The sequence below is a fragment of the Schistocerca americana genome, chromosome X (assembly GCF_021461395.2).
Source record: "Schistocerca americana isolate TAMUIC-IGC-003095 chromosome X, iqSchAmer2.1, whole genome shotgun sequence".
Taxonomy (NCBI): domain Eukaryota; kingdom Metazoa; phylum Arthropoda; class Insecta; order Orthoptera; family Acrididae; genus Schistocerca; species Schistocerca americana.
Window position 1 is genome coordinate 644549193 of NC_060130.1, and position 144179 is coordinate 644693371.

Below are 144179 nucleotides of genomic sequence, written 5' to 3' on the forward strand. Positions count from 1 at the left end.
CTGAAGCGGCTAGAACCGCTCGGTCACACCGGCCGGCCACTTCATTTTATGGTTCGTTATTAGCTTAGCACTCAGTGGTACATATGTGGTACAAGAACGTTTCTTCCTTTTCAGTTACTTTTTGTTTTGTAGGGTTCCGAGCCAAATGTAAATCAAAATATAAATTTACCATGTAGGTAATGAAAAAACGCGCGACGTGGAAAAGTTTTTGTAAAAAATACAGGATTCACCGATAAACCCTTGGAACGTTCAGGGATATTTTATGACGATTTTGGTAGAAGGGATCCGTGGCAGGTTCCAGAGTAACAAAATCAATGTGATTTGCTCAGTTTGTTACCTCACTTACCTGTGTTTCTGTGAAAATACCTACACAATAGCGAAAAAGTCTCTCATATGAACACACCAAGACCTACAGCGCGAAACACAAAGTAATGCAGTAATCCTCAGACGATACAAAAATACGAGAGGCGTTGAATAAGTAATGCAACACATTTCCTTTTCTCGGCCAGTTTCGGTTGAAAAATGTGGAAATCATTGTGACACTTCGTGGAATATTCCCGCTCCATCCCCTAAGGTTTCGTGACGGTCCGGTAGGTGGCTGTGCTACACGTAGCCTTAAAAATGGCATCTGTAACGGAAGTGCGTTCCAAGTAGAGAGCTGTCATTGAGTTCCTTTTGGTGGAAAACCAGGCTTCGCAGTTTTTCATAGGCACTTGTAGAATGTCTACGGAGACCTGGCAGTGAACTAAAGCACGATGAGTCGTTGGGAGAGGCGTCTGTCATCGTCGCACAAACGTCCCGCAAACTTGTCCATCTCCCACGTATCGGCCGGCCACGGACAACTCTGATTCCTGCAATGCTGGAACGTGCGGGCACTCTCATTCGAGGTGATCGGCGGACCACAGTCAAACACCTCGCTGCTCAACTGGTCGTCTCTGCTGGTAGTGTTGACACACTCGTTCATCGGTTGGTGTACTCTAAAGTATGTGCGTGCTGGTTTCCTCGTCAGCTAACAGACCATAAAGAGCAACCAAGGACCATTTGCGCGGTATTTCTTGCGCCTTACGAGGCTGATCGTGACAATTGTTTGTTGAACGTCGTCACAAGTGATTAAAAATGGGTTCATCGCCTTGAAATGGAAACAAAACGGCAATCCATGGAGTGGCGCCAGACCACCCCTCCTCTGAAGATGCGGCTGGTCCCGGCGGAGGTTCGATTCCTCTCTCGGGTCTGGTTCTGTGTGTTTGTCCTTAGGATAATTTAGGTTAAGTAGTTTGTAAGCTTAGGGACCGATGACTTCAGCAGTTACGTCCCATAAGATTTCACACACATTTGAACATTTCCTCTGAAGAAAAATTTCAAAGCCGGTAAAGTTAAGGCGACGGTCTTCTGGGTCTCTGAATGGGTTAATCTGTTTGATGTCCTCGCTCAAAGTGCAACGATCAACTCTATAGTGTATTGTGTAGTGTAACACTCGTTCGACCTATACTTGAGTATTGCTCATCAGTGTGGAATCCGTACCAGATCGGGTTGACGGAGGAGATAGAGAAGATCCAAAGAAGAGCGGCGCGTTTCGTCACAGGGTTATTTGGTAACCCTGATAGCGTTACGGAGATGTTTAGCAAACTCAAGTGGCAGACTCTGCAAGAGAGGCGCTCTTCATCGCGGTGTAGCTTGCTCGCCAGGTTTCGAGAGGGTGCGTTTCTGGATGAGGTATCGAATGTATTGCTTCCCCCTACTTATACCTCCCGAGGAGATCACAAATGTAAAATTCGAGAGATTCGAGCGCGTACGGAGGCTTTCAGACAGTCGTTCTTCCCGTGAACCATACGCGACTGGAACAGAAAAGGAAGGTAATGACAGTGGCACGTAAAGTGCCCTCCGCCACACACCGTTGGGTGGTTTGCGGAGTATAAATGTAGATGTAGATGTAGATGTAGGATATTAAAGAAACGACTTCAGCGTATTCGTCGCCACGAAAATGCATACGAACTGCTCCTTCTCCATGGCAACGCAAGGCCCCACACAAGTCTGCACACCCGAGAGGAGCTCACAAAACTTCACTGGACTGTTCTTCCTCATTCATCCTACAGCCCGGATCTCGCACCTTCCGACTTCCATCTGGTTGACCCAATGAAGGATGCACTCTGCGGGAAGCAGTACGTGGATGATGAGTAGGATATTGTTGAAGCAAGACGTTGGCTGCGACGGCGACCAGTAGACTAATACTATGCGGGCACATAGGCCCTCCCGGTAAGGTGGCGTAAGGCAGCCACATTGAACGGAGATTATGTTGAAAAATAGGGTTTTGTAACCAAAAGAGTTGGGAATAATATGGAGTATTGAAAACCTGAATACAACCAATCATCCTTCAGAAAAAATATAGTTTGTATTACTCATTGAAAGCCCTTCGTATTGCGTTGTCGTGCCGTCGCTGCTGGTACAACTGAACATAGCGGCGTTGTGCTGCTCTTCCATTGCATTCGCTAAATCCATACACCATGTGCGTATCCGGTAACTCTTGACCAGTAAACCTATACATACCGCTGCCTATCGCTGTTAAAGTTCATCCAGCACTGCCGGAAAAACAAATCTAAGAGAGAACCGAGCAATACTGAATGGAAGCTGGAGGGCGAAGAATACAGTGAGCATCACTATTATCAGCAACAAGCACCACGAGTCAAAGGAAATAGTTTGTTTGCAGACAAGATACATTTGCACTGCTGGGCAAGTATTATTAGTGCAAAACAAATCCAAAGATGAATGGAGGGTAAGCCGGCCGCGGTGGCTGTGCGGTTCTGGCGCTGCAGTCCGGAACCGCGGGACTGCTACGGTCGCAGGTTCGAATCCTGCCTCGGGCATGAGTGTGTGTGATGTCCATAGGTTAGTTAAGTTTAAGTAGTTCTAAGTTCTAGGGGACTTATGACCTAAGATGTTGAGTCCCATAGTGCTCAGAGCCATTTGAACCATTTTGAATGGAGAGTAAGGAATCAAACGAAAGGAAATTACCATGTAATGATCCACCGGAGACCACAATTCCCTTACACCAAAATACTCGGAAAATATTACTGAGCAACATGCGAAATTTTGTCGGGTTCACTCGGTAATGAGACAGATCCTTGCTCTTTCAGGCATCGACGCTACTCTTTTGTCGACGCTTTACGTGCAGTTCCACTACTGAGCGCTTAACCTATAAAATGCCACTGCTCCATACCGTGGTAATCGCTGTAGGAACACATCATTGGAAAATCCTAATTCGTACCATTTCACTCAACTTCCATGGTTAGTAATTAAATATGGGCATCAGCCTCACTGTTTCCCGAGGTAGAACATTAATAATTTCCCATCACCTTGACAACGCTCTAATTGTCTATGAAAACTGAAGATTTCGAAACTGGGTCCGATTTTACTTAGGTCATGTGTACTCTTTCCACTACCGGTACGTGGAAACAGCCCAACGTTGTTTAAGATTTACTGTCTAGAATAAAGGCAACCAAAATCGCTGACTAATTATTGTTGGCACTCGGTGGTGATAAGAACGTTTTGTGCGTACAAGACATTCATTACCCGCGTTCCGAACGCAAGACAGCTCCTACTTCGCCTCTTTTTCCTCTTAAGGCGTGCATTGAAACTGCTTTCTCACCGTTGGCTTTTAGCGTGCACTCAGCCGCCACCCTTCTCCCCACTGCGCCCAGCTCTCTAAGGGCTTTTTTAACATCAGACTCCTCCAAGACCTTCATTTGGATCCTCTGCACCCTACGATTCGTCACTAACACACAAGGCTCTGTGAATCTCAGTAGAACCCTCTTCTCTACCCACGCTCCTTTGATCTCACCTTCAGACTCCTTTTCAATAGTAAGATTAGAGCTCTCCAAGCTTGCGCATTGATGGAATCTATTGCTGAGTCCTACTCATAAGAAAACTAAATTGTTTAACGAACAGTAACATTGAAAACCGTGGCACTGCACTGGAACTGTCCTTTCGTCAACGGACAACGCTAGTTACGGTCTGTAAGATGCAATCCGAGGAGTACTGAAAAATTTATCTGTCATACAGTAAAGTTCTAATACAGAAAGTTTCAGAGAAGCAACATAACCGATTTCAAAGGGAAAAGGGGCCCGTGTAAGTCTGGAGAAAAATGTTGATTTTATACACTTTTTCCTCGGACAGCAACATAGATAGTTAATGAGAGGAAAGACATACTGGGACCCACATTTTTCTGTGAAGGGAATGGAGAAATCATTAGCAAAAGAATCCATATACATTCTTCAATAACAACCTGCCTTGAATGAAGTGACTATGTGTCCATAGTGTTGACATTTGTTACAGGGCACTAGATCTGGGATCTTAAGGTCGACAAAATTGGCCATTACGTGTTGGAGCAAAGTGATTATTTTCTGTGGCTATTGAAACTCATCAATGTCTTCTTCACATTAGTGACGATGTGTCATTTCCGTTAGTCTTTTAAACAGTTAGTACCGATTACAGTAGAAGTGTAGACCTCAGCTCAAAACAAAAGTCTTACTCAAATTTAGGGTTGATTTGAGTACTTTGAACGTTGGTGATTTCTTTCAGAACATTTTATTCTAGGGATTTCAATAGTGTCTGAGGTTTCTGGCCTGATATGATTTTAAAAAATCCTCCAAAGACCTAAATTAGTATAGCCGGACAGAGAATGTAGAGAGAATAAAGAGTACAGACTGGTAATGGCAAGGAAAGAATTTCTGAACAACAGAAATTTGATATCATCGCATATAAATTTAATTCTTAGTGAATCCTTTCTGTAGGTATTTATCTAGAATGTAGCCGTGTACGGAAGTGAAACGTGTATCATAAATATTTTTGATAAGAAGGCAATGAAAGCTTTTGAAATATGGTGCTACAGAAAAGTGGGGAAGATTAGGTGGGTAAATAAGACTGCTAATGCGGAGGTGCTCTACCAAATAATGGAGAAAAGAAATGTATAGCGTAACCTTTCTAGCAGAAGGGATCATTTGATAGAACACGGGATGAGGCTTCAGGTAATTGCCAGTTTTGTAATGGAGGGAAGTGTGCAGGTAAAAATAGTAGAGGAAGGCCAATGGTTGAGTAAAGTAAGCAGATTTAGATGGGTATAAATTGAAGTAATTGCGCAGAGGTGAAGAGGCTTACAGAGACTCACCTAGCGTGGAGAGGTGCAACAAACTATTCTCTGGACTGAAGACCACAACACCAAGTACAACAGTTTATATTACTAGATTTTTGGTTATTCAGATGACTCCTTGACATTAATGCAATTTTCACTTCTGTACTTTTGTATTGTCTCCACTATAATAACACTTGACAGTAGCGAGCCACTTCCACTTACAAAGTAAGTCAGTTAAACTGGCCGATTGTTACATGTTTTCCTTCACGATTCCATGCATTGTATAATAATATTTTATGTGAAACTGAAGCACCTCTCAGTGAATCAAATGTTCGGATAAATACTTGATTGCATTCCTAAAAGTTATTTGAATAATGACATTTAGCTCTGACGGTAAGATGTGACAGCCATGTGGAGAAAAAGCACTTATTGAACAATTTTTGGAGGTAGTAGCGTGTCCACCGCCGAAAATGCAAGTACGTCACACAGATCTTAACATCGCCATAGATGAAGAATGCGGGATGCTAACCCTGATCCGGGAACGGATGACGTGTCCGTAGTTTCAGATTCCTTTCAAATTTATGAGGCCGTGGTAAGTCCGGAATGCGGGTGACTCATTCTCTCTAAGGTCGGTTTAAAAGACATCTGCGATAGGCCATAGTTGGGAGTATGAATCACATACTGAGTGAAACAGTCGAAAGTAAATGACATTGGTAACTGTCTTGAGTTATTGGTCTAGCAGATTGGCTATGGAGGCCACATGTATGAATTTGATAATGACAAATCATCTTGAAATTATAAATTTTATTAACAGTGTTGTTGTCAGCAAACAATTACCACGTTGTTGAATTAATATGTAGAACAGATCGATCTATTACACTTCGTCTGCTAGGGTTTAACGAATCTGAACAGCAGTTTACTATTGAGGAATGCAATGTCTACTATAAGAGTCTACTGATTGGCAAATCATTCAACAGAACTGCACCTTTCACTCAGCGAACACTTCAAGGAAAACGATTTGTACCTGTTTAATACTACTGTAAATATTATACGGAAAGCAATGCAGTATTCTGTAGATTCCATTTTCAGTAACCTGTCAACTGAACTGAGAAATTTGTAATTTTAAATGTAGGTTCAAGAAATTCCTTGTGACACGTATTTCATTTTGTGCATTAGTTCTCCACAGTGGTTTAGAACACTTAGCTGTAATGTTTTATTTCTTATGCATAATGTCATAAATATTGTATTTCTTTGTTGGTAGCCATAGCAGCTATTCTTAGCAAAAAGGAGAAAGTTAAATAAGTCTGATTTGTTGATATTGCAGGGAAAGCTGTTACATAACAACTGAAGCGCTGATGATGAATCTGTGACTTCGAAATATATATTGGCGAAGTAAAAACGCTATTAAAAACGCAGTATATGGATTTTAGTATTAAGTTTTCCAAATAGTGTTTTTTATCACCATTCTGCGAATTAAGTAATGACTTTTTTCCATGACCAAGCAGCTTTGTCTAACACGTTCCCATGAAACACGAGAAAAATCTATAAATAGATTTATTTACATTCAGGGTCAACTGTCAGTCTTTTTACTAAGAGTAGATCGTCTGCTTATCTTCTGCATTATTCTAAAGTCGTCTGTCGTTGCATACAACTGTATACACCAGAATCATTCGCAAAGAGCTCCACGGAGCTCCATACGTATTTCATCAGATACATATATCGTGAGCAATAGCGGTCCTCTAACGTTTTGTTGAGGTAGTCCTGAAATTACTCACTTCTGACGTCTTTTATCCTTTTAACAACTACCTACTAAGTTCTCTTTGTTAGGCAGTCTTGCATCCAACAGCGAAGCTAGTCCGGTGTCCCTTAGGGTCGTATTTTGTTCATTGGACTACATCGAACATATTCCGTAAGTGAAAAAACACATCACCCTGTGCGCCGAAATGTACGCTCTACTGGTTCCCATGGACGAGGAAAGTGAGCCGAGTTCCACAGGAGGTTGATGTCAGTGAAATTGTTCTGTAACCAAGTTTATGTTTCCGACGTCCATGCATAAAAACGAAAATAATCTTCTCCTTCTACCAGTCGGTTGGAAACCTATGTTTGTGCTATCAGTGCGATCCAAGTTCTGTAGGCAACTAGCACAGTCACAGTGCACAGCTGTCTGCATCATATTTAGACGGAGATTCAAAGCCATGCGACATGAAAACACCGGTCAATTCTGAGAGACATCTTCGCAGAAAGATTCTACAGCTTTATGAACGTTAATGGAAGAGTATTGCGGCCAGAGGAGATTACTCTCGATGCCAGCAGAATGCCGGAGACATTCAGGAGTGCTAGTCCTGCAAGGTTCGCAGGAGAGTTTCTGCAAAGTTTGGAAGGTAGGAGCCGAGGTACTGGGGGAAGTAAGGCTGTGAGGACGGGGCGTGAGTCGTGCTTGGGTAGCTCAGTTGGTAGAGCACTTGCCCCCGAAAGGCAAAGGTCCCGAGTTCGAGTCTCGGTCCGGCACAGTTTTAATCTGCCAGGAAGTTTCAAAACACTCTCTTGCTTCGATGGGGTCGAGCTCCGTCTCGCATGAACCACATCTTGTCGAAATCAGGATCACTTTGGATAATGGGAATGAAATCATCTTCCAAAACCTTCACGTACTGTTCGGTAGTCACTGCCCCATCAAAGAATATCACATCGGTTATTCCGTGGCTGGACAGTGCACACCACACAGTCACCTGTTCAGGGCGAAGAGAGTTCTCGATCACGAAATGCGATATCTCAATCCACCAAAGGCGCCAATTTTGCTTATTGAGGAACCCATCCAAATGAAAGTGGGCTTCGTCGCTAAACCACACCATATTAATTGCCATAATGCCCCGCGGCCAACGATGCACTTTGAATATCCTAACGCAGAAGTTATAACGACCTTATTTCGTGTAGTTCAATAATTGTCATCCTGTAATTGTGATGCACAAGGAGCAATAGATAACAGGGATGAACGACGGCTGCGAAGACGTGTACGGGCAAGTAGGCACGAAACTTTTGAGCAGCTGACCGTACAGATGAACCAAGGGGCTACCACTAGTGTCTCGTCAACGACCGTTCACCGAACGTTGCTGCATATGGGCCTCTGCAGCAGGCGCCTGGTTCTTGGGCACATGCTGACTGCTGTAATTTGCACGCCAATAGCGCGAACGGACGTGCGCTGAGTAGGGACAAGTGGTCTTTTCACATTAATCCTGTTTTTTTGCTCCATCGGAAAGGTAGACGCTGGCGTGTACGGCGTGAAACGTCTGAATGCAAGCAAGGAGGGAGCTTTATGGTTTGGGGAATGTTTTCGTGGCATTCCTTGGGTGATTTCATCATTCGTGAAGTACTATGGACCAGCAAAAGTACGCATCTGTCGTTCGGTACCATGTCCTCACCTACATGTAGTTTGTTTTTTCTCAGTGCAGTGGCAGCTACTGATAGGACAATGCAACGTGACACACAGCTCGCAGTGTACGTACGTGGTTCCAAGAAATTTCTTCTCACTGAAGCCTTATATTTTACCATAAATTCCTTTACGGAGTATATGTTTAGGACATTGTATTGGCCGGATGTAGTTCTCAGTGAGTTTACCGTACTCCGCTGGCGACCAAACTCCCCGGATTTAAACTCAATGGAGAACGTGTGGGACCATCTCGATCGGACGTTCGCGCCGTAGATCCTCAACCGAGGAACCTAACGCAGATGGCCTGGCTACAGCACTGAAGTCGGCATTGATCCACATCCCTGTCGGTGCCTTCCAAACCTCACTCACTTCCTTCCTGAATGTCTCGCAACAGACCACGCTGTAAAACGTAGTTAATCAGGCTTTTGACAGGTGGCTACATTAATGTGACTGGAGGGTGTAGACGGAAACTATCTTGTGGAAGTCTGCTTAAAAAGTGTCAACAACCAGCTTAAAATGAGGAATCTTGGAATATATATTACAGCCCCTTAAGTATCTCTCCCGTAGAGATCAGAGGACAAGATTAGTCTATGGCTCTGAGCACTATGGGACTTAACATCTATGGTCATCAGTCCCCTAGAACTTAGAACTACTTAAACCTAACTAACCTAAGGACATCACACACATCCATGCCCGAGGCAGGATTCGAACCTGCGACCGTAGCAGTCGCGCGGCTCCGGACTGAGCGCCTAGAACCGCTAGACCACCGCGGCCGGCCAAGATTAGTCTAAATACAGCTTGCACAAAGGTATTTAAGAAATCTTTCTTCCTGCGTTCCGTACGTGAATTGGACGGGAAGAAGTCCTAATAGTTTTTACGGTGGACAGTACCCGCCACCATGAGCTACACAGTGATTTGCAGAGTATAGATGTAGATGCATTTGCCATAAATGATTGGAAAACTTAAGTTTGCGGTGATTCGAACCACCGTGCAATGCTAGTGCAATGTCCTAACCTTTGCGCCACCTCGTTCGCAAAGTAACAGAAGAAATAATAAGGTGCCGGGATGGGGATGGAGACTGCGACTCTCAGCCGGTGACGGCAAAAGGAGAATCGTAGGAGGCAGTTGCGCGCTGCCGAGCTGTGCCACTTTGTCGTGTAACTGAGCGCTGTGCGAATTTGCACTGGTCTAATAGACTCTCCCCGGCGCTGAGTGGGAAGTCAATATTTGCGCGTGCGCAGTGAGGCGCAGTGCGGCGTGTCCGGAAGGGCTGGCCGCGCTGCTCCCGGCTGCCGGCGCGCCAGCCGCGGTTGCGCAAGCCACGAGCCGCGCCGCGCACGCACTGCATTTCACTTTCGAGCGCCGCCGCCTGCCGCCAGCCGCGCCGCCTGCCTCCGGGCACACCTTGGCCTCCACCCAAACACCGGTTCTCTCCCTCACAGCTAATGGCCAGGTCTGGCTGAGAAACCTCGCCTCTGGCCCGTCCACGTCCCGTGTCTGACCTCCTGCTACCGGGCTCTGTAGCCGGAGCGGTACGATGGTCCCGTAATCTGCAACCTGCTGCTCCTAGAAGATAGTTGTTTGCGAACTGAATATGTAAAACTTTTTTCTGTACGTTGTCCACAGCGTAAATACTGAAATTCCATCTCACTGAAGCCATATGTTTTACCATAAACTCCATTACGTAGTATATGTGTAGGGCACGTTATTGGCCGGATGTAGTTCTCAGTTTCGACACCGAGCAAGGGGCAGTGTTAAAGCACTGGACTCGTATTCTGGAGGACGATGGCTCAGATGCCCATTTGGCTATTTAGACTTAGGTTGTCCGTGAGGAGGGCCGGCCGATGTGGCCGTGCGGTTCTAGGCGCTTCAGTCCGAAACCGCGCTGCTGCTACGGTCGCAGGTTCGAATCCTGCCTCGGGCATGGATGTCTGTGATGTCCTTAGGTTAGTTAGGTTTAAGTAGCTCTAAGTCTAGGGGACTGATGACCTCAGATGTTAAGTCTCATAGTCCTGAGAGCCATTTGAACAATTTTTGATTTTGTCCGTGAGGAGGCAATTGTCGGGTTGGTTCCAAGAAAAATTGCAAGGCAAATTTCACTCCTCATGCTAATCTTCTCAGAGCTCGTGTTTCGTCTTTAATAACCTCGTTACAGACGAGACGTAAAACGCTAATCTTCTTTCCTTTTTGAGGTTCGGCGGCAAATTATTTAAGTAATTTGACACTGTTGCTACTTTTACACTACTGGCCATTAAAATTGCTACACCACGAAGATGACGTGCTACAGACGCGAAATTTAACCGACAGGAAGAAGATGCTGTGATATGCAAATGATTAGCTTTTCAGAGCATTCACACAAGGTTGAGGCCGTGGCGACACCTACAACCTGCTGGCATGAGGAAAGTTTACAACCGATTTCTCATACACAAACAGCAGCTGACCGGCGTTACCTGGTGAAATGTGGTTGTGATGCGTCGTGTAAGGAGGAGAAATGCGTACCATCACGTTTCCGACTTCGATAAAGGTCGGATTGGAGCCTATCGCGATTGCGGTTTATCGTATCGCGACATTGTCGCTCGCGTTGGTCGAGATACAATGACTGTTAGCAGAATATGGAATCGGTGGGTTCTGGAGGGTAATACGGAACGCCGTGCTGGATCCCAAAGGCCTCCTATCAGTAGCAGTCGAGATGGCAGGCATCTTATCCGCATGGCTGTAACGGATCGTGCAGCCACGTCTCGATCCCTGAGTCAACAGATGGGGACGTTTGCAAGACAACAACCATCTGCACGAACGGTTCGACGACGTTTGCAGCAGCATGGACTATCAGCTCGGAGACCATAGCTGCGGTTACCCTTGACGCTGCATCACAGACAGGAGCGCCTGCGATGGTGAACTCAACGACGAACCTGGGTGCACGAATGGCAAAATGTCATTTTTTCGGATGAATCCAATTTCTGTTTACAGCATCATGATGGTCGCATCCGTCTTTGGCGACATCGCGGTGAACGCACATTGGAAGCGTGTAATTGTCATCGCGATACTGTCCTATCACCCGGCGTGATGGTATGGGGTGCCATTGGTTACACGTCTCGGTCACCTGTTGTTCGCATTAACGGCACTTTGTACAGTTGACGTTACATTTCAGATGTGTTACGACCCGTGGCTCTACCCTTCATTCGATCTCTGCGAAACCCTACGTTTCAGCAGGATAATGCACGACCTCATGTTGCATGTCCTGTACGGGCCATTCTGGATACAGAAAAAGTTCAACTGCTGCCCTGGCCAGCACATTCTCCAGATCTCTCACCAACTAAAACGTCTGATAAATGGTGGCCGAGCAACTGGCTTGTCACAATACGCCAGTCTTGATGGACTGTGGTATCGTGTTGAAGCTACATGGGCAGCTGTACCTGTACACGCCATCCAAGCTCTGTTTGACTCAATGCCCAGGCGTATCAAGGCCGTTATTACGGCTAGAGGTGGTTGTTCTGGGTAGTGATTTCTCAGGATCTATGCACCCAAATTGCGTGAAAATGTAATCACATGTCAGTTCTAGTATAATCTATTTATCCAATGAATACCAGTTTATCATCTGCATTTCTTCTTGGTGTAGCAATTTTAATGGCCAGTAGTGTATTTCTCCTTTATAGATTTTGCTTAAGTTGTAAACTGTATTTGTTCAGTTCAGCAGAGTACATGATGAAACTTCGCCCAAATGGGCACTGAGATCCAACAAGTATCGGGGTTAATATGCAGGGTGTACATTAATAAAACCGACAAACTGCAGGGACGGACTCCTCATTGGAAATGGAGGAAAAGAGGTCCTATGAACATGTGTCAGAAAATGCATCGGTGCCACGGTAGAGAATGCTGACGAATGACAGTTGCTCTGACCATGTGCCGTGTGTTCCTTGTGTGTTGTAGGATGCAGGATTGATGCAGCGTACTGTAAGAATCAGAATCGTCCGGCGCATGTCGGGAACAAGCCACGATGGTGTTTGTGTACGGCCAAGCAGATGGAAACGGTCGGCACAGCTATACTAAAATAAGTACCCTCACAGACACCAACTACATCATACAACACTCCTCCGTCCGAACAGGGCTCGGTAGGCCCAACGGTACCGACCGGCCGCCGTGTCATCTTCAGACCACAGACGTCACCAGTTGCCTGATTACTTTAATTTTAGTGTTACTATATAAGCGGCGAACATCAGTGGAGGGCCTGTTCTTATTGTAGAGTTGCAATGGTGTCGACTGCACGATAAGATGGCGGTTTCTCGGCGTCGTCGGGTATGTTGCCAATGTGATAATTACTCACCAATGTTGGGAAAATCATTCGCGCTTTCTCAGAATTTCACTGAACAATACCCGTCACTCGATACCTCCGATTGGATTATAATTATCAACGCTTTTGTCGGTATTCTGCTGCGTTTTCTCTCATAATCTGCTAGCAGGCTTATAGAGATGTTGTCGGAGATTCTGGTCGCTTCGCTTGAGGTAGTGGATGCCGGTTATGTGCTACGTTATAGCCCAAGCCTCTAAAAGCTGTACATGTTCCATTGCAGAAGTGCTTGTTCCTAGATTCCAGTGTTTACATGTGGACAGATTCCTGCCTTTGTCTGAATATTTCGGGGCATGTAGGATAAGGGCATATTCTAGTAAAAACAGTACCCTCCCCGACGGAAGCAAACCTTCCCTGGATATCTGGAATGAAAGAAATGTTCTTCAACCATTATCTGTGGATCCAGTTGACTCTACCAGATATCCAATTTGCAGTCTTCACTAGAATTTGTTAGTGATCTTTGTTGACTCGTTCTACATCATTTCGATAAAAGAATCGTTCAAACGATCTATGGAACATGTAACTAACTAACTAACTGTTTTACTTTTCTTCTGCGTAATTTCAGTTTCTTTTTATGCCAGACCACTGCTGTACATGTTCCAGTGTAGAAGTGCATGTTACTAGATTCCAATGTCTACATGTCGACAGATTCCTGCCTTTGTCCGAATGTTTTGGAGCATCTAGGATAAGGGCATATTCTAGTAAAAACGGCCTTGATAAGACAAATAGAGTGTAGAGTCATCTTTGTGGTTTTCATGACGCTGAGAGACAAAGAGAAGAGAAAGACTAAACAAATGCCACCTCATTGGTATATTGGCTACCCCTCTCACATAGCAAACAGTTTATTTTCTTAGAAACGGGTGTGCTGGCGTTAGCTGCCGCCAGTTCCCCAGTCGATAAAAGAGGTTGGAAGAAGATCGATAATAGACGCTGTAACAATCGCGCCTATCAGGAGAGAGGTCAAAGACAGGCTCGCAGGCAACGCTCCGCCAATACCCTCGCAACCACCAGTATTTACACTACTGGCCATTAAAATTGCTACACCAAGAAGAAATGCAGATGATAAACGAGTATTCATTGGACAAATATATTATACTAGAACTCATATGTGATTACATTTTCAGCAATTTAGGTGCATAAATCCTGAGAAATCAGTACCTAGAACAATCACCTCCGGCCGTAATAACGGCCTTGATTCGCCTGGGCATTGAATCAAACAGAGCTTGGATGGCGTGTACAGGTACAGCTGTCCACGCAGCTTCAACACGATACCACAGTTTATCAAGAGTAGTGACTGGCGTATTGTGACGAGCCAGTTGCTCGGCCACCATTGACCAGACGTTTTCAATTGGTAAGAGATATGGAGAACATGCTGGCCAGGGCAGCAGTCGAACATTTCCTGTATCCAGAAAGGCCTGCACAGGACCTGCAACATGCGGTCGTACATTATCCTGCTGAAATGTAGGTTTTCGCAGGGATCGAATGAAGGGTAGAGCCACGGGTTGTAACACATCTGAAATGTAACGCCCACTGTTCAAAGTGCCGTCAATGCGAACAAGAGGTGACCGAGACGTGTAACCAATGGCACCCCATACCACCACGCTGGGTGATACGCCAGTATGGCGACGACGAATACACGCTTCCAATGTGCGTTCGCCGCGATGTCGCCAAACATGGATGCGACCATCATGATGCTGTAAACAGAACCTGGATTCATCCGAAAAAATGACGTTTTGCCATTCGTGCACCCAGGTTCGTCGTTGAGTACACCATCGCAGGAGCTCCTGTCTGTGATGCAGCGTCAAGGGTAACCGCAGCCACGGTCTCCGAGCTGATAGTCCATACTGCTGAAAACGTCGTCGAACTGTTCGTGCAGATGGTTGTTGTCTTGCAAACGTCCCCATCTGTTGACTCAGGGCCGGCCGCGGTGGTCTCGCGGTTCTAGGCGCGCAGTCCGGAACCGCGCGACTGCTACGGTCGCAGGTTCGAATCCTGCCTCGGGCATGGATGTGTGTGCTGTCCTTAGGTTAGTTAGGTTTAAGTAGTTCTAAGTTCTAGGGGACTGATGACCACAGCTGTTAAGCCCCATAGTGCTCAGAGCCATTTGAACCGTTTTGTTGACTCAGGGATCGAGACGTGGCTGCACGATCCGTTACAGCCATGCGGATAAGATGCCTGTCATCTCGACTGCTAGTGATACGAGGCCTTTGGGATCCAGCACGGTGTTCCGTATTACCTTCCTGAACCCACCGATTCCATATTCTGCTAACAGTCATCGGATCTCGACCAACGCTAGCAGCAATGCCGCGATACGATAATCCGCAATCGCGAGAGGCTACAATCTTACCTTTATCAAAGTCGGAAACGTGATGGTACGCATTTCTCCTCCTTAGACGAGGCATCACAACAACGTTTCGCCAGGCAACGCCGGTCAACTGCTGTTTGTGTATGAGAAATCGGTTGGAAACTTTCCTCATGTCAGCACGTTGTAGGTGTCGCCACCGGCGCCAACCTTGTGTGAATGCTCTGAAAAGCTAATCATTTGCATTTCACAGCATCTTCTTCTTGTCAGTCAAATTTCCCGTCTGTAGCACGTCATCTTCGTGGTGTAGCAATTTTAATGGCCAGTAGTGTAGATCGCCGACGCGGACTGGAGGGGCCAGTCAGTCACAGTCAGTCACCCGGTAATTCGCAGTTGGAGTCTCAGTCGCAGTCAGTCACACCCTCAAGCTCAGGCACAATTCTAGTTGGTGTGTGTCAATTTACATCACCGGCTACGAGAGTGTAGTGCTTATATCGGGATTTTTACTTCACCAGCATTGAGGCGAACGTGGACTATTACGGAAGTGCTTGTACCACAACACATGGACTAGCTTAAAGATAAGAAGCTTTCTGTTCTGATAAATAAAGAACGCTGTTAATACAAAGCAGCTGTGTTGTAGGAAGAGGATACCAGCTTCCAGACAACATTATCACCTTGCTTTCCCTGGTACAAGACTCTACAGTGGCAACGACGACACAAAAATGGAAGCTGAATAAGAGACTTATTTGAACGTTTGGCATTTAACAAAGGTTATTGGAGATAGGGAACTTCACGTGACTATTTTTCTTCTTGGCAAACAGTGTTAGTAAAAATTTTTCTCAGCAACGATTCATGTCAGTGTTTGCGACTACTGAAGGACTTGCAGCCGGAAACCTAGCTTATTTCTATATCCATATAGTGCGTCCATGCAGCTGGAAACCAATCTAAGTATTTCTCACGACCGATTTCTACCTTAGTTACAAATTTCATGTTACTTATATCTGTATCACAAATATGAGAGTAGTGACTCTTCCTAGAACAACGGTTCTTAACCGTTACCGAAAGCACATTTTCTGAGGGTTCGTCTGATCGCAACCGAAAACGTTTTTAACTATTCTTCTCAGTCATAAAGAAGGAGATACAACAAACTGGTATGAACACTAAATTTAATTTCACAAGTAGCCAACATACGCTCAGCATTAATTAGGCAAAATAGACTAGAACTTAAAGAAGACCAATTTGCTTTTAGGTCAAATATAGAGAGAAGTCATCATAGTACTCAAGAGCTTTCTGGAGAGGACATTTGGAAAATAATATACTTGACAGCTTTAGCTTCAAGAAATACCTCATGATCTTGAAAGGAATATATATATATATATATATATATATATATATATATATATATATATATATATATTGGGAAGGTAGGAGAACAGAACAGAAACCAAACCATGATGATGTGGATTAATGGAAAGCAATGGAAAGCAACAATACTGAAATGCCAGGGTTACTCTTTGTCAGTGACAACGTGTAAAAGGTCTAGAACTTTTTTAGGATGAAGTCAGGTACGATGTATCCCTTTTTGAGGAATGTCCCTTTTTTTACTGGAAGTTAGTTCAAGGAATGGGGAATACAGATCGGAGGGCGTGGTAAGCTTATTTTGTTAAAATATTAGGGGAATTAGAGGTAAAATAAAGCAGATGAATTGTTAATAGTTCTTGACATTGACGTTATTTGGATCTTACATCATCACTTGATTACCTTGATCCATGGCTTTCAGGATGTCATGTGAGAAAACTGCGAGTTGTGTTTCACATAATCGAAGTTTTAGGTACCCATGTCGGTTGGTATGGAAGTCTTTATTCTGTCCGAGATAGCTCACGTTTTGTGAGAGAGTCTTCGATAATAGTGTGCTACGGTAGTCGTTGAAGACTTCAAACGTTGCACTTTTGACAGCTAAACAGCCAAACGCGTTTCGTTCAGCATCTCCCTATCTATTGCCTTATGTGCTGCTTTACCCGTATTATGCAGTATTCTCTGGTCCCTCAGAACTTTCTTTATAGTGACTACATACCATGCATTTTGGAACCTTTCCCATCGAGTAAAGATGGCGCTCTATGGTACTATGGGATAATTCCATTATCTCTGCCAATTCCTTTGTCGTTTGACGTGGATCTTCGTGAATAACCTTATTCAGTCACTCCTCATCCAACTGAAGTGGGCGTCCAGTGCGATCTATCTCTCTGAGGTCAATATTGCCGTCTTCGAACCGCTTATAACAATTATCAACCGTGCTGAGAGGCATCGCTTCTTCGCCATACACTTCAAAAATGTCTCAAGCAGCTTCTGTGGCTTTGCCATCTTAGTTAAACTCAAAAAGCAGAAGATTTCGAAAATGCTCTTTTTTGTCGACCTGGCGCAAAATTTTACTGACGTGAAAAGAACAGCACGCATGTCAGCAAAAAAACACTAAACACACCATTTTGTAGGACACATAATTCTCTATCGAATAACATAAAGTACAATGTCAAAATAGTTTATTTTTTTCATGCAAACTTTTCACTAAAAAAAAGAGCTTTTTAACCGACCTTAATAAATATCCCTTATTTTTAAACAGAGGAATGTAGTTTGACAGCCACAAAATTCGAGGGGACGTCTTCACTTGTCTACAACTCGACACGAATCTACAAGCTGACATAACGAGACTTGGCCTCCTGTAGCTGCAGGCCTACAGTCGACTCGAATTCCGATCTTGTGGACTTAACGCCTTCCATCCAGTGGGTCACCTCCAAGTCAGCTTCCACTCGCTGTCAGCCTCATGCCCTGGACGGCTTTTGTTCGAGACTGGGACCCCCAAGCTGCTCACCCACATTCGCCTGTGTGGTCATACAATCGCTGTCTGCCTCTACTTTTAAGAGCAGGCATTACTGCTGAGAGCTGCTATCCTGTAAGGGTCTACAGCGCGATTCTGCTCTTTCCAGCGTGTCCTACCCTGTGCTGTGAAACATGTCCAGTCGGTGCACGCACCACCCAGGCCGCTGAACGTCCCTTGCGTTAGTGCCCTCCCTCCGCAAGTCGATAATGTCATCGTTTATCGGGGTACATGACACTCCAAGCGGACAGAAAGTACAGGCAGCTTTCTAGACTAAGCACCTCCACACTCATTGTGTATCGCATGCACCTGGGGGGACGTTGGCACCGCCAAGCACAGCTAATACTGTTGTAGTTTGGTCACTAACAAACTGAATGTTTAATCGATGAATGGTATGTCGGACTGCAACCAGACAACCACCTGCAACTTCACTATTACCCTGCCCAGTGTGATGAACTACCAGCTTCCTGATACTTAAAACCCAATTCCACGATCCACCATAGTGTCTACCCACAGTGGGCCGTTACACACCCAACATTTGTCATGCTAGAAAAGGAAGACCATACACAGTTTTTGTTGCAGTCAACATTCCTCTCGCCTGTCAAACATCATGTTGTCAGTTACGAATGGATGCCCTGCGTTCCTTTGAGTCACCTTCACCTCCGTCCCTGCACATGATAATGTCTCTTTTCACTCGATCTTGACAATGTTGGTCTGGGTTGGCAATCAGTCCAACACTTCTTTACGCAGAGGACCACTCACAGACGTTAAAAAAGGCAATATCACGCACTATTTCCCTTGGCTAGCACCATATCACTCATTTCACATTGGGATCCCATATCCTGGGGGGCATCCAGTTGTCCCCTCTGCCCCTTCATCTGATAACGTGTCCTTTTTCTCTAGTTTGTCAGTGTGAGTTCCCACCCGTTCGACGCTTTTCAACAGCAGAATACTCGCCGGGCGCCAAGAATTTTTATTCTCCTTACGTACAATATGAACTGCTTGGGTGCCACGGGAAGTCCGTCGCTTGTGGACGCTCGTCGTTCATGGCGGAAGGAAGAGGCCCTTCCTCAGTGTGTGGCCAGGTGCTTGTCCTGCGCCAGGAAAGGGGAAGGGGGGGGGGGGGGCAGGAGGCCAGGGCCAGTTGAGACTAGGCTACTTCCTCAGATCCATTGCATACCGGCGACGTGACATCCAGAGGTGCGAACATTACAAGTCGTAGGGTAAGTTTTGTCTCGTGTGTTCCTAAATTTCCCTGGGACCCAAATTGAACTTCCTCAAGTCGGCTTCCACCAGTTTTTGTATTCTCCAGTAAATAATTCGTGTCAATATTTTGCAACCATGACTTACCAGTCTGATGGTTCGGTAATATTCACACTCGTTAGAATCTAAATTTCTTCGAACTGGAATTATTACATTCTTCTTGAAGTCTGAGAATATCAACATCTACTTTTATACTCCGCAGGCCACCCAACGGTGTGTGGCGGAGGGCACTTTACGTGCCACTGTCATTACCTCCCTTTCCTGTTCCAGTCGCGTATGGTTCGCGGGAAGAACGACTGCCGGAAAGCCTCTGTGCGCGCTCGAATCTCTCTAATTTTACATTCGTGATCTCCTCGGGAGGTATAAGTAGGGGGAAGCAATATATTCGACATCTCATCCAGAAACGCACCCTCTCGAAACCTGGACAGCAATCTACACCGCGATGCAGAGCGCCTCTCTTGCAGAGTTTGCCACTTGAGTTTGCTAAACATCTCCGTAACGCTATCACGCTTACCAAACAACCATGTGACGAAACGCGCCTCTCTTCTTTGAAACTTCTCTATCTCCCCTGTCAACCCGACCTGGTACGGATCCCACACCGATGAGCAATACTCAACTATAGGCCGAACGAGCGTTTTGTAAGCCACCTTCTTTGTTGATGGACTACATTTTCTAAGGACTCTCCCAATGAGTCTCAACCTGGCACCCGCCTTACCAACAATTAATTTTATATGATCATTCCACTTCAAATCTTTCCGTACGCATACTCCCAGATATTTTACAGAAGTAACTGCTACCAGTGTTTGTTCCGCTATCACACAATCATACAATAAAGGATCCTTCTTTCTATGTATTCGCAATACATTACATTTGTCTATGTTAAGGGTCAGTTGCCACTCCCTGCACCAAGTGCCTATCCGCTGCAGATCTTCCTGCACTTCGCTGCAATTTTCTAATGCTGCAGCTTTTCTGTACACTACAGCATCATCCGCGAAAAGCCGCATGGAACTTCCGACACTGTCTACTAGGTCGCCTCATGTATCTAGGTCGCTTCATGTATCTTGCACACCAGATGAACTAATTCTGTCATAGCTTACTCTCCCAAGGATCTCAATAATTCTAAGGGAATGTTGTCTATCCCAGGGGTCATTTTTTTCATAGGTATTTCAGCACTCTGTCAAATTCTTTTGGAAATATCTTACGTCCCATCTCATCTTCACCTACTTCCGCTTGCTTTTCTCGTATAATATTGTCCTCAAGTTTCTTTCCCTTATATAGACCATATACGTTTTCCTTCCATTTATCGTTTTTCCTTTTTTTTATTTAGTACTGGCTTGCCATACGAGTTATTGCTATTCATAAAAATGCTTCTCCTTTCCACAAAGGTTTCTTTCATTTTTCTGTAGCCAGCATTTATCTTTTCCCTAGTTATGTATGTTTCTGCAGCCTTGCTTTTGTACTCTACCAACTGCTGCTTAGAAATTTTGCACTTTCTATCAGTCTCACTTTTTAAACGTCTGTATTCCCGTTCGCCTGCTTCATTTGCTGAATTTTTGATTTTTACTCATTTCTTCAGTTGCTGTTCTTACACCTTTACACATTTATTATAAGCTCACACCCACTGAGTCTTGTTCAGATTATTTCGCATGCAGTTTCAGTCTCCATGGATTTATCGATGAGTTTCTTGTCTACTGCAACAAATACACTCTTCGATTTACCGTGAGCCTATCTTTTCGATATACGCCTAAAGTTTCCCCAAATATCTGACTGCTATCAGTTTCGGTTTTTAACAAGCTTTCTGATATTGTGTTACGTGAACGCCACTGCGTTTTAGGAGCGCTTCCAACTCTGGCTTTTGTTGCGAATGCTTCGCCAATTAATCACTACGATTTTAACACTCTTGCCTGGAGGTGGAACTTCTTTGGATCTTATAATAATACTTCCGTGTCTACCACAGCTATCGTAATCTGCGCTGGGACATTTCGTTGCGAAGGCTTCGACAGTTTACCATTGGGATTTTAATTCTTTCGCCAGTGGAGGGCATTTCTCTGGGTCTTATATTGGTACTTTCGGGTCCCCTATAGCTATCATTACTTAGAATGGATGGAGAGTTGCCTTATCTACTTACGAAGTTGCCTCTGGTGTGAAGTGCGCACATGACCCATTTACTAGGATCCTCCAGCTCACAGCCCTACCGTGTAAGTACAGGAAGTTGCAGCCTAGTTAGTCAGAGAACACTCGAACTCTCTGTTTCTGTACCTGCACTCAACTCAGAACCAGGTGGGATGACCAATTCTGGATACAATGCTGTAAATTGTGAGCTTCGTTGAAACTCCGTGAGCAAGACTGGTCTTCTCAACCTTCTCTGCCAGTCGCTGTAATGATCCAAGTATGACATGGGTCGCGAGACGACAGGCATCATTTGCTCCAAAGTGTGGCACAATCTGCTGTTGATTGCACTCTATTCCCTCAACGGCTTCGGGAATAGCCTCTTCAGTAAGTTGAATGAGGCCCCAAGACACACACATTGAGTGTACTTAGTGTCCCTTCCCAATCCTTGCTGCCGACGATTAATGGACACCTACCCTTCTGCGTTTGCCTTCTATTGACACACCGAGCGACGTGACGCAGTAGTTAGCACAGCGGATTCGTATTTGGGAGGATGACGGTTCAAATCCACGTCCGGCCTTCCAGATTTAGGAATCCCGCAATTTCCCTAATTGCTCCAGATAAATGCCTTCATGGTTCCTTTGAAATGGGCACGGCCGATTTGCTTCCACATCCTTTCGTAATCAGAGCTTGTGCTCTGTCTCTAATGACCGCGCTATCGATGGGACGTGAAATTCTGATCTTCCTTCCTTCCTCTTGACACAGGACACAGCAGGTGACGTGAGTCTAACTGGCTCAATTTCGGTTTCAGTGGAAGACAGCACCTCGAAGGTATTGGTTAGGGGGATGGGTGTATCACGCTGAGTTCTCCCTCGTCCATGTCTCCCCTGTAAAGGACTCCTAGCCCTACCAGTGACACTCCACTCACAGTCAAGTGGCCGAATAATGAGAGATCCCGTACCAACTGTGGAGGAGACAAGACGAAGTGACTATTACGATTTACCATTTTCACATGCATCATAAGAAGCTGAAGAAAAAATGGAGAGACTGACTCTCATATATCGATCTTTTGATGAGCAACTTCTTTTGTACATAAGTAATTGAACGGATTTCTCTTCTACTATTTTTACAGATTGTGTTTCTGCCGAGAATTATGACGTAAAGCTCAGAAACCACAGTCTCAGTCATAAAACGGTTTCAGTGATCATCCTTCCTCCAAAGAAGATAGAAAATTCAGTGTTAATGAAAGGACAGTTCTCTTAAGACTATGCACCACGACAAGGTCGTCAAGTAAAAAAATGTTCAAATGTGTGTGAAATCTTATGGGACTTAACTGGTAAGGTCATCAGCCCCTAAGCTTACACACTACTTAACCTAAATTATCCTCAGGACAAACACACACACCTATGCCCGAGGGAGGACTCGAACCTCCGCCTGGACCAGCCGGTCGTCAGATAAGGAGGGCAAGCTTCTGTTGGAAAAGAATGTGAAAGGATAGTGGTGTGGATTGGCAAGACCGCCAACCCACTATGAGAGGAAGCCGAAAGGCACGCGTTTTAGCTCACGCAGGCTGGCGTGAGGTCTGGAACAGGTCAAGGAAATGAGACTAATGAAAAACGTACGTAGCTGCTGGAATACTTAACTTTAATCCATAATTGGTGAACATCGCTCTTGACGGTACATGTTTTACACCATCAATAGTAACTGGTAATGGCGCCTTGCTAGGTCGTAGCAAATGACGTAGCTGAAGGCTATGCTAACTATCGTCTCGGCAAATGAGAGCGTATTTTGTCAGTGAACTATCGCTAGCAAAATCGGCTGTACAACTGGGGCGAGTGTTAGGAAGTCTCTCTAGACCTGCCGTGTGGCGGCGCTCGGTCTGCAATCACTGATAGTGGCGACACGCGGGTCCGACGTGTACTAACGGACCGCGGCCGATTTAAAGGCTACCACCTAGCAAGTGTGGTGTCTGGCGGTGACACCACAGATAGGGTCCGCACTATTTTCAAAGGAATCATTTCAGTGTTCGCCAGAAGCGATTTAAGGACATTACGGAAAACCTAAATCTGAATTATGAACGAATATTTGAACCCTGTTCCTCGGGAATGCGAGTCTTTTGTGACGATTGTGCAAGCACGGTGGGTGTTAATGTATCATCGATATGACCGTTATGAGCGATGGAGCACCAGCTCCAAAAATTGGAGAAGGTGGTCGTCCGATGGAAAAAAGCTATAGCAGCATTGGCCAGCAATGGTAAGTGAAGAAACATACCAAATCTGAATCTGTACTTGTCGTATTCAGCCGTAGTATCCTATCCAATGCGTACCTACGACGACATCTATACTCCACCATATACATTGCGGAGCGTGGTGCCGATGCTTTCGGCACTACTACTATTTTCTCCATATTCTGGTCCAATCGCCAATGGGAACAACTGCCGGTAGCCTCGGTATGAACTCTAACCTCCTAGCCTGGTATCTGCTTCACTACAACAACTTTTCGTCGCTTTGAGTTGGTTACTCCTACATATTTTATGGTTGTTACTGTTTCCAGTAGTGTATCACTAGTATTGCAACCGAACAATAATGGTCTTTGAACCTACGTTATTTACATAGAGATCCAACTGTCAATCATGCAGCAATTGTCGACCCTCTTCAGATTTTCCTGCATTACGCTACAAATTGATCGCGGTGCAGTTTTCCTATAAAGACAGCGTTGTCTGCGAACAGCCTCACGGAGCTTCAGACGTCATTCAATATAGCTTGAATTAAATAGCTTTGCTATTGACAGATTGCACTGGGGGGTTGGTGGAAGGGGTTGCTCCGTTTCTGGCGTGTAGTCAGTTATTATTGGCAACCCTCTGCGTGCACCCACAAAGCAGGCAACACCGCGAGTATGCGGAGCTCGAGAAAGAACTTCGATTGGCTGACGGTTGGCTTCTCTACCACTAGACTCATCGAAACGTCAATCACTAAGTTATCTGAATCGAACTATAAAAGAATTACTTGCATCGTGGACAGTAGTCACTCTTAAACACTCCTCTGGGATATTCCCGAAGTGACATTTGCTTCTGTTGATTTCGCCCCATAAAGAACAGATCAAGAAAGCAAAAATGGACACAAAACCGCGTAACTTCAACTGGTGTTGAACTGTAACAGTCGAGTGTACTCTCTGCTGAGGTGAGACCAATATTGCTACTCGTATTAAGCTAATTATGGGAAGGTCTGACGATTTATGAGTGTCAGGAGATGAATATTCCCGTTAAAATTTGTGCCTTCAGAGAATCTAATTAAATGTTTCTCTAAATGAAGAACTAACTGAATATCTCATGGTGCAAAGTACCGGAGAATGAAGTAACCAAATTGGTATTTCAGGGACCGCATGACACGGACGTAATACGTTTCCAGTCGACGCCGACTTATGAACTTACTGCCTACACACACGTTACTTCGAAGGGAGTGTTTGCTTTTGGAAATGTGTTGTCACAAGGCACACCTATTCGCCAAACAAGTATTACGTGGAGGCAAGCATGAGCGGTTTCTACGGAAGTGGCGAGAGTTGACACTTCGTTAGGCAAACATCACTAAGAGGCGCAAATATGGTAGCCAAGAGAGTCTTCCTTCCTGTCGAACGACGCAGCACAGTGCATATCATGCTAGGCTACCACTCGATGCGAAGCGAGGGCTAGTTTCATAATCCTGACTGGCACTTCTGTCTTAGATCCTCCGTAACGTTTTTATTTTATTTAGAGATCATACCAGGGCGACTGGGCGACTGGCCAGCAGGGCAATGACCAGTTTTGATCATCATTGTCTACCTAAGTTGGAACTTCGCCTCTACTGACGACGTAGATGATGGAAATTTCTTCTTCCTCTTATTCTTCGAGATGTTAAGTCCCATAGTGCTCAGAGCCATTTGAACCATTTCTTATTCTTCTTACATTAGCCCCCTCACCTGTTGCCCTGCTAATAACAAGTTACCTTAGCCCATTGTCCACTACTTCTTATTCTGTCCACTTTTCCTTTCTTCTCTTCTGAACTCTATTTTCTTCCCATTATTCTTGGATGGCTTTTGGGTTGGAAACCTTCTCTCTTCTTAACGTTGTTTTGCATTTTGTTCGGTACCAGATTTCATACTAATGTTTCTTCCAGGTCTTCACGCACCTTTCTAATCGTGTTGCGATTGCTTTTCAATTTTGCAAAATATAATTTTTCTTTTACGTCTGTTAGGACTAATTTCTTGGAAATAATGGTAGAAAATTTTGCTTATTTTCCGAATTTCATTTGTAATCTCTTACGGAGAGAGGTCACACAGAGGTAAGACACTGGATTCGTGGTCGTGAAAAATTATGGTTCAAACCCTCAGCTGACTCCCTGGATTCAGGTTTTCTGTAAAGTCCCTAAATCGCTTAATGCGAATGTTGGGATTGTTCCTTTGAAACTGCACGGCCGATTTCCTTCCCTATACTTCCACAATCCGAGCTTGTGCACCGTCTCTAAGGACCTCTCAGTTCTAAAATTAGTTTTGATGATGCATATTTGCACTCTTTTTTAAAATGATGCTTTCTTGAACCTCCAGAATTTGATTTGTTTATTATAAATATGTACTTAATAGTTGGATACTAATTACCTCATTCGTATTTATTTATTTTATTTAGCGAAAGGTGTAGTACATCCTACGTATTAATGAAATATACACCGTCGGCCGCGATGACCGAGCGCTTCTAGGCGCTGCAGTCCGGAACCGCGTGACTGATACGGTCGCAGGTTCGAATCCTGCCTCGGGCATGAATGTGTGTGATGTCCTTAGGTTAGTTACATTTACTTAGTTCTAAGTCTAGGGGACTGATGACCTCAGATGTTAAGTCCCACAGTGCTCAGAGCCATTTGAACCATTTGAAATATACACTGAGGTGACAAATGTCGTGGGTTAACAATATGCACATGTACAGATGGCGGTAGTATCGCGTACACAAGATATAAAAGGGTAGTATATTGGCGGAGCTGTCATTCGTACTCAGGTGATTCACGTGGAAAGGTTTCCGACGTAATTATGGGTTCACGACGGGAATTAACAGACTTTGAAAGCGGAACGATAGTTGGAGCTAGACGCATGAGATATCCCACTTCGGAGATCGTTAAAGAATTCAATATTCCAAGATCCACAGTGGGAAGAGTGTGCCGAGAATACCAAATTTCAGGCATTACCCCTCACCACGGACATCGCAGTGGCCGACGGGCTTCAGCTAAAGACCGAGAGCAGTGCCGTTTGCATAGACTTTTCAGTGCTATCAGACAAGCAACACTGCATGAAATAACCGCAGAAAACAATGTGGGCCGTACGACGAGCGTATTCGTTAGGACAGTGCCCCGAAAGTTGGCGTTACCGGGCTATGGCAGCAGAGGATCGACGCGAGTACCTTTACTAACAGCACGACATCGCCTGAAGCGCGTCTCCTGTACTTGTGATCATATTGGTTGGACCCTAGACTACTGGAAAACGCTGCCTCGTCAGATGAGTCCCGACTTCAGTTGGTAAGAGCTGATGATAGGATTCGAGTGTGATGCAGACCACACGAAGCCATGGACCTAAGTCGTCAACAAGGCACTGTGTAAGCTGGTGGTGGCTCCATAATGCTATTGGCTGTGTTTACATGGATTTGACTGGATCCTGGTCCAACTGGACCGATAGTTGACGGGAAATGGTAATGTTCGGCTACTTGGAGACCATTTGCAGCCATTCATGGACGACTTTAGAGGCGGCATGGCTCAATATTTATGAAGGGAACTTCCAGCGTCTTGTTGAGTCCATGTCACAATTTTCCGCACTACACCGGGAAAAAGGAGGTTCTACACGATATTAATAGGTATGCTGTGACTTTTATCACCTCAATGTATATAGTTTAAGATACAAACATTAAGAATGAGTATGAACTTACAGGTCACATAAAAAGAAAAAAGAATAGGTATAAATATGCACAAAATAAATAAAACCACAATACACACAGAAAAACAACTACGTCAAAATGTCATTACTGTATCGCTTTTTGAAAGCATGCAGGAATTGGGAGTGCCGGCCGCAGTGGACGAGTGGTTCTAGGCACTTCATTCCGGAACCACGCGGCTGCTACGGTAGCAGGTTCGAATCCTGCCTCGGGCACGGATGTGTGTGATGTCCTTAGGTTAGTTACGTTTACGTAGTTCTCAGTCTAGGGAACTGATGACCTCAGATGTTAAGTCCCATAGTGCTTAGAGCCATTTGAATTGGAGTGGTCACCAGTGAAGGCTGTAAATGGGCAATCTCCAACTGTATCTTTAACAAAGAACCTAGCAGCTCAACAAGCGCACTTGGTAGAAGCAGTTTTCTCCCATCTAACCAACCATTCATCTCATCTGCGACAGTTTGTTCGAACTCTATTTATGGTAGGCCAGTTTTTGCGAGGCTTGACGAGTTTCGTTGGTATGGTGCAGAGGCAATGTATACTATAAAAAGCAGGGGGCACCTGTTTTGTTCACTCGTCCTCCCAGTGATCAGTTAGGCTGAATCCACTCTCATCCAAAATTATTGTACCCTTTGTGAGTGGATGTCTAGAGCGCAGCCTGGTTCTCTTATTGTTCGTGGATTTATGGGGAGATTTGGGAAGAAGGATGTTCTCGATTTTTTTGAATTCTCTAATGAGTGATTGCTCGTGTCTCAGATTGGGAGGAGCTGTACTGTGTAGCGTGCATAGCCAATAGGTTGGGATCTCCATAAATGTGCCTATTATAAGGCGCATGATTTGATTTAGTTGAACATCGATGCGACTACTGTAAGTACTGTTGAGCGAAACCGGAGCAAAATATTACGCTACCGGATAGACTAGACATAAGGCTAACATCCTTAGCGTGGCGTCTGAGGACCCCCATGAAGTGCCAGCAAGATTATACAAGGCCTTGCGAGCGGTCTAAGGCGCTGTAGTCATGGACTGTGCGGCTGGTCCCAGCGGAGGTTCGAGTCCTCCCTTGGGCATGGGTGTGTGTGTTTGTCCTTAGGATAATTTAGGTTAAGTAGTGTGTAAGCTTAGGGATTGATGATCTTAGCAGTTAAATCCCATAAGATTTCACACACATTTGAACATACAAGGCCTTGTTGCGAGTGCTAAGTCTGGCAGCTGTGTTTGACAGAAAATTCTTGAAGCTAACTGTTCTAAACAGGACTATATCTAGGTATTTTTGGTGTCGGCTGTGGGATAGTGGTCTGTTCTCAAAGTAAATACTGAGCTCTCTGTTGGCTAACTTGTTGCTGAAGTGGAATGTAGAGACTTCTTTCTTTGTGACAGTGGATTGCAATCTCCAATAGCGAAAGTGTTTGCCAATACAAGATGTCCTCAGTCGCCTCTATATCTCTACAACATACAGTCACGGCACAATCGTTGGCATATAAACTTCTGTGAGTTGAATTCGGGCATATCAGCTTGTAATCTCTCCCCTCATCCCTGATTCAGTCTATTGTCCACATTAAGCAAAGTCTTTTATGGAGATTTGAGAGGAGCGAAGATTAGAATAAACTTTCTAGTTTACTTAGCTTGTCATGTTGAGTTGGCCCCAGTTATTCTAGTCTAGGGGTCTGATTCTTGAAGATTTAAATGTCAAATCAGGTCCTCACGGTTGGTTTGAACTAAATAAATATGGAGATTTTTGTTGCAGTATGTTTTTTTACGTAAATATATTTTCTCGCATTTTAGTATATCATTCAGTCTTTTGTTTTTTCACATTAACAAAGCCGAAATTACATTGTTCACACAAAAATACAAAGATACGTCCGATCACATCACAGGCATAGTTACGACTCCTACACTCTGCGGAAATAACAATACTCCAAAGGGTTTACAATTTTTCTTAACAAATGATTACCTACTAGCCTTCGTTACATTGTTAATTTCTATTATTATTTCATGAATGAATCCAGAAGTGAGCATTGTAACAGTACAGGATTGCGTAAATAATAATAGAAATTTTAAGTGTGCAAATATTTCGTAATTTCAAATGTTTCTAAAAAATAATTTTGACTGTACATTCAGAACTCGTACTTATCGATTACAACATCGAAACTAAAATATATTTTTTTAAAGTAATTCCTTTTCATAAATTTTAACGTGAAATATAACATACCGTGTATACAATTATATGAAAGTTTTCAGAAAAGCAACTGAGATAAATTCGAAAAATAATAGTGGTATCGGCAACTAATGTTGAGGAAAAGTGATGCTAGAGGAGGGTGTCCCGTTACAAGCTACGTGATGGCTGAATAACAGAGGAGCCTCAACGGCTTCTTACGGAAGACCAATGTTCAGCTTCATTTGAGTGATCAGTCTGTTACCCATGATTACTTGGAAGCAACTGTTAAATCGCAGGGTACTGAGAAGGTTGATGGTCATTTTGATGGGGATCGCTTTGAAAGTCTACCGTAGTCTTGAAAAATGAAGGTAACGTTCAATTAAAATTTTTAACATGTTTTACCCTGATTTTCAACCATTTTCAGGCATGATTGCCTGATAACGCAATCTGGCATGTATATTGTAATGATAATGGCAGTGCTTTCGCAACGGGAATTTCATTGAAAAGTTTGTGAAAGGAACAGATTAATAAATCTTAAACACGAATACTGCTGTCGTAATGAGTAGATGTGTAATGATGCTTATATTTCAGACGAAACTTCTACAAGACAAAGATATGTGCCATCTGTACGATCTGAAACTGAGCACCCAGTGCAACTTTTTAATCTTGATAAGCAATGACGAAATTTATATAGCTAGACTGGTCTGATGACGTCGCTGCTCTGAACCGCATCACGTCGACTTACCTGATTGCTGTAAATATTAGGAAAGACAGCAGAAGAGTGCGTGGCGAAGTGAGGCAGGTGAGTTTCTTGTTGTAACAAAACCGTTACATGGGACAAGTTCCATGAGGAAATCCTGTACGGGCACAAATAAACAGAGTGATCAGAAACAGTCTGAAAGGCTTGCAAGGGTGTTGCAGGGTAGGTTGTGCTGAGAAATAATTGTTAAAATAAAAATTCTGTACGTTGTGCCGCGTCCGAATTAATTAGTAGTTGAATTAGTCAATCAGAACGTTGCGCGCGCAAGTTAAAGCGACCGTCCAGAGATGATGTCACCAAATGTGTTACGCGGTTGGTTTCCTATAACCGTACACGAGAGTGATACAAAAATTCGACGTGGGATGGCAGTAAGAATCGAACCCGACCCAAAGGCTGAGCAGTTTCGTGCGCCATCGTCTATGCTATAAAAATAACTGATACTTATTGTATCTGGCGGGCCGCTTCAATCTGCTCGTGCAACGGCCTGATTCGCTAACTTCAGTGCCACTTAACTCGGAAACTGAACAATGTATCGAATATTTTTCGTCACAATTGTCTCTCACGACAATTTACCCTGTAACACCCTTACAAGCTTTCCAGACTGTTTCTGAAAACCCCGCATAAAGCCACGTGGTTGTCTGTTCAATGAAAGGAAACCTTTTAATGCAATGAGAGAATGAACGCAGATTATGGTAGAAATGTATTCTAAAGTCCAAAACAATTAATCACCTGACAGACAAACCCATGTGGGCTATTGCAATTCGTCCCACAAAAATTCATCCACATTGTAGTTATTTAACAAAATCAGAAAGAAACACAAAGAAAGCGTACTTTCTCTTACTTGAGAGAGAGGGATAGGGAGTGGGAGAGGAAGAGGAAGAGAGAGAGAGAAAGAAAGAGAGAGAGAGAAAGAAAGAAAGAGAGAGAGAGAGAGAGAGAGAGAGAGAGCGGTTGAATGCCACCGATGGTCGCGGATAATCGTGTTAATCACCACTGGACATCTCCATCTACTTGAGCACATGGTTCCGAATTGTTAACAATGGAATGCTGATATTCGTTAGCATCTTTTTTATCAAAAACACGACGTAATAATTTACTCTATATAAACGTGACTCCAAAGCAATACTATCTGCAAGACGAAAGTGATACACGCGTGAAACGCACATATTAAACCAGTTAAACCAGGAAGTTACAGCGATCTGACCCAGACAGATGAGACAGCATACTGTAATCGCAAATCTATATCCTCGTCCGTACAATACGAAAACTAAGGCCGGAGTGTCTTCCTGCTTCGACTGCATTGCCCGAAACTGAAATTTTCATAAACGTCTTGGAAACCAATGGCCTCACAATACAGATAATAATTGAGTTTTTGATATAACGACTGGGACTGATATCGAATGAACAGTTTGATCAAACACTACCAAACTGATATTTCAGTTTTTCAAAGCCAGTGTTTATTTTAATTTCATCTTTCTGCGAGCCTTATTTTCAGTAGAGAAGAAAGCCATTCCTAGATAAGAAGAACGGTGTGACTACATGACGGCTACTCGTGGTGTCTGACGTTACTGCAACGTTTCAGCGGCAGATCACAACACAGCATGCCCAGCATCCATGCACGTGTAGCCTACCGCCATCTTTCACGTCGTTGCCAGACGAAATGACTTTTGTCTGGCAATAGTTGTGATTTTCTTTGATTGCTGTAGGAAAAGGCTGTAGAACACATGAAATATTAGTTCACTTTATTATATAAATGAATAAAAGATTTACTTAACTTTGCCACACTGGATAATTTACAACTGATGTTGAATATGAAAGAATCACTTGATGCACTAAGTAACAAACTGTTTTCTGGAGGTACAATGTTCAACATTTCCAACAGCACAAGTTCATCTGAAACTTTAACCAGTCGCTGGTGCAACCCTATGATGTTGACTGCTGTAATTGAGGTTTCTAACTGGGCAGAGCTCTTGCCTGCTCGACACTATGTTGACTCCAGTGAGAAGGCACTGCTATTGCTTAGAGGTAGGCGTGGTCTTTTGGAGCACCTCCCATACGTTGTTGTGGATGGCAGCGAGCTCTCACTATTATCGGTGGTTAGGTTAGGTTAGTGTTGTTTAACGTCCCGTCGACAACGAGGTCATTAGAGACGGAGCGCAAGCTCGGGTTAGGGAAGGATGGGGAAGGAAATCAGCCGTGCCCTTTCAAAGGAACCATCCCGGCATTTGCCTGAAACGATTTAGGGAAATCACGGAAAACCTAAATCAGGATGGCTGGAGACGGGATTGAACCGTCGTCCTCCCGAATGCGAGTCCAGTGTGCTAATCACTGCGCCACCTCGCTCGGTATATTATCTGTGGTATCGATTCCAGTTGCTGACTTCGGTGAAGCACCGCGATCTCTGTACGATACCACATTTCAGACTGTGAAAGGTCGAATCATTTAGATAAGAGACATGGTAGAATCATACGGACAGAACACACAGTTGGCTGTACTGAAATGAGTCCAGAACGAGTGCTGACGAGCTAGACTTAGACCAAACAGTCAGTACGACATGAAAAGTAGGCACGGATCCTTCCAGAAGGACTATACCAGGTGAAGATCATAGCCTTATTCTATCAGCACTGATGAATATAGGGTGTTAACAGCTGAAACCCCAGCATATAGTAATTATAATACAGTGGTGGGCAAAACTTAAGAACGAGAGTAACTTTCACATAATGTGTTTTGCCAAATGACATAGCTCGGTGAAACTTGATCGGTACATAGGAACAACTGCTACGGATTATTACAGAAAAAAACTGCGAGAAATACGCAGTGAGACAAACAGAAATGACACTTTTGTTCAAAGACAATAATTACTCTGAACTCACCGCGATTTATGATGGTCCCCTGAATATCAGAAAAACAGTGACATAGTTCTTAATAGGACGTAAGAGCGCTGTGGTCAGCAGCGCATGCTCTGAAGTATGTTTCTGTGATGCCTACTAAATTCGTAAGAGGTCCTGTGATTGAACTTTTCATTCTTTCACCGTTGCGGACTAATAATAATGACAATAATAATAATATAATTATTGAGTCACCTGTGGCTTCTTCGTGAATTATTGTGTACTGTATTAACTAAACGAAACACTTTATGACTTGTTTCACAAATTTTTTTTATTTTTGTACGACCTATGTTTCGGGTTGTAAGCCCATTTTCCAGTACATTCCTCATTCCAAAGATGGCAACCAAGCAAAGATAAACGCATGTCAACTTCTTAATCTATCAATTCTCGACATAAACTACGGAAATTATCTCTGTTGACTATTCTGACACGGTTAAATTTGTATTGTATATCTTTTTGATATTCATTAGGACAGATTTACTTTAACTATTAGTAAGTACCGGAATGTAGCTGCGTGCAGCTTACAAACTTGAAGCATTCCACCACATAATCCGACGCCTTCTTTCTATCCATATCCCAAGAAGATTGAAACCAGAAACTGAATACAGTAAAAACAATAGCTACAAATAATGAATTACAATGCAACTCAAGTGGTACCATTCTCAATAAAAGAAACTGAAGAAGTAAGCAAGATTCGTACTGTACCCATTGGACAATACAGATAGACCAAAAAGGAGATGGCACAGTTTACATTTTATACGTAAAATTTCAAATAGGATAAATAATATTTTAAAGACAAACGTTCTTTTGTATTTTTTTGTATGTCTCACAGGCATTAGGTAGATTATTCTTAAATTCAAAGGCAAAACAAACTTTCATGATGAAAAATAAGTTTATAAAATCATCTGTCAAGAGTGTAGTCCTGCTATATAGAACAGATTGAGAGGTCAATCTGTACTAGGCTGAGAGAACGCAATAGAAGCTGGGGACTAAAGAAGTCAGATTTATCCCTTCCTGAACGTTGCTTAAGCCAGAAGCACAAATATGTAACAGATTTAGATAAGCAAAATCAATTCATTTATTCACCACTTTTAGATAATGTGGCCACTTCGACATAAGAAGAGAACATTGGTGCCTTCATTCATAAGTAAATAGTCACACAATTACCCATTCCTATGCAATTAGCTCTACCTCATTGTAGTTAGTATCAACCAGTGCTAATGAATGTATAAGTTTGTACAGTACTGATTTAAATATGTCAAAACAGTCAGCAAAGATAAATTTTATGATTTAACTCGAAAACATACATTAAGAAGTTGACGTGTGTTTATTCTTGCTTAGTTGCCATCTTTGGAGTCAGTAATGTACCGAAAAATCGGCTTACAACCCGATATCTAGGTCTTACAAAAACAAAAAAATTTCTGTGAAGCAAATCATAACGTGTTTCCTTTAGTTAATATAATTATTATTATTTCGTTTGCCTCTTTAAAATATACGTTATATCATTTGTTATTCGTTAGTACTCTTGTTATTTTTATATTTCCAAAATTTTCATACTCTTACTGCGAGTCTGTCATCGTTCTAGAGTTCACGAGTTTTTAAGTTTGACTGTTTGGACGTGAACTAATGAGCGTCGATCATTTGTCTGTATGATGTTCGTGTAGTTGTTAGTGGCTCAACAGCGACTTGCATGAAATCCTTTTTGGTGTCTGGTTTGGTTTTTCGAGTACCAGTTATAACTGGAAGACATTCTTGAGCGGTAATGAGTCGTCGATTAGAGCTGTTCGTAAGATTTCTGACATATTTATTGTGTAAGGAAGCTAAGTCCTTGGGTCAGATTACACGGTACATCTGAGCTTTTGCGTATCCTATTACCGTTTTGGACCTTTAGTCCGGATATCTTCCCCAATATCTGTCTTTCCGCTTTTTCGATGACATTGAAACTGATGGCTAATGATGATGTCACAAAGTGTAGAGTGCTTTTACCAGGACAAGTGTCCGTTAGTGACGAAGATTGAATTTTATGGAAAATGATTTCTTATTTTAGATATTCGGGGTGATATTGTAGACACTACACATTTTTCTGCGCGGGTATCATTGCCCACATTGCCTTGTCCAGTATTCTTGATATAACCACTTACGTATAAAAAGTGTATGTTCTGTTCAGTATTCCCATATCATATTCTGAGGGGTTCCAGATCTGCGTGCATGGAGTAAAATATGTACTGTGTTTTACGTAAGAAATTTGGAAGCTGGTTTGGGTATCAATCGCATGAAACCTATCTAGGTCGTATTTGGCCTCTCTACTTCGGAGAATTATTCTTTGGATTTCAACAAAGGCAAAGCATTTGATATTGATTTCCTTGGTTGCTTAGGGCTAATATTCAGTCTTCATTTTTGAAGCACAACTTAGGTGGATGGCAAATCTGAAGCCTTTGTTTTATAGTCTTATAGTAGTTCCTGGTATTATTCTTTTGGAAGCGTTCTTCAATTAGTGATAGCTGGTTCCTTTCAAATTTCCTTTTAACGGCCCTTATCGTTTTTTATGTTTACCTTCGTTGTTTGAAGCTAATAAAGTCTGAACTTCTTTTGGAGGAGTATTATTTCTGCCAGGCCTGTTTTCTAAGTAGTAATGCTTTTTCTCACGGTTCATTCGACCATCTGTGTTTTTTGTGTCTTTCAAATGTTCAAATGTGTGTGAATTCCTAGGGGACCAAACTGCTGAGGTCATCGGTCCCTAGACTTACACACTACTTAAACTAACTTATGCTAAGAACAACACACACACCCATGCCCGAGGGAGGACTCGAACCTCCGGCGGGAGGAGCCGCGCAGTCCGTGGCAAGTCGCCTTTCTTTGCGCTCACATTAGTTTCATTCTCTAGAATAGGCTGTTTTCCTGCCCATAGCTCCACTGTTTCCAACCTTTTTGTGTTTTTTCTGTCCGGCTAACTGCATTTTTTTTCATTTACTTCTTGTTGTGTCTCCGGTTTTCTTTCAGAACTTCTTTTATTGCTGTGATCCACCATATTGTCTCATTTTCTAGTTTTACTAGAACTATAGAACTCCACTACTTCAAAAACTTGCCTAGTTAATCTGGTTGGCCGCATCCTTTTAACACACCCACAGAATTTTAGCATGCGATTTTTGTTCGGCTAAGTATTGATGTACTTTTGAGGTTCCTTATTTGTTCTTGGTCTGTATCTCCATTCTTTAATATGTTTTTATCTAAAATCATCCTGATTGTTTTTGATTACATCTTTTGGATTTTTCATTGTTTTTCTGCCTGTTTAAAATTAATGTTCCATCCCATGAAGACATTCTGGTCTGATGACCGTGTGGTGGTTTTTTCTGTTTGTTGTAAAGCTTTAAGTAATTCTGATGGCGGTTGCACTTTCGTGACGGTAAATTTCGTAATCAGTATTTGTTTCAAATAGTGTCGTGAGTGGCCCAGATAAACAAGTATACAATTTAAAAAACATGCTCCAAGATTATAATCAAGTTACATTAGCAAAATAAATCTTGCCCGGAAAAGATTTCATGCTTCTTAAGCTAGGCAACCCTGTTTGCAGATGACGTAAGTTGAGTTGCCTATCTTAAGGGACATGAAATATTTTCCGCGCCATTCTTCCCTTGCCATTCTGTTTTAGTTCTTTGTATCGTTATAGTTTACATGGCATACAAACGGTCGCCATTCTGGGAGGACACAGACTTTTTGAAACCGATTAGTTGTAAGCTTAAAATATTAGCATAAACTAAACCAAAGAACCAAGAAGGTCACAAGCAGAAATTTAAATTACGTTAAACACCCCATTTGCAAAAGCTAATTAATTTATAAATACATTTAAAGACTTGTGTATCCAGAAGACTTAGAAATGATCAGAAACGGGAAGTAATCAGCAATTTTGTAGCGTTTCCGCCCTTGGTTTGTTATAGTTGACACACTCCACAGGACATGCTCAACGTCCTTTTCAACAGTACAATAACTGCGATTCTGAGAGGATATTAAATTTAACAGGTGTTTTATTTTTGTTGACAGTTATGAGATCCGTACTTAAACTATTAATGGAGAAAATGTCATCTCGCTTGATAGCAGTAATGGGTTTTGTTACAAGTTTGGAACGTCTGTTTTATTCGTGATAAGCATGTAGAAGCAGCTGAGAATGAGTAAAACACTAGCTTAGCGCGGAAAAACTGTTACGTTACAGCCGAGGATGCTACTACAGCGGAAGCTGGTCTGCGTCCAATGCCCCCGTAGCGTTGCAACGGAGCAGAAACCTTGGCGTACTGCGGAGCTATTTTGCTCGCATAACTTGGTGCCACTTCCCGTGAAACGCGGAGGATAAGGAAGCAAAGGGGCATGTATTTGCAATTAGGTCCCTTCACGTTTTCACTTTGAAGTTTGTGGAACCAGTTGCTTCCTTATTGGATTTCCGACTCGAGCGGAAAACAATAATTTAACGGGGACCAGCTGTAAGCGCTGCTCCGCTTTCCGTCACATTTCTGCTGACGTACACAGCAGACCACAGACATCGCTACAGGTACACGCACACACACACACACACACACACACACACACACACACACACAGGGACCAAATAGAGTTCCAGCTATTGATCTCAATTCGTCAGGAAGAATTGTCAGCTTCACCGCTGTAAATACGGAACGGGCTGCTGTGGAACCGCTTTCGACTTGCCTTTCTTCCGCTTCCGCCATCGGCAAATGACGTACCCGAGCGTCACGTCTTTCTTTCATTTTGGCACTGAACGAAACGATGAGGCAGTTAAGACACAGGTATCGGATTCACGAAGACTGGGAGCTAACTTCCCGTCCGAACATCTATATTTAGGTTTTCTGTGGTTTCCCCAGTTCTCATTTACATCTCGACAAAATATCAGCCCCATGTAACGACTCGCTGCTTGCTCTTAGTGCATAGAAATGCAATGTTATGCACTTTACGAGACGCAGAAACGTGGTATCCTCCGAGTATAGCAATACTGAGTCAGTTATTGGTGACTGCTGGGGAACTGCAGTTTGTTTACAAAGTATATTTCATGTAATAAAAAAAAAATGGTTCAAATGGCTCTGAGCACTATGGGACTCAACTGCTGCGGTCATTAGTCCCCTAGAACTTAGAACTAGTTAAACCTAACTAACCTAAGGACATCACAAACATCCATGCCCGAGGCAGGATTCGAACCTGCGACCGTAGCGGTTTTGCGGTTCCAGACTGCAGCGCCTTTAACCGCACGGCCACTTCGGCCGGCTTTCATGTAATACACATTTACCATGTACACTATCTGAATGAAAGTATCCGGACATTCAAATGTAATGCGGAATTGACCACCAGGTGTCACGAGAACCGGACACGCCAGTACAGAACAGGAGAGTATTGCGTTCTGTGTTATCAGTAGAGAAGAGAGAAGCAGTAACAGAAGAGTGACTTCGAACGTGGACTAGTCATTAGATGTTACATGAGTAAAAATTCCATCAGCACATTTCTACTCCTGCAGCGGCCCAAGTCGATTGTTGGTGACATGATTGTGAAGTGCAAACGTGAAGGAAGAACAATACCTAAACCAAGAGCAAACGGACTGTATGTACTAGCGAACAGGGACCGTCGAACATTGCGAAAGCATGTTGCAAAAACTCGCATGTTCAGTAGAAAGAATAACTCGTGAGTTCCAAAGTATTACTAACAGTCCAGTTAGCACAATTACTGCGCGTCGCGAGTTGTAAAGATTGGATTACCATGGTCGAGTAGCTCCTCATGAGTCAGATATTTCTGTAGTCAATGCTACTCGATCATTGAGGTGGTGTCCAAAGATCGACGCCACTGGGCGGTTGACGACTTGAAACGTTTGGAGTGATCAATCAGGCCATAACCTGTGGAATCCGATGAAAGGGTTCGGCGTTGACGAATGCCTGCAGAACGTAACCTGCCAACCTGTGTAGCACGAACAGTAAAGTACGGAGGAGGTGGTGATGATGTTACAGTAAGGGGGTGTTTTTTGTAATTAGAAAGTGGTTCCCTTACTGCACTTAAGAAACCGCTAAAAGCGGAGGGATTTGAACATATTTGCAGCACTGTATTCAGAAAAGGAGCAGTTCGGAGACGATGATTTTTGTACCAATATGACAATGTACCCTGTCCAAAAGCAGCATCTATGAGGCAATTGTTTGTGGACAGTAATATTGACGAAATGGAATGGTCTGCCCACAGTCTCGCCCTGAACCCAGTGGAATAGTTTTGGAATGAGTTAGATCATTCTCTTCGCACCAGACCCTAGGGCCTAATACTACCACCTCCGCTGGTTTCGGCTCTTAAGGAAGAAAAAAATGTTCAAATGTGTGTGAAATCTTATAGGACCTAACTGCTAAGGTCATCAGCCCCTAAACTTACACACTACTTAACCTAAATTATCCTAAGGACAAACACACACACCCAGGCCCGAGGGAGGACTCGAACCTCCGCCGGGACCAGCCGCACAGTCCATGACTGCAGCGCATTAAACCGCTCGGCTAATCCCGCGCGGCTCTTACGGAAGAATGGGCTGCAAATCCTCCAAAGAAATTTAGACATCTCGTCGAAATTGTCCCGAGGAGAGTCCAAACGGTCGTAAAGGCGAAGGATGGACACACGTCATATTAACATCCACTAATAGGTTTTCGCATACTTTTGATCAGATAGTATAAGTTCAGACTAACAGTGAACATCGAGCGTATCCAAAGAATGGCGGCGCAAATGCTACCAGGCGTCTTAGACGGACGGGAGAATATAACTAAAGTGATGAAACAACTATCACATACTCACAGAAGGACACCGTCCATAACTGAGATTCTGTTTAGAAAACTTCAAGATTCGTCTTTCAGGAGTGAAACTACGAATATTCTTCTGCCCCTTTGATAACTTTCCGGTACAGCTCGCATAGATAAAATTAGGCACAGAAGCCTGCAAGCAGTCATAGTTCCCACCTTCCATTCGTGTATCGAACGGGAAAAACTTAGTATACTGCACGACACAAAGTATCCTCCACAACACAATTCAAAGCTATTCGCAGCGTATAATTGAAGATGATTGTTTTGAAAAGGGTTCGGACATTTTCTTACCTGTCTTTGTTCTATCCGAGCTTGAGCTCCGTCTCCAATAACCTCATGCGGGTACTTGAGCCCTTATCTTCATCTTAATCTGAAATTCTTCAATTGAATCTTTTAGCTTCTTTTCTTTTTCTGCAAACGAGTTCTCAGTACTAGCTCTATGGGCATAAGAAGAATAAAAAAGAAAAGAAACAGATTGATTTCGGAGCGTTGTACCTTCGACCTTCGCGTATCAATTAAAAGCGACATTGTCACGTTCCTACGGCATTTTCACGTCATGCAGGAGCTGTAAAAACTAGTAGACCGCGCAACGTAAAGCTGCCGCTTTACAGAATGGGACAACGGACCGGTGGTCTCGTGGCAGACACGGACACCCGGTGTCACGAATCGGCTGGTTATCCCCTCAAATTATCAACGCTACGGAGCATTGGGAGACTCTCGCATTACAGATGGCATAAATTTTCTGATTATCGAGGGTTCGTTCCGATCGATGGATTTTGGGCCTGATGTGTAGGCTGAAGATATAACGGACGATCAAAAAGTTGCCGTTTCAGGGCGTTTCTGCAGCGTAAGTGCAACCCGGCACGGCTCCGATGCGAGTATATAAGCATCGATATGTAGGCAAGAAGTTAGTGTGGCCTTCGAGCGGAATCTTTTTTATCACCCTTTATACTGCTATCAGAAGGGCTTTTCTTCCTAATGCCTCGCTATTTCTTCCGTCGTCAGTTGTTTTGCTGACCGAATAGCGAAACGCATTCGCTACTTTCAGCGTGTGATTTCCTGACGTTATTCTGAGAACTCCATCTAATTTAGTTTGATAACACTTTATTGCCCTTATGCACAGAATAGCAATATGTCACTCACTAACTACTATAGCCATGGATGACGTGCAGAAAGAATGACAGACAGTATGTGTTTACTACAGCCCATGTTTCATTCTATCATCCTGACTATTACGTGAAATGTGTTGGATTAAAACGGTACACGTAGGCTATTCAGAAAGTAAGGAACGATCGATCGCGAAATGGAAACAACAGTGAAAATGAAAACTTTTTCGTTTGCAACAGTTAGCTGCACCTTCCAGCTACTTTTCTACGTAGCTGCTGCTCCGACTTAGACATCTGTCGTAGCGCTGTGCCAACATTCCAATGCCCTCGTCGCAAATGGCAGCCTCCCGTGCTTTCTGACAGTTTTCAACGCCGAACTGCAGCTCGTTGTCTGCGCCAAAATGTTGTCTCCATAGCCAGCGGTTCATCTGAGCAGAGATGAAAATCAGAGGGAGACAAGTCATGGCTGTATGACGCGTGATGAAACACTTCCCATCGAAAACGCTGCAGGAGCGTCCTTATTGCCCCTGCAATGTGCGGAGAGGACTGTCATGAATAAGGAATGCATGACAATTGCGTTATATGAGGGCGCATAAAATCAGGTGAACTCTCTCGGCAGGCACCCATACTTGGCGGGAGACACTATTTTGAGGGCATCTTTAAGCACTCACTGTGCGAACATCTGTACAAAAATTTATCGAATTTTCATTGTGGTTTCCATTTCGCAATCGATCGTTCGTTACTATATGAATAGCCCTCGTATATCTTTTAAATCATCTAGCGGATTTTTGACATTAATGCACAACTTTTATTATAGCACCTCCCACTGGAGTTTGTGTAGCATTTTCTTGAAGTTCTAGCGCTAATTCAACAAACATGTTGTGTCGCCACTTTCTTGTTTGACATCTGTTAACCAAATTTTGTTACGCATTGTCCAATGTAAAGAACTTATTATCACACTTCGACTAGTGCAACGTCTCTGTTTTCAAAGAAATTGAAAATGAATTTTTTGCAAGTTGATTGGATAATGTTCGCTTAGCGCAAACATAAAACAAAGGCTATGGCTCTGAGCACTATGCGACTTAACTTCTGAGGTCATCAGTCGCCTAGAACTTAGAACTACTTAAACCTAACTAACCTAAGGACATCACACACATCCATCCCCGAGGCAGGATTCGAACCTGCGACCGGAGCGGTCGCTCGGCTCTAGACTGCAGCGCCCAGAACCGCACGGCCACTCCGGCCGGCATAAAACAAAGGAAACGAGAGATGAATAGTGGAGGGAGATGTCAGCAGGGTGGGCAAAGTAGAACTGGCCCACAACATATCTCACGGTCCTTAATCTAGGCAACCAAACTCATCCGCTCAGGTTGCCAGTGATGTACAGTGGTTGGACAAAAAGATGGAAACACCAAAAACACAACACATTACCATCCTGACACGTTGTGGGATACACGTTGTCATTCAAAACAGCTTCCAGTCGTCTCGAAGTGGATAAATACAGGTAATTTAGGATTTTCAAGGATATATTATACCACCTTTGCTGCAAAATAGTGACAATTTTAGCAATTTTAGGCAACGATAAGGGAAATGGAAAGCTATCATGCAACCTTCTCTCCAAAGTAAGCCACGAATGCTCAATAACATTGAGATCTGGTGATTGGCGACCGGGGGGGAGGAGGGGCGGGATCCTCGTGCTCACGAAAGGCTGGTCCCGGCGGAGGTTCGAGTCCTCCCTCGGGCTCGGGTGTGTGTGTTTGTCCTTAGGATGATTTAGGTTAAGTAGTGTATAAGCTTAGGGACTGATGACCTTAGCAATTAAGTCCCATAAGATTTCAGACACATTTGAACATTTTGTTGCTCACGAAATCAGTCCTCGTCGATGTGAGGTGTGTGAACAGGGGCCATGTCGTCCTGGAACACAGCCTCACCATTGGGCAACAAATATTGTACCATGTAATGGACCTAATACGCCTGAATGGTTAGATAATTCTTGGCAGAAATGCGACCTAGCAGAGTAACCATGGGGCTCATGGAACACCACGATATGGCTGCCCAAATCATTACCGAACCTCACTATGTTTCACTCTTGGGACGTAAACTCGCCCAGAAGTTAGAAACAATGTGAAACAAGACTCATCCGACCAAATGAATTTCTTCCATTGCTCCATAGTTCAGATTTTATGACTTCGGCCCCACATTTTGCTGTTACGGGCATTCTCAGTACTGATGAACGGTTTTAGAATTCCAGCTTGCCCTGCAGTTCCTTGCTTCTGGAGCTCCCTGGAGCTGACTGGATTCGCGACTGGGACATTCAATTCTGCAGTGACTTTTACAGCTGTCACCTTCTTAGTTGTCGTCACAATCCTCATCAGTGACCGTCTGTTATGATCACTCAACACACACTTTCGTCCGCGATGTGATTTACCATATGATATTTTTCCATTTTCGTTGCATGTGGTATAAATCATCGCTAAGGTGCCTCCTGGGACATTAAACACATCCGCTACCCAGGCGACGGAAGCTCCCACCATACAAGCACTAACTTGCCCACGTTCAAATTCCATTGGTTTCGACATATGTATTCACAACTTCACAGAACACTCTTCTAACCACGACTGACACTTGCAAAATATTGAGGATGTTGCACATGTACCGTTCCTGGTCCAATACAACATAGCAACTAGTAGGCTTGGCTAGCATCTCCATTTATAGTCAGTCATACATTTTTCACGGTGTTTTCAAATTTTTGTCCACCCCTGTAAGCTCGGTTTCCTATTTTACGGTGCATTAAATATTTTCCGTGTCAGTTTCATTTTTTCCACCCTATATTAATTCCTTGTATGCTTTTAGGTTATGTTAAATAGATACAGTAGGCATTCCGAGAGGAAACACAGGCAACTTCAAGCCGATCGGTTATAAGCGATAATTTTCTTCAGATCCAACACAAGGACCGTGAGATGAACTACGATCTAATACTTCTAACTGCTTTAGTTTCTCAGTTATATTGTATTATCGGTATATGCTGGAGAGGACCTAGGGATTCCGATTAGTTTTGAACTTTATAAAACTATGGTTTGTAGGTACAGGAAAAATAACCGCTAGGAAATATTATTGTGGTGTCCTAAGTACTGTTATCTTACGTTAATGTATATTTCAATAAATGCGTCACTTATCATCAGTCAGAAGAAAGGACACCTTCGTCATAAATCTTGTCTATAAAAATTTCACTTCTAACTTCTCTGACGTAAGAACAAACAAAATACTGCACTAATAAAGCCATTCGCATCAACACACAACATGACATATTTGAAAGGAATAATTTGCAGTGTGTAACTGATTAACTTTTAGAATGGCACTTAACTGAAGAAGTAACAACGAAAACAATGGTTGACTTTAAATTTTAATAGACTAGATGACTTTAACAGGTAAAAGCGTTTCACTTACGTACCTCTCCCGTTCTGGTCACAGACAGTCCAATCGGGACCGACCGACTGCTGTGTCATCCACAGCCAGTGGCGTCACTTGGATGCATTATGAAGGAGAGGGGGATCAGAACATTGCTCTCGACGGGGTGATGATGATGATGTTTTGTTTGTTTCGCGCTCAACTGCACGATCATCAGCGCTCGTACAGAATCCCAATATTTACACACTCCTATTTTTTTACAATCCAGTGTAGCCTCTTCGTGAGTGATGATGATGATGGTGAAATGATGAGGACAACACAAACACTCAGTTCCCGAGCAGAGAAAATTCCCAGCCCAGTCGGGAATCGAACCCGGAACACCATGATCCAGAGGCTGCAACGCTAGCCACTAGACCACGATCTGCGAACTCTCACGACGGTTATCGTCTTTGCAGACCTTGGAGTGGCACCTTTTAAATCAAGTAACTCCTCAGTTGGCATCACAAGGCCGAAAGGACATCGTTTCAGTCCTCCCACCAAGCAAAAATACTTGGCAGTACTGGGAATTTAACCCGACTCCTCCGCATGGCAATCAGCCACGCTGACCACTCAAGTACGAAGGCAGACAGATACTTTTCCATAAGATGCTGGTGAGTTGGAGGAGAGAGTGAGACAGTGCTAATACTGAAGCCTACTTATTTCATCACACAATCCGCCCATGCACGGTGACTCGTAATCGCCGGCAGAAGAATAGTATAGCTGTTTCCATTGAGCTCATTGCTTCAGAGCTACGGAGCATTGCAGAAAAATTAGAGAACTTCACTACGTAACTGCATAATTTTGTTGCATTCGAGGCTGTATATCTCGCGTCTTCCAACATTCTCGTGCTCAGCTCACTCGATATCCCTGAGGGTTCCATTACCGATGTGTCTCCTTTCACTATCGTTCTTTTGCCTCATATTGTACGCACATCAAAAAAAGGTTTGCATCACCCCGGTTCCCAGAACTCCTGAAGATAGACGCTAACTGTGGATATTGTATGACAGACACAGTTGCTTTGACTGTTCAGAGATGTCACTAAATCCACCCAAAGATGTAAACAACCATGCATGAGAAGCGCACATTGGACGGAGGGGGTCCGACAGCCGATTAGTTCCAGTCATTCCACGAGGAAGAAGGTACACGGCTCGTGTTGTCTGTAGTTCAACCATGCCTAGACAGTCAGTACCGCGGTACGATCGCGTCCGCATTGTTACTCTGTACCAGGAAGGGCTCTCAACAAGGGAAGTGTCCAGGCGTCTCGGAGTGAACCACAGCGATGTTGTTCGGACATGGAGGAGATACAGAGAGACAGGAACTGTCGATGACATGCCTCGCTCAGGCCGTCCGAGGGCTACTACTGCAGTGGATGACCGGTACCTACGGATTATGGCTCGGAGGAACCCTGACAGCAATGCCACCATGTCGAATAATGCTTTTCGTGCAGCCACAGGACGTGGTGTTAGGACTCAAACTGTGCGACGTCCATAGCGAGATCCATCTTTGCAATCACGACACCATGCAGCGCAGTACTGATAGGCCCAACAACATGCCGAATGAACCGCTCAGGATCGGCATCATGTTCTCTTCACCGATGAGTGTCGCATATCCCTTCAACCAGACAATCGTCGGAGACGTGTTTGGAGGTAACTTGGTCAGGCTGAAAGCCTTAGACACGCTGTCCAGCGAGTGCAGCAAGGTGGAGGTTCCCTGCTATTTTGGGGCGACATTATGAGGGGCCGACGTACGCCGCTGGTGGTCATGGAAGGCGCCGTAACGGCTGTACGATACGTGAATGCCATCCTCCGACAGATAGTGCAACCATATCGGCAGCATATTGGCGAGGCATTCGTCTTCATGGACGACAGTTCGCGCCCCCATCGTGCACATCTAGTGAATGACTTCTATCAGGCTAACGACGTCGCTCGACTAGAGTGGCCAGCATGTTCTCCAGACATGAACCCTATCGAACATGCCTGGGATAGATTGAAAAGGGCTGTTTATGGACGACGTGACCCAGCAACCATTCTGGGGGATCTATGCCGAATCGCCGTTGAGGAGTCGGACAATCTGGATCAACAGTGCCTTGACGAACTTGTGGATAGTATGCCTCGACGAATAAAGGCATGCATCAATGCAAGAGGACGTACTACTGGGTATTAGAGGTACCGGTGTGTACAGCATTCTGGACCACCACCTCTGAAGGTCTCGCTGTATGGTGGTACAACATGCAATGTGTGGTTTTCATGAGAAATAAAAAGGGCGGAAATGATGTTTATGTTGATCTCTATTCCAATTTTCTGTACAAGTTCCGGAACTCTCGGTACCGAGGTGATGCAAAACTTTTTTGATGTGTGTGTTTCTCATCGATAGATTTTCGGAACAGGAAGGCGTGAAAACAAAACACCTGTACATATTACTATTCAATAGTTATACCCACTGCTCAGTCACATTAATGTGACCATCCCTCAGAAGCCTGAATAACTATCTCTTGGAGCGCGAGACGTGCAAAAGAAAGTCAATGAAGTTGTGGAGTGTACCGATAGGGATGTGAAGGCATATCAAGTCCAGTGCCGTTGCAGATGTACTAGGTTTCTCGGTTGAGGATCCATGACGCGAACAGCCTGATCGAGGTGGTCCCACAGATTTTCGACTGGGTTTTAATCCGGGCAATTTGGTGGCCAGGGGAGTACGGTAAAGTCATCGTGATGCGCGTACACTGCGAGCTGTATGACACATTGCATTGTCTTGCTGGTAGATGCCATCATGCTATCGTGATGAATTTCAAGATGCCTTTTTTATCATCGATACTATATTTGGGCTGTCTGAATAAACTCTCTAGCTGTGTTAGTCCCCAAGTTCTCCGGTTAGTCAGGAAAACAGTTCTTAGGCAGAAACTGCTTCGCAACGAAAACCTGATGATGAATGTGCTCGGAGATCGAAATAGTGATCTGCTCAGATTAATTTCCAGATTTCATCTACATGGATAAAATTATTGTTTTTAAGAACACTTGAATGCAGATGGGCTCTAAAATCGCCGGTTAAAATGTGTACTGTTGTGTTTTGCAGTGGCTGCAGCACTTGAGATTGTGACGTGACGTTGAACAAAGTACTTCATGTCTATATATAATATTGTAGATAAAATTGTCTGGAGATAAACGTTAAACATTCCTTACCGAATGTGTTTAAAATTCTGTTTATTTACTTGCTAAATGTTGACTTCCTATCTAGCCCTAGTTATAAACAATTCGCGGAATCACCCTATTCTACGTTACATCTCCCAAATGGGATTTAATAGTCGGTTGTTCTCAAATTAGGATGAAAAAAATAGAATCATACCGATTGAGATTAATGTTAATTTTCCATCCTGTACAAAAGTTGGTGATTGTGTCTTCTCGTTAATGAATGCTTCCAGCTACAAAAGTAAGGCTAACGTGACTGTTAAATACCTTTACAATAGTATGATTGAAGTGAAATTTATCCATGTTGTATGGAATTACAACTCTGTTATAAATTTATGAAATACTTTTTACTATTTAAGTCATTTTTTGTTCATAACTGCGCAACAGAATTAAAGGACCACTTTTTCGAAACCATGTAATTGTCTCCCATGGTGTTGCGGAAGTTTAAAATTTGGTTCAAAAGTGCCTACAACATTTCACTGTAATGGTTCAAAAGGGTGGCGCCCTGCGACTTCACTGTCGGGCTCGGCGACGCTTCAAACAGTAAGGTGTCGACATACACGAAAGAAGGGTCGGAGCTCAAAAGTTCATGTGACGTGTAAAGCTGGTTAATGATGTCACACTGGCACCAATTTCATCGCCGTGGACATGTCACATGATGATTGTGCCATCACGGGCCTTCTTACCCACGTTTCGCCCTTTTTTTGATGCCTCTGCGATGGAGGTCAGAACCGTGACGCCCAGCGGTGAAATCAAGCGGTTTTCTTATGAGCGCCCAAGGAAAATATTTCAGATTCACCGCCGCTAAGAATCCACACGGAAGGGTGTGAGAGGGTGGTACAAATGGCATCAGTGAAGCCACTCCTTTCCTTAGGGCATTAATTCCCACACATTTTGTGGTCGAAAACGACTGTTCACAGTCTGATGAAAAACAGGAAGACTTTCTTGACAGTCTTTGAGACTGTTGACACCCTCGGACATTTCAACACTTCTCTAAGGACACTGTTACGCTGCATGCCCATTTAACGTGGTCTCAACCTTTGGAGCGCAAAGGTAGCGCAATTTTTACTCTCTATACAGTATGGAACCATTAGGGACCGTTTAAAACCATTTGGGGAAATTTGAACGTGATCCGAAGCAGCAAAGAGTGCTTATGCTTTTTTTCAGATTTCGTGTTTCGTGTCCTCCTATGGCGTGATCACTGGAGGCTGCGGCGTGGATAACGTGGCAAAGGTTCCCTCTAAGACCCCCAGGTCCGGAAAACTCTCGGTGACTCTTGAGCGCCTTCAATGAGAATTTTAAAAATTATTCTAAACAGAGTGAACCTGTATAGTAGTTCTATGCGCCTGCAGGCTGGCACTCCATTGCTACCCCTCAGATGCCAGTTCGCTGTAGGCACCTTTGGGCCAAATTTGATGATTGCAATATACTACAGAAATTCTTCGTGTGAACAGATGCTGAAGCAGTAAAAATTACTCCATAAATCATACAGTTGACATGTGGGTGATTTTCTCATGTGGGTGGCATCTCCCTTCTCCATCATCAGGTAAAGTGAATAAAACACAAAGGGAAGCATGAAGCCTATTGAAACGCAGCCAAAATAACGCTGAGAGTGCTACCGCGTTTGCCATTTATCACTAAGAAATGTCTGCTTGTCAGTAATATTTCGTCTGAAATTTCTGCAAAGATAGGACTTACAGCAAACCCAACATAAATCAATTAGAAACGTAAACTAATACCTTTTAATACAAAAATTGTCGGACCTGGTGATCTAGTGGCAAAGCGCGTGTCTGGAAACCGAGACGTGACGGTATGGAATCCCTATCGGATCACGGAAATTTTCAGCCTACCTTTAATCTAGCATTGACCTCCTAACGATGGAAGAAGTCGCCAGGAACGACATGCGGCTCGGGGTTATACGTTAAACTGTAAACCCTTTCCGCAGGTTGGATAAAGTGTAGGTTACGGATACCCAAGTCTTTGAAGTGGCATACATTCGGTGCGCCGGGCCTTTCAGCCACACTAGATTATTATTGTTTCCAAAACGTTAGAAAACAAATTAAAAGAAAAAGAAAAGAAATTAAAAGATTAAAAGCTAAGAAGAAATGAAAAATGGTATGCTAAAGTTAAACACGTCGTATTGAGCATGAATAATTTTTTTTCAATTGGTTGTACCGTCTCGAAGCTCCAAAATTAAGGTTTGACGGGGCTTTTAAATACCTGAACAATAGTATTGTTGGCGTATACTGTGTTGTTCTCGTTTGCCGGCATTGATAAATCATTGTGTAAATAACAGGGACAGCTTGGATACATATGATTCCCGAAAAACTAACCCCGGGCGTCCTACCGTGAGTGCTATTTTCACAAAGAGCTGTCTGTACGTCAGAAAATAGTCGTGTTACGTTCTGCAATCTTCCAGAGTCAGCTTACATTGCAGACGGAATTAAGGTAGCCAAGATAAGTTCCATTGATCCCTGATTTATGAAACGATGCACACAAAACGAAATTAAGGTAGAAGTAAGGAAAGCGTGAAAATGTGGAAGAATCTGAAACACCACAGTAGATTCAATTACTCCCGGGACTACTACAAAATAAAATAAAATTATCAAAATGAGATTTTCATCTACAGTGCAGTGTGCACCGATATGAAACTTCCTGGCAGATTAAGACAGTGAACCGGACCGAGACTCGAACTCGGGACCTTTGCCTTTCGCGGGTAAGTGCTCTACCATTTTTTTTTACTCGAACCTGGATTTCCCGCTTTACGCGAGCGGTTGCTTTAATGGAAGAATAATGCGTTACCCACTGCGCCACTATTTTTTTTTTTTTTTTTTGTAGTTCATGTTTGAAGTTTTTTCCACACTTTTCACAAAGGCACACATGAAAAAAATTATAAAGTGCCACAAAAGGCAGAAAATTGTAACACAATAATGAAGTTCACACTCCTGCAATAAATGAAAATAACTTATCTGAAACGTTATGCCGAGTCTCCAGCTCTCGAGCAGAAGAGGACCAGTCGTCTTCTCACAGTCCACATTCCATAAGGGTTCGTCGTATATGCAGTCGAATCTAACTATGCAGTTAAACTTCTCAAAAGTGGGACATCGAAATTGTTGGGAGGATTCATTAATACTCATTTTAAGAAATTGGCGCAATGTGTTCCATATTTTGTTTGACGCTGTATCTTCTCGTATTGAGCGTGTAAGTGCATCTAAAACTGCGGCTTGTCCATTTCATCGTCGTCATATATGTAACTCACTGCCATCCCTGCGATCCAGTAGATCGCACTCGTTTCTTGTCGGAGGAAGTATGTCACATCAGGGTAAAGAATTACCGCCGGTGTGATCTCTGGTTAAGTGGTACGCCTAAGAAATGTTACGATACGACGTGTCAGAGTACACACTTCCATCGCCTTTCCATACACTACACGATGTTCATCCGTGTCTATCAATCCGCAACATGTGCAAAGGAGCAAGTCAGTCATGTCTATTACGTGCAGTCTGGCACGTGGCATATACTTGTGATCAAACTGAACGTACTACGAGTATCGAGCCGCCAAGTTAAGGTACGGGGGGTGCACAGAACGTCATAGGGTGGACCAAGCTCTCGTCGCGTATCGCCGTTCCATCACATTCCTGTCATGATACCGCATTAAGAGACGATAAACAGCTCGCACCGTCGGGTCTCTGGATGTGGCAGCTCATGGCTATAGACTAATGCGAGCGAGTATTCGCGAAATGTTGCTGACATAAACAGGCTGCACATAAGACCGTGCCATTAGTTCGTCAGTCAGAGCCGACGTTATTATTTCCGTCGGCGGTGCCGTATTCTGAGCATCGCCCTCATGAGCAGATGAGGAGGACCGGAACTTTAAGTGGACGTTTATAAGGCCAAGGCCACCGTCACACGTGCAGAGGATTAGAGTGGCAAAATGAATCTTGAGTATTATCACATGGGTGACAAAATATTCGAAGGCCGTCAGCAGGCGATCTGCAGTTACTGTGGAAATATCAGTGGAGTATGTGGCAACCGCGATGCAAGATATACGTTGACATCTTGCACGCATTGTATCATGTCCAGGACTGAATTATCTCGCACCCCTACGCGAATCATCTGGAGCAGGTGCCTATAACTCACCGTCGCCGTCATTCGTAGGTCACGGGTGAACGGAATCCCCAGGCACCTCAAAGTTTCCACCAATCGTAATGGGCCTTGGTCCCATCCAGGTCTCACCCAATTGGTATTATCCCCGGGTTCACCATATTCAAAACACTGACCACCGCGCCTCCATACTATGTTAGCCAGTAGAGTGACCTTTGCACCTCCTCTGTCAATCACACGAAAGACAGAAGGTCGTCTGCATGTGTTCGATAGATAAAGGTTTTAACTCTCAGCTCCATGTCGGCGAGCGACCACCATAGCCCTTTAATGAGTGGTTCAAGCGCTATCGTCAAGAGGATCGTTGACAGAGGGCAACCTTTCCTTACCGAGCTTATACCGGTATAGGACCTGCATCTCGGCCGTTCACCATCACTCTGGAGACCGCACCCCTTAGCAGCCGCATGCTGATCTGAACAAAAACGGATGGAAATGAGCCGGCCGCTGTGACCGAGCGTTTCTAGGCACTTCAGTCTGGAACTGCGCGACCGTACGGGCGCAGGTTCGAATCCTGCCTCGGGCATGGATGTGTGTGATGCCCTTAGGTTAGTTAGGTTTAAGTAGTTCTAAGTTCTAGGGGACTGATGACCTAAGATGTTAAGTCTAGTAGTACTCGGAGCCATTTGAACCATTTCGATGGAAATGCCACTCAGAGCATGGCTGATACTAAGAATTCATGATTGAACGGTCGAAAGCTTGATCAGCTTCGACAGAGATGTGAACCGCTCTAAGTCGACAAGCAGTGGCTAGTGCTATCACGTGTCTATAGTCGCTGAGCGTCGACTGTATGCTGCTATTTATTCCAAGGCACATGTGATCTGGAGAAATATTGTGTGACAATGCCGTCTTGAGCTGTGTTGCCATCAGTTGAGCAAAGATCTTGCAGTCACTATTAAGCACTTCGTGACCTCCAGCCCTTTTCGGTATAGGGGGAACGTAGCCTTCAAGGAAGACCGGCGACATGTACACGTCAGGCTGCATGAGCTCGTTGTACATTGTTATCCATCAGGGAATCATGAGGTCTGTAAAATCCCTTACGAAGTTGTAGGGGTAGGCCGTCCTGTCCAGACGATTTGTTTGCTGCTCCTTTTTTGAGCACCCCCAACATTTCATGTACCATGATCGCTTCCAGGACCACTTCCTCAACCATCTGGTTCACTCTCGCCTTTATTGGTTGTAAGATCTCCTCCCTTACCCAAGGATTTGTCTGGGCACCAGTGAACAGCCGACAAAATCTGTCCTGAAATGCTGAAGCTACGTCCGTTCGTGACGCCAGATGCCGATCATCCGCAGTGTGGGTTGTGTCGATCAGCGTTCGGCGAAATCATTTTTCGAGTATCACATGATGCACTGATGGAGGTTCCCAGGCAGTACCATCCAAGCATTTGGTCGTTGTTGGCAGGACTTTCGTTCTGCACCGCGTAAGCATGATAATCTGCGCCTTAACATGGTTGACGTCATCCTGACGGTGAGGAGCTGGGGCTTGCAATGACAGATCACGAAGCACTGTATAGTAATACTCTGTTGTGCACTGCATTTTGCCTCGCATGTAAGTAATCAGGGTGCGATGAGAAGGCCGGCTTCGCACATCCCTGTCACCATTGTGTCACCGTTGCTTATGCTGGGAGTCGCCGCTCACATATGGCTCACGCCTTCCCAATTCTCTCATGACAATCTCGTTCTGACAATAGCGAAACGTTTAATTTCCAAGTTCCTCGACTGCACCACACACTCTGCCTTGCTAGGTTGATGGTGCAAAAGCATGTTTGATGATCATTAAAAATCGTGGGCCATATTTCAGCAGAAATCGTCGCTTCCTGAAGTCCATCAGAGACATAAATACGGTTAATTCGGCTCGCCCCGTGTACGGTGAAATGTGTAAAACCTTCCGTATTCCCCTGGATCCGTTCCCATGCGTCGCACAGCTTCATGTCGTGGCACATCACTTGTAGTTTCTTGCAGGTACTGAGTTTGGGAGTTCGATCCTACGGAGCCAGGAAGCAGTTGAAATCACCGCTGCGGAGAAAGTGGTCGTACCTGCCGGGAAAAGAGGAGCAATACGGGCTGCGTACAACTAAGTTCTTTCCTTTCGGTGGTCTGTGCCGGAGGGAGCGTAATGTTGATAACACTGATCCCATCAATTGTAACCGCCAGACATTGTGCGGATGGTAGGAAAGAGGGTTCGGTTGCCGATATCCCTTCCCGTATCAACATCATCGTGCCACTGTTATTGGCTGAGTAAGATGATTCGTGCGTGAAATAACCAGATATATCAGGGACTGCGTTGAGCCGCAGTCCTTACACCAACAGGATATCATCGTCAGATGCGTATATTATATCACGAAAGAGTTGCAAGTTCATTGTCGAACCAATGTTGTTGATATTGACAGTCCCAATTTTTTAAGCTAGCGGTTTGGTTTCCGTCATACAATTTCGAAATTTAATAAGGAGTGTATCTACAGCATGGGCTCCAATGGTTTCCACGGTGGAGTTGCCTTCCTGTAGGAGTCCGACATCATCAATCATCTGAGTAGGTAGGCGCCACAATTACGTCCCCAACAATCTTTTTGTTAGCCCCTTTATGTCGTCTTCTTTGTCGCCACAGTCGAGTGTGTCAGGAGCCGCAACCCTTCCCTGATTCATGTTTTCAGGTGGTGTCCGCGATTCCTCTGTCGCATCCTGTTGGAATCTGGACGAGTGTACGGAATCCGTAGGGGAATAGTCATCAGAGAAGCATGACATCCTCTCACACGTGAAAGTGCACGGTCGGCGTCATCATGATGCTGCATCTCTCGTGACGAATAATCCAAGATGTGATAATCAATACTGATCTCAGACGGCAGGAAGTGGACATCATACTGACTGAGTCGGCGCTTTTTACGTCTTTTCGGCGAACGCTGTTTACGCGTACATGTTCAAATGGCTCTGAACACTATGGGACTTAACATCTGAGGTCATCAGTCCCCTAGAACTCAGAACTACTTAAACTTAACTAACCTAAGGACATCACACACATCCATGCCCGAGGCAGGATTCGAACTTGCGACCGTAGCAGTCGCGCGGTTGCGGACTGAAGCGCATAGAACCGCTCGGCCACCACGTCCGGCACGTGTACATGTGTCGACGTCCTTAGTGAGGGGTTCATCCTGGTGTGCATCAGCCACTTCGTCGCGTGTCACGTCATAGCCTTTACATTCACACCCTGCTCAGTCTTCCTTCGATCGCCACTGGCACTGGCGGTATTGTGTCGGGCGTAACAGCGATCAGTGTCTCTTCGACAGTATGCAACGCCATTGCCACCACTTCCTGAGTCGGCGGATCGATAGATGGCTTTGGCGTCGACGTCGGCGTCGGCGCGTCCTAAAGTGCTGCCACTGAAGAGACGTGGTTGCATCTGTACCTTGTCAATCGCCCCTAGGCAATTGGGTCACTCTCCTATGGAGGCACTCCGACGAACATGCCCCTCACTGCCTCATCCTGAACAGGTCCTTCGTTGCCCGTCGCATATTACTTTGGCTCTGCAGCCCCAGAAGTACAAATATGAGGGTACATGTTTCATCAACTCAATTCGTACCTGTCAGACACCGTTAAGTTCTGGATAAGTTGTGAAACACGCCCATTTTTCAGCGGTGTGGCTAATCACTGTACCATATTGACGCTATGCGTCTGTTACCTCGAAGGCAGTTCAAAGATGCTTATGGCGCAGATACCTAAACCTGGACACTGACACTTCTCCTATGTGGCCATCTGACGGTCGAAATTTTAATCCGATTTGACATCGTTCAGCATCTTTTCACATGCCGCATCTGTAACAACCTTGACATAGACGACACTGCTCACAATCGATAAATGGAGGAGAATAAGGTCGCTGCAATTAACGTGAACCTCGTCTCGCAGAAAGCGTTCCATTTCACGGGCCTTAGGTCTCTCATATTCGTCAGAGAACGCGAACTCGAGCGTGCTCTTTCTGAAAAAGTGTGCCGTAGTGCTAGTCTGTCAGAATTCACACATGCGGACCTGGCTGCAGTGAAGACAACCTCGACCACAACCGTGTGCAGCCAGGACATAAGCAGCATATCTGAGCTGCTCTGCTGCCAGAGGCAAACTATCAACTGAGCTGCCGGCCGCGGTGGTCTCGCGGTTCTAGGCGCGCAGTCCGGAACCGCGCGACTGCTACAGTCGCAGGTTCGAATCCTGCCTCGGGTATGGATGTGTGTGATGTCCTTAGGTTAGTTAGGTTTAAGTAGTTCTAAGTTCTAGGGGACTGATGACCACAGATGTTAAGTCCCATAGTGCTCAGAGCCAGCCATTCAACTGAGCTACCTGAGGACAACCCACTACCCCTTCTCACAGCTTTACTTCTACCAGTAGCTCGTCTCCGAACTTACAGACGTTACAGTAGTTGCAATACAAAACCTGCGGGACTACCACTCCTTGGGCCGGCACTCATTTTTAATCTGGCAGGAAGTTACAAAATTATCGTCATCATCATCATATACAACAAGGATTAGACGTTCTGGTCCGTTCCATCTCCTTCCAAATTATTGTTTTATGGCTTTAGTGATTCCTGCACCTGGCACATGGTCTATATGTTCTTTCCATCTTAAATGATATTGTTTTATTGTGACAATTATACTTTGCATATTCAGTTCAGCTCAGATGTAACATACCTCTTTTTATCCATCAAAGTGTATCCAGCAAAGTATCTCAGGAAATTCTTTTCACATGCTTCTATTCTGGTTCCATCTTGGCTAATGGTCCAGTTTTCACATTCATAGAGCAGTTCTGGTGCAGCCATTAACTTCTAGAAATGTGGTAGAGAATCTCTATGAACTTTCTTTCTCAATGTTCTGCGTAACGTCCCACAGGAATAATTAGATAGGACTGCCTTTTGTCTGTTTTGTTGTGCTCCCTGTATGTAATACTGCTCCCATAAATATTTAAATGTATTAACTTGCTCTATGATCTTCTTGTCATTTTCAATCACAACTTGCATGAGCTGGTGACCAAAAAATTCCAGTGATTTTATTTTTGTGGTACAGAGGTTCAGATTGTATTCTCTGGCTATTTTACGTAAAATGAAGACAGCCTCTGGTAAGTCATTTTTATTCTGGCTAACAACTACTTGGTCTTGATAAAAAAGTAGCGTACTAACATACACATCATCAATTTTAAAATGTTTTATTGTCTGCACCCAAGTTTTCCTTACATCTTCGATATGTATATTAAAAAGGGTGGGTAAGAGGGGACACACTTGTCTAACTGCTTGGTTTATTTCAGTCATGTTATATCTGCAGTCTGCTATTTTTATTTGTATTTTGTTATTCATATCTAAACCCTATACAGGTCTTATCAGATGAGGATGGGAACCAAAAATGGTTCAAATGGCTCTGAGCACTATGGGACTTACCATCTGAGGTCAGCAGTCCAAATGGTTCAAATGGCTCTGAGCACTATGGGACTCAACTGCTGAGGTCATTAGTCCCCTAGAACTTAGAACTAGTTAAACCTAACTAACCTAAGGACATCACAAACATCCATGCCCGAGGCAGGATTCGAACCTGCGACCGTAGCGGTCTTGCGGTTCCAGACTGCAGCGCCTTTAACCGCACGGCCACTTCGGCCGGCGTCAGCAGTCCCCTAGAACTTAGAACTACTTAAATCTAACTAACCTAAGTACGTCACACACATCCATGCCCAAGGCAGGATTCGAACCTGCGACCGTAGCGGTCGCGTGGTTCCAGACTGAAGCGCATAGAACCGCTCGGGCACACCGGCCTGCAGATGGGAACCCTCTATGTTTTAAAATCCCCCACATTTCATTTCGATTTACTTTATCAAACGCCTTTTCGTAGTCGGTGTTCTGCTATTTTTATTTGTATTTTGTTATTCATATCTAAACCCTATACAGGTCTTATCAGATGAGGATGGGAACCAAAAATGGTTCAAATGGCTCTGAGCACTATGGGACTTACCATCTGAGGTCAGCAGTCCCCTAGAACTTAGAACTACTTAAATATAACTAACCTAAGTACGTCACACACATCCATGCCCAAGGCAGGATTCGAACCTGCGACCGTAGCGGTCGCGTGGTTCCAGACTGAAGCGCATAGAACCGCTCGGGCACACCGGCCTGCAGATGGGAACCCTCTATGTTTTAAAATCCCCCACATTTCATTTCGATTTACTTTATCAAACGCCTTTTCGTAGTCGGTGTTTTTCTGTTAGTTGTGTCATGGTGAAGATACAGTCCGAGCATGATCTGCCTTTTCGAAGACCACGTTGGTCAGATAATACAGTTTCAGCGATAGGCGATAGACTTTTTGTTAAAATTCTAGCATACAATTTATAATATGAATTCAGAAGGTAAATATGTCTTTAGTTGTGACATGCATCTCTGTTTCTTTTCTTATAAACTGGGCGTATCTGGGCTATGTTCCGTTCTTCAAGTACAAGCTAATTTGCCATCACGTATTCATAAAATCGAGTATTCTTATTTGTGCAATATTTGGTGCATATTTTATCAGTTCTATACGGATTTCGTAACATCCTGGAGTCTTTCTGTTCTCGCTAGACGTTATTGCAGCCTGTAGTTCCTCGAACGTTATAAAGTCTATATCGCTATCTGGAACCATCTGTTTATCTTGCACATCCGTCCAGAGTGTTTTATATTGTTACAACAAATTAGATATAGATATTGTGATATTGTGTCTATTTGCCGTTTCTCCTTATCTTCTTTGTTTAAGTGTTTCATAATTTTGTATGATTTGTCTTTTGTCTTCCTCTTAAATCATGTTCAGTATCTATGTATACTTTTACCAACTATGCTTTTTAATTTGCCTGACTTTCCTTTTGGATAGAGCTGATTTTCTTTCATAATATAGACTCAGATCTTGATCATTATTAAGTATGTATGTTTATTATCTTCAATTAGACCACATATTTTATCATCCCAGTATTGCAGGCCCCTTCTGAAAAAAACTTTTCTTTCATGTGCCAAGTGCATCTGTTGCTGCCGTAATTAGTGCTTCCATTATATTATTCCTTTTCTGGTTAATGTTATTCGCTTTTATGTTTATATGATATATTAAACAATTGTCTGACTACAAGTTATTAACGTATTACCTTTCGGTATGGGTACTTTCCCTTGTAATAAACTCGCAGAACCAATCATAGAGGTTCTGATGCACCCTGGCAAAAACTACGTCTGCATTGGTGTTCGAATCGACTTCACGTTCCTTTGAATAGACTCAACACATTCAAAATCCTCCCCATCAAAGGAAAATTTGAGGAACAGTATGAAGCCTGCTGGTGTCCAGTCGGGGGAATATGGGGATGTTCTAGGACTGTTATCCTTCTTTTGGCTGATACCTGACACACAAAAACTCTATTCTGGGCCGTGACATTGTCGTGCAAACACCATTTCTCGGATTCGTATCTTTCGAGTCGTTTACAGAGGATTCTAAAGAGAAGGCGTCTGAGAAATTACGCATAGAATCTCCCTGCCATAGTGTGACCAGGGAGGATGAAGTCTGTCGATAATCGAAAAATGAGATTATCATGTCCTTCATCTCTGATTTCGACGCACCTAAAGTCATTGGCAGCCCCCTTCAGGTTACTATCCTCGTCGGTGGATCGAATTCAAAGTATTATATTATATCTACTATGACATTATTCAACAATAAACCCGCCTCTATACAGGCTATCTCAACGAAATGCTGGTAGCCTGTACGCGCTGCGCGTTTTGCTCATACGGCTGCTAGTGCGGAAAAAACCACACACACATCTTCCGCTCGTCTGTCATACATAGTCTTGCTGTAGGCAGCGTTCACAGTATCGAGTCCACCTGTGATGCTATTTCGTCGGTTACCGTGAAACAGCTACCGTCAGGGCTTCAGAGTTTCTTCACTTGCGCTAGTTATCGGACTACCAGCAAGAGGATCGTCTTATAGGGCTTACACTGTTTGTAAAACTTAGACGCCAGTTGAACGTCTTGCTTCGAGTCAGAAAATAATTTTCATACACTTCTTGCATTATTTAGTATATTTCAGACTCGGTTTTTTACTTTTAAAACAAAACTTAGTCGCGACGCGTTGCTCCCATTTGAAAACAATGACAATGAAGAAGCGCACATCATAGGAGATGTGTACTCGAAGCAGTTTGTGGCCATCCGCTATAAAACATGTTATTAAGTAAAGGACATTCAGTCTACATAGTACCATATTTGTTCTAGTCATAACGACACAATTGGTAGGGTGCTAAATCTAAATCCATCACATCTAGTATGAGTAATTTGTTTGGTTAAAGAATTATGTAATGAAACATGGAGTGTGTTCAAAAAAAAAAAGGTAGCTCTGAGCACTATGGGACTTAACATCGCTGGTCATCAGTCCCCTGGAACTGAGAACTACTTAAACCTAACTAACCTAAGGACATCACACAACACCCAGTCATCACGAGGCAGAGAAAATCCCTGACCCCGCCGGGAATCGAACTCGGGAACCCGGGCGCGGGAAGCGAGAACGCTACCGCACGATCACGAGCTGCGGACAACATGGAGTGTGTCCCAGTGGTGGCTGTGTCACTTGGGAAGCGTTTACGTTAGGTGGTGACAGCGGCTCTCGCTTTCGTGCGGGCAATGTCTGCTCTCTGCTCTCTCGTGACCCCTACAACTCACAACTTACGACTTACAACGGCTCCTCCCGATTCGGTGCTGGCTTGACTTGTTCCAGCCCTCTCTTGTTGCGTGTGACAACAACTTTCTCTTTCGTGTCTCGCCTTGAGTATATTTCTGAAGCTTCTCCACTGCTTCGCTTCTCACTTTCAGTATAATATCTCTGCTGACGAGCATAGAAGCACACCCCTATGTTAGGTTTGAAGTGAGTGTCTCATAAGATAATCGACTGAAATCAGTATGCGTTGCAGGGCAAATCAAATATTAAAGTACGTATGCAAATACAATGAACATTTTCCAAGCAAGTTGCAAAACAACACATTAGATGTGTTCGTACAATCAATTCGCCAATGACACGACAAGTATCTCAGGTAATTACTGACAGAAAACCACAAATTCTTAAACATCCAGCAAGTGATTCGGTGATTCGTGTGCTGATCTACATCTACATCTACATTTATACTCCGCAAGCCACCCAACGGTGTGTGACGAAGGGCACTTTACGTGCCACTGTCATTACCTCCCTTTCCTGTTCCAGTCGCGTATGGTTCGCGGGAAGAACGACTGCCGGGAAGCCTCCGTGCGCGCTCGAATCTCTCTAACTTTACATTCGTGATCTCCTCAGGAGGTATAAGTAGGGGGAAGCAATATATTCGATACCTCATCCAGAAACGCACCCTCTCGAAACCTGGACAGCAAGCTACATCGCGATGCAGAGCGCCTCTCTTGCAGAGTCTGCCACTTGAGTTTGCTAAACATCTCCGCAACACTATCACGCTTACCAAATAACCCTGTGACGAAACGCGCCGCTCTTCTTTGGATCTTCTCTATCTCCTCCGTCAACCCGACCTGGTACGGATCCCACACTGATGAGCAATACTCAAGTATAGGTCGAACGAATGCTTTGTAAGCCACCTCCTTTGTTGATGGACTACATTTTCTAAGGACTCTCCCAATGAATCTCAACCTGGTACCCGCCTTACCAACAATTAATTTTCTATGATCATTCCACTTCAAATCGTTTCGCAAGCATACTCCCAGATATTTTACAGAAGTAATTGCCACAAGTGTTTGTTCCGCTATCACATAATCATACAATAAAGGATCCTTCTTTCTATGTATTCGCAATACATTACATTTGTCTATGTTAAGGGTGAGTTGCCACTCCCTGCACCAAGTGCCTATCCGCTGCAGATATTCCTGCATTTCGCTGCAATTTTCTAAGGCTGCAACTTCTCCGTATACTACAGCATCATCCGCGAAAAGCCGCATGGCATACTCACAGGAAATGTTAGGTTCACGAAAAGTATACAGAGTAGTTGACTAAACTAAATTACACACTACTAACGTTCTGTAGCCCACAGAACCCGCGAACAGTAACTGAACAACAGTATTAGGGTGTTATAAGATTGCTGTCATGGCTATTGATGTTTGTTTTGGAAATCACAGCCGTCATACAACTTGTCAGTTGTCTTCGTGTATACGACAGGGAACTTGAAACAGTACGATGAATCTGTTTGGTTTTCCTTTACCTCGAAAGACGAAACGTAATCTGTTTCACACTTGTCCAGCTACTGTCAAAAGGCGACTGTGCTCCTCACTAATACCAGGAATATGACTCCGTAAATGTCCATGTAATTCATGCAAAAATATAGTGATCTAAAAACATTCGTTCCAGCGATTACTCTGTTCTGCTCGTCAGTTTGAGATCGTAATACTGTTAGACGATTATAGATGCAGACGTAAATATAAAGAAGTGTTGCACCGCCTGCATATGATGGTGTAGACTACTAAACCCGAAGTAGTATAAAAATAAATGACTGTTTTATTTGCGACTTCACGAGCCTGAGCTGACGTAATTCCAGTAGCGCTTTCAAGTAGAAATCGTCAGTGGTATCACTTTTTTCTTAATTAGGCGAAATTTACAAATGTATAAGTGAATTCGGAGGTACGCCACAAGATAATGGTAAACGGTCTGGGTTCGAAGCTCAGTGAGGCCGTTCACAGACGGCGCCATTGGATATAGAAAAGTTACAACGGTAGTAAACCGTAACGAAATGCAGGAAGACCAGCGAAGGATTTACGCTTGGTGCAGAATTGGCAACTGACCCTCAATGTAAATAAATGAAATTTATTGCGTAAAGACCCATAACTTATTGAATTATTTGTTGAATATCATGTTTTAGCACCGTCAGCTACCCCGAAAATCTGTAATATTGCTATCAGTTTTGATTGTTAGTGATCATCATCAGGAACAAAACCTTTCGCTTACACTATTTACGATAAATCACTGGAAGTAGTAACAAGTGTGAAATATCTACGAGTAACAGCCCGGAGCGACATAAAGTGCAACAATAATATGAAATAAACTGAAGCAAAACTAGTTCCAGGCTGATGTTCGTTGGAAGAAACCTAATGAAATGTAATTCATGTAAAAACATAGTGGCCTAAAAACAGTTGTTCCACCGATTCCTCTGTACTGCTCATCAGTTTGAGAGCGTAATGCTGTTAGACGAGTATAGATGCAGACTTAAATATAAAGAAGTTTTACACAGCATGCATATATTCGAACGTGTGCACCCTTACAAAATGGTTCAAATGGCTCTGAGCACTATGGGACTCAACTGCTGAGGTCATTAGTCCCCTAGAACTTAGAACTAGTTAAACCTAACTAACCTAAGGACATCACAAACATCCATGCCCGAGGCAGGATTCGAACCTGCGACCGTAGCGGTCTTGCGGTTCCAGACTCCAGCGCCTTTAACCGCACGGCCACTTCGGCCGGCCTGCACCCTTACATTCGAGACACGACGTGCAGCGGATGAAAGAAGAAGCCTTGGGGAACTAAAGGCAGTCATTTCAAAAGGTCTCATCTGTGAAATCAAAATCAGCTGCAGATTAATATTCTGTATCGTGTTACATAACCCTGCGCATTGTAACGTGGTTCGAACCTCCACGACGCGCTGTCTACAACGGAGACCATCCCGAGGTAATCCAGAATGCGAGAAGTGTTTCTGTGAAGACGCACTGCAAGTTTCAATTGGTCTATCGGTTTCAAGAACGCAAAATCCGATTTGTGGCAGCAGACACCGCAGACATTCCATTCAAATGATCTCTGCCCCCTGGAGGATAGTATTCCATGGCTGGCGCCACGTGGCAGTGCATCATCGTTTTGAAAGGCGAACTCACAGACGACATGTTGGCTACAGATCTAGACAGTAGGTTGGAGTGTCATGTGCCGATACTGCAAACACCTCAGACTATCCTCGATAATGATGTGCTATGTTCTCCAAAATATACGAAACACAGCCAACAGAGAGAGTTTCACATGGAAAAGCCTGTTTCCAGAGAGGCTCAACATACACTGACGGATGAAAACACAACACCAAAAAAATTAATGTAGAGTAATGAAATTTCGAGAATACATTTGTCTAAGCAACATACACTCCTGGAAATTGAAATAAGAACACCGTGAATTCATTGTCCCAGGAGGGGGAAACTTTATTGACACATTTCTGGGGTCAGATACATCACATGATCACACTGACAGAACCACAGGCACATAGACACAGGCAACAGAGCATGCACAATGTCGGCACTAGTACAGTGTATATCCACCTTTCGCAGCAATGCAGGCTGCTATTCTCCCATGGAGACGATCGTAGAGATGCTGGATGTAGTCCTGTGGAACGGCTTGCCATGCCATTTCCACCTGGCGCCTCAGTTGGACCAGCGTTCGTGCTGGACGTGCAGACCGCGTGAGACGACGCTTCATCCAGTCCCAAACATGCACAATGGGGGACAGATCCGGAGATCTTGCTGGCCAGGGTAGTTGACTTACACCTTCTAGAGCACGTTGGGTGGCACGGGATACATGCGGACGTGCATTGTCCTGTTGGAACAGCAAGTTCCCCTGCCGGTCTAGGAATGGAAGAAAGATGGGTTCGATGACGGTTTGGATGTACCGTGCACTATTCAGTGTCCCCTCGACGATCACCAGTGGTGTACGGCCAGTGTAGGAGATCGCTCCCCACACCATGATGCCGGGTGTTGGCCCTGTGTGCCTCGGTCGTATGCAGTCCTGATTGTGGCGCTCACCTGCACGGCGCCAAACACGCATACGACCATCATTGGCACCAAGGCAGAAGCGACTCTCATCGCTGAAGACGACACGTCTCCATTCGTCCCTCCATTCACGCCTGTCGCGACACCACTGGAGGCGGGCTGCACGATGTTGGGGCGTGAGCGGAAGACGGCCTAACGGTGTGCGGGACCGTAGCCCAGCTTCATGGAGACGGTTGCGAATGGTCCTCGCCGATACCCCAGGAGCAACAGTGTCCCTAATTTGCTGGGAAGTGGCGGTGCGGTCCCCTACGGCACTGCGTAGGATCCTACGGTCTTGGCGTGCATCCGTGCGTCGCTGCGGTCCGGTCCCAGGTCGACGGGCACGTGCACCTTCCGCCGACCACTGGCGACAACATCGATGTACTGTGGAGACCTCACGCCCCACGTGTTGAGCAATTCGGCGGTACGTCCACTCGGCCTCCCGCATGCCCACTATACGCCCTCGCTCAAAGTCCGTCAACTGCACATACGGTTCACGTCCACGCTGTCGCGGCATGCTACCAGTGTTAAAGACTGCGATGGAGCTCCGTATGCCACGGCAATCTGGCTGACACTGACGGTGGCGGTGCACAAATGCTGCGCAGCTAGCGCCATTCGACGGCCAACACCGCGGTTCCTGGTGTGTCCGCTGTGCCGTGCGTGTGATCGTTGCTTGTACAGCCCTCTCGCAGTGCCCGGAGCAAGTATGGTGGGTCTGACACACCGGTGTCAATGTGTTCTTTTTTCCATTTCCAGGAGTGTATTTAAATGTTTAACATGACAATACCAAAGGTTGATGTAAGCGCGAGATAAGCCATTGAAAATTTCCAATGCTGTTACATTAATAACCGGCGTAACTACCAGAATGTTGAATGCAAGAATGCAAACGTGCGTAAATTGTGTTGCGCAGGTGCCGGATGTCAGTTTATAGGATGTACTTCGTGCCTGTTGCACTTGGTCGGTCAATACAAGGACGGTTAATGTTGTCCGTGGATGACGATGGAGCTATCGTTCGATAATGATCCTGTGCGCTCGATTGCAGACAGATATGGTGACCGAGCAGGCCAAGGCAACGTCGACACTGTAGAGGATTTGGGTTACAATAGCGGTATGTGGGCGAACGTTATCCTTTTGGGAAACACCCCCTGGAATGCTGTTCATGAATGTCAGAACAACAGGCCGAATCACCAGACTGACGTACAATTCTGTAGTCAAGCTGCGTGGGATAACCACGAGAGTGCTCCTCCTGTCATACAAAATCGCACCGCGGACCATAATTCCAGGTGTAGGTCCAGCGTGTCTTGCACGCAGACAGGTTGGTTGCAGGTCCTCAGCTGCCCTCCATCTAACCAACACACGGCCATCACTGGCACCGAGGCAGAACCAGTTTTCATCAGAAAACCCAACAGACCTGCACCCTGCCCTGCAACGAGTTGTCGCATTTTTGAATAATCCTGAGACCAAAAACGACATGAAAAGCTAAATGACAAAGATTTATAGTTGTGACAGTGGCGCCGGACATATTTAATATGATTTTTGTATGTCCATTCGTGTGATAGGAGGTTTGGGGGACTTCAGCCGCTCGCTCGTGTAAGAAAATGAAACACGTACAGCCGTCCTTACGATGCCATTTATTGCGTGTCTACCAGTTCCCTTGTTTATGCTAAAGGGTTAAACACTATCCGTATACACGATGCATCAGTGGCCAATATAATTGTTTTACGCAGAGTACCTGTAACTGTGATGTTTTCTCTCCGTTCAGCTATTGTTGATGGTCGGAGAGAAAACATCACAGTTACAGGTAGTCGGCGCGAACCAGTTATGTTGGCCACTGATGCATCATGTATACGGATGGTGTTTAACCCTTTAGCATAAGCAGGGGAACTGGTAGCTACGTAATAAATGACATCATAAGGATGGCTGTAGGTGTTTCGTTTTCTTACATGTTTAATATGCTATCCACCGTTTTCTGCCACTAATTGAAGTCGAGAAACACCAGATTACTCAACAGATTGAAGTGTCTCGGCGGTCACGTTCAGAATCCATGATGCAAAGCGTATCTTGAATTTAGCAACGTTAATAATTATAACACTGAACACAACAACTCCTAGATAACGCCACACTCATAATTCACGCGGATTAATATCAGGTGACCTGAACGACCAGGCTGTAGGGAAAAGTGCTACCCAACAGAAATGCTATCAAGTAACTTGACTGCTAAGAAATTAATTCAATGAAAATCTATGTCCTAGTAACAGAGTTATGGCAGCAGAGTCCCCATATACAATGAACGGGAGGTGAGAAATCTAACTACGAAATTAAATTCAATATTCAGGATATTAGAGTTGCAAAAGTTTCTCCTCAACACAACATAAACATCATCGTCCTCTTCTGGAGCAGAAGATGCTGAAGATAAACTGTCCTTCCTCTTCCTCTTCTGCGGCATTTTTCCTCCTTTCTTCGTCGTCGGAGCAGCCTTTCGTCGCAACACATCCCGTTTCTCCACCATCGTAAGGACTTCCGTAGTTTGCTTCTTTCTTCTAGTTTGCTTGGGTGTCTACAGTCTGGAGATAGGACTAATTTCCGCAAAGGAAGTTGTGGCACACTGCTGCTTGTTGTACCAACTACCGAAGAGGTATTGAGCTCGTGGTTGTCAGTCAGATTCCCTTCCATATTTTCAGAAAAGGTGAACGCATGTTCTGTAATTTTCTATATATAGATCATATGGACAAATTTCGCACGCATATAATCCGACGCTGCCAATTTCAACAGTAACTGCCCTATTTCACGAAGCGCTCAGCAAAGACCAAAAATAAAGTCTGATAATTCTGCGGCCCGGGTTAGAATGGAGTCAGTTGTTTAGGGTCTGCTGTAAAAATGTCATCAATGGCTTGAAGAACGACAGGTCCAGAGGCTGCAGATACTGAGTTGTTTTATTTGGGAGGCATAACAATATCACTTCATATTCGCATGCAGAAGTCAGCACAGTAACGGCAGAACAATGTGATCTGTGACCATTTAAAATAAGGGACACCTTCCCAGTTTCTTTCCGTTGGACAAAGTGGGGCCACAGCCAGTGAAAGAAAACATCTGAGTTGACATACGCTGATTCTTTGTTCATCTTAACGACGGAACCCAGAGGCATCCCATCTTCAAACTAAGCTATCTTTCTTTGACCTTTAAAAATACAGTGTGGAGGCAGAAACCGCCCTTCTACATTGCAACATGCCACTACGGTGATGGACCCAACCTTCTCAGCTGACGTGACGTGATAGATATCACAGAGCCCATCATTGTAAGAACATTTCCTTGATCATTACTCAGCTGCAGACAGCATTTATCCACATTGTAAATACTGCTTGGATGCCAGATATTTTCCTCATATACTTGCAGTAGCAGAGTGAAGCAGTTTCCAACTTCGACCGTTCACTTATGTAAGAAAATGAAACATCTATTCCCGTTCTTCTGATGTCATTTACTGTGTGGCTACCAGTTTCAATGGTAAGAGGGTTGGGCATGAACCGCGTACTTCAGTGCACTATCGTCAGGCCTTAGCTGATGCTGAAGGGGTTAACAGCATCCGTATACACTACCGTAAATGTGCAAGATATTGAAGGAAGGGAAGAAGATTAGGGTTTAGCGCCCCATCGACGGTGAGGTCATTCGATACGGAGCGAACCACGTATTAGGGAAGGATGGAGAAGGAAACTGATCGTGTCCTCTTCATAGGAACTATCACGGCATTTGCTTAAAGTAATTTAGAGATAGCACAAAGAACTTAAATCTGGATGGTTGAACGAGTATTTAATACGAGTCCAATGTCTTTTCACTATTCCAACTCGTTCAGTGAAGATTGTCGAGGTTTCGTAGGTAGCAATTTTGAAGAGAGGAAATGTAAATGTAACAGAACGATCTTGGGATTCCTAAACTTCCATTTTATTTGTCGCTATACGAAACGTCAATACAGAATAAACACTGTTACAAACTAGAGCAAATCATATTCCTACAATGAAATCAGCTCAGTGATGTCACGCCACATAAGGTCTGTCTCTTAACCATCCCTTTGATTTGACAAAGAAGTTTTACGCAAGCTGGGTTTTCCGCAAATAAAAGCTGGAAACAAAATATATATCAAATAGCTACAGTATTCTTAAGTTCGAAGATTTGCCTAATGCCTATATTAATAGTGCGTCGTTGATGTCTCCTTTATTTCCCCAAGACTTTATCTTATACATAAAATGAATAAATTTCTGTTAACAGACCTAAGTCGTAGGCACAAGGAACGTAAGACAGCTGCATAATGAACCTGCCAGTGAAAGTACCGTAGAAAGAAATTCGCAAATTATAAAAATATGTGTTCAAGGAATAAATAGGTTAATTGTAATAGAATGATCGGTTGTAGTGCTGTATTATCGACTATCCGCATACGGATATTAAACGCAGATCATGGAAAAATACTAATATGCGTGAAGTATATCTGAGGTATTGGTATGTGATGTAACTTCCGACGAGGTAGTGCCACACCCAACTAGAGTTGAAAGCAAAACTTGAATCGGGAAGCTGGCGAGGTACGCCACACCCTTCTCACGGCGCAGGCTTGGCAACGTCAGCATGGCGTCTGCTCTGCTTAGTATTAGAGAAAAATTTGTCTGCTTTGTTTTGAAAACTTTGTGTCAAACTGTATTTCTGGGTTGATAACTGCAGCAAAATCAATATGCTTTGAACAGATATTTGGCGAAAAACCTCTGTTCCCACATTTAAGTGCATAATTAGATTGACTGAATGCTACTCGTATACCATGGCTCCTGCAGGGATCTCCGTGATGTAGAAAGAAGCCAAGCATGTAAGTTTCATTTCAATTCAATATGAAGAAATGCTTTAATGTTATGAAATAAACAAGATTTTACATGATTCCATCTTCTACATGGAAGAAGATAGAAACTTGGGGTACATCTCAACTCACGCACCGAAGCTACAGGCTTACCTTGCTCCCAGTTGTAGGCTGCTGGTCCATTTGCTTGCTGAAAGGTGTCTCCCTGATCAAGCTACCTCGTTCACTTGTTCATTACCTGAAATGCATCGAGTCGACATGGCGATAATACGGCAACAAAACTCGTTTCAGCAGATGCAATTCAGTTACAACTGCGCAGCGTTATTTTCGTCGGGAGTACGGCTAGCAATTCCTGCAGCTCAAAGCATTCGACGATAGCACAGAAGTTCAAAGACACTGATAATTTATGTAAGGGAAGAAACCACAGATCGCCCCCGCGTTCAAGACGCAGAGTGCTTTCAACAGAATTGTGTGCGTAATTCACAGAAGTCTGTTCGTCGTGCCAGCCGTTATGGTGATGAAAGAGAACAATTCCATGCACGTTTCGAGTTCAGTGATGAGCCTACGTTTAATTCAAGTGGGTAAGTAAGCCGCCAAATATCAGGCTGTGAGGAATAGAGAAGACACCTACCACAGTCGAGCACGAGAGGTATTCTTCAAAGCAAGAATTGTCTTGTGACATTTCCGGAGAAAAGATTTAGAGCGAGTTATGAAGATAGTTACAGGAATTACGTAACTGCACATGCTGGAGACTTGACTGTTTCCCAACCTGAGAGAACATGCTTAAAATACACTGTCCAGTCAAATCAATGTGACCACCTGTCGAAACCCCTTTTGCAGCACAGACTGCTGCGAGACATTCAGGAAGAGAGTCAGTGAGGTTCTGGAAGGTACCAACAGGCACGTGAAGCCATGCCGACTCCGCTGCCGTGGCCAGCTGCGCTAGGTTCCTCGGTTGAGGATACGTGGCGAGAAGAGCTTGATCGCGATAATCCGCTTTTATATCCGGGGAGTTCGGTGGCCGCGGGAGCAAGGTTAACTCAACCTAGTGCTCATCGAACCGCGGACGTACACTGCGAGCTGTATGACACTTTGCATTGTCCTGCCGAGGAAAAACAAATTGCTTATAGCGATGGAGATATGCCACACGGATAGATGCATACTTGTGTTGTCCATTGTGCCTTCCAGAATGACGAGATGACCCGCGGAATGCCAAAAAACCTTTCCCCAGACCCTCGGAAGTTTCATGCCGCACAGGCCACGAACCAGGCGTCTATTGCGGAGACTCCCGTGCAACGGTCGTTGATCCGACGCTGGTGGTAGCCCCTTGGCTCATATGAGTGGTCAGTTGCTCAGCAGTTGCTTGTCTATCACCCTTATGCATCTCCGCAGCCGTCGTTCACACCTGTCATTTATGTCCTGTGGTGCACCGCAGTTGCCTCGGCACCAGTTTCCAATAGGGGCCATTTTGCCGTACACGGTATACTGTAACCACGGCAGCACACCAAGTTTCGGAAATGCTTACACCGTTGGCCCTAAAGCTAATGATTATGCCCTTTTGGACGTCAGATAAAGCGCTCCCTTTCCGTATTACGACAACGACTGTACTTTTCCCGCTCCCCCCCCCCCCCCCACCCCCCACCTCCCACCCGACATGCTTTACATACCTCCACAGCTAGTGCTGCCACCTGCTGTCTCTTAGTGGATATTTAATGCTGACTTCGAACACGGGCGGTGGTCATATTAATGTTACTGGACTGTGTACAAATTTTCAACAGTACTGGCTTCTGCAAGTAAGAGCAGTTCTTAGCAATAAGCTACTTCAACCAAGGATCCATCCCCTATTTTTTGATGAGATTTGTTAAAGGCTCGTCTATGTGTCTTCTTTTCCAACACATTTGGGTGAACTGCAACGCTACATAACCTCAGCAGTGAATGCAACAAATCCAGAGGTGCTCATATAAGTATGGGATTTATTGTACTATCATCTGTTTACTTGATGTGCTTTCGGTGGGACGATGAAACGTATATGAAAACTTTGAGCCTAAACGTAATTATGGAAAGTATGTGTACGCATTTGAGCGATACACCCTTGTAAACGTCGGATGTTTCGTTTAGGACAAAAAGTAACCCTTCGCATAAGTTAAAATCTACCCCAGATTTCTATTATCTGCTATGTAGAAGATATAATTTTGAGAAATCAGACGAATTATTTCGAAACACCGTGCATAAACGTGCTAATACTCGTTATAAAGTAGCCTAAAACATTATCTCTAAAATTTTGTGTGAAGCTATTCTTCCATGGAGTAGGTGGTGTTGCTAAACACAAAATGAACGAGAAAAAAACTAAACAATATTACAAATTGCAGAAAATCCTAAGAAATTTTGGTCTTACGTCAAAGCGGTAGGTGGGCCAAAACAAAATGTCCACACACTCTGTGACCAAAATGGTACTGAAACAGAGGATGACAGACTAAAGGCCGAAATACTAAATGTCTTTTTCCAAAGTTGTTTCACAGAGGAAGATTGCACTGTAGTTCCTTCTCTAGATTGTCGCACAGATGACAAAATGGTAGATATCGAAATAGACGACAGAGGGATAGAGAAACAATTAAAATCGCTCAAAAGAGGAAAGGCTTCTGGACCTGATGGGATACCAGTTCAATTTTACACAGAGTACGCGAAGGAACTTGCCCCCCTTCTTGCAGCGGTGTACCGTAGGTCCCTAGAAGAGCGTAGCGTTCCAAAGGATTGGAAAAGGGCACAGGTCATCCCCGTTTTCAAGAAGGGACGTCGAGCAGATGTGCAGAACTATAGACCTATATCTCTAACGTCGATCAGTTGTAGAATTTTGGAACACGTATTGCGTTCGAGTATAATGACTTTTCTGGAGACAAGAAATCTACTCTGTAGGAATCAGCATGGGTTTCGAAAAAGACGGTCATGCGAAACCCAGCTCGCGCTATTCGTCCACGAGACTCAGAGGGCCATAGACACGGGTTCACAGGTAGATGCCGTGTTTCTTAACTTCCGCAAGGCGTTCGATACAGTTCCCCACAGTCGTTTAATGAACAAAGTAAGAGCATATGGACTATCAGACCAATTGTGTGATTGGATTGAGGAGTTCCTAGATAACGGGACGCAGCATGTCATTCTCAATGGAGAGAAGTCTTTCGAAGTAAGAATGATTTCAGGTGTGCCGCAGGGGAGTGTCATAGGACCGTTGCTATTCACAATATACATAAATGACCTTGTGGATGACATCGGAAGTTCACTGAGGCTTTTTGCGGATGATGCTGTGGTGTATCGAGAGGTTGTAACAATGGAAAATTGTACTGAAATGCAGGAGGATCTGCAGCGAATTGACGCATGGTGTAGGGAATGGCAATTGAATCTCAATGTAGACAAGTGTAATGTGCTGCGAATACACAGAAAGATAGATCCTTTATCATTTAGCTACAAAATAGCAGGTCAGCAACTGGAAGCAGTTAATACCATAAATTATCTGGGAGTACGCCATAAATTATCTGGGAGTACGCATTAGGAGTGATTTAAAATGGAATGATCATATAATGTTGATCGTCGGTAAAGCAGATGCCAGACTGAGATTCATTGGAAGAATCCTAAGGAAATCCAATCCGAAAACAAAGGAAGTAGGTTACAGTACGCTTGTTCGCCCACTGCTTGAATACTGCTCAGCAGTGTGGGATCCGTACCAGATAGGGTTGATAGAAGATGTAGAGAAGATCCAACGGAGAGCAGCGCGCTTCGTTACAGGATCATTTAGTAATCGCGAAAGCGTTACGGAGATGATAGATAAACTCCAGTGGAAGACTCTGCAGGAGAGACGCTCAGTAGCTCGGTACGGGCTTTTGTCAAAGTTTCGAGAACATACCATCACCGAAGAGTCAATCAGTATATTGCTCCCTCCTACGTACATCTCGCGAAGAGACCATGAGGATAAAATCAGAGAGATTAGAGCCCACACAGAGGCATACCGACAATCCTTCTTTCCACGAACAATACGAGACTGGAATAGAAGGGAGAACCGATAGAGGTACTCAAGGTACCCTCCGCCACACACCGTCAGGTGTCTTGCGGAGTATGGATGTAGATGTAGATGTAGATGTAAATTATTTTTAAATTAAGCGCAATCAACTTGCATTATTATACAGGGTACAACGGGTTGAAGTGCAGATGTTTATGTTGATGACTGAGGACGATGTACTGAACAAATTTACATTAGTATTTACATAATTTTCAGAATAATAATTGTAGCTATAACAAATCATGTGTTTTTAGGTTTGGCAGTACCTCCAAGTACGTTTGGTAACAGCAAGCCATTAATGCTAAATTTCCGCTGGGCAGCAGGTCAGATGTTGAGATGTGCACACGTGGACGCAAATATAACTGAGGTAGATAAATTTATCGATACGTGTATCATAGAATGACTATTGTAAAACCTAATGAAAACTGAGTGGAATTTTATAAGATGGGCTCAACCCCATGTTAACGTATAGCAGATAATGAAAGCGTTAAAGGCAGAATACTAGTCCTGGATCATTTGACGTGACGATTCCGCCATTTACTTTTGAAGGTTCGGCAACAATGGAAATCTAAATCTGCGTGCCTATCTTGATACCCACGGAGAACGCTAGAGAACTGCGAAGTGCCTCCTTTGGGACATGTCGGAGGGTTGTGAACAGCACCTGCAAGAGGCCGTTGTTCATAGAATGAAATGGGTTGAACTGTGTACAGGCGTTAACTACACTCAGTATATATTCGTATTCACTATAAACAGGCCTCGAGTCACCATCCGGCCGTCCTGATTTAGGCTTTCCGTGCTTTCAGTTTAGACGATGGCTAGATGGTTCTTGCAGTGATGATGGTGATGGTGATGAATAAGATGATGTGATGGAGACCATGATGATGATGATGATGATGATGATGATGATGATGTTATGTGAGTCTGTGCGCACTGAAGTGAGGTCTCTGGAGCTTGTACCGAAATCTTACGAGGCGCGTGCAGATGAAAGACTTCAAATAAATCAAAATAAATTATTACTCTAAAAACCATCGCACGCACACACACACACACACACACACACACACACACACACATACAGACAGAGGCTCAGACACACAAATCGTGTTAACTGTCAGCTATAAAACCGAGAAATCTAACAGGAAAAAACTAAAATTGTGCTCAGTGTCAAATGTTTTACCACACACAAATCTCTCCGCCAGCTAAAATATAGGGCCGATTCCCGCTTTAGTCCCTTCCGGCCCTTTATACAAATTTTACCGTGGACAGGGACAATACTTCGAACATCAATCGAAGTGTCTCAGACTTTTACGGTCGAAATTATGTAGAGACTTGGCGATCTTAATTCAACTTTCCCCTCTTCCAACAGCAGTGTAGTGTAGGTATTTTGAGGAGCGAAGTGTCTCTAATGGTTGTAAAAAAGTACAGATCAATCCTGTTTTCAGGAAGGTCGTCGAAAGACGCACAGAAGTATAGGCATATAAATCTGACGTAGGTATGTTATAGAAAATTGGGGTATGTATCATGCTAGCGTATTATGTCATTTCTGGAGATCGAAAATCTCCTTTGTAGGAATCAACATCGGTTCTGAAAACAACGGTCGTATGAAACGCTGCTCGCTCTGTTCGTCCATGAGTCCTAGACAGCAGTAGATAAATGCCGTGCCCCTTGACTTCCGGAAGGCGTTCGATACAGTTCCACTCTGCCGCCTAACGAACAAAATACGAACATACGGAATATCAGACTAACTGTGTGAATGGATTGAAGAGTTGGTAGCAATCAGAACACACTCCGTCATTCTAAATGAAGGAAACCTCCCGACGTTAAAGAAACGTCTGGCATATCCCAATGGAGTGTTACAGGACCATTACTTTCCACAATATACTTTATATAAATAGCCTAGTAGATGATCTCGAATGCTCCATGAGGCTTTTCGTGGCTAATACTGTTGAACAGATAAAAGTTATTAAACTAGAAGGCCCGCATCTCGTGGTCGTGCGGTAGCGTTCTCGCTTCCCACGCCCGGGTTCCCGGGTTCGATTCCCGGCGGGGTCAGGGATTTTCTCTGCCTCGTGATGGCTGGGTGTTGTGTGATGTCCTTAGGTTAGTTAGACCATAGATGTTAAGTCCCATAGTGCTCAGAGCCATTAAACTAGAAGGAAGACCTGCAGATGATTGACAGGGAGTGGTAATTAACCTTCAACGTGAACAAATGTAACGGAAAATATCTAGGAGTATGCGTACAGAGCGATTTTACGTGGAACGACCACATAATTAACCGTAGGTTAGGCAGAGGTAGCTTACAAAAGACTCGTTCGACCAATACTTGAACATTGCTCATTAGTCTGGGATCCGTACCAAATAGGATTGATAGAGGAAATAAAGAAGATCCAAAGAAGAGCTGCACATTTCATTACAGGTTCATTTTGTTAACGTGAAAGCGTCACGGAGATGCTCAGCCATGTCCAGTGAAAGATTGTGCAAAACAGACGTTATGCATCAGAGTGTTGTTTACTGTCAAAGTTCAGGGAGCGTACGTTTCTGGAGGTGTGAACAAAGATATTGCTTCCTCCATCTTATATCTAGCGGAAAGACCAAGAATATGAATACAGGGAGATTAGCGGCGACATTGAGGCTTATCAACAATCCTTCTTCCCTCGAACCATTCACGACAGCAAGAGGAAAAGGAGGAAGTCACAGTTGTACAAAAAGTACCCTCCACCATGCACAGCGAGGTGCCGTGCAGAATATTGACGCACATATAAAGAATATTTTGAGACAGGGAACCTACTGCACGAAATGTATGTTTTAGGCGGTACGAAGTCTTGAATGAGCAATACGTATTACGCAACGTTTGTAAACTGCTTATTTTTGGTAACATGTAACTGTTTGAAGCTTCGAAATTGGTGGTGCTAACTTAAAAAAAATGGATAATTGTGTATGATGTGCCCACGGTAGAGTATACCACTGTTTACTTTTCATGAATGTATGGTGGTTTAAAATAATTTCCAGCTATGTGTTTAATTTGGCTTGCTTGCAACAGATGTAGTTTCATTGTAAGGAATATAGCGCCGTCGGTAGATTTATGAGAAACTAGGTAATTCAGTTTACAGAGAGATGTCTAAGGTTCTCGATTAAGTATTATCCCCACTGTAGAAGTTGAGGAGATGGTATTCAGTGATGTGGCAGAAAATTAATTAGAACGTACTTGCCCCTGAAACGCATACCGGTACTGCTAAGAATACAACAGTGACTGCTGGTGGAGCAGGGATTACGAGTACATCCCCAGAATAGTACAGACATTTTCAAGCAATGGGACCAAATGATTATGAGCCCAATTGATATGAAGTTAAGTTGTTTAACTCAAAAAGAAAAAACTTAATATTCATTTAGGTATCATTTGCTCCTTATCGAAAATTTTTCAGTGCCCTGCTACCTGTATAATTTTGACACTTAGGTTTAGTCGCACCTTGTAAACTAAAAGGTGACGTAAAGGCGTTGCACACTTTCTGTGCAGTGTTGGACAGCATGGAAACAATCAGATAAATAATTTGGATTTTTCTTATCGTATTTTAAATGATATATTTTGTGCTACATGACGTTAATTAATTAAAAAATAGAATCTTAAAACGGTGTTCCATACTATGCGACAACATGTTTGCTGATTCCCTTGAGCAAAGACATAGTTTTCCTATCAGTTCTGTAAAATCGTGTTTTATGAATGGCCATTGCCGCCAGGCCTGCACCACTTCCGAGCTTTGGATGGAGGTCGTGACGATGGTTGCGAGACCGCAACCAGCCTTCTTACGCGGCTCCTGCCAGAATTGGGCTTCTTTTTGTCTTGCCGTCGTAAGCAGAACGTGTCAGAGTAGTATATTTCGGCCAGAAGGCCATTGCCGGAAACCACTGGTAAACTACGTCCATAAAAAGTGCCGTTACGTCCGAGAAAATGTGTACCGTTCATGAGAAAGAACTTGTCGCTAACGTAAATGCAAAAACGTGCTGCTCTTGGAAATCGAGACTTATTATTAGCTCCTAAGCGCATACTGTATTCCAGCACGTCACCTTTATTCCATTTTTTTCGATTTATAAGATATTAAAGTCCTGTCAAAGATGGTGTTTGACGAGGTGGCCGACTGTATCCATTTCCCAGAAAGGAGATGAAATGTAATGGCCATTCCTTTGTTGGAGAGCCATTTGTACGTTCACATTGAGTGATGTAGTGAAAACGTGCAAAATATGAATCAAAAGGCCTGACGTGGATCGAACTGCACTCCTGTAGCCAACCTCTCTCTGAGAAGATTTTGTGAAGGCCACCACATCGAAGGCAGATTACTATTAAACGTCTCGTCGACGACGATGTCATGGAAGACAACGCACAAGCTCAGATCTGGAAGGAAATCGACCATGTCCATTTCAAATGAACTATTATGGTATTTGCCTTGAAAGATTTACGTAAACCAAGGAATACATAAATATGTATGACCGACTGTGGACTTGAACCACCGTCTTTCTGAATACGAGCCGACTGTCTTAACACAGCACTTCTTTGCCTTGTCAGCTGGTTCAAATTAAGTTGAGCAGAATCGGTATTAGATCCCTTTTAGCAACTTGCGATTCTGATAACGTCGTGCATTATTGCATCCAAAGAGAAGATCTCATCAATTCTTACGCGTGTAATCCAGACGACCAGTATATGACGTTGGCCTGCTCTTCTAATTAATCTATCAGCCATTCGTTTGGCTCTGTGTTCATTGTTGTTCGATGAAACTAATCTCAATAGATTGCTCTTTTGGTTTAATTAAATACATGCTTATATTGTTGTTCTTCTTTTACAAGTGCCTTTGTCATGCTTCGGGTCAGTATCGCTGTTATTAATAACGGATTTGCAATAGTTAATGCAAGGGGTGGCGGGATGCCATTTCTGTCGCCACCTTCTAAGATCCACATTGAAGTAACACCCTCGTTGCCAGCCGTGCGCTTTCGTTGAGCACTTTAAAAATGTACGTGTACAGACACAGCAAGTAGTTGATCCCTAGGCACCGGAGTGACAGGCAACCACTTTGATGCCCCTGAAATGAGTGAAGATACACCATGTGATAAAAAGTATCCGGACACCCAAAAAACATACGTTTTTCATATTAGGTGTATTGTGCTGCCACATAATGCCAGGTACTCCATATCAGCTACCTCAGTAGTCATTAGATATCGTGACGGAGCAGAATGGGGCGCTCCGCGGAACTCACGGACTTCGAACGTGGTCAGGTGATCGGGTGTGACTTGTGTCATACGTCAAATACTACACAAATCTTGTCTCAAACTGACAGGCCAGGCAATAGAATGAAATCAATGAACAGTGATCCTCATTACTCTTTGATGAATCTAACTTTGAAAGATGAAGGGGTGAAATATGCAACTGTAATGCACTGTCGTTCTACCGATATAAACAAAAGTCTGAAAGATATTAGAAGTGTTTTCAAATTTTGATTATAAGGCATTTTCCTTATCGATTCTTTCTATACCATAGAGAAATTCTTGAACTGAAATAATTAGTCAGTTTCGGAGAAATAAACCTGCGAATGGTTAGCATGCAGCCATTTAAATATTTTTCCCTATTTTGTTTGTTCTGTGTTTGTTCTGTTGACACATTCCACATCATAAAGTTCATCGTGAATATGATCTATGGGACAAGTTATGAACTCGTTAACAAAGTGTTTCTTTTCCAGACGAATAACGTAAAGTAAACACTGTGAATGTAATGAACAAAATTCCGAAACAGTACATATTAACACGCAAATTTTTATCTGTTGCTCTCCAGGAAATGAAATGAAACCACCACGACGGTGAAATTTGACCGAAACATGTGTGGGTGGAAAAGAAGAAATGGTTAATGACGACCACTGTGGCGTCATCGATATCGTAAAATATGCATTCCCATTACGACCCAGTTAATCGAGAAACCCCCACACCACAGGGGCCACGAATCGTTTAGTTGCGATTAGCATTGAAAACCTGGGGTAAGAAGTTGCGCTGTCGCGTCGGCAACCGTCAAAAAAATGTTTGTTTTATGAGCGCTGCATACCTGTATCATAGGATTAGAAATTCCTGAGAGGCAGGGTGCAGTACATTATTCTGGATGGAGAGTCATCGACAGACACTGAAGTAAAATCTGGTGTGCCCGGGGGAAGTGCAATAGGACCGTTTCTGCTCACTTGATACATTAATTAGTTAATTAATGTATCAGTTGCACTCTCAGACATTTCAAAAATGATACAGTTATTAACTAGGAAACAACAGCCACTAAAAATTACAGTAATATCCGTTTTAGTATCGATAAAACACTTCAGAAAACTTAAAAGCATGGTATCCTTAGATTACCATGTCATACTAATGTTTCGAAGTTATACTGAAGATTAATATGAGTATAAACAAAGTTTCACTTGCAGGAAGAGGGCGAAACGACGCAGTGGTAAGATATTGGTCTCGCATTACGGAGGACGAAATTTCAAATCCTTGTACGCTCAACAAGAAACGTCTGGACGATATCCTTAAAGATCCTTCCCCAGTTCTAATTTGTGCGACTCGCATCACCTCGTCGTCGACTGGGCGTTTAAGTTTTATCTTCTTTCTTTCCTTCAGTGACAAGTAAAGCAAGTGCCAAGCCACAAGTCCCTGGTAGGATACTGGGAAAGAGATTACATCTAAGGCTCACATATACTTTAATAATGCTAAAGTTTATAGAATCCATATGAATACTCATTCCACTAAGGTTTGAAGGTGCTCATTTTGTTAATCCGTGTTTGCGATTTAAAAACTGTTGTTTTGAAAATCAGCCTTTTGCAAACACAATTAGTTTATTTTTATGTTTACCCACACATGTTTCGACACCAATATGTCATCGTCTGTGGGTCAAATTTTTATTTCTGTAAAGTAAAATATCACATTTATAGTAATGTAATTGCTGCAGGCCTAATAATTAAAATATGTGCAATTTGCTTTGTTTTGTTGAGACACTCGCCGTAAAATTACATCGCTAAATAAACTGCATTATTATACCGTGGTTTTAGTGCTCGTTTTCGTCGTTTCTTTTTTTTTTTTTTTTTTTCGCATGTCATCTGAAAAGTAGCCATGAAGAATTCTTTCGAGGGTAGGGGTTGTGTACGTTCCTGTACTTACATTTTTCGTCCTGAACGTGAGGGCGGGGCGTGAGTCGTGCTTGGGTAGCTCAGATGGTAGAGCACTTGCCTGCGAAAGGCGAAGGTCCCGAGTTCGAGTCTCGGTCCGGCACACAGTTTTAATCTGCCAGGAAGTTTCATTTTTCGTCCTGTTTGGTGTCTCTGATTGGTGTCTCGGTCAACTGCTTTTTGGTGCATTGTTTTCACTCAGTTTCTCACAAATTTCCGCTCACTACTTCACCTCACATGCTCTTTCCCAAAATGTGGCGAAATGTGATCTGAGCAGACACTTCTGACAACATACTCAGTGAGAAGTGCTATGTTATTGTCGTTGCTTACTTGTTGTGGCGCTATTTTTGAAAGTTCTGTCAGAACTGGTGCGCTGTGGCCGCTGGGGAGGGCAGAATGTATGTAATGTGTTTGTGTTTGTGTGTGTGTGTGTGTGTGTGTGTGTGTGTGTGTGTGTGTGTGTGTGTGTGAAAGAGAGAGAGAGAGAGAGAGAGAGAGAGAGAGAGAGAGAGAGATGGAAAGAGAGGTGAGGAGGAAACCAAGAAAACAGAAGCCTCTCTTTTTTGTCTGTTTGAGCGTTACATTTTTTGTGGGGAGTCGCCTTTGTATAGTTCATTGAGTGTTCCAAACAGTGTTTTGTTGCACAGTGTTGTGTTTTCATTCAGGACTCTCTTTCTCTGTATTATTGCTCTTTGTATGTGATAGTTGCCCACTATTGTGAGTTTTTGATTCAGACTGTTGCTTTCTCTGAGGATCTCAAGATCAGTCTCCATGTTGTTGGGTGGTGGTTTTCTTGTATTACATGGTCTGCAAAAGTGGAGTGTATATTATTACTTCTTAGGACTCTGAGGTGTTTGGAGTACCTCGTTTTGAAATTTCTGCATGTTTGGCGTTTTTAGACCGACTGGCATGAACTGCAGGTTCACCACACCACACCACACCAGTTCTGACGGAACTTTCAAAACTAGCGCCACAACAAACACAAGACCTACGATGAACAAGTGAGCAACGACAGTAACACAGCACCTCTCACTGAGTTTGTTGTCAGAAGTGTCTGCTCAAATCACATTTCGCCACATTTTGGGAAAGTGTATGAGAGGCGAAGTAGTGGTGGGCGGAATTTGTGAGAAGCTGAGTGAAAACAATTCACTAAACAGCAGTTGATGGAGACACCAGTCAGAGACACCAAACAGGACGAAAAATGTAAGTACAGGAACGTACACAACCTCTACCCTCGAAAGAATTCTTCACAAATACGAAATAATTTCCATCGTGGCTAGTTTGCAGATGACATGCTGTGAGAAAAACGACGGAAACGAGCAGTTTAGTTAGCGATGTAATTTTAAGGTGAGTGTCTAAACAAAACAAAGCAAATTGCACATATTAGGCCTACAGCAGTTAAATTATTGTAAATATGGTATTTTACTTTACAGAAATAAACATTTGACCCACAGAAGTTGACACATTAGTGTCGAAATATGTGTGGGTAAATATAAAAATAAACTAATTGTGCTTGCATAAGGCTGATTTTCAAAACAACCCAATCCATATGAAGTCGTACTGTCAGGGAAAATCGAGCGTACACAAAGAAGAGATAAGCGAATGATCGCAGGATTGTTTGACTGACAAGAGAATGTGACGGAAATGTTGAAAAATACTAACTAGCAGATAGTAAAAAGAAAAAAAAACTCCCTACTCTTTGCGAGAACCTGCTTGGGAAGGTTCAACGACTGTCATTCAGGGCAAAAACTATGAATATTCTTCAGCCATTTGCGTATCTATTCCTTAGATATCGGACAGATAAAAGTAAGCAGTTGACATCTTGCACAATGGTCTAAAAACAAACATTGTTTCTGCGCTACATCCGTGAGTGGAATAGGATAGAACTTCAATATATGTTAGAATAAAAAGTACCGTCTACCACGCAATTCACATAATGTAGATGTAGATATAATAACAGAGGTCGGTGGAGCTCTTTCTACCACGGTGTTTCTTCAGCCACAGCAGGCCATTGCCTGCATGTTGTCGTCCTCGAGGTGAGGTGAACGAACATCACAGCGCCCGCGGGCGGACAGGTAGCAGCTGCAGCCGTGCGGAGCTTCGCTGGGTGCCTCGATTATACTAAATCGGCTTACCTCCCATCCTGAAGTATAAATACGACCAAACACCGCCTTAATTCCCCGACATCACAGACAACTACCAATTATCGTGCAACAACGTAAGTCCCTTTTCGTGCAGGTATAGCGACTTTAATTAGAGCTAGTTTCATAAGTGATCTCTTTCAGAAGATGACATGTTATCAAGTTGTACATGATAATAACGTAAACTAGCCATTTTTTGGTTACAATAATTATCGATCGATTTATCTGATGCATTATTAATAAATTTCTTCATAAAAATCTGCAAAACAACTTACATTATCATAAGAGATTTAATTTGCAAGCTACCTAATATTATTTCATAATTTTATGCAGAATTCTCCTGAGGACAGGTACGTTTTCGTACGGTATCAACTTTCGACTATTCCGAAACGTATTATACATCGTAGTCTTGCATGCATGTAGTTTGAGGAATAGACTTTTTAACGCGCCTTCGATACCTATATAATTTCTACGAATGGTACGTCTTATTGTCGGTTTCTAACCACTGACTACAACTACTTGAACAATTTCATCCTAAAACTTACTTTCCCAGTCGTAAACATTCTTTCCATTGGTCCTTCTGTGGCGTGTCATTACTATATTTCTTATAGGATGCTGAATTAAAGTACAAGAGATTTAAAAGTGAACTTCTTCTGTATTATTGCATGTAATCATTTTCTTCGCCACCATGTACTTCACATTTCTGCGTTTAATACATCGTCAGCGCTTACGTAATTGAACGCAGTATGTTTTGTCCACACTCGATATAGTTTAGAGGAGGAACTTATGTTTGTGTCTTGTCATGGAATCTTCCTGACTCTTTCGTGAAGTAATTTAGGCAGAACATGAAAGATGTAGATAGGGACATTTTAATGTAAAAAACAATTTTAAATTTTTCATCAGGATTCAGGTAGGAGGGTGATCAAAACTCTATATTCCGAAATAGACCTAATGCTGTACGGCGGATGGCGCTTCGTGTTTCACTATTATTTCCTCTTTCCTAGCCGGCCGGAGTGGCCGTGCGGTTCTAGGCGCCACAGTCTGGAACCGCGAGACCGCTACGGTCGCAGGTTGGAATCCTGCCTCGGGCATGGGTGTGTGTGATGTCCTTAGGTTCGTTAGGTTTAAGTAGTTCTACGTTCTAGGGGACTGATGACGTCAGAAGTTGAGTCCTATACTGCTCAGAGCCATTTAAACCATTTGAACCTCTTTCCTATTCTCAAATGGTGTACAGAAAGAACAATTCTCGATCTTCCTCAGTATGAACTACAATGTTTCCGACTTTTCAGCTGCGATCATGTCGTAAGATGTATGTGACACTTTCAGTAAAGAACACTCTCGCAATGTTAACACTAAGCCTCTCCATGATGCACAATGGCTCTCTTGTAGCACCTGCCAATGGAATTTCGTGTGTAGAGTCAATTCAAGATAATCGGAAAAAAATGTTAGGAGGAAATGAAATTTGAAAATTATGGAAAAGAAGAAATCAAAGAAAACTTCAAGGAAAACCAAATGAAATTACAGAAAGGAATGACGAAGAGGTGTTTGGATGGAAACAGTTAAAATACGAAATAGTGAAAGTTGCCGATGAGGCCGTAGGGAAGAAAGAAACTACAAATAAGGAAACGTTGGATGACAGAAGAGATACTGGATATTATATGGGCCAACACAAACCTTAGAAAAGAGTTTTATCTGAAAGCTTGGAGGTAAACAAAAACAAAAAAGTCATATTATTAGGAACTGAAGACAAGCAAAAAAAAAGAACTTATATTAGTAATGATATGAAATGGCCACAAAAATGAGAAATACGATTTAACAGTCTTGAACATATAGTTACTGCTTCAGAAACGAAATTAACAATGGCAATAGACAAAAATGAGAACTTAACAACAGATAGTGGAGAAGTGTGTGAATGTCGGAAGTAATATACAGAAGAACTGTAAAATCATAAAGACACTGCGAATGAAACTGAAGCAAATGAAGAACTGTCGGACGTAAATAATGAAGCGGGGCCCTCTATCAACAAAGACGAAATTGAACAATCTCTGAAGAATCTGAGGGATAAAAAACCAGTGCCATCGTGTTGTAGTGCCTTAATTCTTAAAAAAAAAAGACATGTTGGTGTTATGGCAAAAAATTCGTTGTTCACTGGAGTTACATACTGCTATATGCAAGTGGATGTTCTTGAAGATTCTACAATATGAAAACAACTGCCTAACCGAAAAAAGAAATTGTGGTAGATTGTAGCAATTTCAATACAATACCTCTCTTACACAATGCAATAAAGGTATTAGTACATATAATAAAGAACAAAATAAAAACGTAAGATGAAATTTTTCTTAAAGGAAGGTCAGTTTAGTTTTAGGCTAGGCAGGAGCACTAGGAAAGCAGTTTGGGGGTCATGGATAGTACTGGGGATAAGTGTGGACGCGAATAGAAGGAATTAAATAGCTTCTTTTGATTTTAAAAACACCTTTGACGTACTAAATTGAAAACGAATGTTTCATTCGTTGACTAAATTAAGAATAAACTGGAACGACATATATTGTGGCTGAACCTCATAAGGAGCAGTGCACTCAAATAAATAATAATGGAACTAAAAGAACGTCTAAAATTCAGAAATGGTTCAGACAAGGCTGTCCTTTTCTCCATTCATATGCGTATGTTTATTGAAGCTGAATTAACATCTAAGAGAGAAAACAAAGCGACTTAAAATAAATGGAGAAGCTGTCCACTGCATACGCCGTTGCTACTTTAGAAGAAGATTCAGAAAATGGAAATGAACAGAAGTCAAAAAACATTGGCAGCTACAGACGAATGGCATAATTTGAACAACAGCGTTCACCTTGCAACAAAACACAGTTAAATGTTTGTCATCACGCAAATATGATTCATAGCAGGGTGACATCCTCAGTGGGCGTTTATTTATCTTCTCTGATAATAAAGTGACTGAAAATCTGTGAATTTGGAATATGTGGACTGGGATTTTGTTACTGTTTACATTATGTATAGATGGAGGTGCATTCCACATAATTATTTGTATTTAGAAACAGGGCTTATTTGCTGTAAAAATATTACATACTTACTTCTGTTTTTATACCTATTTTTTGTGTGACACGTGGAACATTTAAGTAATTAGTTTTATCCACAGAAGCGGACCACAATGTTGGGATGAATACACATTTCACATGTGCCACTGACGTCACTGTCAAGTGTTAAATAATGACAATTCCTTATGGAAACAGTCATACCATGAGTTAAACTTCTTGTGTGTGTGTACCTGCGTGCGTGTGTGTGTGTGTGTGTGTAGCCGGGCAGATCCGGCAGCGTGGGCGTTGGTGGCGGTGTTTCCCACGCTATCCAGTGACCTGAATCGCGCGCCGCCTCTGCTTTTCATCTTGCTTCTACAACGGATTCCGACTAGCTCTACGTCACAAACACAGGCCTACTTAGGCGGGGTCGGTCAAATAGTCACTCCTAGCCCTACGAGTCATCCTACGCTAAAGTGGAAAAAATGGAAAGCTTGGAAACAAAATCACAACGTCCGTACTCAGTAGTTTCGTGCCTTGTGCTGACAGACCCAATAGACATAATGACGGTTATGAATCTGCAGTTGGCCACCTCAGAGACTACAGAGAGTAGTTTCTTCGTGTCTGCTGTCTGTTTATGCACTTGCATTCTTTCAGAATAACTCAAATATTATGGTATAAGAAACGTGACGCGTAACTGTGTATGGTTTTTTTCTGAGCACCAAATGAACACAGAAGGCCGGACTTGGATTCTCAGCGAGCTCCAAAATTAGAATAATATCTTTAAGATCGTTAGCGGATAGTATTAGTTGCTGTATCAGGCTTCTTGTAATTGAAGCAGTTACATATGAAGTAATTATGTCCGTAGCAAATTGTAGCAATATCCATTAAAACATCGACAAAATATCGTTCTAATACAATGCAGCATTAAGACACTGGACTCACATTCGGGAGGACAGGGGTTAAAGTTTCACTCCAGCCATCCGGATTTAGATTCCGCGTGGTTTCCGTATATTGCTTTAGGAAAATGTCGAAATAGATCGCTTGGAAAAGAAACGGCCGAGTTCCTGCTTCGTCTCTAATGACTTCGTCGTCGATGGGACTCCTACCAACCTCCTGCTTGGTGCTAAGACGCGACTGGTTTATAACGCATACAAAATCAATATGATGCACTTCACGAAACATAAAAACGTGGTGTTCTTTGTTTACAGGAAAGAAGATTTATGTCCCGTCGACGATGAGGACATTATGTACGGAGCACAAGTTCAGATTTGGGGAGGATGGGGAAGGTAACCGGCCGCGTTCTTTCTTAAGGAACCATCACGTCATTTGTCTTAAGTTATTATGGGAAACGACGGAACACCCAATCTGAAGGATAGGGTGGAGCATTGAGCCATCGCCCTCCCAAACGCGAGTCCAGTATCTTACCACTGCACTACGGCGCTCGGAAGGATTAGTGAATCACATCCAGAGTCAGTTACATAGTTGAAATATTTGTGAGTAAGTATGTGTAGAGACATCGCAACCCGGCAAAGAAACTGACAAGTCAAAAAACGGCAATTTTTAGATTATGTCACTAAAAACACCTGTAAAGTGCCGCAACGTGCACGATAAATGTCACAATACTATCTCGTAATTTCAGAGCAAATTGTGTCAGCTTTGTTGTAGGCTACTTGATGATTCGTCACGGCAAAAGCAGTGTCGCTTCTGCATTGCTACTGGCAATTGTATGTGGGTCATTCAAGAAGAGTGGCACTTTCTGAGTTGTGGCACTTTTCATGTAAAAGGCAAGTTGAATGTAAATTTTAATATCATTGATTATTACAATGTCTGTATTTATACTTTGAGTGTATCTTACATTAAAATTTCCTTCAGAGAGCTCATGCATATCTGAAGGAACAGACACCGTTTTGATGATTACAGCTGTTCTAAATATTACGAAATTTCTTGCGTTGCAGCGTGCAAGAAAAAAAATATGGCAATTTCTGCTGTAAAGAAAGTTCATATTGAATCCCTTTTCTCGTCGAAAAGTTATATAAGCCCATTTATGATTCTATATTTCTGTAAATTGTTTTCTTTAAATTCTAGCTAATTGATGTTCCTTATTAAGTTGTATTAATTTTCGTAAATAATAGTTTTATATTTTGTAATTCTCTAATAAAACAATTTCAGCTTTTTTTAAAATTTTAACTTAAGTAGTAATTTTGCCTGATGGAGGTCCGAATGTGACATTATATCACAGCAAAAAGGAAAAATAAGAAAGAAAAAAGAAAAGAAAAATGGGGTGGAAAAGTGGCCAAAGTAATACATGAAATGTCACAACAAAAATAAAAAAAGATACCCCTCACAGTAGACGAGAACAGAACTACATCTCCACGTTACTGATGCATAGAATATAATGCAATTTACTGTCAAAAATACAGGGTGATTATAATTAAAGTTATATTTCCAAACCCACGCGGGGTAGCCGCGCGGTCTGAACTGCCTTGTCACGGTCCGGGCGGCTGCCTCAGTCGGAGATTCGAGTCCTCCCTCGGGCATGGATGTTTGTGTTGTCCTTAGCGTAAGTTAGTTTAAGTTAGGTTAAGTAGTGTGTAGGCTTAGAGACCGATGACCACAGCAGTTTGATCCCATAAGAATTCACACACACACACACACACACACACACACACACACACACACACACTTTCAAACCGCAGTAGAAATAACACCACTGGTCAGAATGACGTCAAATTGCGACGGAATATTATCGGAGGAGGAGGAAAACGTATGCCAGAAGAAAAACAAATAGTTACAAAATGTAGATGTCTCTGTAAGCATCATAATTTAATAGTGGTCGACTACAAATGACAAATGAATCATCCAACAATGCCTAAGGTGTACGTTTGACGTTAAACAAGCTGCACTACTCGGTGTGCATGGGTGTACAGGTGTGATACTGTTAGTTACGTAAGCCCATCCACCACGGCAAGGTCATATCACATCGGACTGGAAAAATCGGTTTTCGATTGCCCTGAGGCAAAAACCGCTAAAAATCATCACTCACATCGGTTTTCAATTCTCCTGAGGCCACAAATCGCATAAAAAGCATCAATCACGTCGGTTTTTAACTGTCCTGAGGCCAAAAACGTCACAAAAAGCATCAATCCAAATCAAATCGGATTATTAATTTCCGTGTGACTGGTGCAAAACATATTCAATATGCTGTCCACCGTTTTCTGCAACAAGTTGAAATCGAGAAACAGCATGTTCCGTAAGTGATCGAAGCGTTTCTGGGGTCACGTTTAGAATGTATTGCGCAATGCGTACCTTCAATGCAGCTAAGTTTGCAATCGGAACACTGAACACAACGTCTTTCAGATAGTACTACAGCCAGAAGTCACACGGATTAAGATCAGGTGATCGGGACGGCCAGACTGTAGAAAAATGGCGTCTGATAATTCTAGGATTTCCGAAATGGCACTTCAGCAGCTGCTTAACTGGATTTGCAATGTGCGGAGGTGCGCCATCTTGCATAAAAATGATCCCATCCACGCTGTTGGAGAGGTGGAATGACGTGGTTGCGCAAAAGATACTCATAGCGGTTAGCAGTGACGGTACAGATAACAGGACTGGAAGCACCTGTCTCTTCAAAAAAATATGGCTGGTTGATTTGCGTGTGGATTTCCTGTTGCCCATATTCGACAATTCTGTGTATTGGTATATCCTGTCAGATGGCAGTGGGCTTCGTCTGTCCACAATATCTTCCACGGCCAATCATTGTCCACTTCCATGCGAGCAAGAAATTCTAAGGCAAAGGTCTCTATTGCTGGTAGATCAACAGGAAGCTACTCGTGCTCGTTGGTAATTCTGAATGGATAGCAAGGAAGGATGTTTCGTAGGATTTTACGCACTGTGCTCACGGATATGCCCAGTGCTAGGGCAATTCTTCGTGTAGTACACGTTTGCACACCACCACTCGTCCCCTGCATTGCTGTCGCCACTGCTTCCACTGACGTCGAATCAATTCATTTCCTCCCTCTACCAGGTTGCACACCAAAAGAACCCGTCTTTTAGAATTTACGAATCATTTTCTCCAGACTCACGGCAGTCATCGGACAAACGCCTTTTTTCTAAGCCTTCAGTGTCCGGAACTTCTGCAGAGCGGCGTGTGCACAGTCACCATTCTTGTAATACAGTTTTACAAGCAGAGCGCGATCCTGCATTGAGATAGTCATGGCGAACGTCGCAGACGCGAGAGGAGAAAAAGCTCTGTTCCCGGCGTGTTTATACCAACTTCAGTGGGTCGTGCGCATGGCAGGTGTTTTCGTTTGCGTATTCTGACACATACAGAGCCATCTATTGATCAGTTTTTACACCTTTTTTTTCTCCTTCCATACGTTTTCCCACTTCTCCGATAATATTCCGTTGCAATTTGTCGTCGTTCTGACCGGTGGTGTTATTTCTAGAGCGCTTTGAAAGTGTAACTTTAATTATAATCACCCTGTACTTACCTGAAATTTAAGAAGAACATATACTATTTCAGTGTAAGTTTTATAAATGATTTTTTTAAGTATTGCATTTTTTTAGTTGTCTGCGATATGTAGCTGAACAATCACGTATGACAGTTGCAGGCTTAGCAAATGACAGGCTCCAATTGATTGCTAAAATACTGGAAAACTAAAGTTTATCAACGAAGAGCTATTGCATACAAAACACTTGTGCGGCACGTTCCTAAATACCGCTCAAGTGGGTGGGATCCATATCACGTCAATGTAACAGGGGACATCAATAGCAAGAAGGACCGTGCAAGCTCATAGGCTTGTTTCACTGGTGAGAGAGTGTAATATAAACGAGGTAAAATTTTAACTGGCAGACACTCTATGAAAGACGCCACAAATCCCGCGAGAACCTGTTTCGAAAACACCATTAACCGTCTTTCAGCGCAAAAACTGTGAATGTCCATGAAACTGAGATCATGCAGGTAAAATCTGGAAAATAATAGTCTACAAGAGTCGTACTATCAGTTTTTCTTCCCACGTCCCATCCATTAGCGCAACGAGCAGAAATGTAAATATATAGTGAAATAAAAATTATTGTCTGCCACGCTCTTAATGGTGATTCGCAGATTGTAAATGTGACGTGGAGTTAATGCCATCTCTGTCCTGACTTACAGCCATGTGCCTTTGAACGCGTTCTACCGATACAAGATCTCCAGATGAGATTCCCGTGTGTTAGCTTGCAGGCACTCGGCGAGCCTTACACGCTTCACCAGAATCAGTTTATATTGAGAAAGAGTAGAACTGTTGATGATGCAATGTATCGGGAGGGAGATAGGCGTGGTGGACAGCGGTGCAGTTCGCAAAGTGGCCTACGTTGCAGGCGGTTATGGCATTCTCTGCTGGCTTCAGACACTGTATTACAGTATTTGTACACTTAACAGATCTTCAACGCTCCAGATTGCAGTAACATGTTCTTGTGAGCTATTGAACAGAGAGGCTATTGTTGTTAAACTGAGTAGGTAAACGTAATCAACCGCCGATTTAATCGTTTTCTCATTGGTCCAAATTTCTCGGACGCATTAGTTAGACTGGGTGTTGTGTGATGTCCTTAGGTTAGTTAGGTTTAAGTAGTTCTAAGTTCTAGGGGACTCATGACCATAGATGTTAAGTCCCATAGTGTTCAGAGCCGTATTAGTTAAACGCTTGCCATCGTTATTAAAGAGAATGCTATAGGTGACGCTGTGGCCCCAATAGACGAAACACTACTACAATTTCAGCGGAACCATGTGTCAGTTGAAGGAAGAAGCCATACATGTTTTCTCTTGAGTGTCTCATAGCCCAAATAAAAAAAATACAGTAGCAGCACATCTGAAAACTCAAATTCTTCATCTGCACAAACAGTTGTAAAAAGGAACGCTAGCCTGAAATTAGGAAGAACTCTGGTGTCAGGTAAGAAGTTGGGCTTAGAAAAGAAGGTTTTTTCCAAGCTGGGCTTAGAAAAGTAGGTTTCTTCCGTACTTGAACTTCTCTGAAATGAACTGCAGCTAGTAAGTGAGCGATCGACATACGGTATAAAATCTATCGTCATTCAGTTTGAAGCTGCTTCATAGTGCTGTTGCCACTGCCAGGGCTAGATTCTGACAGAGCAGATCTGTGGGATGTCCAATGGTGGACACATCGTTGGTCAGTAAATAGAGTGTCTGGAACTACACATTTCTTTATGCTGTACCTTTATACATCACTACGTAATTTTAAGCTGACTAATTACACTTACGTTGTTGTAGTAATTATTCTAACCACCTGTGATCGTGTTGTCTTCAGTAGTGCAGTAAACGATTGCATATCAGATTTTTACAAATATTATTATTATTAGAAGCGTACAGGTAACAGTTGTACAGAGTTGCAGAGTAGAACTTACTAGTCGTAATGTAACTGTCACGTGTTTCCACCCAACGTAATAATCTCCGCACATCCGATGCACTACTTTCACTTTCTTCTGATACACTAAATACTAACAGTGGTTCGCACAGTCTTCTGTCAGTTTACACCAATTCTTCAAGGGTGGATAACTGCAAAATGACGACTATTTAAAAATGACTTCAGAAAACTGCTTTGTTATGCACTGAATATTTAATGTTCTGTCTTTTTAAAAACAGGTGTAAGCATTATAAACTTAAACTAACACTTCTTCTGTGCTTTCTATACAGTAGGCGTGCAAGCAACATACATGAAACTGCAACTGAGATGTACAGCGATTCTAATAATGTTTCATTATCTTCAGAGACTATCAGTATATCTGCATAACACGTTATATTTTTTAGAGGACGTTTTTCATAACCTTCTTGATGTCACCTCATTTACTTTGTTTGATTCGAACTCTTCACTTGTACACTGGTCACCAGGGAACAGACAGACGTATTTTTATTGCTAAACTTCAGTCGATAATGTGCTTTACAAGCCCAACAATGAAATCAAAAGTAGCCATCATACGTAAATTGTCTGAGTTGTACATGGATTTTAAAACAGGTCTGAGATTTACCTGACGTTCCACTCCTCTTTCTCAAAATTCCAGAGTCCCCATTTCTTGTAGAAATCAGGCTACCGCCTTTTAAAATCTAGAATTTCTCCCGTATACACAATGTGGACCGTAAATTTTCTGTTCATGGCATAGTTGAAAATGACTGTTCCCCGCTAAGCTGCTTTTCGGAAATGAGCACAAATACTTTTGCTTTCCTGTGTCAATACCAACTGTCAGAGTTTTCTAATCCTGGAGAACCATAAACCACAATAAAATATGTTTCCAAAGGTGTTAGAAATTGTCTTTTGGAAATAAACGATTCGATTATATCTTAAAATTATTTCGCAGCAAGTGCGTCGCTGTATTCGGGAACGAGTAAAGAAACCTGTTCGCCAGAAACAACGCGGAAATCGTCTGAGGCTGGAGACGTGAGCGGCGGTTGCGCCAGCGCTTAGCTTCTGTGAATCGACCAGCTCGACCGGAACCGACTCTGGAAGCAGTACCGGCCGGGCCAAAGAAATGTGTGAATAGTGGATGGAAGGCGGAAAGCAATTTCTCTTGGCAGGCGCCCCTAGAAGAAAGCACTTTCCCTGCCCGAGCGAGGTGCCACGGTCGTGAGCCAAGGTCGGCCGCCACTGCCGCTGCCAGTAGCCGGGCCGGCATATGCATCAGTGGAAAGCGCTGGGCGTGGTCGCCGCCGCTTTTTCCTGCCACACGCCCACATCTTGCACCCCGCTCCTTTATGTTCGTGCGCTGCTCCCATTGTTCTTCTCAGTGGCAATGCACTTGCCCGAGTGAAACGCTGCACTTGAGCCAGACATTTCCGTTCTCATTTCTAAACAGCAATTCGTTGTTAGATGCCCAGTGCAGCCTTTCCTAGTACATCAGGCTCTCTTCGAAAACAGCCTGTTTCCATTAAGGTCTTTGTTGTTCCACTTACGAAGAAGATACATCTTTTAGCGATCACTTGCTTTAGTAGTACTAATAGTAGTAGCAGTAGTAGTAGCAACAGTAGTTTTATTTTTCCTTAGATCACTTTTACATGGATACTGAACACATCCGGGTACTACATTTTAAGAACAACAAAAATAACGTAATTCGTAAATAAAGGCATTTACATATTAACGGGTCCAATTTGAGTAGGATGGGCAGGTTGTCGAAAGCGGGATTAGAGTGAAATAATTTAGTGAAGTTTCAGAAAAGCCAACTCAGGATGGCCGGATGAACATTGGAGCCTCCACCCTCCGAAACACAAGGCCAGTCTGTTTAAAACAGCGCTACCTCATCCAGTTTTTCGTTGTTGTATAACAGTTTTGCAAAGAAGTTATATAATAAGGTTAAAGGCTAGTGCTACACCGTTCTTTAATTTCTCACATCCGGTCACTTAACACACCACAGACACATTATTTTATAATGAAACAGTACACAAATTATCAGCTGATGCCAGGACCATAGCGACGATGTTTTGGTTCCATTTTCTGCACTGCAACTCCTCATTCGCTAACCTAAAAAGCAGTATATGAGCACCCGTATGATGAGTGAACTCAGAAAGAGGGTAACGTGATAGTGTTATTCATCGCATAGCATTGGGAGTAAGATTTTCCATTAAATAAAAAAAAGAAAGAAAAGAAAAAAATAGTGTAAAAGTGTTATGTGAAATGATAGACGTTTCATTATCGTTATTTTATTTAATACATACAGCACATAGTCAAACAATAAATAAATAATTTCAGTCTGGCATTATAGGCATTACCAGCTTTCTAAAAACAGATGTTACATAAAGCACGCATTTTAAATGCCCTGTAACTAATATTTAGCCACCCCACAGGTTTAGTGTGTACCTGCCATCAGTTCTTTTAGAGAGCATGTAGTTGGACACAGCTTGCAAATGAGGAGATGATTCATCGTCTGCTCTTCTCCGCATTCGCACAGGGTAGAGTCGCAAGAAAGTCCCTACTTCTTCAGATTTGTACTGCACCTGCCAACTCCAGATCGTAGCCTGTTGAGCGTTTTCTATGTCGGCCAGCTTTCTTCATGGCCAGAAGGTAAGATCCCACAAGGTACCGGGTGATTTTGCGGTCTCAGTTACTTCAGGAAATTAGTATGAGTGGTGAAGGTTGTTTAGTGAGGATTGATTTGAGTCGGGCAGTTACTGGTGGGTACCCATACAGAGAATAGGTCTCTACGTTTTTTGCCCTATTGCTTTCTAGACAAGCTGTAGATTCACGGTGGATGTCCAGGGGGTGGGAGTGGGGAAGGCGGGGGGGTTGGGGGAATACATCCTAGACAGTAGACATTTTAGAGAGTGCTTGATCTCAGGCAGCCTGTGATGATTCAGCAGATCTCGTTCAGGACAGCGTCAACGTGGCTAGCATGACTGGAACTTTACCAGACAGGACAGACAAATTTTGTTACAGAGTAACAGATGGCTAATGCTGATATTCTCAGAACACGAGGCTGTGTCCCCACGTTGTACCAGCTAGTTCACGGAGGGTGTTAGTTCTTGCTGATACCTTCCTTTTGGTGTTCAAGCAGTGGGTTCTGTAAGTTAGAGTTCAATCAAGGGTGACTCCTAAATACACTAAAACAAAAAACAAAAAATAACCATTCACCATGAAGGAATTATCCGAATGGGACGGAAATCGATAGATATGATTTACATGTACGGAAAAACAGATGATTACAGTTTCAGAAAAAATTGGACGATTTATTAAAGAGAAAGGGCTCTCGAACTGAGCAAGTAAATAACTGTGTTGGTCCATCTCTGGCCATTATGCGAGCAGTTATTCGGCTTGGCATTGATTGATAGAATTGTTGTGTGTCCTCCTGAGGGATACTGTGCCAAATTCTGTTCATTTTTCGAGTTAGATAGTAAAAATTCCTAGCTGGTTGGCTGACGCAGCCCATAATGCTCAAAACGGTCCCAGTTGTGGAGATATCCAGTGACAGTGTTGGCCAAGGTAGGGTTTGCGAAGCACGAAGACAAGCAGTAGAAACGCTCGCCGTGTGCGAGCGGGCATTATCTTGCTGAAATGTAAATCCAGGATGGCTTGCCAAGTAGGGCAACAAAACTGGGCGTATAATACGGTCGACGTACCACTGTGCTGTAAGGGTACAGCGGATGACAACCAGAGGGGTCCTGCTGTGAAGAAAAATAGCACCCCATACCATCACACAATGTGGCGGCAACTGGATCACAGAACGGGCCGAATCTGGAGAATGTACAAAATTCTGTCTCTTTGGAAGGCCGAAGAACAAAAGATGGGCGTATTATAAAGGATGTTATAAGCAGAATAACTCAGACTAAGATGCAAGAAAAGTTAAGAAACACGAAAGTTGGTTTGAACACCTCAGTGCTTTACAACGTATGGTCCTAATGGTTGTGGAATTCCTCTGTCTTCCTCCGACCATTGAAATGACTTAGTCAGTCAGTTATAGTGGACCTATTGTTTAACAGGGACTCTGAACTTCGATGAAGCTTGATATTTTTCACTTTTCCAAATCATTTTCATAGTCTATTGAAGAGAAAATAGCAGAAATAAAATACTAGAACCTACAGGGATTGAAACCTGGACGTCTTGATTTGTTGTCTAGTAAAGCACAGTGTCATGCTTGCACCTCGGCTGTTATTACTTAAGTAGCGAGTATTTACTTTATTACGTTTCATACGGGCCAATTTCGGCCCTACAAGTCGTTGCAAAATGCCGTAGGTAGACGGTAGGATGGCAGACGGTAGAAATGTAAAGACAGACCAAGATAAGGGAGTATTTCGACTCTGCAACAGACTTAGGAGTGAAAAGGATGGTCAACTGTCGTACTGCTGGAAAACACTTCAAAAATTGTGAAGTTGGTCCAGACTGGTTGATGGCTCAAGACGTATGTTGGTTACGTTTCCTAGGACACATGTGTTGTTAGGACGACCAAATGCTTGAAACACTGGATATCCTAAAGTAGACTTTCAGAGAGCTTTCTACGCAGTTCTAGGCAAGTTTACTGATGATTCTCCAACTCTGCCTCACTGAAGCAATACACAAATTTAAAATACAAGGTGGGCAAAATAAAAGTTGCCCAGAAAATGTTTCATGCACCTTAAAATAGGAAACTTAGCTTACATAATCCATACCCAGAGCGGATGATGCAAGTTCGGTTGCCTATTTTTAGGCACATGAAACATTTTCCGCGCAACTTATATCTTTCGCACACCGTACGTACAGTTACCGAACAAAGACCAGTGAAAACACCGACAGCTGATGACAATGGTCACAACGTAACAGACGATGTGTTATGAGGGAAAGCTTGACTGGAAACTAAATTTAATCAATATAATTGTCAAATAATGGATGGACAACTAACAATAATAGGCTGGCCATGCTATAGACAGGACAAGCACTGAGCGAAAAGGAGGTCGTATCCGGACATGCAATAATGACACCAACTGCATCTGAAGGTCCACTGCTTGATGTGTTATGTAACTCAGACAGCGATATCAAAGCCGAGATTCACGACGTAACGATTCCCTCTCCCTCTTTGCTGCGCCAAATGAATATGCAGATCTTATGTGGCACACTCGTGAGCACTCACGAAAGAGACACTACCGGTAAAAACTTCGTAAACCTGGGAAGACGTAGTCGATTTTGATCCGATGACAGCATATGTCATAGCAGATGTTCAGAATATGGTATAATGTCTTCTGCCAACAGATAGAGTTGTGGCATAGCTACCAGAGCCCCAGCTGCGTCTCTACCGTTTAATAAGGAATGATCACAGTCAGAAGGCTGATTGTGGTGCTAATGTGTGAAGCAAGCAGGCGACCATGCCACTGAGGACGTTCTCGTGCTTCCTACAGCCAACTGATAAAGTTTGAAAGGTATCAAATTGTTGCCTTCCGAGTTGTGGGTTGGTACTTTCGGAGAACTGTCACGCAAGTAGGACGTGCTGCATCAGTTGTGCAACGATGCTGGTATCAATGGTCACGAGAAAATTCTCATACTCGTAGACGAGATACTGGACGACAATGCAGCATAGACGCCATCCAGAATCGTCGTATTATAAGGGCAGCAGTGGCAGATCGTACAGATACCACGATGCAGATAATAGGGCGTGTGAACTAAAACGTGTCAACATGAACTGTTTGCGAAGCGCTTATTAGCAGTAGGATTACAGGTACGCACACCTCTAGCCCGTCTACCACTCATGCTACAGCATGGACGTGTACACTCGACTGCTGCTGTCAGAGCATCGTTTGGAACATGGGATGGCGCGTCATGGTCTTTAGTGATGAAAGCAGATTCTACCTGCACGCCAGTGATGGCCATTTGTGCGAACGACGTAGACCAGGTGAGTGCTGTCTCGTAGAGCGCATTCGTCCAATACACAGAGGCCCCACACCAGCCCTTATGGTCTGGGGTGCGGTAAGCTGCAACTCTCGTTCACCTTTGGTGTTTCTGGAGGGGATACTAACCAGCGCTCAGTACGTGCAGAATGTTGTTAGACCAATTCTTTTGCCGTTCGTTCAACAGGAAGGTGACGTATTGTTCCAACAGGGTAATGCTCGTCCACACATTGCCCGTGAAACTGAACGTGTTCTGTCAGACGCTCAGCAACTTCCCTGTCCAGCACGATCTTCCGATTTGTCTCCAATCGAGCACGTGTGGGATATGATGGGACGAGAAGTGCCTCGTGCGAGCCGTCAACCAATAACTCGTCTAGAGCTATGCCAACGTCGAGCAGGCGTGGTATAAGGTATCGCAGGACAGTATTCACCATCTGTACGATAACTGGATGCCAGAGTCAGCGTCTGCATTGCCACCCATGGAGGCTACACCACGTATTAATAGGGTGCTTCAACATGGGTCTACGCCCGGTACCTCTGAGCCGCTTGTGCTATTGGTCTGATAATTTAATCATTTCATGTACTCCATATGCACTGTTGCAGCAAAACATCTTGAGTGAAATGTAAACCTCTAAAAAAGTGCATCAATTTTTCTTCCAATAATATAGATGACAGCTACCATGCACACGGGAATGATATTCATTTAGACAGTCTGCACATGGAATGAGGAAAGTTGCTGCTTTATGCTAGTTTGACAAAATGCAGGATTAGACTGCAGTGTCAGGGTTAAGTATTACAAAAATGGGGACACTTAGTTAACAGAGGTCAAGCTATGAGACGTCTATGTTTCATTTTGCAGTTTAGCCGTCGGAGACCTGAGAAACTTCTACAGCAAATTCGGCAGTAGTCCTACATGACGTTAGTCGTATTTCAGTATCAACACCTACTAAATGTCTGCTTGTTTAAGATCTGGTACTTGATTCTGTTTGTAGACGTCATTGCTCGCGCAGTAACGTCAACATATTCCGAGGAGATAAATCTCGTGTACGTTACCTGCCCGAGGATTGAGGAAAGTATTTACTGTGAGTTTTCGTGTGTTAATAGTTTGTATACTGATTCTGCGGTGAGACTGGAAAACCTGCATGGAATTCGCCTAATTTGTCAGAATGCGAGATATGAAAATTTTCTGGGTACCAGGCCAACGGTCGTTATTCATATGAGCGGATTTGATTCAAATTTAGCTGATCCCGCTGTCTTATAATTACAGGGACCGCCCTTTCACTACACCTGATTGCAGAGGGACCGCGCAAATATTATCGTTCACCGGACATTAAGGCGGATGAGTTTCTAGTGTTGAAACTTTCCTACTGGTGCTATTGTTAACCGAATACTATCGTCGGTGACGACAGTAGTATGCACTGGAAAATCTTGATATAACTATGGAACAATGGGAACGATATGACTTATCAGATGAAGCAGGCTTCTTGTTATATAACGTCGATTATCATGTCAGCATTCGCCGTCTGCCAAGAGAAAGCTGCTTGAAGCGGGCTGTGTGGGACGCACAAACGTCTGTTGGCAGTATTACCATGTGGAGGACATACATCAGGATTTTCATGATATCTCGATTCAAAAAATCTTTACCAGCAGCCGTATATTTTGGGTTATTTTATTTCATATATCAAATGCTACCAGTTTCGGCAATTCAATATTGCCATCTTCAGGCCCCATACGCTTATTTCGTATTAACAAGCTTATCGTATAGTATCACAAAACTGGAACCGTAAATCAGAACCGTTATGCAACTGATTCATATGAAAGGGTGACACCGACTGGGCACACATACAGCCCTCGAACGTATGGTATCTGTGGATATTGCAAAAGGGTACATGATAGGTGGTTCTCTCTCTATTTGTCCCTGTCCCTCTCACTTTCTCCCACATATTTCCTAAGGCAGCGATTGGAGACTAGGCTAGATTTTGCCTACGGGAGATCGTAAAACCACATAGAAACCTAACTCAGGCAGGCCGATGTATCGTTAATCCGTCGCACGAATTCCATTCGGGTCTGGATCACTTCCCTGTCTCGCAAGTTAGCGCGTTGCGTGAGTATGTCTCATGAGAAACAAGCTGCATTTCATATTTATTGTAACTACTTTCAGCCCTTGGTGACTGATGTCTTTCACAGTGTTGCAAAGACATCTCCCTTCTGGGAACAAAATTTGCCGGATATAAACGTTATCAGATACATTTGAGAAATCATCTAACGACACATCGTTATTTACAAACCAATAAAAATTATGTAGCCTGTACGTGTATATTTGTTTGTACATAATTCCAATGACGTATTTAGGGCCTGTAGCGTCAAATATATGACGAATTGCAGCTGTTCTACAAACGACTGTGAATTGCGTGATAGAGGGTACTTCTCATCATGCCATATATTGGGGTTTCCTCCCGTTACATTCGTGTATGCTATTCGGGAGAAAATGCTGCTTAAATGCTTCTTTGCGCGCTGTAACTAATCTAAGCTTATTTTCGTAGTCCCTACTGGAATGATACGTAGGGCGATCTACTATGGTCTTAGACTCTTCACTTAATGCTGGTTCTTGAAATATTGTAAGTAAACTTTAGCTGTATAACTGGCGTCTATCTTCAAGCCACAGCCAATTCAGTTTTTCAGAACTTCCTTTGCAGTCTCGCGTGACTCAAACGTATGATAATTCGTGTTCCCTCTCTTTGCATACGGTCAGTATCCTCTATTAGTACTACGTAGTATGGGTCCCAACCACTTGAGCAGTATTCCCACAAACTGTTACACTGAGGTGCTTGTATCAGTTGATCAATGTCAACTGTGACTTACTGATATTGTGTTCGGAGCATACCAGTTTACTGCATATTTGTGAAATTCATAATTTTACATTTATGTACGTTTAAAAATTCGCCAATCTTAGTACCACTTTTAAATGTTATCAGAATATCACGGGTATTTGTGCAGCTTTCTTTTAGTTGGTACTTCATTATACGAGTTGTGTACGTTTATTAAGGTGCAGTAGGTCGAGATATGGAAACCGCAGTGAAAATCTGATGAAGCTTTGCACAGATATGTTGCGCTACTTCTCTGGTATGCCCTTTGATCGCGTCACATCGCACTTTTCATTTCTGAGCACACAGTGAACACGTAAAGATGCCTAGAAAATAGAGTCTCCCGCCAAGTGCCTACTGAGGGATTTCGCCTGATCTTATGCAGCCCACATAATGAAACTGTCATGCATTTCCTTCTTGATGAAAATTCTCAGCCGATTACTGCAGGGGCTGTGAAGATCCTCCTGCAGCGTTTTCGATGGGACGTATTTGATCACCCACCATACAGCCCAGACTCTGTGTTTCATCTCTGCTCAGATGACCGAAGGCTGTGAAGACCACATTTTGGCACAAACAACGGGTTGCAGACATACTTAGAAAATTGACGGAAAGCACAGGTGATTGCTTCAGTGACTAGGGTATTGGAAAGTGGGCACAACGCTGCGATAAATGTCGAAGTTGGAGTGGCGAGTATGTAGAGAAGTAGTGGATGGTGTAGCTAACTGTTGCAAACAAAACAGTTTTGATTTTCACTGCGGTTTCCATTTCGACGTTGGTCAGACATTAATAAACGAATAGCCTCGTAGATAACTGCATCGTCTTCGAAAAACCTCACTTTTCTGTTAATATATCTAACAAGTCATTAACGTGCAACGTGAACAGCAAGAGCCCAAATATACCTCCATAGTGCAAGCCTAAAGTTCTTCTTCTGTCGAAGACTCTCCATCCACGATAACATGGCTGCGATTCTCACTACCAAGAAATCCTCAGTCGATTCAGAAATGTAGTTTGATACCCCATATGATCATGCTTTTGTTAATAAGCGTTGATGCTGGACTTAGCTATGATACGTCAAAGATGGATCACCTTCCAAACAACTGCCCCACATAATGGAAGTGCCGAGTCTGTTTTTTTGTCGTTGCTAGTGTTGATGCTCCAAGGAAGGTCCGTATTTTCGTCATCCTATATTCCGACGGCAGCAAGCGGATTATAGTTTAGCGACTAGACGCCACATCAGACTACCAGAATTTCTCGATCTTACTGTCCACAGCTCAAAGCTGAATGTGCAGCATCAGACAGAGCCATCAGAAAGCGTTCACTGGATCGGGTATGAGAAGAAGAATTCCACTCGCCAAGCTTCTTCTCACACTTCATCACCTCGCAGTCTTCCTCCGAGAATAAAAGGTGACCGATGATTCGATGGCTGTATGAGGATAAAAGGGACAAAAGTACAAGGTCATCAGTCCCTCGTTCGCGAAACAGGTCCATGTGGAACGGCGTACTTAACCAGAAGTAAAAACGCGCTAAACGTGTTACAATGATGTATAGAAAACTGTAGAACAGAGACATCTGAACATTGGCAATACTACAGTTACAAGTAATTTTTGGAATTTAACACGATGCACAAAATGGAGCCGGAGTGTGGGTCAGAAGTAGAAGGGATTCGCTCGTAACTCATTAAAAGACGAAAAATTTATTCTTTTTGTAGTAACAAACACGCATAATGAAGTGCGTAGATTGGTGGCCCAACAACACATTTGTTGATGAGAACAGATTCTGACTTTGCATCATTCAACATCGCTTGTGAATACACCATGGGTCAGGAGAATGGTCGTTACCGGAGTATATCAGGCAACGAAATAAGAAAAGTATAAGTTATGACTTGGCGAACCATGTCCTACAGTGTTATTTCTCCTGTGGTGTTGGTGATAAAAATCTGAACAGAGTAGGAAATAACGTAATATCATCCAGTCCATCCCTCTGAGGTGTTCCAGTTGGAGGAGATTCCCGACTGCTCCTGTGGTGAGCACGATCATCAAACCTTTCACTATTGAGAATACTTGGTATAAGGTCACAGTGTCTGATCCTGTCTGTGTACCACTAACATCCTATGACCAAAAGCGATTACGGTGAAAGTATCATGGGGCTGGATACCTCAAGACGCCATCCCCCTTTTGTAGGTCTCCATGCACGGCCCCATAACACTTCCTTGTGGTGTGCCCAAAGCCACTTTTATGCTTCCATAGTAGATCGAATAGTTCAATTTCTCCCTCTCCAGTTGCTTCTCGAGATGGATGATGGATGCATTTATGTACACTATCTGGTAAGAAGTATCCGGACACTTATTAGAGGTCATTAATGGGAGGTGTGTCTTCCTTTAGCTTTTGTGACGGCTTAAACTCTGCTGGAGACATTTTCAGTGAGTTGTTTGATACATGTGGAGGAACGGCAACCCACTTTTCCGCAAGAAACGAAACCAGAGAAAGTAGTGATATTGGAGGCTCCGGTATGGAGAGAAGTTGACGATCTAACTCATCCCAAAGGTACTCAATTTCAGGAATGTTATCGTCCACAAATGACTGCCTCACAGATGCTGCTTTATGACAGAAAACATTTTCATGTTGTTAGTCATCCTCTTCGAACTGTTCCTCTACTGTACGCAGTACACACTCATGAAAACGTGTACAAATCCCTCCGAATTTAGTGTTTCTTAAGCATAATAAGAGGTCCACAACATAAGCACTTAGTGTTTATTAAGCACAATGAGAGGTCAACAACATAACCACGGAAAATACCTCCACACGCTAACAACGCCACCCCTACAACACTGTTGCCGCTACACATGTTGGCAGGTAAAGTACCCCAGGCATATGACAACCCCAAACCATTCTGTCGGATTGAACAGGATATAGCGTAATTCATTATTGGAAATCACTCGTTCCCAGTCATCGAATTTCCACTGGCGTCGCTCAGCGTTGACTACAGAAATGCGCGGCTTATGAGGAGATCCTCAACCATTGTGCTCCATTCTTTTTAATTCGCTACGCAGAGTCACTGTGCTAGCTGGACTGCTCGTGGCACTCTGGGACGCGAGAGCGATTCCTCCCACTGATTACATTTCATTTCTTATATCCATTACAATGCTGGACGGTCCCTGTCCGACAGTACATGAGGTCTGCCCGGTATTGATTTATCTGTGGTTGTTTCTTGGCGTTTCCATTTCACAGTCACGTCACCAACAGTTGACTTTGGCAGTTCTATATTGGTTGAAGTGTCCCTGATCTATTCGTTGCTCAGATAACATGTGATGACTAGTTGACTTTCGAAGTCACTGAGCTCTCTTGAACGAACCATTCTCCTTTTCACGAATCTCTCCTGACAACAAATACTCGCCACCTTCTTATATATTGGCGGGTATGCCTCACCTGACATCTAGTGGTCAATTCTGCATTACTTAGGGGTGTCCGTATACTTCTGACTCGATAGTATATGAACTGACTCTTCTTGAAACGTACGTTCTCGGAACCTTAGCAGTAAACCTCTCTACGACACAAAACGCCTGTCTTGTAACTTATGCAACTGGCGTATCTAGAGTGCTGCTAGATTTGTTACGGGTCGCTTCGATGAGTTCGAATATGTTGTACAAATGCTGCGTGAGGTTAGATAAGAATCCCTGAAGGGGAGAAGACGCTCTTTTCGTGAAACGCTATCCAGGAAATTTAGAGAACTAGTGTTTGCGGCAGATTGCTGGACGATTGTACTTTATCCAACGTTAGTCTCGCGTAAAGACCATATGGATAAAATAAGCGAGATTAGGACGTGCACAGAGGGACGTGTTCAGATACCGTAACGCGTAGCTCGCTAGTTTTCGAGACAGGATGGTGAGCCAGACCCGGATCGAACCCGCGTGGCGTGTTAACGACCGTCATTGGTGCACCTGCCGCTCTGGGTGTGGTTTGTAATCGGTTTGCCTCTCTCGTTAGTGCAATGCTAGGCCGATACCCGTTTTCCGCCTCAGCGAATACGATGCACAAGCCCAGTTGAAATACGATCACCCACAGAACACGGGCTAAACAATTCACAGACAGGTGGCGCACACGACTTCCCTCACTTAGGTGACTGAGGACTGTGGCAGCAGGAAGGGCTTCATGCCACAAAATGAAATAAAATAAATTTGCCAAAACTTGAGTACAAAAGAGCCCAAAGAAGACGGAGTAAATTCTGACGAGAAGAAGGAATTAAGGACTCGTTCCGAGAATCCTATTTGTGAGTGAAACACGGAAGTTAAAGAATAGGTTTGAAAGAAAGCACCCTCTGTCATGCACCGTAAAGTGGATTGCGGTTTACTTTTGTAGGTGAAGCATGATGAACACTTCCGCGACGTTATCACACTTACTAAACGAAATAACCTGCGATGTGATAGGCGGCTCTTCTTCTGTTGGCTGGTATTCTCCAAAGCCATTCCTCCGATTCCGCTAAATGCGGTTTGTTTGTTGTCAGTAGCACACATCTTTCACAAGTATTCAGCAGCACACTCCAGATGAAAGTATTGACAATCTGTTACTTTCTTTACACAGTGGTTGAAATGTTTAACATTTTGTCTTCTTTCTTTACAGCTTCTTAATACCATCTGTAACCTGTTATGAATACGATGATTAAAAACACAACTTATCGATATTTTACCTCCAATTGGTATCGGTTGCTGTTCAGGCGGTACTGTTTTCTTTGACTTCATTTTAAAAAAATATTTTCACGTATAAGTCATGTACCTAAAACGGGATGTAATAAGTCTACAGCGTTACATTTTACACAAGTTGGTGTTACATCAGCAGTGGTGCTATTCTCTTACAAGTCCACTCTTAATTGTTGCCAGGTTCCCACCTCTCCCTCCCCCTATGATGACATACAGGGTTGCCAGATTCTCCATATCACCACCTCTCTGATATAGGCCAATTGTCCTTTGTATAAAATGGTAGGAAATTCAAAATTTTCCAGTTGCCTTACATATAAAATGGCATGAAATTCAAAAATTGACAGGAAATTTCTAAACAGTCAAAATGCACTGAGTGTAAAATGGTGAGAAATTCAAAAATCTGAGATGGTCAACCACACTATTGGTTGAAAACAAGCAGGTCACTTGTGCTAAATATAGAATCCATGCTGGTGGACACAGAGATATGGCCTCAAATTTCATGATTGTCAGATTTACTCAGCCCTATGGTATCAGAATCTAAGATGGTGAATCTGAGGGGTATGAACTCAGGCTGGATGGCTTTCAGATTTCCCTGTTCCTACGAGATTAGAGTTAGGTTTCTCTGGCCCGATGATATCACAATCTAAGATGTCAGTCCTGCACGGCCACTGGGTCTTCCCCCCGCCCTCCTTATGGCACAAAGAATCGAAGATGACACTTGTAGGGATGTGGGCCCAGTCTGTGTGGTTGTCAGACATCGTGCGTGTTCTAAGTTTAGAACCTCATACTAGCTACAAAATAGGAAATAAAAATGTCCTTGGTTTTCCTCACTTTTATGGTGTTACAGTTCACTTGCCTTAAGATTAAAAACAGTGCAGCCCACATGTTTAATCGATTCCCCCATCCCTCTTACATCACAGTTCAAACAACTGTTGCCCTAAGTTTGAAACCCAACTGCTGACTTGCTCTGAGTTTGAGTCCACTTGTGCTATGCTTAAACAATCCCCACCCACTCTGGTTACTAATTCAAAAATCCACTTACCCTTAGTTTTGAATGATGGGAAGCCTTCTGGTTGTTAGAACTATACCACCTGTCCAAACTTTAAAGCAATGTACCTCACTGGTCTAACATTAATGGTTTTAAAACACTTGCCACTGTCATATGTAGTAATGGGAGAGGTATGCACTTGTGTTTAGTTTGTTTAAACATGCAGCGCCAATCCATTCACAGATCTTGTGCTGCTCCTGTTGAGTCTTGTAAGGTTTGCGGCTGTCGCTCCTGTGTCGACAGAGGCCAACTCTAGGCTTCATACCACCCTGGGTGACTGTAGACTGCTGTGTCTGACTGACAACTCCGTACATTATAGCTGCTGGTCTGACCACTCAGGCATGTCACCACATGATGTCACATGATGCCTGCTGGTCAGTCAGCCTCCCTCCTTCACACAGACAATTTGTTTCGTCGCCCTGTATATCTTTACCTGCAATTAGTTTGACATGTACAATTTCAGTTATGCATGGTTGTGGTTCCTTTTATCACATGGTATATAGCATACATCGGGTGAGTGTATATAGGATCAACAACCTGCCACAGGAGATGTTACCAACTTGGAATTTGGAGTATATTTAAGAATCCTTAAATAATGAACGCACATTTTACTTCATCTAATGCCAAGAAAAATAAATTTCAGTTGGAAGAAAAACAGTCAATCAGTTCATAAAATAACAGCATGGGATTTTGCCTATCATGCAACACATGTTGGTCCATGGGAAAAGGTTGCCCATTATCATAGTCGCTTCTATGGACACATCGGCGACCTGTGCAAAATTTTGTCACGTGTACTGAATGAATGACACAGAACTCAATTGAGGAGTAAATTTCATGAAAAATATATTTTGTAGGTACTATATGTCAGAACAAATTCTTATTAATTACAGCTAAGAATGCAGCTAACATACAACTTCAGGAAGCTATAACAGTTGTTAGTTGTAAGGTACCAAGTGCATTCATTGTCTACTGAACAGCATGTGACTACGAGGGTTATTGGCAATGTTCACTTATGCAAGCTTTGTTTCCCTGAAGAGATGGGAGTGTTATTCTTTCGATGCAGACACATTGCTATTTGTGTTAAATGTATAGCTTCCATTTCATCATGTGATGTGTCTCAGAATCCTAATTTAGCTAGAGTCAAAGCATTTTTGTCGTAATGAAATTAGTATAAACGAATAATTTTCACATGTAAAATGTGTAAGCGCATTAGTTTAATTCGCCATTCCTTATGCTCTAATAATGAACTACTAAGTCCAACAACAACTTAGAAATGTATGAACTGCCATGTCTCACTCTCTACAATTTCAAAAACTAATCTGCTAACTTTCATGTGCCAAGTCTGTTTAAAATAGCAACGACTGAACTGTACGGATTCTCTGACACTGTAAATGTATGAACTACTGAGACTCTCTCTCCAACAACTGAACTGTTAAGTCTCATGGGATATATTTATGATGAAATGCAACGCACTGTAACTTAAAAAAAATATATGTATTGATATAAGCTTATACATCGTTGTAATTTATTAACTATTTCATGCAAACCAATTTGAGCACTAATACACTTAGTCATGAGATCTGTAAACTCAGCATGTATGGAATTTATGTTATAGGAGTAATGCTAGCTGACTTACATATAGCATACATTCACACACTTATACACTTGTGTAGCCCCTCCGCCTTATTGTAAACTTTGTGTTCCAACATATACTTGACAATTTCTTCAGAGAGTTTTTAATGCCGTATGTCCCATATAAGATCGGTATGCTTCGTGTACTGGTTAATCATCTCTAGTCGAATTGCTTATGAAGTGGCAACATTGTGTCGAAAGTTGGCTACACGGCATTTTATCGGAAGGTTGTGTACAGCTGTGTGTTTGTGCAACATATGTTGGGAGAAGTTCCTGCTGTTGAGTTGTTAGAGAAAGGGGGCAGTTTGTATTAGAAAAGAAAGTTGATATTAGGGTGTATTAGAGAAAGACAGGCTCCATCAAGGAATGTAATGAAATGTGTCAAGGGAAGTGTCCTGGTTGAGAACTCCCCACGACCAGCAATATTCAAGATCTGTACAAGAAATGGAGGACCATTGGATCAGTTCAGAATGTGCAGAGGAACAGGCTACCGACAATGAGGACCCTTGAAGCTATTGACAGAATTCGCATGGACATTGCAAGAAGTCCCCACAAGTTGGTAAGGAGGTTATTGCAGCAGGTTGGTCAATCTCATACTTTGTGTCACTGTATACTAAAAGATATGAAATTAAAAGCCCATCATGTCCGTTTGGTGCAAGAGTTGGAATTTGAGGATCAGGAAAAAAAGAGTTCATTATTGTAACTGGCTGTAAACATCAATTGATAACGATTACTTGGGCCCCTTGCTTTACTTCATATCAGATGAGGCTTGATCTTATTTGGCAGCTTATGTAAACTCCCAGAATTGCAGATACTGTTCGCAGGGCAACCCACATGTTCAGCGTGAAGAACCTCTCCAATCAGAGAAGATAGGTGTCTGGTGCATGTTTCTGGCATGCACATCATTGGCCCCATATTTCTCAATTACGCCTTAAACAATGGCAGATTTCTAGAGGCCTTTGACTCTTTCCATGCACAATTAACAGATGCAGTAAAACTGTATGTGGCAATCCAACAAGTTGGAGCAAATGCAAGCACAACCAATCAAAGTATGGCCCACATGATCAATGTGTTCCCTGAGGACAGACTTGTCAGTAGATGCCTCTGGCCCCCAAGGTCCCCAGACTTAACATCATGTGATTTTTATTTATGGGCTATACTAAAAAGCGAAGTGTATGCTGACAGTCCTCGCACAACAGACGATCTTAAACGGAACATTAGTAGAGAAATTAACATAACACCTGCGGATTTACACTGTGTTGCTGGTAACGTCATCACACAAAGCCATCGATGCCTTGATGCCCATGCTCAAGACTTTCAGCATCTCTTATACATAGGTAACAACATGTCTTTAACGTTATTGTTATCTATTCTTTTTTAGTTAGTTCATTGTTACTTGAATCTCAGGCATGAAGAGAATCGGTTTTATATGGGGCACCCTGTATATGTCGGCCATAGAGTGAGTCTATGCATGGTGATCCATATTGCAGCATAAAAGCTGCACAGGCTCACAATACTGTGTCGCTTTAAATACATACACTGTCTTGAGATGTTAATTATGTTATATCACCTCCAAACATGTTGATGAGGGATGCTCTGTTGCTACTGAAGAGACACATGTCTTAAGGGAATGGATTGTATTCAACTGCCATGCTATTCTCGATGTATTTCATCTTGATGCACAACTGCTCCCACATCATATCAGGGAACAGCACCTTTGTACCCTAGCAAACATTCACTATTTCTACTGCAACTTCAAAGCCTATGTCAGGTGTTAAACCAACATTAACATGCGTTGATCCTGTGGTGGCCAACTGATACGTAGTGTTGAGCAGCAGCTTGCTGAAGCGATTTAGCTGAGGCTCAACAAGTGCCCAGGCACTGGATGTAGTAGAAAATCAAAGTCTGTATATCGCGTGCTGCGTCAAAGAGTTTGTCTGTGTGCTGACTTAGTGGTGCAGTGATGGATACGGTGGAAACTCAAAAGTCTGTAAGTGTCAATTTTTTCTGTCTGGTAGATGACACTATATGGTGATGATCAATCTTTCATTATGGTGTACAGAGCACAAGTGGCGAATTCCTATCATGGCTTGTAAGCCTGCACACCGAAGAGCGGCGGTGGGGGATGGTGACTGTAGCAGCACAGGAATTGGAACAACTATTTTGGACTGGTAACATTCCTGGCTGTGCTCATAGAGCCAGATCAACCATCTTGAATCGCCACATTGGATTCTGATGTCACTGATGGTGTCCTAGAGAGTTATCTTGGATTTTAACACCATAGATATGCCATTCTGAATTGCTGTCTTGGATTTTAGCTTAGTGTCTCCCTTGCATTCTATACTTAGCACAAGTGGCATACTTCCACTGTGATGTCAGAGAAAGGCCCTGTAGGATATGGGAAAACTGACAACCATGCAGACTGCACCAGCTATGGAATGTTTGTGAGCTATAAATAGATCCTGCAACTGTTACACCGCTTGTCGTCAGGGAAAAAAATCCGTTAGGATATGACTGTGTTGGAGCAAAGAGGTCTTTGGTAACAGCACCAAGCATTCATGGAAGCTATTAATAGCCTCCATATCATCACAACTGCTATGTAAGCGACGCATAAATTGCGCTGAGCAGTCGTGTTCTGTCTTTGGCCTAATGTAAAACTCTTGCGGAACTCTACTGTTTCTTTCAGTGAATTTTGCTGTAACATGGAGGTGTATTGTATAATTTGTGACAGTTTTCATCGTTATCATGGAGTGCTTTGTTAAAATTTCAACATAAAATTGTGTATTTTGCTACAGCTTCTGCTGAAACGTGGGATTTCCTGTTACAATTTTTACTCTGTAGGAACAATTTGTTGCAATTTCACTGTAACATGGGACAATTTGTTACGGTTCTTGCTCCAACATGCAACATTATGTTACAATGTTACTGTAGCGTGTAGATGTATGAGGTGAAATGTTATTTAGTCTCAACACATGAACTGTTCAGTTTCTCACTATATTCCTGCTTCATATAAAAAATTCGAAGCATGAACTTTGAATTGTTTCAGAGTAGCCTTTATAAAATCATTGTCCCCAACACCTTGAATAACTCAAAGTTTGATGACTGTCGGAACTATTTAACTTTAGTCGAACATATTTCAGTGTCCTACAACCTGGCAGGGTTGTAAAAGTCTCCGTGTCCACACTTGCAGTTGTTTCATGTCACATCTCCTGACACTTGCTATTGTCAGCAGCAAATGTCCTCCCACACAAGCACTCTTATTGAAGGAGTTATACAAGTATTCATCAGAAAATTATTTAGAAATCGTATGGAAGCATGTAAGCTTACTAATAGTAATTCACCAACCTGTCAATCTATTATGACCATGGAAATCTTTCACGTATGACTCGCACCTCAGATTCGACTGTCACCATTTATAAATCTACTGGGAATTTTAGATGTCTTATGTACAATGTAACACAATGTATGTGAGTAACTGCTTAAAAATCACTTAAATTGCAGTGCCAGCATGAACATTAGATCGCTTTCTGTTTATACGAAGGATGATTTGTGTTTAGCGATTTGTCTACACCAACGCATACCTTCAGCGAAAATCAATGTTCAATAAAGGATAATATTGTCATCTATCAAAAAATAGTGTGTGGTCATTGTGGTAAAACTAGTTGAGAATTTATGTTTTGAATCTTCTGCTGCTACTACTATATCTACAGCAACAACAACAACTACTACTACTACTATTACTACTACTACTACTACTGTTACAGCTGATTGGGAACCTATTTCAATATATAATATTACTCTACTGCTACTACCTTACTGAATTCAACATGAGACCTACTGTTTAAATCTATCTACTGAATGTACTACTGCAAGAGCCATTAGTCCTCTACCAGTTGTGCAACATCGACATCACATCTTTATGGAGTATTAGAGGGCATTTCTCCACACAAGCACCTTATAATTGACTGTGGTATACGTCTCAAATCATGCTACAGTGGTTTGAGGAGCACTTATGTTGATGTCGTAGCTATAAATTTCGTCTGATCTGCACGCATCTGGGACACAATTGGACGTCGGCTCTACACCCACAATGTGTAAGATCTGTGTGTAAACATACGATGTCAGATACCACTGAAAACGTAGAAGAATCCGATGTAACATGTCTGATGTGCTACCTATCCTGAACTATCATGTGGCGTGCGTGTAAGTAGTAACAGCAGACTCTTGCCATCATGAATATTTGCAACCTTGGTCAGCTAGACTTATCACACAAATATACTTGTCAAAAGAAGGACATCTGTATTCATGTGAAATGATTTAGAAAGCCTATGGAAACATCAATTGTCTATAACACACTACTAGATACCCTTGTTAGTGAGCTTCCGGATAAAGTAGAAACTACAAATATCTGCCACCTCCTTTTTGCTAAATTCATCAATAAAATTGCTACAAAACGACTTCAAATACGTCTGTCCAATAAGATAGCCTATATCTTCAAAAATACCAATATCAGAATAAGTTTCTTCACAGACAAAAAGAAGGCACATCAAGCTATTTTCATTTATTGATTTATTCTACACAATTGTTGCCTATTATCTGAAAAGTTAATATAGGCCATAAAAATCACATTTCCTTGGATAATAATAAATTTATATGTAAGCAATTTATATCTTATACTTAACCCCCTCAGACCTGAATTCTTTTTCTGGAGGACAGAAAATTTTCCTTTATGTAATAATGCTCTTAGGAATTTTTTAGCGGTTTTAGACTTTCGTCTAGAAATATCCCTAGATAAATCGTTAATGTGCTTCTTCTAATCGTTACTTCATATAATTTCAGGGTTTCTTGTTATGTTCCCTTTCAACAGGAGGTACATTGTTTTGTGAGGTGCTAGTGAAAAGTTAGCAGTTTGACACCAGTCCTCAAGTTTGTTAAGTGCCGCATTACATTTGCCTTCTATAATTCTTCTGAAATCACCACGTAAACAAACAGCACATCATCTGCAAATGCTTCCTGTCCGCTTATGCTGCCACTGTCATTTAACTTCCGCGGTATGGGCGCAAGTGCTACATCCCCAAACACTGGTCAAATCACTGGTCCCTGCAGACTGCATTTTTGTTATTATCTTCGTTATTTTCTTTCCTGGACGTACTAAAGAGGCATGTCCCGCGCAGCGGTAATACTCGTATTTGAGACAGTTGTACAGCGCTTCTGGACACTCCAACTCCATAAGACAACCAAAGAAAGACGGTTACGATAGGTTATCGAAAGCGCCAGTTGTATTATCATTATTACCATAGCGTATGTAGAATGAATATCGGTCGCTAGCGAAATCGCCTTATTGATTGCGTCTTCAGTTGACTTGCCTCCTGTAAATCCATTCTGGTGGGGCTCATCCCGCGTACCAGTCTATAATATTGTAATCTCTTGCTTAATGGTTTTTCATACATCTTGCCGAGAGAGTTCAAAAGACAAATTGTTTTGTAGGATTTGTATATCATCGAATTCTGGTCTTCCCCTTTACTAATTATCTCCACTTCAATATTCTCCCACGGTGCATAGACCATTACTTGCGAGAGACACTCGTTGTACAGTTCGCACAAATAACTATCTAACTGATTACATAGTGCTTGTATCACATCGGCATGGTCCCATCCGGTTTTGGAGATTTTTTCAGTTTTAAAATTATTTGTCTAATTCCATCTTGTGCGAAGGGGTGAACAAGTTAATTGTTTTTATAGCTTTCCCGCAACAATTTTCGTAACCCACCCTGATCTTCTGTCTCGCCTTCTTTTCCGTCGTCAGGAACTAGTGTTCCCATTAGCAGGGCAGTTGACTGTTCCCAACTTCCTGTTACCGTCCCACCATTCCTTTTGAGCGTGGATAAGACTGTTGGTGATGGTATTTTCTCTCAGATTATTTTATATGGTATACCCAGGGATCAGTTTCCAAGTCAGCCTCCACGAATTGCTTCCATCGTTCCATTTTTGTTTTCAATAACTCTTCCTTCTACATCTACATCTACATCCATACTCCGCAAGCCACCTGACGGTGTGTGGCGGAGGGTACCTTGAGTACCTCTATCGGTTCTCCCTTCTATTCCAGTCTCGTATTGTTCTTGGAAAGAAGGATTGTCGGTATGCCTCTGTGTGGGCTCTAATCTCTCTGACTTTATCCTCATGGTCTCTTCGCGAGATATACTTAGGAGGGAGCAATATACTGCTTGACTCTTCGGTGAAGGTATGTTCTCGAAACTTTGACAAAAGCCCGTACCGAGCTACTGAGCGTCTCTCCTGCAGAGTCTTCCACTGGAGTTTATTTATCATCTCCGTAACGCTTTCGCGATTACTAAATGATCCTGTAACGAAGCGCGCTGCTCTCCGTTGGATCTTTTCTATATCTTCTATCACCCCTATCTGGTACGGATCCCACACTGCTGAGCAGTATTCAAGCAGTGGGCGAACAAGCGTACTGTAACCTACTTCCTTTGTTTTCGGATTGCATTTCCTTAGGATTCTTCCAATGAATCTCAGTCTAGCACCTGCTTTACCGACGATCAACATTATATGATCATTCCATTTTAAATCACTCCTAATGCGTACTCCCAGGTAATTTATGGTATTAACTGCTTCTAGTTGCTGACCTGCTATTTTGTAGCTAAATGATAAAGGATCTATCTTTCTGTGTATTCGCAGCACATTACACTTGTCTACATTGAGATTCAATTGCCATTCCCTGCACCATGCGTCAATTCGCTGCAGATCCTCCTGCATTTCAGTACAATTTTCCATTGTTACAACCTCTCGATACACCACAGCATCATCCGCAAAAAGCCTCAGTGAACTTCCGATGTCATCCACAAGGTCATTTATGTATATTGTGAATAGCAACGGTCCTATGACACTCCCCTGCGGCACACCTGAAATCACTCTTACTTCGGAAGACTTCTCTCCATTGAGAATGACATGCTGCGTTCTGTTATCTAGGAACTCTTCAATCCAATCACACAATTGGTCTGATAGTCCATATGCTCTTACTTTGTTCATTAAACGACTGTGGGGAACTGTATAGAACGCCTTGCGGAAGTCAAGAAACACGGCATCTACCTGTGAACCTGTGTCTATGGCCCTCTGAGTCTCGTGGACGAATAGCGCGAGCTGGGTTTCACATGACCGTCTTTTTCGAAACCCATGCTGATTCCTACAGAGTAGATTTCTAGTCTCCAGAAAAGTCATTATACTCGAACACAATACGTGTTCCAAAATTCTACAACTGATCGACGTTAGAGATATAGGTCTATAGTTCTGCACATCTGCTCGACGTCCCTTCTTGAAAACGGGGATGACCTGTGCCCTTTTCCAATCCTTTGGAACGCTACGCTCTTCTAGAGACCTACGGTACACCGCTGCAAGAAGGGGGGCAAGTTCCTTCGCGTACTCTGTGTAAAATTGAACTGGTATCCCATCAGGTCCAGAGGCCTTTCCTCTTTTGAGCGATTTTAATTGTTTCTCTATCCCTCTGTCGTCTATTTCGATATCTACCATTTTGTCATCTGTGCGACAATCTAGAGAAGGAACTACAGTGCAATCTTCCTCTGTGAAACAACTTTGGAAAAAGACATTTAGTATTTCGGCCTTTAAGTCTGTCATCCTCTGTTTCAGTACCATTTTGGTCACAGAGTGTCTGGACATTTTGTTTTGATCCACCTACCGCTTTGACATAAGACCAAAATTTCTTAGGATTTTCTGCCAAGTCAGTACATAGAACTTTACTTTCGAATTCATTGAACGCCTCTCGCATAGCCCTCCTCACACTACATTTCGCTTCGCGTAATTTTTGTTTGTCTGCAAGGCTTTGGCTATGTTTATGTTTGCTGTGAAGTTCCCTTTGCTTCCGCAGCAGTTTTCTAACTCGGTTGTTGTACCACGGTGGCTCTTTTCCATCTCTTACGATCTTGCTTGGCACATACTCATCTAACGCATTATGTACGACGGTTTTGAACTTTGTCCACTGATCCTCAACACTATCTGTACTTGAGACAAAACTTTTGTGTTGAGCCAACAGGTACTCTGAAATATGCTTTTTGTCACTTTTTCTAAACAGAAAAATCTTCCTACCCTTTTTAATATTCCTATTTACGGCTGAAATCATCGATGCCGTAACCGCTTTATGATCGCTGATTCCCTGTTCTGCGTTAACTTTTTCAAATAGTTCGGGCCTGTTTGTCACCAGAAGGTCTAATATGTTATCGCCACGAGTCGGTTCTCTGTTTAACTGCTCAAGGTAGTTTTCAGATAAAGCACTTAAAAAAAACGTTGTTTAACATACCTTTATCTATGTAACCTTCCGACTCTTGCTTAATGGGTCATGCTGCTCTGGTATAGCTCCCTTGCTCTTCTTGTTTCATATCTTAATTTCTGCAGTGCCTCAGTCCAGATGCAAGGTACTCCTAAGAACGACCTTTCCTGACAGGTGTCGATACCTCCATTGCTCTGTGTGTAGCCACTGTCACTTCTTGAGCTTTAACATCTACATTACCACCCACCGATCGACTCCGCGAACAGTGAGAGACCCTTCTTAGTTCTTCCCATTTAACCTCCTCGATGTTGTATTCGGGCCTTATGTGCACGTTTTCTATCGCGTCTTGGATTTCCATTCCAGTGATGGTATAGTGTATGACATTGTGATCACTCGATGTCATTCCACTCTCAACCTTCCAGCCTTTCACACGGCGCGCCGCTGCCGTATTTGCTAAAGTGAGGGCAATATTTGACGTTGCACCGATCCTCCCTTCGTAGGTTGGCGGATTTCGAGGTGCATACGCCACAAAACTGACTTTTCATTTGCATCAGTGGAGTACACAAGAGCCTTAATTCGTCTTAGGTGACTAATATCCTTTACTGTTAGCAGATACTCGTCGATCTCATCACTAACCCGAAAATACATGGAAACCAGGATGCTACTCTCCTTTCCAGTTAACATTAGCGCACATATTACGTGTTCGGAACCATACTCTGATATTTTTGTCACTGTTATGGCCTTGTTGAATACTATTATTGCCGTCATACAACGTTGCCTTGAGTGACTATCTGGGCAGTTATTGACGTAGTGGGACGTTTCCTGCCTTAGCATATGATTCCTGGAGATACAATAATCTAACTACAACTCTTCCGCCACTCTTATATCCTCATACAACACGTTGACACTTCTCGTGGCATTAAGCTGTCCTTATTTCATCTTCATTAGGGATAACGGGAATATATTCGACAATCTTGCCATTCTCGTCTGAAATCCCGTGCTATACGATCATGCGTCATCACATAGCTCTTGTACAATGTGCCTGAGGAGAATATCACATTCCTTCTGACGCAAACCTATAACGATAAGTTCTACAGTTTTTCCACTTCTGTTGGCAGATTGTTCACTTTGAGGCGGAGTCTGCCTACAAAATCAGCAATGTACTACCCTTCTGGATGCATATTCCTTACCAGATGTCCCAGAGCTGTAGTAAGCGTCATTGCCTCGTCCAGTCTAATGAGTTGCATCGCGTTCTCTGTGCTTTCATAAATCTGTCGCGGCTCTTTTTCAGTCTGTGTTTTACTGTTTCCTTCTCTGTAGTAGGTGTTCGTTTCCTGTACTAACTGGCTGTGAGTCTCGTGCTGTTTTTGTTGCAAATTCATATCCTTGCGTTCGCGAATCTTCTTTTACTTTTGTAGGTAGCGCAGCATTTTACTCAGGTTATGTGCTGTCGCATTCTACGTACAACTGCCCAGTTTGTGTCACAAAATCCTGATCACCCGTATCATATGCCACCCCTACATCCGCTTGCGATCTTGCTTCTCTGTTCTGCAACATAGTTCTGAATTTTGCTAAGAATCTCCTTCCTTTTCGTAAATACATGACGCTCTACTACGGTCTGTCACATGATCTTTATTATGGTACTTACTGCTCACTTTTTGCCGGAAATAACTTGCTCTTTAGGCGGCCCCCCTCCTTCTCGATGGTGATTTATGTTTCTTACATAGACGGCTCTTGATGGTGTCATTAGAGTCGTAATTGCTTACTGGTGTTACGAGACGCTTAGCCACAATCCGTTCTTAAAATCCTGGTATGAGGCTTTGATAAGTGTACGTTCATCTCTATTCCCTGTGCACTTTTTACCCCTATATTTACATGGCACACATGCTGCCTCCTGTTTATTGTAGTCTTTTCCGATAGTGTCTTCTTCGCCACAATGTACAAGAATTACTACATGTTTATACAATGTTTTGCCAAATGATCAAGGTGTTGTCATTGAACACATCACCTCACTACTAGTTAGTCTTTCACTGAAACCGAACGAAATCGAAGATACATTTTTTGTCGCTTCGCGGGAGATGATCTAACTTCAGGGCTCACTTCAGTGACTTGATAGAACGCTTTTCTTCAAATTTATCCTGTCCTGAATCGTCCTGTAAAGCCGCTTTCGAAGCTTTCCTTGGTCAGTTTATCTTCATGGTTCGGCATGTATGTTGCGTCTTTTAGTGTCTTTGCATCTGTGTCCTCTGGAATGTCTCTTTTTCTTTGGCTGTTCACAAATCAATCTCTCTTGCACCATCAACCTGGTCCTAAAATAGGCACTTTCCTGCCTCCCCATAATACGTCTGTTATACACAAACTACACTGAACCCCAAAGGAACAGGTATAGGCATATGTATTCAAATACAGAGATATATAAACAGGCAGAATACGGTTCTGCAGTCGACAAAGCCTATGTAAGACAATTGTCCTTCGCAGTTGTTAGATCGACTACTGATGCTACAATGGCAGGTTATCAAGATTTACGTGAGTCGCCTATTGCTGCAGATATCAATTCTGGGCCATCAATAAGTGTCAAATTGCGAACCATTCAATGAAACGTCATCGATATGGGCTTTCGTGTACCCTTGCTGACTGCACGACACAAAGCAGCCTCACCTGGTCCCGTCAGTACCGACATTGGACTGTTGGTGTCTGGAAACATGTTGCTTCGCTTCACATTGTATCGAGTGGATGGATGTGTACAAGTATGGAGACAACCTCATGAATCCATGGAACCTGCATGTCATCAGGGGACTCTTCAAGCTGGTGGAGGCTCTGTAATGGGCGTGAGCAGCTGGAGTGCTATGGGACCCCTGATACGTACGCCTAGATACGACAGTGACAGGTGACACGTATGTAACCATTTTGTCTGAACACCTGCATGCATTCATGTCCATTGTGCATCCGACGGACTTGGGCGATTCCAGCAGGACAATGTTACACCCAACAGATCTAGAATTGCTAGAGAGTGGCACCAGGAATACTCTTCTGAGTTTAAACACTTCCGCTGGCCACCAAACTCCCTACACATGAACATTATTGAGCAGATCTGGGATGCCTTGCAGCGTGCTGTTCAGAAGAGATCTCCACCCCCTCGTCCTCTTACGGATTTATGGAGAGCCCTGCAGGATTCATGGTGTCAGTTCCCTCCAGCAATACTTCAGACATTAGTCGAGTCCATGCCACGTCGTGTTGCGGCACTTCACCGTGTTCGCGAGGGCCCTACACGATATTAGGCAGGTGTACCAATATCTTTGGCTCTTCAGGTATTATGTTAGTCCCGTCCAGTCAGTCAAACAGAAGCTTCGAGATAAGATTTAAGGAGCCCCTCAATGAAAGGTGCTAAACAGTTTAAGCAAATCCACCTTTGCAGCTAACAATGCTGAAGAGGATCATTCCGTAAAACGCTTTGAAATCAGCCAACTGATGCTTTACTGTTCAAATGTTCAAAAAAAAAAAAAAAAAAAAAAAAGAGTTCAAATGTGTGTGAAATCTTCTGGGACTTAACTGCTAAGATCATCAGTCCCTAAGCTTACACACTACTTAACCTAAATTATCCTAAGGACAAACACACACGCCCATGCCAGAAGGAGGACTCGAACCTCCGCCGGGACCAGCCACACAGTCGATGCTTTACTATGTAGACAAGTACAGTATTGTGGGTACCCTTGAAGAGAATAATGATGATGATGATGTTTGGATTGTGGGGCGCTCAACTGCGCCGTTATCAGCGCCCGTACAAATTCCCAACCTTTTTTCAGTCCAATCTTCCACTTGCATGAATGATGATGAAATGATGAGGACAACACAAACACCCAGTCATCTCGAGGCAGGTGGAAATCCTTGACCCCGCCGGGAATCGAACCCGGGACCCCGTGCTCGGGAAGCGAGAACGCAACCGTGATTGAAGAAAAAGGCATAGTTACAAATAAAAGCATACCACAACACAACATTCTCAATGAACAAACTGAACCAGCTACCAGTAGCTTTCTCAAAAATCTTCCAAAATCTACTCTCTCACAGGACACAAAAATAAATTCCGCCACTTGCTAATACAACGTATGCCTCATATATTAATAATAAATTATTTCTGTAACACATGTAAAGTATAAGGGCTATTCTTATTGAAAACATGATTTCCTGTGTATTTTTAAAGAAGAATCATATTTAATTATTTTCTGTTGCACAGCAATTATTTATTATTACCGAAAACTTATCGATGCTAATGTCGTAGCTCTCACCTCATCTTTGACGCCTTATGTAAACAATGTATATCTCTACTTTGCAGCGTCTTTGTAAGCTATCGGAACATGTTGAACACGTAAAATTTATTTGAAATCAGATAGTTCGTTGTAAAAGCGCCACTGGTGACCTAGTTTTTTGTCTAGGTTTTCATCACTGTGTTTAAAACAACAGGACATGCTTACTATGATACTACTGCGTGTTACAGCGATAACGATAAAAACGCAAACCTTCAAAGCTATATTGCAAGTGCATGTGCATGTGCACAGCTAATGTTCAGTTTCCCAATTTTATTTATCTTTATCTTCATTTCTTTTAAGAGTACTTATAGTTATTTTTTTTCATGATAGGGTGTCATGAAACGCAAAACAACGTTAGCAGTCGATCCTTACGTAGCTATCTGGTGGTGAACAAAAGTTCCAAATCGGTAATGGCAAGGAATAATAAAATGTGTGAAACAAAGAAATCTTCAAATTATTGGTTGATACCTGTTTTTGTGAAATATCTTATAATACAGCCACGGAGCCCTGACAGTGTCAACTACTGAAAAAAATAGCTTTAATTTTGCTTTTTTCTCTGACTATTTAAGTTACATATCTGGTTATAACCTGTTCTTTATCTAGCTTTATGTGTTCCATCAGGATAGATACGTAAGCGGCTGAAGAATGTTCATAGTTTTTGCCCTGAAAGACAGTTCGTGAAGTTCGATATGGGGTGCTTGTTAGGCGTCTACCTTCAACATTTCTGATGCATTTTCTCGTCATTCAAGCAAACATGTGATCGATATTGCTGATATTTGATTTGTGGGCGTAAAGCCATGTTCCAAGGCATAATTCTTCCACAGCCTGAGGCTTCATCAGAGGCTTTAACGAATCAGAAAGCTGTTACAAACCCAGACAAGCTCAGCAAGCCGAACTGTTTATTTGTATCCACACAACGGTCGATTCCTAAGATCGCGGAGTCGCACCGACCTGTGCCTTGCAGCTTGTAGTGAGGAACAGTTTGCGCTGCTTGTTTTACTTAGCACCAGGGCCCACACACTGTCTAATTTCAATCCTTGTTCTTTTTGTTGAAATTGTTTTTCTGCTTTTCAACTTTAGGGCACAAAGTCTACGGGAAGACCACACATACACCTAGATACCTTCACAAAAATTCCAGTCACCATTCCAAGCAGAAAAGAGGTGATAAGTCACGAGTTTCTAATGGAAAAGAATCAACTAAAGGGAAAGTTTTGCTTCTATTTGTAAAATCTACCACAGATCGCATCAGCGAAGTACTCAAAAAACACGGTGTTGATACAGTATTTAAACCAACAAGACAGGTGCGAGAATATTTAAACGCTTAAAAGGACCTACGCTCGCCGCTTGTCACAACGCGGGTATATGAAATACTATGCACTTGAGGCCAAGTATACACAGGAACTATAAAAAGAAGCACTAACAGAAGAACAATTGTCACCAGGACAAGACGGATAAATCAGCAGTAGCAGAACGCACACTAGGACCGGGAAACCACCAAATTCATTTCTCTGACTCTGTGGTTTTAGCAAGATCTAATAATTGCTACGCTAGGGGTTACAGAGAGAGACCATAGATTATAGAAATTCAGAAGCATAAATACAGTTTCAACGGGAAGGAAGAAGGGTTGAAAATAGACAAGGTTTTGGCCCTAGTGTTAAATAAAAAAAAGCAGCACAAACTCTTCCCCACTATAAGCCCCGTAGCATGTTAGCGCGACTCCGCGATCTTACACCACGAAATGACAATTACGTGGATACGTATAAAAAGTTCGAATTCCTGAGCTTCTTTGAGTTTGCAACAGCTTTCTGACTCGTTAACGCAGCTGCTGAAGTCTCCAGCAGTGGGGCAGAGATGTATGCCTTAGACCACTACCGTACGCCCATAAATAAACCATCAGCAATATCGTAAATAACGCTAGTGAAAGCCTACACTGTGTGATTAAACATTTGACCGTTGGTGCTACCTTTCTTTGTGTACGCTCTATGTCTCCTGTTAGTCCGACCAAATATGAAACTCATAACCTTGAACGGTATTGAAGCATGGGCCATAAACGTATTTTTGTGCAATATTTTTTGTAGGCCAACTGCAGTTTCTTAGTATCCCAGCAAAGAATTGTAGCCTGCCATTTGCTTTACCTATAACTGAGTCCGTATGGAGCATCGCCTCAAATTGACACACAGATGACAAAACGTTCTATCAGCACAAAATCGTTTTAGTCCGCCGGTGACATTTAAACAACACAACTATAATCTGACTGCAAGACGCGTGATTACATTCAACCGCCTGGTATCGGGGGACAAGTAGGAAAGCGTGACAACGTCGTTACTTTCTATCATTCACGTAAGGGCATAGGGGAACATTGTGACAAGCTCCGTAACTTTTTATTGATGTAAGTGCTATACGACCGTTGCGGTGTGCAGTACGTCAAATTCGTGTTATTTGGCTGCCTGCGCGCCTATGAAATTGGACGTGTATGACGACGGAGTCATTCAGAGGGCGCAAGAAACTCAAATTATGTACCAGCATCGAACGTTAGATTTCTCCGCGGAAATGCATGGCTGCACGGCATTTACCCTTAGCAGGTAAAGGAGGCAGAGGCGATCTAAAGGAAAATGACACGTTTTTCCACTGGTTTATATAATAAGTGCGAGAGTTTTACGGAAGTGCTCATCAAATTCCAGTGGGAGATGGTAGAAGAGGATTGTTGTGCACCACTGAGAGGATTACCGATCTAGTTGCGAGAGCCTGTGTTCATAAACAACTCAGACAATATCTTACTTCCTCCCACCTCAATCTTGTTAAATGACCACAATGCGAAAATTAGATAAATTATTGTTCATGCGGAGGCTCACCGACGATCGGCGCACAGTGTGGGGGAGAAGTGATAGTGTTATTAGAAGTACCCTCCACGGCATACCGTAAGATTACTTCCAGATTTGGATGTCAGTGCAGGAATAGATGTAGAAGGAGGAGTGCCATGACATATAACTCACCACAACGTACGGAGACACTATGCAAGTGAGATCCTATGATTTTCATGCAAGAGCATATTAGTGACATGCAGTACTGTATTCTGTGGGGACTCGAATCTCGAATGAAACTCTGCAAGCTGCAACCTGATAATCACTACCAATACGCACCTCTGTAGCAGAAGTCACTAGCGCACACTTCTGCAGTGGCATTCCACTCTGCGGCAACCGTGTCGAATCCTGGTGGTGGATGAAATTTTCGCTGCCAGTATTTGGAAGGCAATGGGAAGAGGGGTGGTGGCGTATTAGTTCCTGACAAGCAGTCTTTGCGTCGATGTCCTTCATTAAATTCCAAGATCTCAGCGGTGTCTCGTGAAGAGAGGGCATGTGAGACTGTCGATGGTGATCTGTACGTAGGATGGGGACATTAAGCTTGGCGGCTCCCTGGGTGCTGTTCGAGAAGAGTTGGCTATCTGCCGACATCGAGTTCCACTCTCACCATCATCATCATCATCATACCACACAACCTCAACACTCCACTGTGGATCCATTCATTACACTCACTTACACTCGAGAAATACACGCACGACACAACTCTCACACATCCGTAAGGAAAGGGAAGGCGACTTCGATTTATTGGGAAAATTTAGGGAAAATGTGGTTTATCTGTAAAGGAGACCGCAAACAGTATGCTTGTGCGACATTTTCTCGAGTACTACTACAGTCGGATTAAAGGAAGACCGAAGCAATTCAGACGCAGGTTGCTAGATTTGTTATCGGTATATCTCAACAACGTGCATGTGTTACGGAGATGCTTCGGGAACTGAAATGGGAATCTCTGGAGGGAAGACGACGTTCTTTGCGAGGAATACTACTGACAAAATTTACACGATCCACATTTGAAGCTGACTGCAGAACGATTCTGCTGCCGCCAACATGCGTTTCGCGTAAGGACGACGAAGATATGATACGAGAAATTGGAGCTCATAGGGAGGCATTTAGACAGTCGTTTTTCCGTCGCAATATTTGCGTGTTGGACTGGAAAAGAAATGAGTATTAGTGGTACAGAGTATCCTCAGCCACGCACCGTGTGGAGAGTTGCGGTGTGGCTATGTAGACGTATTTATAAAATGGCCACCGGGGAAGACTATCTAATCCGATCAGACAGCTATATCCACCCCGTGGGATATACCAGCCAACAACGCCATACGACTTTTAATTTTGATCGCTATCAGCTAGCGAAAATCTGAAAAGGGCGACGTGGGTAGTCTTGAAGTCTTCGGTATTGCAGTTGATTTCGCGTGGCCTTCATCAATAGATACAGTGAGTGTAGCTTTTAGTTGACAGCCACCACATAAATTCCCGCTTTAGTAGCCGAAGTTACAGAGGCACGATAGTGATCGTGAACACAACAAGTGAAGGAAGATTACAGTTTAATCTCCATTTGACGACGAGGTCATTACAGACGAAGCATAATGTACACAGAAACTATCCCGCCCTGTCCCATTAAAATATAAAAAACCACGGGGAACCCACATACAGCAAGCACTGACGACTCTTAGGACGGACATCACTTCTGTACCATTGCTACAGCTACACAACTCTTTCTGATTGTTCTAGTGTATATTTTGTTTAGCACTTATAACACAAGTAACGAAACACACCAATCGCATCATACTGCAAAATATTTGTTATTATAAGGTATACTGTGTCTGTTATTGTAATGTATACGGTGTCACAAATAAAGGAAAAGAACTACGGATGTTAGAGTTCAACGTCCCACCGACGACGAGGGCATCAGGGACGGACGGAATGAGACACATTGTCGGTAGCCTTTACGAAACGGGAACCACATTTTAGGTTTGTTTATCTCGTTTTCCGATTTCTACTGTTTCCTAAAGGTCGATATGGGTCCTTTAAAAAAAGATACGACCGATTACCTTCTCCAGTTCGAGCTTGTGATACGTCTTCAATTATTTCGTCGTCGATGGGCCCTTAAAGCCTTATCCTCCCTATCCATTTAGTTTCACATTCCTTCTGCATTAACTGCTACGTTATAGTTCTTGTGTTCCGTGTACGAATATCTAATTGCTTTAATCTTTTGAAACCAAAATAATTTATTTATTGTCAATATTATAAAATTTGTGCGAACGTGCTATTGTGCTTGATATCGATTAGTTCACGCAAAGCGGAATATCCTTAATGTTGACCCATTCTACAACTGCATTACTTCTGTTATAAGATGGGGTTTCTGTTCAAAGAAATGAAACCACCCCGAATTCTGACAAGCACGGAACAGCAATATGGGGCTGCGGAATCTATCTGAGACACGCTAACGATCCCCTGCGAGCACTAAATATCACCTTTGCAGGTACGCAATAACCGAGGAAACTGAGGAGCAAGAAATGACTTCATCTGTTTACCGGCTACTGAGAAGTAAGGAAACGAAACACATATCGGAAGCTCTAATACATACAGAATCATTAGCGTTAATTATTCAAGACTTGTGGTATAAAATAATCGCAGGTCTACATCTACATGTAAATTTGCATTTGCACTCCAGAGCAATATTGAGGAGTGTCACAGAACTTACATCGTGTACCACAATTGTTTCCCTCTCCTCGCCCCCCCCCCCCTCCCTGTCCTGGTATTCCCTGTAAATACAATACAACGGCACAAAAGCTGTTATTTCTCTGTAGTTCTTTCTAATGTTTACCATTTCAGATTAGCAAGCGACAACTGGAGTTTTGAGAGAGCTACTCGAGTGTCTGGCGTCCAGATCAGGTTGAGCTGATTGGGAAAACCGAGTCAGATGGAGAGCAGCTTGTTACGTCACCAGTGCGAACAACGCTTACGAAAGCCGCTCGAAAAGGTTAGAGTTGCCAAAATACAACACATCACTAGCAAATACTGTTACTTCTGAAATAAATTTTTATGAACAACCTCTGAAGAGGCATTTCCAAACATTTTTATGAAACGCATTACCTGACAATCGCATACAGTCGAGACATTATCACGAGGAAAATGTGGCAGAAATTCAAACCGGTACTGAAAAAGGTGAACAGGTCTTCTCCCTGTATGCCGTTAAGAAAAAGACTAACATTGGAACCAGTCCTCTTTAAAAACTCATCCTGAAATTATCACCTTCTTAGAAAATTGTCAGAATTAAATGTAGATTCCCATCAACAGGGACACAGTACGATCTGTCTGCTATAAAAAAAGTCTACATATAATCTCAGTGACGTTTCTCATTCTCAGAATGTAACGTCGCAAATCACAGATCAGTTCAAAACATGTACATGCAAACGTCGTAGACCACGAAGCCATTAAAAAAGGAGCATTCCCTCGGTTAAATAAGGACTGGTATTGGAAAGCAGATGTATCCTTGTTAAGGGAGCATCTAAGCATTTGCATAATATGATCCAGCATAGCTGTGGAGAACCGGAATGAGGAGGTTCACATGGAAATTGAAAACGAGTGCTTCCAAACAGTTCAGTATACTTGATGCAGCCGCCAGTCACTCTGTACCAATTCATTTCAAAGATATTTTAATTACGTACTAAATGTAATTGTGTACAGGTTAAATGTTTAATATATCTCGACATTCCGATCATGTTTTGTAAACCAGTAACTAATCACCTCTTGTATTCATACCAGATACAGAAACTTGGATAAAACTCGAAACTGATAGCATTCAGATTCTTGGGGAAATTTAAGCGCATATAGTGGAAAGTATAGGCTAATGATAAATGAATAAGGTGTATTTGTTACAGTAAACAAGAATGTCAACTCCACCGAGATGGAAACTGACACTGCATACAAGATATCATCAGAAGGACTCAGTATCAGCTTTGGGTATAAATGAGATCGACCACCAGACTCTCCTTCAGATGTAACCTAAATCTTTAGAGAAAACCTATGTTTACTAGAACAGAAGTGCCCTAATCATACTGTTATCATTGGAAGAAACTTAAATCATTCAACAATCAATTGAGAAAATTACAGTTTGGAAGTAGTGGGCGTGACAAGACGTCGTGCGAAAAATTATTAATCACGAAAAATTATTACTGATAATTAATTACAAAAGGTTTTTCGGAGGATCACTCATGATAGGAATATACTAGATCTAATAGGAACAAATAGACCTCACCAGAGCTCTTGATACTGCTTTTCTTTTCTCCAGAAGTCTCTTTAATCTTTCAGTATGCGGCGTCTGTCTTTCCCTTAGTTATGCCTGTTTCTACAACCTTGCATTTATGGTCTAGCCATTTATGCTTAGCGGTTTTGCACTTTCTTTCACTCTCATTTTTCAAATAACTGCATTCCTTTTACCTACTTCATTTGCTATATTTCCTCCATTCGTCAATTAGATTCGGCATGTCGTGCGTTACCCAAAGCTTTCTGCTGTTTTTTTCCTTTTCCCTACTTGATCATCTACTGCGTTCCTTATTTAATCTCTCAAGGCTACCCATTTGTCTTCTATTGCGTACCTTACTCCTGTTTCGGTCAGTTGTTACCTAATGCTCTCTCTGAGGTTTCCTTTCAAATTATCGATTTCCGATCGCCTTAATTTCCCACCCTCTTGGAATTTCTTCAGTTCTAATCTGCAGTTCATAACCAGTAAAGTATGGTCAGACTCCACATCTGCATCTGGAAATATTTTGCACATGTTCAGAAATGTAAAACTGTGTGCTTCATAAAACGATGAAACATAGTATGTTCTAGGTACAATATCACTGAATCACAATAATGGACTCAGTCATCTCATACAAATACCTAGGTGTAACAGTTTGTAGACATAGGACATGGAAAGATCCATAGGCTCATTTGTAGACAAAGCAACTGGCAAACTTCGATTCATTGATAGGATACCGGGAAAATACAGTCAGTCTATAAAGGAGATTACCTACAATGCGCTCGTGCGACCCATCCTAGATCACTGATGAAGGCTTTGGGACCCTTACCAAACAGGATTAACATGTGTTAGTGAACTTATACTAAAAAGAGCAGTAAGAGTGGTCTTAAAAGCTTTTTAACTGACGCGAGTTCGTAACGAAAATACTGAAAAAACTATACTGAAAGACCAAAAGTATCACACGAAAGACTTATAACATAATTTCAAGAACCAGCTTAAAGTGAGTAATCTAGGAATAAACGTTAGCCCCCAACGTATCGCACCCGTAGGGATCGCGATAACAAGGTTAGTATAATTACAGAGCTCACAGAGGCATTTAAGCACTCATTCTTCCCACGATCCATACGTGCGTGGAACGGAAAGAAAAGCTAGCAAACGGTAACGCTGGAAATACCCTCTGTTCTGTGCCTTACACTGGTATGATGAATGAACGAGTACGTGCTGAAGAGTAGCGTCTCCGAATTTTTATGTGGTACTTCTTAAAGCTTTTTAAATAAAACAAACGTTATTGACATTCCACATTTTTATTCTTCATGTCTACATATTTATTCCTGAGCAAAGTTACCCTGGCGACGGACACATTTCTCCCAAAGAGAGACCAGTTTGTTGGTATCGTCACTGTAGAATGATTGGCTTGTGACGTAGCCACAACCTCACCTCAGCTTGCACCGCTTCTTTACTATTAACGTGAAGTCCTTGACAGTATTCCTTTCGTTTTGGAAACACATGAAAACCGAATGGGGCCAAGTCAGGACTGAATGGATGATGATCGATGACAGTGAACCGAAGGCGTCTGATTGTTGCAGATGTCACAGCACTCGTGTGTTGTCTGGCATTGTCATGCTAAAGGAGAGGGTGTTCCATGTGTGGACGAACTCTTAGAATTCGTGCCTTCAGTTTTCTGAGGGTCTCTAAAACACCGACGTAGTAACATTACACACTGCCACGTTACACACTACAGTTCGTAGCCCCCTAGCGGCAGTGAGCTGCGGATGTGAAGACATTAAGAATAATGATAAAGACTGTTACTAACGATTCTTTATTTAAAAAGCTTTAAGATTTTTTGCATAAGAAATGCGAAGGCATTACTTTTTACCAAGCCCTCTAACATATAGCTGTAGATGTGAGATAATTCGCGTATCTAAGAAGCAAGATCACACAGTGGGCGAAACAAGGAATGTACACTACTGGCCATTAAAACTGCTACACCAAGAAGAAATGCAGATGATAAACGGCTATTCATTGGACAAATATATTATACTAGAACTGACGTGTGATTACATTTTCACGCAATTTGGGTGCATAGATCCTGAGAAATCACTACCCAGAACAACCACCCCTGGCCGTAATAACGGCCTTGATACGCCTGGGCATTGAGTCAAACAGAGCTTGCAGCTTCAACACGATTCTACAGTTCATCAAGAGTAGTGACTGGCGTATTGTGACGAGCCAGTTGCTCGGCCACCATTGACCAGACGTTTTCAATTGGTGAGATATCTGCAGAATGTGCTGGCCAGGGCATCAGTCGCACATTTTCTGTATCCAGAAAGGCCCGTACAGCACCTGCAACATGCGGTCGTGCATTATCCTGCTGAAATGTAGGGTTTCGCAGGGATCGAATGAAGGGTAGAGCCATGGGTCGTAACACATCTGAAATGTAACGACCACTGTTCAAAGTACCGTCAATGGGAACAACAGGTGACCGAGACGAGTAACCAATGGCACCCCATACCATCACGCCGGGTGATACGCCAGTATGGCGATGACGAATACACGCTTCCAATGTGCGTTCACCGCGATGTCGCCAAACACGGATGCGACCATTATGATGCTGTAAACAGAACCTGGATTCATCCGAAAAAATGACGTTTTGCCATTCGTGCACCCAGGTTCGTTGCTGAGTACACCATCGCAGGCGCTTCTGTCTGAGATGCTGCGTCAAGGGTAACCGCAGCCGTGGTCTCCGAGCTGATAGTCCATGCTGCTTCAAACGTCGTCGAACTGTTCGTGCAGATGGTTGTTGTCGTGCAAACGTCCCCATCTGTTGACTCAGGGATCGAGACGTGGCTGCACGTTCCGTTACAGCCATGCGGATAAGATGCCTGTCATTTCGACTGCTAGTGATACGAGGCCGTTGGGATCCAGCATGGCGTTCCGTATTACCCTCCTGAACCCACCGATTCCATATTCTGCAAACAGTCTTTGGATCTCGACCAACGCGAGCAGCAATGTCGCGATACGATAAACCGCAACCGCGATAGGCTACAATCCGACCTTTTTTAAGTCGGAAACGTGATGGTACGCATTTCTCCTCAGACGATGCATCACAACAACGTTTCACCAGGCAACGCCGGTCAACTGCTGTTTGTGTATGGGAAATCAGTTGGAAACTTTCCTCATGGCAGCACGCTGTAGGTGTCGCTTCCGGCGCCAACCTTGTGTGAATGCTCTGAAAAGCTAATCATTTGCATATCACAGCATCTTTTTCCTGTCGGTTAAATTTCGCGTCTGTAGCACGTCATCTTCGTGGTGTAGCAATTTTAATGGCCAGTAGTGTATTAGAAAATGGTTCAAATAGCTCTGAGCACTATGGGACTTAACTTCTGAGGTCATTAGTCCCCTAGAACTTAGAACTAGTTAAACCTAACTAACCTAAGGACAACACAAACATCCATGCCCGAGGCAGGATTCGAACCTGCGACCGTAGCGGTCTTGCGGTTCCAGACTGCAGCGCCTTTAACCGCACGGCCATTTCGGCCGGCCAGTGTATTAGAACTAGATTAGCTCAGACAAAGAAAGCTTCCTCGTAAGCTATGTATGTCTGACCCCTATGTAATGCGGAATTGACCACTAGATGCCACAAGATAACGACACATCCTTATAAAAGGAGGCGAAGAGATGCAGTAACAACAGAACGGGTAGATCAAGGGAGCTAAGTGACTTCGAACGTGGGCTAGTCGTGGGACGACACTTGAATAACAAATCCATCAAGACTATTTCAACCTTTCTAAACCTGTCCAAATCGACTGTTGGTGATGTGACTGTGAAGTGCAAACGCGAGGGAATATCGACATCTAAACCAAGACCCAGTAATCTAGTCAGCACAACGATTGCGTAGGGAGTTAAAAAGAAGGGGTACAATGGTCGAGTAGTTCCTCATAAACCACACATTTCTGTAGTCAATGCTAAGCGATGCTACAGGGAATGTAAAGAGCGGCTCCACTCGACGGAGGATGACGAGTAATTTGGAGTAATAAACAAAGTTATGACGTGGCTGTCCGATGGAAGGGCTTGGGTTTGGCGAATACCTGGAAGACTTTACCAGCCATAATGTGCAATTACAACAGTGAAGTACAAAGGAGATGGTGTTAAATTTCGGTTTTTTTTTCGTGGTTAGGATGTGGCACCCTTATTGCGCCTAAGAAAACGCTAAATGCCGAAGGATATGAACACATTTTACAGAGCTCTGTACAGCATGCAGTAGAGGAACAACTCGGAGGCAGTAACTGTTTGTATCAGCAGGATAAAGCAACCTGTCATAAAGCAGCATCTGTGAGGCATTGCTTTGTGGACAGTTACATTCCTGAAATGAACTGGCCTGCCGTAAGTCCCCACTTGAAAGCAATGAGGCTTCTTTTGGATGAATTAGTACGGTGGCTTACTTCCAGACCTCAGCGTCCAACACCATTACCATCTCTGGTATCGTCTCTTGAGGAAGGTTGGTCTCCCATTCCTTCACAGACATACTGGCACCTCATTGAAAGTGACCCCAGCAGAGTTAAGGCCGTCATAAAGACAAAGGATGGCAGATCCTATACTTATCTCCACTAATAGGTATCCTGGTACTTTTGATCAGAGCCGGCCGCGGTGGTCTCGCGGTTCTAGGCGCGCAGTCCGGAACCGTGTAACTGCTACGGTCGCAGGTTCGAATCCTGCCTCGGGCATGTATGTGTGTGATGTCCTTAAGTTAGTTAGGTTTAAGTAGTTCTAAGTTCTAGGGGACTGATGACCATAGCAGTTGAGTCCCATAGTGCTCAGAGCCATTTGAACCATTTGAACTTTTGATCAGAGAGTGTTTAAATGAGCTTTTCTCGTTTCAAAGTCTCTCCAGGAAGGGTAACGTCGCAGGGATTCCTCGTATCCCATTGCTATACCTAATTTACACTGACCTAACGCTCAATCCCTCTTCTCGATATCACCTGTTTCAATTCGCCACTCACTACTCAAGCTAACCCTTCAGTCTTCCCAAAGTTCCTTCTATATCACCTTGAAATATATCATTTCATACTGTGCTACCATGTTACTGCTACCATCGTATTATGAGAAAGAGATAAGAGAGAGTGTCACGCTTGAGGAAGCATGTATAACTAATAACTGCCTCTCTCCATATGTAGATACTAAAACGTCCCCTTAGAAAAATTAATGAATTACTGTGCTGGTAAACCCCTTACATTATTTGATTTTTAAACAGCTGAGCAGAACTGAACGTACTCAGACATTTCGCTCTTTACTTATTCTGATCAACACTAAACTGACACACAATATTTTCAGCGCAACGCAATCTGACTTTCAATAATCCCCACAAAAGAATGGCCCTGACTAACAATGACCTATACCTTTCATGAATCACTTAGGTCACAAAAATCGTCGTTACTCGAACTACTGCAAAACAGCTAGCGTCAATACTGCCAGCTAAATAAGAGATTCTAACTACTGAAGGCACTAACTACTGATAGGCATACTAAGCAAATGAAAGATTTTGATAGAGAACAAACAATGTATTTACCTTAATAATGTTCAAAAGTCATCATATATAAATCAGTTCATGATATCCAGTATTACAAATTTACCCTATCTGATGGACACACGTCCAGATCTTCCGCTCTCAAAATTCTGCTATCTCTCCCCCCACATCCACCACTGCTGGCGGCTCACCTCCAACTGCGCAACGCTACGCGCTGCCCAACACTACAATAGCAAATTCCAAAAATGCAAACCAGCCACAGACTGCACACAGCACAGTCAGTGAATTTCATACAGAGCGCTACGTGGCGTTACCAACATAAAAACCTAAACAGCCTACTTACAATACAACAGGGCAAGGACAGCTACGAATTACCATTTGCCAAACACTGTATGCTAGATTTTGGCGACAATACCTAGAGGAAAGTCTTGGTACATAACACTCAATCTCGTCAAAACCTAGAAAATAAGAACAGGACTAATCGTCTGCCAATGCCGCATCCTCCACTTTCACCCCACCATCCACAACTATCCCATAAAACGCAACGGTGCACTAAAATACTTGCATTAAACATTCGACAACTAAATAATCCGTCAACTCATAATATTCCCGATTGTCTGTTGTTCTTTTAAAATCTATCGTTGGCTGTCCTTACAGTAGAAGATCCAGTAGCGCAAACGCAAAATCCGTCAACAAGCACCAGAAGACCTATCGGTACCGACCGTGTCATCCTCTACCGATGGTGGCAAAGGATGCGGTATGGAGGGGCGCGGTGTCAGTGCACCGCTCTCCCCGCCGTTGTCAAGTTTTCGTGACCTGCAGCCGCTACTGCTCGGTCAAGTAGCTCCTCAGTTGCCATGACGACGCCGAGTGCACCCCATTCTAGTCCCACCCCGTCTCCCCCTTCCCCCTCCCCCAAGAAAAATTCCAGGCAATACGAGGAATAGAATCCGGATCCTTCGTGTAACAGTCAATCGTGCTGACCACTCTGCTACATATGCAAGAGGTCCAGTACTGTTTGTTAACTACCGTACATGTGTTATCTGAAACGGGATAGTGTAAATAAGAGCTGTAATCACGTATGTTAGAAACTACAGAGGACCCGCCAGGGTAGCCGAGCGCGCTAACGCGCTGCTTCCTGGACTCGCGTAGGCGCGCCGGCCCCGGGGGTTTAACGACATGGGCTGGTGTGCCGGCAAGCCTGGATGTAGTTTTTAGGCGGTTTTCCACATTCCGCTAGGTGAATACCGGCCTGGTCCCCACGTTCCGCCTCAGTTACACGTGTCGCAGACATTTGAAACACGTCCGCACTGTTTCGCGATTTCCACTAGATGCAGACAGTTGGGGTACACTGATTCCGTCCTGGGGGGTACGGGGTGGCGGCAGGAAGGGCATCCGGCCAGCCCTAACACTAACACTGCCCAATCCGTTGTAACCACGCCGACCCTGCGATCGCTGCAGGACCATGGCGTAAGCGAAAGAAAGAAAAGAAAGGAAGTTAGAAACTACAGAGCAAGCAAAGTAGAACTCAATTCACAAACATATGGCGCACATGTCTTCCTTCCCTCAGGTTACCTTGACGACTGTGGCGACAGGTAGGGCATCCGGCCACAAAGTAAAAATATTATGGAAAAATTTGCTCCATACTGACAAAGCAAACCTCATAGGAGAAGAAATAAACGCTAGGGGAAAAAAGAAGGCGGCATATCCGCTGATTGTGTGCGTAGTGTTATGGTATGAAAAATCTGTGTATAGTGTGTGTAGTGTGGTCAGTGCCTGGGGCTGAGAAACTAATGAACATTGTAGCACATGTATTTTACATTATTAAGTAACTTCTTTGTAAAACAGTATCGTACCCAAGACATAAGCAGAATGGGGTAACACTATTTTAAACAGACCGATCTTATATTCGGAAGAGCTGGGGCTTCAATTTTCATCTGGCCATACTAATTCAGATTTTTCGTGGTTTACCTAAATTACTTCAGGCAAATACGGTGATAGTTCCTTCTGTAAGGCGACGATCCACTACCTGTCCCATTCTTGTCAAACTAGACCTGTAAGAATACAGGGTAGTCCATTGATAGTGACCGGACCAAATATCTTACGAAATAAGCATCAAACGAAAAAACTACAAAAAACGAAACTCACGTAGCTTGAAGGGGGAAACCAGATGGCGCTATGGTTGGCCCGCTAGATGGCGCTGCTATAGGTCAAACGGATATCAACTGCGTTTTTTTAAATAGGAACCCCCATTTTTATTACATATTCGTGTAGCACGTAAAGAAATATGAATGTTTTAGTTGGACCACTTTTTTCGCTTTGTGATAGTGGTTCATGGTGTGGGTTCCTGTAGTCATGTCCTAGTTCATGAACCACGGGCAACGTATGAGTGGCCAAGTAAGTGGTCCCGACAGTCGGGATACCAGTTACTTCGGAATAAGGCTGGGCATCTCAGACATATTCTGAGTCGTGGTCACCTTTGTGCTCAGACGGCAAAGACTACCAAATCCACCGGTTAGTCCCTCAACCGTTAGGGGTAAAACTCAATGGGACCCGGGGCAAGTAAGGCTAGCAACCTGCGTCCCTGGTACTTTAAATATGATGCTGGCAACAGTCAGAGCAAAATGCCTCGGACCTTTGGAGGTGACGGAGTTCCACCTCTAACTGACAAACCAGGGACTCCTAAGATACGACTTGGCAAACAAATGGTAATGAGATGGAAAGCTATTAATATCAATGGGGGCTACTCTGGGAAGAAGGTAGAGCTGGCAGAGGCTGCAAGTAAGATGGGGCTGGACGTTTTAGCTGTTAGTGACATTCGGGTAAGGGGTGAGAAAGAAGAGGAAGTGGGAGAATACAAGGTTTACCTGTCAGGAGTCAAAGCAGGAATAGCACAATGGGGTGTAGGGCTTTACATCAGGAAAGAAATGGAACCCAGCGTAGTTGCAATAAGGTATGTAAACGAACGACTGATGTGGATAGATTTGACAGTGTCTAGCAAGAAAATTAGGATTGTGTCAGTATATTCGCATTGTGAAGGGACAGATCAAGATAAGATGGATAGTTTTTATGAGGCACTCGGTGATGTAGTTGTTAGAGTAAAGGACAAGGACAGTGTTCTGCTCATGAGTGATTTTAACGCCAGGATTGGAAATCGAACAGAAGGGTATGAAAAGTTTATGGGTAAATTTGGTGAGGATGTGGAGGCCAACAGGAACGGGAAACAACTCTTGGATTTCTGTGCCAGTATGGGCTTAGTAATCACAAACTCCTTTTTTAAACATAAGAACATTCACCGGCATACTTGGGAAGGCAGGGAAACCAGATCTGTCATTGACTATATAATAACAGATCAGGAATTCAGGAAGGCTGTGAGGGACACACGTGTATTCAGGGGATTCTTTGATGACACTGATAATTATTTGATCTGCAGCGCAATTGGGATTGTGAGGCCGAAAGTGCAGAAGGTCAGGTCCATATGTAGGAGGATAAGAGTGGAGAAACTTCAGGATAAGGAAATCAGGCACAAGTACATAACAGCGATCTCAGAAAGGCACAAGTTAGTTGAATGTAGTCAATTACAGTCATTGGAAAAGGAATGGACACGGTACAGGGACACAGTACTAGAAGTGGCTAAAGAATGTCTTGGAACAGTAGTGTGTGAAAGTAGGATGAAGCAAACAGCTTTGTGGAATGACACAGTCAAGGCAGCCTGTAAAAGGAAAAAGAAGGCGTATCAAAAATGGCTACACACTAGAACTCAGGTAGACAGAGAAAGTTATGTTGAAGAAAGAAACAAAGCCAAACACATAACTGCAGCATCCAAGAAGAAATCTTGGGAATACTTTGGAAACAGGTTGGAGACTATGGGTCAAGCTGCTGGAAAACCATTCTGGAGTGTAATTAGCAGTCTTCGAAAGGGAGGTAAGAAGGAAATGACAAGTATTTTGGACAGGTCAGGACATCTGCTGGTGAATCCTGTGGATGCCTTGGGCAGATGGAGGGAATATTTTGAAGCGTTGCTCAATGTAGGTGAAAATACTATCAGTAATGTTTCAGATTTCGAGGTAGAATGGGATAGGAATGATTATGGAAATAGGATCACATTTGAGGAAGTGGAGAAAATGGTCAATAGATGGCAGTGCAATAAAGCAGCTGGGGTGGATGAAATTAAGTCGGAACTCATCAAATACAGTGGAATGTCAGATCTTAAATGGCTACACAGGATAATTGAAATGGCCTGGGAGTCGGGACAGGTTCCATCAGACTGGACAAAAGCAGTAATCACACCAATCTTTAAACATGGAAACAGAAAAGATTGTAACAACTACAGAAGTATCTCTTTAATCAGCGTTGTGGGTAAAATCTTCTCAGGTATTGTTGAAAGGAAAGTGCGAGTATTAGTTGAGGACCAATTGGATGAAAATCAGTGTGGATTTAGGCCTCTTAGATGTTGTCAGGACCAGATCTTTAGTTAACGGCAAATAATGGAGAAGTGTTATGAGTGGAAGAGGGAATTGTATCTATGCTTTATAGATCTAGAAAAGGCATATGACCGGGTTCTTAGGAGGAAGTTATTGTCTGTTCTACGAGATTATGGAATAGGAGGCAAACGTTTACAAGCAATTAACGGTCTTTACATGGATAGTCAGGCAGCAGTTAGAGTTGACGGTAAATTGAGTTCATGGTTCAGAGTAGTTTCAGGGGTAAGACAAGGCTGCAACCTGTCTCCACTGTTGTTCATATTATTTATAGATCATATGTTGAAAACAATAGACTGGCTGGGTGAGATTAAGATATGTGAACACAAAATAAGCAGTCTTGCATATGCGGATGACTTAGTTGTGATGGCAGATTCGATTGAAAGTTTGTAATGTAATATTTCAGAGCTAGATCAGAAATGTAAGGACTATGGTATGGAGATTAGCATCTCCAAAACGAAAGTAATGTCAGTGGGAAAGAAATATAAACGGATTGAGTGCCAAATAGGAGGAACAAAGTTAGAACAGGTGGACGGTTTCAAGTACTTAGGATGCATATTCTCACAGGATGGCAACATAGTGAAAGAACTGGAAGCGAGGTGTAGCAAAGCTAATGCAGTGAGCGCTCAGCTACGATCTACTCTCTTCTGCAAGAAGGAAATCAGTACCAAGACCAAGTTATCTGTGCACCGTTCAATCTTTCGACTAACTTTGTTGCATGGGAGCGAACGCTGGGTGGATTCAGGTTACCTTATCAACAAGGTTGAGGTTACGGAAATGAAAGTAGCTAGAATGATTACAGGCACTAGTAGATGGGAACAATGGCAGGAGGCTGTCCACAATGAGGAAATCAAAGAAAAACTGGAAATGAACTCTATAGATGTAGCAGTCAGGGCGAACAGGCTTAGATGGTGGGGTCATGTTACACGCATGGGAGAAGCAAGGTTACCCAAGTGACTCATGGGTTCAGCAGTAGAGGGTAGGAGGAGTCGGGGCAGACCAAGGAGAAGGTATCTGGATTCGGTTAAGAATGATTTTGAAGTAATAGGCTTAACATCAGAAGAGGCACCAATGTTAGCACTGAATAGGGGATCATGGAGGAATTTTATGAGGGGGCTATGCTCCAGACTGAACGCTGAAAGGCACAATCAGTCTTAAATGATGATGATGATGATGATGATGATGATGATGATGTGATAGATGGCGCTGTAACAGTCACAAACGTACAAGTACGTGGTATCACGTAATATTCCGCTAGTTCGGAAGGTACTTGCTTCGTGATACATTGCCCGTGTTAAAATGGACCGTTTACAAATTGCGGAAAAGGTCGATATCGTGTTGATGTGTGTCTATTGTGATCAAAATGCCCAACGGGCGTGTGCCATGTATGTTGCTCGGTATCCTGGACGACATCATCCAAGTGTACTGACCGTTCGCCGGATAGTTACGTTATTTAAGGAAACAGGAAGTGTTCAGCCACATGTGAAACGTCAACCACGACCTGCAACAAATGATGATGCCCAAGTAGGTGTTTTAGCTGCTGCCGCGGCTAATCCGCTCATTAGTGGCAGACAAACTGCGCGAGAATCGGGAATCTCAAAAACGTCGGTGTTGAGAGTGCTACATCAACATCGATTGCACCCGTACCATATTTCTGTGCACCAGGAATTGCATGGCGACGACTTTGAACGTCGGGTACAGTTCTGCCACTAGGCACAAGAGAAATTACGGGACGATTACAGATTTTTTTGCATGCCTTCTATTCAGCGACGAAGCGTCATTCACCATCGGCGGTAACGCAAACCGGCATAATATGCACTATTTGGCAACAGAAAATCTACGATGGCCGCGACAAGTGGAACATCAGCGACCTTGGCGGGTTAATTTATGGTGCGGCATTATGGGCGGAAGGATAATTGACCCCCATTTTATCGATGGCAATCTAAATGGTGCAGTGTATTCTGATTTCCTACGTAATGTTCTACTGATGTTACTACAAGATGTTTCACTGCATACCAGAATGGCGATGTACTTCCAACAAGATGGATGTCCGGCACATAGTTCGCGTGCGGTTGAAGCGGTATTGAATAGCACATTTCATGACACATGGACTGGTCGTCGAAGCACCGTACCATGGCCCGCACGTTCACCGGATATGGCCGGCCGGTGTGGCCGTGCGGTTCTAGGCGCTTCAGTCTGGAACCGCGTGACCGCTACGGTCGCAGGTTCGATTCCTGCCTCGGGCATGGATGTGTGTGATGTCCTTAGGTTAGTTCGGTTTAAGTAGTTCTAAGTTCTAGGGGACTGATGACCACGGCAGTTAGGTCCCATAGTGCTCAGAGCCATTTTTCACCGGATCTGACGTCCCCGGATTTCTTTCTGTGGGGAAAGTTGAAGGATATTTGCTATCGTGATCCACCGACAACGCCTGACAACATGCGTCAGCGCATTCTCAATGCATGTGCGAACATTACGGAAGGCGAACTACTCGCTGTTGAGAGGAATGTCGTTACACGTATTGCCAAATGCAATGAGGTTGACGGACATCATTTTGAGCATTTATTGCATTAATGTGGTATTTACAGATAATCTCGTTGTAACAGCATGCGTTCTCAGGAATGATAAGTTCACAAAGGTACATGTATCAAATTGGAACAAGCGAAATAAAATGTTCAAACGTACCTACGTTCTGTATTTTAATTTAAAAAACCTACCTGTTACCAACTGTTCGTCTAAAATTACGAGTCATACGTTTGTGACTATTACAGCGCCATCTATCACAAGGCGAAAAAGTGGTCAACTAAAAGATACAAAATTCTTTACGTACTACACGAATATGTAATAAAAAATGGGTGTTCCTATTTTTTTAAAAACGCAGTTGATATCCGTTTGACCAACGGCAGCGCCATCTAGCGGGCCAATCATAGCGCCATCTGGTTTCCCCCTTGAAGCTAGACAAGTTTCGTTCTTTGTAGTTTTTTCGTTTGACGCTTATTTCTTGAGATATTTGGCCCGGTCACGATCAATGGATCACCCTGTATATGTAAATACATGCATATATGAAGTACGTTATTTTTGGTGTTCTTAAATTGTAACCCGAGTTTGGTGTTCTTAAATTGTAACCCGAGAAATGTTCAACATCCTTGTAAAAGTGATCCACGGATGAATAAAACTACAAATACTACTACTACTACAATCAAGAATCACAGTTTAGCCACAGAATATTACTTATGGTATTTTTCGTTGCTAATTTCCGTAGTATACTTTATTAAAATTTTTTAAACATATACAGTTTCCCAATATTTCTAGAAATACTAAGTTCCTGTCATCAGCAGTGCTAATTTTGTTTTATTCGAGTTAATACAAGCAGATGAATCAGGGAACGTTTTCACCATCATGTAAACGCATAGGAATAATAATTAAGTTTTTGTATAAAATCAGTTTCATTTCTTATTGTTTCACAAGTCTAGTTTCCTAAATATGAATTTATTTCTACAGGCACATACGTAATGTAGAATCTTTACATTAACGGAAATCAGAAATTTATTTCTAGATGTTCATCTGAATCATAAATAAAGGAACAATGCGTAACATTTCATTCAACTTGATCGAAAGACAAAACTTGCGTCAACTTAATCTATATCACGCAGCCTTTGACACTTTTATTTTCATCTTTTGGTCAAATTTCTTGGACAGTCACCCCTTAAGACGCATGATTCTTTCCAAAGAGATTGTTCCCTCCTCCTGACTAATTTCTTCAAAAATTATTAAGAAGTTTTGGGACATAGTCAACTCAGTTCTAGCTACTACCAAATTACTAAGTTAAAAAAAAGTTATTGTTTTGAAACATGACATGATGCCACGGCAAAACCGTGGTCAGAATGGAATTCATTACAACATTATATACTGTCTTTATTACACAAAACGTTTTGGTGGTATTCGGTTTCGACTCTTGTGGAATCAGCTGCAGATATAAGTAAGTTACTGGAAAATGTGGTTCGTTTCAGAGCTTAGTGCAGTGTGACATATGTATGTAATCTACATAATCAATATAAATTTTCATGTGATGTAAATGGGCTGCAATATTTTTAGATATTTCTTTTTCTTATTAAATACTGTTACACGTTTTCAAGAGGAAAAGTTCTTAAAATATGGCGTGAACTCATAGTGACACGTTATGTCTAGCCAGCTCTACCCCCAAAAGTTTGGCAGTGTGATAAAGGACCTTTGTTGGACACTCTTTGCACGGTGCAGCTAATGCAGAGTAAGAAATTCAACATGGCTTGTTGGGCAACTGGTTTTCAGCTGACACACTTTAGAACACGAACCAGCTCAATTAGTGACGTGAAATGTTCACGTGAGGTCGTTTCGCAATGTAAACAGGAAGCAGGTAACTGAACCACGTTGCTGCACGAAAGTTCACTGCCACAGTTTGATATCCGGATCTGCGCACGGTTAGTGGCAATCAGCAAATGGGCAATATTTGCTCGGAATGCGCGGCATCTTAACTATCCCGCTGGTGAAACGTCACGCAACTCAGGACAAGGTCTAACAGCCAAGTGCAGCAGAGCTTTATTTCGGCACGGAACCGCTTTCTTCTTATTTCTGATATGAAATGACTTCGTGAATTCGCTTTCACTTCCGTCGTGGTTTGCAGAAATTGTCTGACAGGATTTCCGCTGTTTGTTGTTTTCCCATTACTTTTGGTTTAGAAAGTTGTCATCATAATGAGAATTAGCACCAGAGAAAATTTCTTGAAGCTTATTCTTCGTTTCTGCATTACGTGGCCGGAGATAAAGACTACTGGAGTAATATTCTGGAAACCTTGAAGAATATGTACCATGCTAAAAGTAGTTGCGCATATTATTTGAACATTGAATAATACTAGACTCCAACAATACCACCAAGGTAATATATACATAAGATTTGTCGATTCGTCTGAAATATGTGGCTCGTGGCTTGTATGAGTCCTTTCTGAAATCGACGGAATTTTTATACAAACGCCGCGCGGGTTAGCCGAGCGGTATTAGGCGTCTTGTCACGGTTCGCGCGGCTCCCCCCGTCGGAGGTTCGAGTCCTGTGTGTGTTGTCCTCAGCGTAAGTTAGGTTAAGTTAGATTAGTTAGTGTGTAAGCCTAGGGACCGATGATGTCAGCCGTTTGGTCCCATAGTCTTTACCACAAATTTCCAAATTTTGTACAAACAACAAACAAAACTTCATGTGTTATGTAAGACAAAAGAAACTTCAGGGATTTCGGTTACTGAATTCAGTTGTGACCTACATCTCTACTCTTATTTTGCAGTAAATACAGATGACTGGCGTCACTGGCATTATGATATCAATAATGGAAGTAAGAAACTTTGGTGCTGAGCTTTCCGTCGACGATGATGTCATTAGAGGCGGAGCACAGGCTCATATGGGACGGACATCGGCCGTATCCTCCAAGGAAGCATCCCGAGATATGCATACTCTATGGTTGTCATCCGTGACAAACTGTATGGTAGCCCCTACAAATCAATATGGAATTCGTCCATAATGAATATTTCCAGTTTGATATCAGAACCCGTATGCCAATCATCAGAATACGTAGCGACAGATATTTGACCTGTGCTATTACAACCTAATTCACACCTCCCTATTCCACGCTTTAAAAAATTGAAGTTTGTTGTAAGTAAAATATCTGTACGCAAACTGTTAGAATTGTCACTCAGTGTCTCCATTGTTAATTGATCACTTTTCAAGCACAGTCACAGATAGACGACTTCATTCGTGAATTGGGAGATGTGAAATACTTTCGGTTTTCGAATGGAGGGACCATATCACAAGTCAGACTGTATAAACTACTGTTATTGGCTGTGAAATAATTATTAGACAGTGGCTTGAGCGACACACTTACCTGCGAAACTGAACTCCAGTGATAGTGATTTGGGGTTTTACAAACTTGAAGGAACTGTTAACGGCATATTTGGCATTTCATTCTATGAATTAGGGTACGTT

At 43.0% G+C, this 144179-nt stretch overlaps 1 non-coding gene across 1 annotated transcript; it reads left to right on the forward strand.

Annotated features, from left to right (window-relative positions):
• Positions 1 to 7559: 7559 nt before the first annotated feature.
• On the forward strand, positions 7560 to 7634 carry Trnas-cga. The gene has a single exon. It is a non-coding gene; the product is annotated as a tRNA-Ser (tRNA).
• The last annotated feature ends 136545 nt before the right edge of the window (positions 7635 to 144179 follow it).